The sequence below is a fragment of the Pyrus communis genome, chromosome 17 (assembly GCF_963583255.1).
Source record: "Pyrus communis chromosome 17, drPyrComm1.1, whole genome shotgun sequence".
Lineage (NCBI taxonomy): Eukaryota > Viridiplantae > Streptophyta > Magnoliopsida > Rosales > Rosaceae > Pyrus > Pyrus communis.
In genome coordinates this window covers 1,488,788-1,596,138 of record NC_084819.1, presented here as the reverse complement: position 1 = coordinate 1,596,138, position 107,351 = coordinate 1,488,788, and the positions used below count along the sequence as shown (strand labels likewise).

At 37.1% G+C, this 107,351-nt stretch overlaps 14 protein-coding genes across 14 annotated transcripts; 11 read left to right on the top strand and 3 right to left on the bottom strand.

The window, feature by feature from the left end:
- Window positions 1-205: 205 nt before the first annotated feature.
- LOC137723191 (transcription factor GTE8-like) lies at window positions 206-883 on the top strand. The gene has a single exon (XM_068462361.1). The coding sequence runs from the start codon at window positions 206-208 to the stop codon at window positions 881-883; it is 678 nt and encodes a 225-aa protein (XP_068318462.1).
- Window positions 884-3,225: 2,342 nt separating this feature from the next.
- On the top strand, window positions 3,226-5,869 carry LOC137723763 (cell division cycle 20.1, cofactor of APC complex-like). The gene is made up of 5 exons (XM_068462953.1): window positions 3,226-3,513; window positions 3,826-4,101; window positions 4,421-4,690; window positions 4,763-5,344; window positions 5,453-5,869. The coding sequence occupies exons 1-5, from the start codon at window positions 3,436-3,438 to the stop codon at window positions 5,588-5,590; spliced, it is 1,344 nt and encodes a 447-aa protein (XP_068319054.1). The 5' UTR covers window positions 3,226-3,435; the 3' UTR covers window positions 5,591-5,869.
- A 1,315-nt stretch (window positions 5,870-7,184) lies between these two features.
- LOC137723402 (pentatricopeptide repeat-containing protein At4g14190, chloroplastic) lies at window positions 7,185-10,381 on the bottom strand. Its single transcript, XM_068462595.1, has 2 exons — window positions 9,958-10,381; window positions 7,185-9,673 (listed from the first exon to the last, which is right to left on the bottom strand). Exons 1-2 carry the CDS (start codon window positions 10,348-10,350, stop codon window positions 8,498-8,500), a joined length of 1,569 nt encoding a protein of 522 aa, XP_068318696.1. The 5' UTR covers window positions 10,351-10,381; the 3' UTR covers window positions 7,185-8,497.
- A 16,090-nt stretch (window positions 10,382-26,471) lies between these two features.
- On the top strand, window positions 26,472-28,143 carry LOC137721837 (pentatricopeptide repeat-containing protein At1g12775, mitochondrial-like). Its single transcript, XM_068460859.1, has one exon. The coding sequence runs from the start codon at window positions 26,521-26,523 to the stop codon at window positions 27,814-27,816; it is 1,296 nt and encodes a 431-aa protein (XP_068316960.1). The 5' UTR covers window positions 26,472-26,520; the 3' UTR covers window positions 27,817-28,143.
- Window positions 28,144-29,322: 1,179 nt separating this feature from the next.
- LOC137723190 (uncharacterized) lies at window positions 29,323-30,535 on the top strand. Its single transcript, XM_068462360.1, has 2 exons — window positions 29,323-30,429; window positions 30,512-30,535. The coding sequence occupies exons 1-2, from the start codon at window positions 29,323-29,325 to the stop codon at window positions 30,533-30,535; spliced, it is 1,131 nt and encodes a 376-aa protein (XP_068318461.1).
- An 8,177-nt stretch (window positions 30,536-38,712) lies between these two features.
- On the top strand, window positions 38,713-40,288 carry LOC137721835 (pentatricopeptide repeat-containing protein At1g12775, mitochondrial-like). Its single transcript, XM_068460857.1, has one exon. The coding sequence runs from the start codon at window positions 38,762-38,764 to the stop codon at window positions 40,286-40,288; it is 1,527 nt and encodes a 508-aa protein (XP_068316958.1). The 5' UTR covers window positions 38,713-38,761.
- A 2,764-nt stretch (window positions 40,289-43,052) lies between these two features.
- Window positions 43,053-44,878, top strand: LOC137721836 (pentatricopeptide repeat-containing protein At1g12775, mitochondrial-like). Its single transcript, XM_068460858.1, has one exon. It carries the CDS (start codon window positions 43,108-43,110, stop codon window positions 44,617-44,619), a length of 1,512 nt encoding a protein of 503 aa, XP_068316959.1. The 5' UTR covers window positions 43,053-43,107; the 3' UTR covers window positions 44,620-44,878.
- A 260-nt stretch (window positions 44,879-45,138) lies between these two features.
- On the bottom strand, window positions 45,139-51,321 carry LOC137722776 (uncharacterized). The gene is made up of 5 exons (XM_068461863.1): window positions 51,036-51,321; window positions 50,462-50,653; window positions 49,859-50,095; window positions 46,527-48,461; window positions 45,139-46,212 (listed from the first exon to the last, which is right to left on the bottom strand). Exons 1-5 carry the CDS (start codon window positions 51,070-51,072, stop codon window positions 45,533-45,535), a joined length of 3,081 nt encoding a protein of 1,026 aa, XP_068317964.1. The 5' UTR covers window positions 51,073-51,321; the 3' UTR covers window positions 45,139-45,532.
- A 6,697-nt stretch (window positions 51,322-58,018) lies between these two features.
- On the top strand, window positions 58,019-63,048 carry LOC137722841 (protein TIC 22-like, chloroplastic). The gene is made up of 7 exons (XM_068461943.1): window positions 58,019-58,699; window positions 58,787-58,861; window positions 59,568-59,627; window positions 62,248-62,307; window positions 62,393-62,473; window positions 62,548-62,583; window positions 62,755-63,048. The coding sequence occupies exons 1-7, from the start codon at window positions 58,133-58,135 to the stop codon at window positions 62,833-62,835; spliced, it is 960 nt and encodes a 319-aa protein (XP_068318044.1). The 5' UTR covers window positions 58,019-58,132; the 3' UTR covers window positions 62,836-63,048.
- A 658-nt stretch (window positions 63,049-63,706) lies between these two features.
- LOC137723188 (transcription factor GTE8-like) lies at window positions 63,707-64,390 on the bottom strand. Its single transcript, XM_068462359.1, has one exon. It carries the CDS (start codon window positions 64,388-64,390, stop codon window positions 63,707-63,709), a length of 684 nt encoding a protein of 227 aa, XP_068318460.1.
- Window positions 64,391-70,842: 6,452 nt separating this feature from the next.
- Window positions 70,843-76,588, top strand: LOC137723186 (uncharacterized). Its single transcript, XM_068462357.1, has 13 exons — window positions 70,843-71,077; window positions 71,223-71,310; window positions 71,401-71,588; window positions 71,675-71,767; window positions 71,854-72,323; window positions 72,691-72,772; window positions 72,867-73,040; window positions 73,114-73,167; window positions 73,250-73,342; window positions 73,419-73,484; window positions 73,575-73,621; window positions 74,106-74,810; window positions 75,830-76,588. Exons 1-13 carry the CDS (start codon window positions 70,919-70,921, stop codon window positions 76,182-76,184), a joined length of 2,574 nt encoding a protein of 857 aa, XP_068318458.1. The 5' UTR covers window positions 70,843-70,918; the 3' UTR covers window positions 76,185-76,588.
- A 683-nt stretch (window positions 76,589-77,271) lies between these two features.
- Window positions 77,272-79,184, top strand: LOC137723612 (F-box protein At3g07870-like). The gene is made up of 2 exons (XM_068462811.1): window positions 77,272-77,381; window positions 77,745-79,184. Exon 2 carries the CDS (start codon window positions 77,754-77,756, stop codon window positions 78,957-78,959), a length of 1,206 nt encoding a protein of 401 aa, XP_068318912.1. The 5' UTR covers window positions 77,272-77,381; window positions 77,745-77,753; the 3' UTR covers window positions 78,960-79,184.
- A 7,906-nt stretch (window positions 79,185-87,090) lies between these two features.
- On the top strand, window positions 87,091-90,365 carry LOC137723361 (F-box protein At3g07870-like). Its single transcript, XM_068462542.1, has 2 exons — window positions 87,091-88,370; window positions 90,046-90,365. Exons 1-2 carry the CDS (start codon window positions 87,177-87,179, stop codon window positions 90,049-90,051), a joined length of 1,200 nt encoding a protein of 399 aa, XP_068318643.1. The 5' UTR covers window positions 87,091-87,176; the 3' UTR covers window positions 90,052-90,365.
- Window positions 90,366-99,026: 8,661 nt separating this feature from the next.
- Window positions 99,027-101,160, top strand: LOC137722824 (xyloglucan endotransglucosylase/hydrolase 2-like). The gene is made up of 3 exons (XM_068461925.1): window positions 99,027-99,323; window positions 100,186-100,379; window positions 100,604-101,160. The coding sequence occupies exons 1-3, from the start codon at window positions 99,054-99,056 to the stop codon at window positions 100,965-100,967; spliced, it is 828 nt and encodes a 275-aa protein (XP_068318026.1). The 5' UTR covers window positions 99,027-99,053; the 3' UTR covers window positions 100,968-101,160.
- Window positions 101,161-107,351: the final 6,191 nt, after the last annotated feature.

Sequence of the window (107,351 nt, the reverse complement as noted above, 5' to 3'; positions counted from 1 at the left end):
AGCGTTAGTTTTCCCAAACAGAGTTGGATTATCTAGTTTCTTGGGAAGCAAGGTTGGCTTGGGCCGGGAGAGTTTTATTTGGGCAGTATATTAGCGGTTAGCTAGGGTTTCTATTTCTTACTCTGCACCATCCACTCCCTCTACCTTTACTCGTCCGCACTGCGATTTCCTTCTTCGTTCTCTCTTGAATTTTTTGTCACCAACTATGAAACACTCGCGTAAAACTAGAAAGTGGCTTGACGAAATCCTCTCATCTGATCAGCACAAACCTGCAGCGGAAACCAGTCGCAATCTGAATGCTTTCAAGAAGGCTACTAACGATTCCTCTTCTTTCCGTTCGACGAAAGTGGTCTCCAAACCCGAATCCCCTCGGGTAGCTTCTGTGAATAACTCAAAGAAACGCTCTGCTCCGCCAGCCGACGATCGTGAGAGAGTTGAGATTATGGGCCAGGAAACGAATAGGGCAAAGAAGCAGAAGAGGCTGTCCACTCCCCTTCCTGTGATTTGTGATCAGATTTCATCCGATAAATCGGATGGCTACTTGAGCTGTGAGTCACCCGTGACAGTGCTACCTCCTCTTCCTCTTTGTGATCATCATGAGCATGGCACCACAACATCTGAGGCGGTTCGGGTGGCCATGTTGAAATCTCGGTTCGCAGTCACCATTCTTAAAGCGCAACGCCCTGAAACCCCCGCTGCCGTGATTGAGAAGTATAGAGCCGCTGAAGTTGCCAGAGCCAATGAATTGATGAAGAAGAATCGCCAAAGAGACAGAGAAGCTGCTCGGCTTGCCCTCATTGAGATGGAAAAGAATGTCGACATTGACGATCCCTTCAAAACCATGAGAGAGTTCGAGATGATAATTTGCGGTAACATTTGTTAGATTGATTGCTTAACATGTAACGAAGTTTCTTCAGCTTAGCTTCCTCTCTTATTTTCGAAGCAGTATATGTATGAAGTTTACACATTTTATTGCCTCAGTTGAATAAGATATTGATTGGATATTCACATCTTTTCAATCTTCTGTTAAATATTACCTAATTAAAGGCCGAGTTTGATATGGAGGATTAGATTAGACTAGATGGGACTAGCTATATCGCTATATTTTACGTTTAATCAAAGAAAACTATGAATGTTGTCTTTTAATTTGGATGATTTGAATTGTTTTGCAATTGTTCGGACCAACTGATCTCAATATTGAACAGAAAAACCGCAATAACAGTCGCCTTCCTAAAATATTAATATGGTATCACATATATAAAATAAAACAATTGTTGTGTTGTTTAGGGAATTCCTTTGCAGACTTCTCTATATACTTGTGTGCCTATAAAGAAAACAGATGTTGAATAAAAACAAAATCCAGCTGACCAAACTTCATTTCAACAAGAAAATATATATTGTGGAGTGGGATCTCCTGTACAGTTCACTCAATAATGTATCTCAACGATCTAACTGTTTATTTTTTAGATTTTCTCTCAAAGATCATTTCTATTAAAAATCATATGATTGTTGGATTAAATTATAATCATTGCTTTGAACAACTTATCACGCCACCACATTATATACCATTGAATCACATTATGTCTCTACTAATTAATAAAACACTCATTGTCAATCAAAACCCTATGAAATTACCAGTTTAACTCTCTAATTAAAACAGAACATGAATAAGAAATATGGGGCAGAAATGTAATTTCACACAACCAAATTTTGTTTTTTTTCTTTTCAAAGCCTCATCTACATGTAATCCTAACATATCTCTAATTAAATAAATATATATAAATAAAAATAAAAGAAAAAAAACCTTCCCACTCCCACATTCTCTATCACTCTCTTCATCTCTCCTCATCTCTCCTTCTATTTCAAAAACAAAAATAATAAATTTTCTCACACACTTTGTGTGTGTGCCCATATGCTAGTATCATTGAATGAAACTGGTTTTTGAGATTCGTAAAGCGGGTAAATTAAGTAAAACTCATCCTGCAACAAATAATGAAGTGGTATACAAAAATGAACTCAAGGGAGAAATGCAACTAATGCTAATTTCAAAGAAACAAGACAAGTGGACAAGCATTCAAGAATATCAGCCAACACTAACTCGTACCTCAGTTATATTATAAGAATCCCTCAATGTTAGGATTTAATTAAGAATCCTATAATTACTATTGTTGATATTACATTAACAATCCGCGTGTATTAAAAAAAAAAAAACATAATAAAAACAATCCGCTTGTATTAAAAAAATAAAACATAATAAAAATTACAAGTATAATATAACATGCAAAAGACCGTTATGGATAAATAGTTCTTTCTGAGTTCTTACCTTTTTTTCTTAACTTGCTCTCAAATTGGACACTAATTTATAAACTTAAATTGCAAACTTTTGGAGTTTAGAAAGTTTATAAATACATATGAATATTTTCAATTGCAGTCACGGTTCTAAGTTATATAAAAGTGATGTAATAATATTTAATTTTAGTAGATTAAGATAGTTAGCTAATTCATTTTCTCAAAATAAAGGGAGATTCTACGGTACCTTATTAAAAATAAGGTATCGGAGATAATAATTATACCTTTTTAAAAATATTATATCGGAGATAATTATGCAAAATTATGACAAGGTTGGAGACGTAGTGGACTCTTTGCTAACAGTATTATTTAAGATACACAATGATGGTTCAAAATTAACTCTAACGTTACATAATTATAATAAGATTCAAGTTAATAACAAAAAAATGACGTGATTATTATAACACTATTAACATAGTATATTATAGTTGAACGTTATAACATTATAGTTTAACGTTGAAATTAAATTAAGCTACCCTAGAGGGACCCTAAACTACAATAGTAAATTTAATTTTTTTTTTGAATAAACGATATTATTTACACTAAGAGGGTAGGAGGTGAGCTTAGTCTCACAATGAGCTAGCAATAATGTGGTTTAAATTCGCTTTTGGCGAAAATTGAACCTAATATCTCTCACTTACAAGTGAAGAGGAATACCACTATACTATAGTAATAAGTAGTAATAGCAAATTTAATATTATCTTAGAAAAAAAAAAGAAAATTACGAAAATGTGCAAGGGTAAAACGTGAAAATTTTAGGAGTTGCCAAGGAGTAAGGACCATGCAAAGGGTATTTTGGTCAAGCAAGGTGTTAACGGAAACCTATTTAAAACGTAGCCGTTGAACTCGAAACTCTTCAAAATTTCACAACGGAAACCTGTTCGATAATTTGATCACCTTTTTCATTGCTTTCGATTCTCGCTCAAAAAGATCAAGGCTCTCTATTTTTTACGATTTTTTAGTTTCTGTATCAGATTATATATATTATTTTCTGTGATTTTCGCGTTGGGTTTATTTGAATTTAATTTGATCTTGTTATTTGCAGGTTTTATTCTTCTTTTTTCTTGTTAATTTCTGTTTCCGCCTATGGATTCATCACGAAAGATCAAGTACCGAAGCCCTCTCCAAGAACAGTTCCTTCCGAGAAAGCGCAATCGGGAAAATGTAAGCGGTTTTCCCTTCTGGGTTCTTTTGATTTGTTTCAAATTGTTATGGTTTACATATTTTTCCCGTTTGAATTTCACCTGGGTTTGCTGTTAATTATCTGCACCGTTGCAATTTTAGGGTTTTTTTTTTTCTTCAAGAATTGGGCGAATCTTTGTTTTTGATTGCTTAATGAAAACAAAACCGAATTCTGAGATTTGTTTTTCAAAAGCGGCCAGCTAATTTTCTTTAACCTTTATTTATTGGAAACCAAACAGAGGCTTAATGTGTCTTGGGTTTTCGTTTTCTGATTTTGTCTTTTGGTATTCATAGTTGGACAGGTTTATACCGAATCGAGCGGCATTGGACCTTGATTACGCGAATTACATGGTCACTGGAGGGAGAAAAGGCAAAGAGAACTCGGTTGTAAGCTCTCCATCAAGTGACGCGTACCGTAAGCTACTGGATGAGACGTTTAACATGAACCGGCCGCGAATCCTGACATTCAAGGAAAAGCCGCCAACACCAGTTGAAGCCATTCCGAGGAGACTACTTTCACCCCCTCCTCGTAATGCCAAATCTGCCAAGCCCCGTCGACAGATTCCTCAGGTATAATCGCATTAGTATTGTCATATGTGACTCTACTTGGATTCTAAGGTTGTCATATGTGATTCAACAGTCTCATCCCCGTCTACAGACTTCTGCTAAACAATGTCTACTTGGATTCTAAGATTGTTTCACATAGGTAATGATAGACATAAGGGAATGTAAGTCTGCTCGTATTGCATGTGTAATGATGATAACATGCAGTTTGTGTGTTGCAGTGATGATCATATAAGGGAATTTAATTCTGCTTAGGATTTTGTCTGAATCATTGGTTGTAGTGTGCGTTACACCGTTGTCTTATTGTTCCAAAATGATTTTGCAGGGTTCAGAGAAGACGCTGGATGCTCCCGGGATTGTAGATGATTTCTACTTGAATGTACTCGACTGGAGCAGCAATAATGTTCTTGCAATTGCTCTAGGAAACACGGTGTACCTATGGAGTGCTTCTGATGCATCTGTTGAAGAACTTGTCACAGTTGATGACGAAGCTGGCCCCATTACAAGCATCAGTTGGGCTCCTGATGGGCAGCATGTTGCTGTTGGCTTGAACAATTCCAATGTTCAATTGTGGGATTCCATCTCTGTTAAACTGGTAAGAACATTGTTATTGCTTATTCTACTGTTAAACAAAACTTTGTTGCTAAATTTACTACTCATTATGCAGTTGCGAGTGTTGAGAGATGGTCACCAACAAAGAGTGGGTTCACTGGCCTGGAATAAGCACATACTTACCACAGGTGGTGGGGATAGTAAAATAATCGACAATGACCTTAGAGTGAGATCTCATATAGTTGAAACCTACATCGGTCACCATCAGGAAGTTTGTGGATTGAAATGGTCAGCGTCGGGCCAACAATTAGCTAGTGGAGGGAACGACAATCTTCTCTTTATATGGGATAGGTCGGCAACCTCTTCAACTTCATCACACCAGTGGCTTCACAGGCTTCAAAACCATTCTGCAGCAGTCAAGGCCCTTGCTTGGTGTCCATTCCAAGGGAATTTGCTGGCCTCTGGTGGAGGTGAAGGTGACCAGTGCATTAAGTTCTGGAATGCACACACAGGTGCGTGCTTGAACTCGGTTGAAACTGGCTCGCAAGTGTGTGGTCTGGTGTGGAGCAAGAATGAGCGTGAATTGCTTAGTTCTCACGGTTTTAGCCGGAATCACCTGGTCCTTTGGAAATACCCTTCGATGGTGAGGATGGCAGAGCTCTGTGGCCATACATCCAGAATTCTCTTTATGACTCAGGTAATAATTTCAGAAAACTTAACTTTTGATAAGTTGAACGGTGTTAATGAAAAAGGCTAGGTCACAACTTGATATTGTAGTTTCTAACCGTGTTATTTATGCTTTCAGAGCCCAGATGGATGCGCTGTGGCCACTGCAGCCGCGGATGAGACTCTTCGGTTTTGGAATGTGTTTGGGATTCCTGAGCTTGCTAAACCTCCACGAGAAGAAAGTTCAATGCCATTTGTTGATTACTGCATACGTTGAAGATCAGGAAAAGCAACTGCGGCTTTAAGGTGGTTCATATGTTGAAGCTGACCTCTGTTGTTGGGAGTCTTGGTCTGCAACAGGAGAAGAAAGTGCAGTGCTATTTGCTTATTGCTGCATTCGTCGAAGATCATGACAAGTGCCTCTCTAAGTTGACCTCTCTTCAGATGCTCTCCCATTAATCTTCTCTCTTTTAGCTAGACTGGATTTCTCCTGAGGTTAGACCTTGTTTTCGTGGTGGATTCCAAAACTGAACAGATAGAGTATATGTTTTTTACTGTAAGTACAAAACAGGGAAAAGAAAAAGAAAGAGAAGCGTTGATGCAAATGTGTATTATTTACTGTATATGGTTACAAGAAATAAAGCAGTTTGATATAAATTCTTCTTTCTATTCTTTTGCTATTTTGTAAGATGAAGGAGAACCTTGACCTCATGGTGGCGGTGATGATGTGCACCATGGCGTCGGCACCACTACTATGCGGAGGTGGAGATTGGTGTACTGGCAGATCATGAGTTTAGTCCCTGTAGTTTGAATGATGTTCCACGTTGATGACGACATATTTTCGGTTAATTTAACCCCTGTATTTTTGCATTCAAAGGCAATGGTTATATTTTGACAAATTTTTTCGACTTAATTAGCTCGCAAATGATATATGACAGGGTAAAACAACCTTTGTTCGTCGGTTGGTTAGCCAGACAGACGAATCTAATATTGTGCGTATGTCATGAACCTTGACCCTGCTAAGATTTTTAGTGCAAACCTGGGATGCTGTTTGCTACCGGGTTTTATGAGGTAGTTTATGCTGAAGAGTTGTTCTGTAGAATGTCTCGAATGCTCGATGGAGAAGTCATGGGGCTGCTACTTCAGGTTATCTCGATTGTCAGGACTCGTGCAGTTCGGCTTGATTATGTTCTTGCTTGGTGTACTACTGGTCCTGTCATCTCCGATAGCTTCTACATTTCCTATGATCGTCTTGAATCCTTACGTGCGCTGCATACAGTGGATGAATGATTTTAAGGCATTTCAATAGAGATCACTTGTACACTTCTGCTTTGACTCAGAAGCTTTCCCCGTGTTGGATGACATGTATAAGAAGCTGCCGTCCGTTGGAGTCTCTGCCGCCTTTTGTGCTGGAACGGAGGACTTCTTCTTTAACACGGTTGAAGCATGCGTTGTGTATGTGCAGGCCTGATGTGGACAAGATATGGGCAGAGAGGCCGACACTTGGGCGAGCAATGCAGGAGGGAGAAGACATACATGTTAGATGAGGACGATGAAGTCGAAGAGGAAGACGAGAGAACTACCAAAGATTTAGGACATGATTTGTGAAGGACTTTGAGATGTTATCGGTACTCCAAAAAAGCCACCTCCCAGAGGTGCAATTCCATCATATTTTTTTATAAGCGAGGAGTGCATGATGACTCTTTTCGAGTGCAAAACAGTTCGGCCCGAAGCTTGGGATACTGCGTACGGATTTAGTACCACTAGTCTGGTACTCGATACCAGCAACCTACTAATTATTGTCAGAACTCAGAAGGATGAAATCACATTCAAATAAGCGCATGGTCCATATAAAATCTCATCACATGCTAAAAAATGTACATCCCCTTGGGCCTCAGAAACATTTACAAACTGACTGCTCATCATCCAATCAGTGCAGCAATTTCCACTCCTAACAGTGCTTCTTGCTCATCTGTTTTGCAATCTTACATCGGAAATCTTCGCTTCAACGCATCCTCAACCCCAAAACGTTCCTTACCATCACTGCCTAGCACGAATCTCACATGCAACAAGCCATCGTTTGTGCTCACAAGCATAACTTGCAGATGAAAATTAGAAGCGGATGCCACTTTTGTGTATCGGAGAGTAAGTACATGATTCCTTTTGTTTCCATTAATCCAAGGGAAGCCGCCTTCATCTACAAAGATCTTGACCTGGGGATCAACCACAATGGGAAGGCAAGCCATTCTGAGGGAAGAGTCTATGGAATCAGGTACTTCAAGGATAATTTCCATCGATTGGTGCGTATTAAGACCAACATCGATCGGGGTAATATATTTAGGAATGAACAAAGTATCCCAACTCTTCCATTCTAGAGAAAGTAGATAATATGCAGCTAGCATGGTAAAAAGCACCTTCCTGTATTAATTTCGGATCAAGCTATTGATTAGGAAAGTATTTCTTCAAAGTAGCAAAAGAAACAAAAAGGAAGAAATTAACTAGTAGAAAGTAAATCTCATTGCTGTAAACATATTTCCCTTTCAATGTTTCGCTACAACTTGTGCCAAATTTACAAATTATGTAGGTTCTAGGATTTCCGACAATTATAATTCAAGATCCAAACTCAAACTGCTTAGTCAAAATGACAACTATAAAGATTACCAAGAATCTCTCTGAGAAAATGAGAAAAGAAGTTTTATAGTATACCATCCACCGCCGGACCAGCAACCCTTCTGCAATAAACATCGGGCATGTCTTTGCTCTTCTGAGTTAACCACTCCCAATGTCTAGCGAATCTGCCTTATCATGATGGAATGATTTATGCTTACAGAAAGATGATACCAAACATGCGATTAATCCAGAAAGAAGGGGCAGAGCAAGGGTAGCACAGAAGGGATATCAATTCAAGAAATGCAGATGTCGTTCACTCACCAAAGCAGACGACCTTTGTCCAATAACACTGCATTGCGTCGAGCAGTAAATTCTCCCCTTTATGATCTGAATATCCCGGATTCCAGGAAGCAGATGTTTTGAAGATTATCTAAAATCCATCCTAAGAGGCTCTGTCACATATTTATGTACAGAAGTGTCCCTTGGGTCAGTACATGAACAAAACAGTTAGAATAACATTATCTTTTCAAAGATATTTTCGGACCAAAGAAATGGGTATCTTTGCTAAGCTAGCTTATATTGACTTCATAGCATCCTTCATAATGAGGCTAGATTCGGTGTGTTTTAAGACTAAATCAATGAGATGATGGTAAGTCCAGGTTTTGTTTTCTCTGACCTCAGGTTCAAGTGAGGAGAATGCTGCTTCACAGTTTCTAAGGAAATGTCCCTTCCCAAAGGTGGTGAGAACCAGGGGATCGGTATTCATTTCCACAGATCTTTGGAGCAAGCCCTTCTTTTTCCATGCATCTAAAGTCCCAGACCCGTCATAGCCAATCATATTTGCATCAAATAGAATTCCAACTGTGATAATATCTGGCTCCACACCCTGGGTTAGTAATTGAGAGAGCAAGATCCTCAAGTGTGTGAAATCTTTCATCTTCAAATAAGCTAACATGATTGTGTTTGCAACTGTTGCATTCCACGGGGCATTTTCTTCTTTCATCTCTTGGACAATGGAATCCATTCCTCTTCGACTAAGAAGTCCAGCATGAGACAGCAGACGCAGACACCAAACTAGATCAGTCTGACCAAATCTTGAAGAAATATCAACTCCCAAATTCTCTAATCTCGAAAACATATAGTTCTCGATATAAACTTCAGCTAGTTTCCTAATTAAGTCATCCTTCACCAGTGTTCTGGAGTTCAACAGTCTCATATAAACCTTTTCCATCTTATCCAAGATCCCAAATTTCGCATAAACCTCAAGCATTGCAATCAAGGTAGAAGACTGCAAAAACATTCTCTTAGAAAGCATGGATTGATACACACTTTCCATTCTTTTGAGTAACCCGCCCCTTGAAAACTCTCGAATAAGCAAATTATATGTAAGGTGGTCAGGTGGGCAGCCATTTAGTTTCATTTTCTTCACGCACATACCCATCTCATCATACATTTTATACTTCCCATACGCTTCAATAAGCCCATCATAAGTATCAGTTTCTGGCGCCACATTCATTTCTCTCATCTCGTTAAGGTAAAACAAAGCATCATCAAAGTTTCCTTGTCTGGCAAAACCATGAATCATTGAATTGTAAACCTCCAAAGATGGCCTAAGATCATGACTCTTCATCTCTTGAAAGCATGGCGCAGCCTCTTCCATGAGGCCCTCTTCACTTAACAATCCTATTATCTTGCTGTAGTTGAATTCATTAATCCGCGATTTCTCGATCTTCTTCCACATCTCAAACAACTGTTCAAAGTTTCCAAATCCACCATTACAATAAGAAACATAGGAAATTGTCCAAAAAACTACTCGTCATGATGCTCTGTTTGGATGGTCAGAAAAATATAAGAAAACCAATGAACGGAAGGTAAAAAACATTATCCAAATAAAAAATGCTTAATTCCTAAAAGCCCAATTCATTTTTCCTAAAAATCCAATATTCAAATTCCAAATCCAGTAGTTATTGGAATAGCAACAGAGAGAGAGAGAGAGAGAGAGAGAGAGAGAGAGAGAGAGAGAGAGAGAGAAACCTGAAGAATTTCCTTGGACCTGGAAACATTGTTGAGGAATGTGATGACAGCCCAAAATTGGTCTTTGGTCCAATCACCATCATCTGCAAGCAATTGTAAAGGGCAACAGTCCTCGGTGGTGACCTTCACAAGTAAGTCTTTTAGCCTCTGGTGTTCATGGAAAGTCTCCACAAGGAGGGTGGTGTGCTTTGTAGAACCACCGCGTGGGGCGGCTACATTTGGTTGAGGAAATGGGTGGGAATAGCAGAGAGAAGAAGGGAATGGTGTTCTGGGTTTGGGGGAGGGTTTTGTGGTTAGGGTTCTGGGGAAGAGGAAGCTGTTGGTACTGTGATTGAGCTTCCGTGTCGGTGGGATTAGGCAATGGATACGATGCAGGGGCACAACACTCTCCATCTTCCAATTTGGTTGCTTCCGTGGGTTGCCTCTCGTTCTTCCCTTCCATTTTATTTTTTATTGGGGTGCATTTCAATCATTTTCAAAAATTAGTCGGGACGGTTTTAATTTTCTCACGTTACAATCTACTCTTTCAAAATTTGATCTATTTACATTTTATATATATAGGATGATAGTTTGGTCAAATGTTAAATATTGATGTGGCAATGTGAGTCACATGTTATTTTGACGTTAAACAATAATTTTCACACTCTCGTTTCGTTATCTTTTGCTCTTTTTCTTGCTTATAATAATCACAAATAATATATACCCGCACACCTATATATATCAAGTAATTTTTTTTTTTCAGATTTTACTTTCAATTTATTAAGAATTAGTTTTAAAAATATTTTTACTAAAATCATTTTCACTTATTTTAAAAGCATTTATAAATAGACTCTTATTTCTTGATTCTCTTCTGACTTATTCAACGGAAAGCAAAAAATAACATGAAGGAGTAGGGTAATAAATGGAAGTGTGAAAATCTTGATAACTTCAAGAAAAAAGTGGACCGATCAAATATCAGACCGTGGATGACCGTGGCTTGGAATGTGAAATCTAAAACATCGTATCTCATTTTGAAACCTCCCATCTCAATCCCAGACGTCGCAGCATCCACCGCAATCAAAACGGACGAAGATACAGCAACAGCTGCTATTATTTTGTTCTTGTCTGCTTCATGTACTTCCACACCCACTCGATGAGCAGCAGTATGAGCATTTCGTCGTCCCAATATCATTTTCTTTGCTCTTCTTCTTCTTCTCGCCATCTTTCTCCTCCTTTTTCGACTTGCCAAAAAGTCTCTTACTTTCAGTCGTCGTACTTTTACTTTGTTGCGGCTTGTCAACCGTGTCTAAACCCTCAATCGTGTCTCCTGTATCTTTTCGTTTAGGCATAGTTTCTGATGGCTTCTTCATTATTGGTTTTTTTCTGGATTACACAGTGATCGCATAATTGACACAGATTATATTGAAAGTTTTTGTCATGATGCAGGCAGGGACTTGAAGATATTGTCCAGAGATGGTCGCATGATCTCTATGTCAATTATGTCACAGTGTGTGAGTTTACTTGCTTGGAGTAGAGAATCCTATTCCCAACTTAAAACTTTTAATACAATCAAGGGATTATTATTGAAGCATTTATCTTGTTGCACGCGTAAATTGCCCACGATCAAATATGTATGCGTAGCTATAAAGATGGTGTGAAATATAGTCAATATCATTTCAACGTAAGCAAGGAATAGAATTCTCTCTCCTCCAAATTCTGCTCCCCTTTAGTCCTCTCCGAGATTTATAGTGATGCTTCTTCATTAGGTTTGGGTTGCATGTTGATGCAGCATGGAAAGGTCATCGCATATGCTTCGAGACAGCTTAAACCACATGAAAGAAATTATCCCACCCACGATCTTGAGCTGACGGCAGTGGTGTTTGCACTAAAAATATGGTGAGAAATGTCATATCTTCACAGATCACAAGAGTCTGAAACATGTATTCACACATAAAGAGCTTAACATGAGACAAAGGAGATGGATGGAGCTTATCAGCGATTATGATTGTACGATAAAATATCATCCTGGGCATGCTAATGTTGTAATTGATGCGCTTAGCCGAAAATCTTATAGGCAGCTTGCCTCTCTTCATGCCGTGCATGTTATTATTTTCTCTTTGGGGGATTGGTATTTCCCTGACGCATGATCCGCACGGGGTGATATTGGCTCATCTACAGGGATGTTTGGAGATTTAATTCGAGAAGCTCAGGAGCAGGATCAGCAGTGCGCAGAACTGAAAGAGCAAGTGCAGAATGGGCTGAGACGGGATCTTAGAATCCGTAAAGATGGGATGTTAATGCATGGGAACATGGTATTTGTGCCTAGAAATAATGAGGCAGTGAAGACGGTGATCCTCGATGAAGCATATAAGTCAGCGTATGCTATGCATCATGGTAGCACAAAGATGTACCACACCATTCGCCCCTATTATTATTGGTATGGTATGAAACGAGATATTGCCGACTATGTGGGGAAGTGTATAGTTTACCAGCAGAACCTTCCGATTCCCGCCTGGAAATGGGAAGATATTACGATGGACTTTGTTTATGTGTTGCCGAAGATTAGGTCGAAATTTGATGGCATCTGGGTAATTGTGTACAAATTGACCAAATCCGCTCACTTTATACCCGTCTAGCAGAACTATAAATTAGAAAAATTAGCAAAGTTGTTTATTGAGAACATTGTCAAGTATCACGGCGTACCGGTTACTATTGTATCGGATCGAGATCCAAGGTTTACTTTCAGATTTTGGAAGGCGCCCTGGATACTAGATTATTGTACAACATTGCTTATCACCCGCAGAAGGATGGCCGATTTGAGAAAACGATATAAACTTATGAAGATATGTTGAGAACTTGTGTACTTCAGTGGAAAGGTAGCTAGGATGAATATTTGTCTTTGGCGGAGTTCGCATATAATAACAACTATCACTCGAATATCAGTATGGCATCATTCGAGGCATTATACGGCAAAGTGTGCATGACACCACTATGTTGGACCGAAGTTGGCGAATGTGTGTTAGTGGGACCAGAGATCGTGGATACTACAAATACCAACATCTTGCTGATAAAGAAGAATTTAAAGTCTGCCCAAGATCGACAGAAAAGTATTGCTGACAAACATTCCATGGCCTGAGAATATGCAGTTGGTGACTTTGTATTTCTGAAGTTGTCGCCTTGGAAGGGTGTTGTCCGTTTTGGCAAGCAAGGAAAGTTAAGTCCTCGATATATCAGCCCTTACTGAATTTCGGAGAGAATCAGCACTATTGCATACCAGTTGGAGTTGCCCCAAAGCTGTCGCAGATACACGACGTATTCCACATCTCTATGTTTCAGAAATACGTACCAGATCCATCACACATCCTACAGCCCCAGCCATTGGAAGTGAGACCAGACATGAGTTATGTAGAGGAAATAGTGGCGATTCTTGATTGACAAGATAAGGTATTAAGGAACAAGGTTATTCCGCTGGTCAAAGTCTTATGGAGGAATCATGCAGTCGAGGAGGCAACGTGGGAGACTGAAGAATTAATGCGTGATCAGTACCCTTTCCTATTCACTTGAGGTAATGAAATTTCAGGGACAAAATTTTCTTAAGGGGGCAGGTTGTAACAACCCCGTTTCGAAAATTATGTTTTAATTAATTAAAATTACAAAAATACCCCTAACTATATGAAGGTTGACTTTCATTGACCTTGTCCGATGACATGTTAGAAATTTTCTTTTATTTTATTTTCGTAGGCACGATCGGAATCGAATTTGGCATTAAAACGAAGCTTGTACAAATTTTTGAATGTAAGGGCATTTTGGTAATTTCACAAGTGGAGATTTTTCCCCACTTTGGACCTCTATATGGTCGACACGTGGCAACACCCCCCAATTTCTGGGGTGTTTGTCACATCCCGGTCCGGGGTCCACCACATCCCGGTCCCGCTCCATCACCGTAGCACTATATTGTCCGCTTTGGGCCCCGACCACGCCCTCACGGTTTAGTTTCTGAGAACTCACACGAGAACTTCCCAGTGGGTCACCCATCATGGGAGTGCTCTCGCGCGCTACTCGCTTAACTTTGGAGTTCCCATGGAACTCGAATCCAGTGAGCTCCCAAAAGGCCTCGTGGTAGGTAGGGATGGGAATATACATATAAGGATTACTCATCTGGGCGATGTGGGATCTTATAGTGTTTTTCTTTCCCCTTTTCCCCTTCCCGTGACCCTTTTCATTTTCTCTCTAGAACTATCCCTCACCATTTCTTGTCTCTCTTTTCCATCAAGTCAAGCGCGCACACACACACACTCCCTTACTTACATTTAGATCACTCACCATCATTACCATCTCTAAGATCTAGACACAAATCTCAAGCAGATATCCATATCTTTTCCCCCATTTTTGACTACACAGTAAAGTTCATTGTGCTTGTACTTTTCACGGCGAATCTTCGCAGGTGAGTTTCTACAACTCTCTAGTTTGTGTTTTAGATTAGATTCGGTTGATTTTGAGAACCTTGGAGTGTTTGGACGCAGAAATATCTCGTGGGAAACATTTATTAGTTTTTCGGCAAAAGACCGTGAGTTGTAGGCCATTTTTCGGCCGATCCCGACGTCGAAACAACATCATCTTGGTACGAATTGAATCCTCACTCTTCTAGCTTCATTTTAGTTTTTGAATGGCTAGTTTTGGTTAAGTTTTGACCCCAAAACAGAGTTGGGGAGATTTCTCAGCTAAAACTCCGGCCTTCTAATTCGTTAGTCTGGCGACCTACGAGTGGGAACTAGGCCGAGCCTAAACTCTTGGCCAGTGTAACTCGGCTCAAACCCAGGCACAACCTAATCTGAACCCAAATCCAATTTGAGCCCAATTCTTTGGGCTTAAACCAAAGCCCAAAACCCGATTGAGAACTAGCCCAACCCAGAAACCTAGTTCCACAGTAAGCGTGTGGGTCGCGCGTGGAGCACACGTGCCTTTGCCAGAGGTACTGTGCTCCACCCCCAGTAACTTTTCCGGCGACCTATCTCGGCGTATGCGGCGGTACGTGGGGGTACCTGAGGTCCATCTATAGGTTTTTCGACGTGTTGAGTTTGAATTCGTTGTTCATTTCCTGAAATTCGACCACTTTAGTAGAGTTTTATTAAATGTACTCTCTTTGTGTTTAGGTGCAATGGTTGGAAGTGATCCAGTCCATCCTAGTTCGAGCGGCTCTCCGATAGAGGAGTACTTCTGGGTTGACCCTCTCTAAACTTATATATTTTTATAAATATTAGCCTAGCATGCATTGCATATTTTATGATTGGAGCATGATTTATAATATGTTTTACTGATTTTCATACTTATGATTTATTTAAATTGCTTTCACTGAATAAGTATGATTTATCAGATTTATACATACTAAAGGTTATGAATCATTGGATTTTCGTTTATGAAATTCTAAGGATTCACTTATATGTTTATCATGGATTTATGAGACGAGATTTGAGCTTTTGAACTTCGATGTTTGATACAAAATTTTGAGATATATTTTTGGTACTTACCTAGTGGGTTATCATACGACACATCCGCACACCACGGGTATAGATGTCTATGACCATAGGACAAAGATGATGGAAGAGTGAGATATGATATATTATATACCCCAGCTTCATTGTCGAAAGCAGTGTCGGACAGCTTCACTAGCCATGACTAGTGTTGGTGTGGATGAATGCTATTTTATACAGCTTGACCTTCGGGCGATGGACATGTACTGCCTTCGAGCAACTATGATACCCCTAGTTGAGTACTTCACGGATACAATTTATAGATGTTTTACAAATGTTTTACACGGCATGCTAGACTTTTTTTATAAAACCTATACGTAGTATTATATACATGTTTTCAAAATAGGGGGTTAGTATGTTCTAAAATAAACTGGTTTTCGTACTATTAGTATTATTACAAATTATGGTCCACTCATATTTTCTGTTTTGCGCCCCCTCAGGACATAGCGACGAAGAGTAAGACCCGAGTTTCAAGGCTTTTCCCTACCAGTGATCTGCTCACTTCTATTTACATATGACCCTTCTTAACTATTGTAATATGATGCTCACCTTTCTTTAGCATTCTGTTTATTGGTATGCTTTGGACGTATTGCATCTTTTACTTTGAATTTGTAATTCTTGATCTTTCTATTTCGTTCATGTGGATTTTACATCATTATTGTTGTCACTTAGCATTTATTGCTCCATATTATTCGTGTTTGTTTATACACTTAAGGCTTTCGTCACCCTTGAGTGTCGGTCCGCACGTGACATCCACTTGTTATTTGGATATCTGGGTTAGGGCGTGTCATCTTCCTCCCTTCTTGCCTATGTGAAAACAACCCTCCCATTCTCTTCCCCAGTGAGAACATCCAATCTCTTCTCCGGTGAAACCAACCCTAAATTCCTCACTTCTCCATTAAGCCCACCCCAATCCCTCTCTTCTTACACGAGCCCACCCTAAATCCCTATTCATCCGGGAGCTCGCCCCAATACCTTTTTTCCCTTTTAAACCTGACTCCACTCATCTCTCATCCGACGACCTCAACTACCCGAACCTATCTGTTCGCCGACGAGGTCACTGTCAACCCTCTCTTCGACGACGACCCCACCTAGTCCTCTTCGACAACAATCCCACTCTAGTCCTTTTCGACGGGGTGTTGGGGTGCATGAAGAAGACAAAGGTTTGAGGGTAAGGAAGAAGATTGGTGTTAGGTTACTGAGATAACAAATGGTTTTCTTTCTTTTTTTTTTTTTTTTTTTTTTTTTTTTTTTTTTTTTTTTTTCTTCTTCTGGTAAACGAGATAACAAATGTTTGGGGGGGGGGAGTTTTAAATAAGAGAAGTGGGCTATTCTCATTAGGCCACACCACGAAGTCAGTAAATTGGGTACTCCCCAGTGAGTACCTAAACATTGTCCTTGATTAGAGGCGGACAATTTGTTAGCCCCTATTAATATTATTTGAGAAGGATAAAAATGTCCTTAACATATTGCCCTGTAAAGAAGGAAAAACTAGTGCCCCTACTAATTAGTTATTATTATTATTTATGTTTATTAATAGGGGTGGATGAGAATTTAATAAAAACTAGCCTTCTGAATCCTGATACATAGGTACGGATGTGGCAATTGATTTTTTTTTTTTTAATTTAAAATTTTCTGTTTTAGATCTAACTACATATTTTAAAAAAAAATCAAAAACAAAAGAAGAATAATTAACCACCTACAACGTGGGTTTGAAGATTCATTTAAACATTTAAATTACCATTTTCCTATTTTGTTTGGGTAGTTGTTCATTGACACACCCCGACCGAGATCGGAGCGTGCTGGCCGTCACACGAAGGTGACGTAGCCATGTGCACGTGCGGAAGCTAATAAAGTAGCAATATAAAAGTACGAATAATTAAAAACTAGCATACAAAGTACTAAGCAAGTGCTAGCGAAAGTGAAAGACAATTTCAGAGCAGGTCTACAGCAGTCCAAAAGAAAGTTGCGACATAAGTACACCTAAAGGTGACCCTACGCTGGTGAGTATCTGTCAGAAAAGCCGGGAGAAATCCTCTGGGAAAACCACCGAAACTGCTAATCAACTAGAACCTGGAGGGGCGCAAAACAAAAGCGTGAGTGGGCAAAAACAAAGCTTTCGAAAACCATTTATAAAATACTTTCTATCCCCTCGCCGTAAAACCTGTATACCTCCCAGAAAATTAAACATATAAATGTATGTATAAATATGCCAATCATGCTCAAGATATGCCATGCCAAAGCATCATAATGAATGTAAGTGCCCAAGTATAAATCATATCAATATCATAACATCTGGCAGCCGGAGTCACCTAACGTGACCTGTACGGCTGCATCTAGAGCTCAAATCTCAACTCAACAACTGAACCTGCCCACGAGTCGAAACCACTCAAGGTGGTCTGTACGACAGGCCTGGGTGTAACATATATATACGCTCTAGTGCTACGATCACGTGAAGGCTGTGCGAATAATCGCGGGTCACCTACGAGTCGGAACCACCTAATGTGGTCTGTACGACAGGCCTATGCACCTAACTTGGATCCAAACTGAGCGTGTGGTGCGGGAGGTGAACATCACGTGAAGGACTGTGCCCTACTCTGGGCGGGAGCACTAACACCGGAGGTGCAGGTTATGAGCTCTCTAATCATCCTTAACCACTACTGAAATGTAAACATGCATACTTCTTACCTGGCACTTACCTGTGCGTCCACGGCACCCAATACGCATATAGGAATGTATGCCACTACAAATGCATGTGATGATGCATAAACGATAATAATAACAGGCATGGCATAAGGCAAATAACCCTTTTTAAATCAATTTCTGGGAATATAAATGTATATAGGTATATACGGAAAACAAAAGCCCACTCACTGGTAAGTGGAAGGGTCGTAGCCCCCCTGCCTCGAGTGCGAACGCTCGTCCTCGAGGTACGTGTCACCTAAATGCGAAACAACTATAAAAACGTTAACTTTAAAGCACATAACCAACTTCTCGTAATAACTTCTCATACATTGCTCAAAATGGACAAATGAATATACCAACGTGCTCTACACAACCTCAGGATCACAACCATATTTTTAGAATAATTTTCCTCCGCCGCACGCGCCCCCACGCGCCGGCCAAGGCACGGACCTACGCGCCCCCCCACGCACGGCCACGTGCCATGCACACTGACGGTGTCAACTGACGCCGTCAGGAATATTCTGTTAAACTGACGGAATATTCCGTTAAACCTAACTGACGCCGTCACTGCCGTTAGGAATATTCCGTTAAACTTAACGGAATATTCTCCTTTCTTCTCCGATCTACCCTCGCCGGACTCCGGCCACCGGAAAAACTGGGAAAACTTAAAACCCGCTATTCTCCTTCGTTTTTCATCCATTTTTCACGTACTTTATACCAAAATGAAGCCCTAATCATAAACTACCACGTTGGACAAGTTTTAGGGCCTAAAAACAACGGAACCAAACTTTTCAAAAACATGAAAATTCGGCCAAACTTACAGTTCTTGGTTCCGACGTCCAAATCCGTCCAACGATGCACTCCCAAGCTCCTTGGGACCTCACCAACACATCTACAAACTTCAAAAGTCCAAAAGCTAACTAGATTAAATTTGCATGAACAGTGCACAATTCGGACCACTTCGAAACGACGTGAAAATGGTAGTTTTCTTACCTGAAAATGGTACCACTAGACTCCTCTCAGCCTCACGAGCTTGATGGTGTACTTGGTTCCCTCGATCTGCTAAGGTTTGAGGGGTTTTGGGGTTTGTCCGTACAGTTTCAATGGAGAAGGGAGGAAGGGAGCACGGGAGAGACAGAGAGAAGACAGAAGGAGAGAGAGAGGGACAGTGTCTGTGTGTGGGAGTGTGTGTGTGGTCCAACACATGCCACACCACACAAAACAACCCATAACGTGACAAAAACGAACTAGGGGCAAAGTCGTAATTTCACACATGCGTTTCGATATTTCCGGGACGGGATGTCACATTCATTGTTCTTCTTTATTAAAGTGAGGGCATTACAAGAATATTAAACATTTAAATTACCATTTCACTATTTTGTTTAGGCCGATTCTTCTTGCTGACGGCATTGGTTTTCGTTCATTCTTGCCATTTCGCTAGTAAATTGTGCATGTATCGGATCTTGGGACTTCCCTTTTCTCCTTACTTCTTTTTGCTTATCTTTACTCGGGGGCCTTGGAAAAGAAGAAGTTGGGCTCATTTGGTCGACACCTTCATTGTCAGCAAAATTCACACCTTCATTGACATCATTTGGGGGTGGGGCTGCATTATGAAATAATCTTCCACATTGTTGATTCGCATCGGTTCCCCACCTCGGACAATCCTTGAGGATGTTCCAAGCATGATGTAACTTAAAAGCTTGATTTTTTGGTGTAGTTCTTGTCTTTTAAATTGTCATTGCTTTGTCACCCTATGCAACAAATACATAAAAACATTTAGTTGCAAAATACTATTATGTACATGACAACTAAAATATCAATAAAGAAACTCACAATTTCTAAGGCGCCCCTTCCACTAGGCATGTCAGCCATGGCTCTCTCCCAGCTTCCCTTCCACAAAGTGCACGGTTTGTTGATAATCTTCTACCGATCATAAACACCACCAACTTCCCTTCGACCGGCGTTGGAGTTTTCATGGAACTTATCAACAATTTTACCCCACAAAACCTTTCTATTTTGATTGGTGCCGACGGCACCATCTTCGCTAACAGAAATCCATGCCAAACATAAAGCAATATCTTCGTCAAAGGTCTAAGTCCGACCTCTAACATGCTCTTTTGCCATCTTGAAAATTTGGAAATGAGAAGAAATGGTAGAAAGAAAAATTGAAAGAATTGTACGAGGAAAGTGAGTTTTGTGTGGATGTTTGAACAAATACATAGGTATTTATAGAGTTTTTGGTTGAATTTCAAGTTAAATAATTTTTTAAAATTATTTTAGCCATTGGATTTAAATTTGGACCGTTAGATTTGATTATATTCAATCTAAGCCGTTGGATTCAATAAATATATAAATATAAAACTAAAAAAAAAAAATTGAACCTGGACCGTTGGATTGACCAACGGCCCATTTAAATATGGTCGTTCGATCGAAAAAAGTAGCCGTTAGGCTACTGACGCCATCTGACAGCAGGGGACACGCCCACGTGGGTTAGGTCCCCGTGGGAATTAGGCTGACGCGTTGCTGCACGTTGGGCGACTGGCTCAAGCGTCTGGGCTTCACAGCCCGTGTTTCACTCACAACAGGTAGGGCCCATAATGACTTCTAGCCTAAAACGGGCCGGTATCTGGCCTTCTTTTGAGTTTTAGGTTTGGTTTAGCACATAGGGTGGAGTCGGTTTGGGGGCCGGGGGGGGGGGTGGGGGAAGGGGGAATTTTAGGTTATAAGCCATTGTTGGAGTTGGTCTTAGTACACATACACACATGTTCTAATTAGCCTTTTTAATTTATTATTTTTAGATATTAGTATTAGTTTTATAAAAATAAAAATAAAAATCTGAGTTAATATTTAATTATTAAAAATATAGTAAAAAAGTGATCAAGTAACTACCGACATAGTGGTTGTTTTGCCTAAAAATTTCAACACAGTTTGACTGAATCTTCGTTTACTTTTTTTTGCACAAACAATATTATACATCCTAAAGGGATGGAGGAGTGAGCTAAGTCTCACAATAGGCTAGCAATAATGTGGTTCAAATTCGCCTACATGTAATTTAAACATCTCTAATTAAAAAAAAAAATTAAATATTAAACTTCTTTCTCCCCACTCCCATGTTCTCTCTCTCTTCCTCTATCCTTCAATTTTAAAAATAAAAAAAAATCTCACACACTTTGTGTGTCGGCATATAGTCCTTATGATAGTTATCATTTCTTATTATAATTTGTATTACTTGGGGAGTAAGTTTCTCTCTCCTCATGATTTTTTATAAATAAAGGCACAGTCAAAGGAAATCAACATCCTTGAAATTCCTCAATTCTCTTTCTATTCTTGCCCCACTCACCCTTATTTTTCGGACCCACTCACTCTTATTTTTTGAACCTCCAGGATTTTAGTGGCAGAGATTTTGTAACGACGAGGATTGTTGGCAAAAGTTGTACGTAGGAGACTTCTCCTTTTGGTATAAATGTCATTACTCTTCTTTTACTGCAATTTATCTATGATCTGACATCACTTGTGTGATATAGGTTCAATCCCGCTCACATGCACACTTTAAATTAGTCACTTTTAGGTTTTAATTTATTCACATTTTTCACATCACTACACTTTACAGCTTCATCACCTTCTAGGTGTCGGCCAACACATCGCGATTCGGGTGTCCAAGTGGACATTCCGGATCAGGGTGTGTCATAGACCGTGCTAGAAGAAACCCTTCATAAACCAATCAAACCAGCTGAATCAACATAATAAAAGTGGTCTTTCAATTTCCATCTACATTATATTGAATTTACATTAAGATTAGAGAAAATAATATTTAATAAACAACTAATTGAATTACATTATTACTAGCCCGTTGTGAGGCTAAGCCCACCCCCTTCCCCTTAGTGTAGATAATATCGTTTGTTAAAAAAATTCATTTGACAACTAATTGAATCATATTATTATGCGCGTGTGAAATGCTTTTTTTATAATTGGCACTACGTGCCTCTTAAGTGTTTAAAAATAGAGAAAATAATATTTAATAAACATCTGCGTGCAAAAGACATTTTTTTAAATCACGGCGCGCTACGCGCCTCTTAAAATGTTTTGAACATAACCTTCATGATTTTCCTTATTTTTTATTATATTTTCCTTTTCCCTTCACATGGGAACCAGCAACTTTTACTCATCATTTCATTTTTTTATTCTCTTCTCTCTTCCCACTTATATTTATATTAAATTTTTATGACAAAATTACCAAATTACCCCTGCACTATTTTGGACTACTTTTAAATTTTGTTGTTTTTTGGGGCATTTTTGTCCAAACATTTTTGGTGAAGTTGTGACCTCAAATTGGGTTTGCTGGCTTTATATACAAAGATATGCCCACACACAAAGTGTGTGTGAAATTCTTTATTTTTATTTTTAAAATTGAAGAAGAGAAGAAGAGAGTGAGAGAGAATGTGAGAGTTGGGAGAGAAGGAGATAGGTTTATTTTAAAATTAAATTTTTTTTTTAAAAAATTAGTGATGTTAAAATCATTTATAGGTGAGGCTTAAACAAAAAACAGCAAAATTTTGTTTTGTGAAAATACATTACTGCCCTTAACTTTTTTGTTGTGATAGAAAACTAAATTATCTTTTCGCTCTTTTTTGGTTGACAAAGAGGGTTCTATTAAGAGAAATTAGGTTATCATCCCTTTTTTTGCTACTTCATTAATTAAAACCTTATTCTTTTTCAATTTTTGATGAAGTTCCTTAGGTTTTAATAAACGTCATTAATTATCTCAATAATAAAATATTTTTTATTTCTAAATATGTTCATTTATTGTTAGAAATGTTTCGTATGGTATATTTATATTTATGGCTAAATTTTTTATCATATATTTTCATTTTTATTTTGTACCCATTTTAATTTGTACCAATTTTCTTTTTAGTTTTAATTTGTACCAATACATTAATTCCTTTTTGTGCCCATATTTTTTAAAATTTTATTTGTATTTGTACCCATATTTTCTAATTTATTTGTACCCATTTTTAGTTTTGCTAAATATAACCATGCTAATTATATGCATTTATTTTATGTTTTAAAATATATCATTAGTTATTTTTTAAAAGTGGGTACATTATTTTTTTGCTATAATTTTGTAAAGAACAACATTACTCTATTATTGATTTTTAAGTATTTATTATATTTTAAAAATATTATTTGAAGTTTTTTAAATTTCATAATTTGTGGGACATTAAATGCATAAATGCATGAGTTAAATTTCTTAAACCTCAATCAAAATATTTAAACAAACAAGGTTTTAGTCTAACAATTAGACTGATTAGGGACCGCAACCAAAAAGACTCGTTCTATTAATATGTAATTTAGACCATCCCTAAATAAGATGCCAAATTTTAAACAAAAATTTTAAAATTTAAAATTCAAGCTTATGTGACTCATCAATCGATATGTCAAATTTAAACAATTATTAATTGTATGACAAAAAAAAATTATTAATTGCATTATTTACTTTTCATTAGGGGTGGGCGAGGTTCGGTTTGGTGTGGAGTTTTTGCGGTTTTGGTTCGGTGCAGTTTTGAGGTTAAAACCGAAATGAAACCAAACCTTTTGGTTTGGTTTGGTTTGCTTTTAAACGGTTTTGGTTTGATTTCATTGTTTGAAAAAATAATACACTATTAAAATTCAATCATGCATACACTATTAAAACTGCAAGTTACTGCATTGTTCAAGCATGCATACAATATTAACATTCAATCAAGCATGACTTCAATTATAATCAGGCATGCATGCATACGACATACATTATTACACTGATTCAACTAGAATCTTTTGATTGGCTTGAAGCTTGTTGTGGTTGTGAATTAAGAATAATAGCCAGCACAACAATTAACAGCAATTAACATCAACAAAGTGGTACGAGAGGTGGATATGCATTCGGTGCATGTGAATATTACCTACATAGGGTTTGTTTTTGAGTGTGCTAATGGATTTTCGTGTTTTGAATGACTGACTACCATTTGGTGCATGTGAATGAATAATATCTAAAGCAGCAAGTATTGTTTGTTTGAAATATCTAACTGAGTGGAGACCGAGAGAGAGACAGAGAGTTAGATGAAGAATGAAGTTGAGTAGCAAATGAGTAAAAGAAAGAAAGAGTACAGACTACAACTAGAAGAAAGAAAAGAAAAAGATTATGTGGCCATGGTATGATGTGGTTGAGTCCATACTAAATGTATGGACTCAATGAAATAACCAATTAGAATTTAACATTTAATAACGTTATGCAGTTTCGGTTTCAGAGGGCCGAAACCGAAACCAAACCGTTTTTCCCCTATTCGGTTCGGTTTTAAACCGCAAAACCAAACCGTTCGGTGTGGTTCGATTTGGTTCGTGTTTTGGTTTCAATTTTCGATTTCAAGTGCCCACCCCTACTTTTCATAAGTGTAATTAGTATTTGTTTTATCAAATGATAGATTTGTTAGATTAGATGTTAGATTAGGGAATCGACGAGATTCGAACCCACACCGTGATGGAAGGGCAACACTCATCTCCACCACTGTGTTAGAAGGCCACTTGCCTGTAATTAGTATTCTTAAAACAAAAGATAATAAAAAAAATTATAAAAAACATTTATTATCCACTAAAAATAGATTTGAAACTGCTGCCAAATTTGACAGCAACTCCCTCTGCTGCCATTTCATGTCATGCCACATAGGAATTGACATTTCGGTTGGAAAACATAGTGCTGTCTTTTTTAACCGTTATTAATTATGTAGACTTTTTGACATCTCATTTGAATATGCTCTTAGATATACTTTATACAGGCTTTTTAAGGAAGGGACCCCATTTTTTTTTTTTTTAAATGTTAATTAGTTGTGTTACCCACCTCTACATTGTATTCAATGATCTGAATAGTCTATTTTGTAAGTCTCGATTCATAAATCATCATTGCACAATTCAATTTAATCTGAATTCATTTGCCTATTTAATTATCACGATAAAATTTAAATGTTGTTTGGATCAAATGTCATAGTCTAAACTACATTTTAATAAAACACTGTTTGTCGACCAAAAACTAATAAAATTATTACTATACCCTTTAATACAAAACTGAAAGAAGATATTAGAAAATAGGGGCTTTTAGATCTAGGTCCAAAAACGTAGGTAGTTTTTGGGACTGAGTCCAGTTATTCAATTACATATTTTGATATCAATTTTGCCCCTTCAGATAAAAATATTTAAATTCTTTAATTTTTTTTTATCATTTATTCAGTTTTTAAATTTTGAATATTTAAATACTCAAACTAAAAAATTATCTAGTAACTACCTACCTATTGTATAGGAAGAAAAATGCTTTATACCTACAAAGCAAATATAATCTACCTACAAAACAAAAATAAACTACCTATTGTATTGGAAGAAAAATGCTAGGAACCTACATGGCGGAACATAAAAATATAAATATGATATAATATACCTCCATTAAAGGAACGAATTTGGAGGGAAGAACACAAAAATATCACCCATGAAAGGAAGAGACAAAAAAGAGGAGGATTGATAGAGGGAATTGTTTGGAAGAAGGAAAAAAGGTGGGATGAAACGGACTAGGGGTTGAGGTGATTATATGGCTATAACTAATCCTACAATTAAGGGCTTAGTTAAACGACAAATAATCTCATAATTAAGAAATTTTGTGTATATATAACAATTCATAAGCCTAATGGATAAATATGGTACAAACCACAAATAAGCATACATGGAATCTTAATTATTGGACCTATTTCAACGAAGTGGACTAATTCTACTAGTGGCTCACAAAATTGGATCTATAGCTAGTTATCCCTAGAAAATAAAACAATGTGGGCATTAAAATAATTTTGTACAAACAAGTTTTTACTTTTTTTTTTTTAACCTCACAACTATGAGCTATGTCACCTTATCAATACCCTCCCAACTGCAAGTGGCCCTTTGCCACAGTTGTGGGAAATTGTTGAGTTCTTACATTACGGCATAGCTTCAAACCTCTTCGGTGGCTAACCCACCCAACTCATTTTCTCTTTCCTATTTTTTTGGGATGTAAAAACAAATAACTCCTATACTCCAAAAATCTCATTGTGTATTCCAAACTTTTTATAATTAAAAAAAATATATAAAGGAGTATAGATTGAGACTTTTAAAATACTAATAACAGTTTCATATTTAAAATAAAATAAAAAATATATTTCTCAACACACAAAGTGTGTGACCTTTACAAGTACACCAAATACTATAATATACTTGGGTGAAAACAAATAAAAATTCTCTTCCTTAATTTTACTCTTCTTCGGGGACTAGTTTAAAGAAGTGAGGTTTGCTGAATTTGTGTAGCCAACTGAAACTGAAGATGAAGATGAAGAGGATAACCACAAGACCTCCATCTCGAGGTAATCTTCCTTCTTTCATTTTTACCATTCTGCGGAATCCAAGTAGGGGATTTCATTCCGACGCTGTTAATGCTAATCCTACTTGTACGCATACAATTAAACGAACCCATTTGGTGTCGGAGAGTATGATTCAGACTCGATGCAAATCTGGAAAAATTAGGAAAGATGAAGCTTTGGGTTACTTTAATTCCATGATTCAAACCAAACCCTTGCCCTCTATTTGGACTTTCAATTGTTTGTTGGGGGCACTCTCCAAGATGAAGCAATATTCTGCTGTGGTTTCTATGTGTAAACAGTTGATGGGTTACGCTCATTTCCGACCTGATGTCAGTACAATGACTATTTTTATGAATTGCTTGTGCCGTCTGAACCGGGTGGATTTGGGTTTCCCTGTTTTAGCAATTACCCTTAAATACGGTCTTCAACCCAATGCTCATTCTATGAATACTTTGCTTCATGGGCTTTGCAAGTACAGTTCCTTGGCTGAGGCAATGGAGCTGTTCAAGTTAATAGAAGAGAAGGGATACAAATGCAATGAAATCACTTATGCTACCATGATCAATGGATTATGCAAAGTTGGGAAAATTTCTAAGGCAGTCGAGATTCTTAAGAAGATGTGGGAAGATGGAAGGTTTAAGCCAAACCAAGATTGCTACAATCCAATCATCGATAGCTTGTGTAAAGAAAGCCGAATGGACGATGCCTTGACCCTATTTCGAGATATGATCAGCAAAAGTGTTGTACCGGATATTATCAGTTACAACTCTTTGATTCATGGGTTATGCAACATGAGTCGCTGGGAAGAAGTGCTCCCTCTTTTTGAAGGAATGGAAGATCATGGAGTCAGGCCAGATGTTGTCACCTACACCACTTTAATTTATGCGTTGTGCCAATCGGGGAGGTTGGAAAAAGCCAAGAGCTTCTTGATTTGCATGCTTAACAGTGGAATTTCTCCTAATGTATGCACGTATAATGTTCTAATCAACGCGCTGTGCAATGATGAAAGAATTCAAGAAGCACTGACTCTGTTTGGAACAATGATTGAGAAACGTATAAAGCCTGACGTTGTCACTTTTACTTCCTTGATCTCTCCTTCATGCAAGTCGGGTAACTGGGAGGAAGCTGTGATGTTATTTAAAACCATGATTGATCATGGAGTCTTGCCTGATATTGTTACATACAGTGCTGTTCTCGATGCTTTATGCAAGGAAGGGAAGACAACAGAGGCACTGAATCTTGTGGAAGAAATGATCTGAAGAGGGGAAAAGCCTGATGTTGTAACTTACAACTCTTTAATTAATGGATTGTCCCGTATGAGACAATGGAGAGAAGCAACAAGGTTGTTTGACAAAATGGTATGCCATGGAATCTCACCTGATTGCATAACTTTGATGATACTTTCCAGTGCTCTCTGCAATGGAGGGATACCAGATGAGGTTCGCCAAGAATTTAAGGCGAGAATAGATGGAGCTTTGAAGCTAGGTTAGAAAAGGTCTAAGAAGGATTGATGCCTCTAGCCTGGTCTAGAAACGGGAAGAACTTTAAGAGTTTGTTCATCCTAATGCTTCATGTGCAGAATAATATGTTACATGGTTTGAAATTTATATTAATGAATAGATTTCCATGTTTTTCTTGTTTCTGGTACGGCTTTGATTGATCACCCCCCTCATCCACCTTCGATTTTATGTGAGCCGGTAATGGCATATATTTTAGCCACATATGAGCTGCATCAATCTGTCTCGTTTGATCTGAACGAACAATCACCATGGTCATTTATACGTACTACATTGGTGGCAGTCTATGTATTTATACGTCCTTACGGCAACTGAACCAATTTGGAACTTCGCTGCCTGGAAGTAGAACACTTGATAGCACTTCCCCGCCTGTAAGATTCATATCATGGAGACGGCGACAGCCAAATTTTCGCATAGCCTTTGGCAACTAGACACGTCCATCCAACGAATGAGTCTCACATCTCCGTCTCCCCATATCATCTTTGATTGTGTTGAAACTATTTCCTTTGATATTGCACCATCACATTCTCACATTTTAATTAGTTACATTAATCATCTAACTCTGTTTTTTTTATTGAAGAAAAAATTATTAAAGAGAGAAACTGCGAGTACAACCAGCACCAGTAATGATTATACTGAACTAGAAACCCTTGTCGAGCGAAAGCATCCGCCACAGAATTTTCCTGTATGAAAATGTGATTCTATCCAACATCAGAGAAATTCGAGGTCAGTCAACGGATATCTTCAACAAGAGAGATGAGATTCCAAGGAATCTCACAATGATTCTGGACTGCTTGAGTGATGAGACGAGATCACCCTCCACCATGATCTTCTTGAGTCCCTTCCTCCTAGCATATAACAACCCTTCTTTTAAAGCCCTCACCTCAGCTTCATTAATGGTGGCGCCATCAAGGTTAACAGCTCCGTCCCCAATCATATTCTATTGGAAGAAACTTTACTTTTCCATATTTCCTTCCATGTTTTCTGCTTCCATGTTTCATGCTTTGCTTTTTACTTTTCCATGTTTCCTTCCATGTTTTCTGCTTCCATGTTTCATGCTTTGCTTTTTCTTTCTTTATGTTTTGCTTTCCTTTCTTCCGCTCATTTATATGAGCTTTCCTTGTACTTGGTTACACACAATACAAATATAGACATTCAAAATTCAATATGGTATCAGAGCAGTGACCCTAACCGGCCTGTCTCTGTGGTCTTCTCTTGAGAGATTTGTGAGCTTCTTGTCCTTCAATCATGGCTGAAGAAAGCTTAGTAAATTTGGAAGGAGACGGCTTTCATGCTACTCCACCATCACCACACTCAGATATTGATATCAACCCAAATCAACGTCTTAGTTCTGTCTTGCTAAATGAGTTTAACTATCTTCCATGGGAGAGAGCAGTTTCTCTTGCTCTGGGAGGACGATCAAAGCTTGGTTATGTTAATGGTGCTATTCCAATGCCTGAGACTACCTCACCGGAGTATGATGCTTGGCTATGCAAAGACCAGTTGGTCATGTTGTGGCTACTCAATTCCATGGATCGTAAGATTGCAGAAATTTTTAGCTATGCTGAATCCTCCATGACTCTTTGGAAAAATCTCAAGGAAATGTATGGAAATCAGAACAATGCGGCTAGAGTGTTTCAGTTAAAGAAGGACATTGCTGGTTTGCAACAGGAAGGGAAGCCATTTGTGCAACATCTTGGAAAGCTGACCACTATGTGGAACGAGCTGAATGTGTATCGACCACACACCATCGACGCTGCTGTGCTAACTAAAAGAGCCGAAGAAGACAAAATATTCCAACTCCTAGCAAGCCTGAGCCCTGAATTCGAAGATCTTCGAAGCCATATCCTCATGAATCCCGACCTGCCTTCTTTTTCAAGTGTGTGTGCCACAATTCAAAGAGAAGAGGTTCGAAGGAAAGTCATGACCTTGGACATGAAGGCAAATATACCAGAAGCTAGGGCTTACTTCTCTAACCAAAAACTTGGTGAGGAGAGAGGCTACAAAGGAAAGAAAACTGGCTTAAAATGTAGCCATTGTGATGCTGGTGGGCACTCAAGAGACCGATGCTGGATTCTTCATCCAGAGTTAAAACCAAAGTTTCCTAGGGATAACAAAGGTGTTTCGAAAGGCTCGTACAACCTTTCTTACAAGGCAAATCATGTTGCCACAACTTCTTCTGATGGAGCACTGAAGTTCACCACTAATCCAGCTGCACTGATCAACGAGTTTGCTATGTTTCTTCACAAGAAACAAGGTCTTGGAGATAGTGAAGGACCACTAAATCAGTGTGACAACAATCAAACTACACTACTAGGACAGTTTGCTGGCTTCCTGGCTGGAAATGAAGGCGTGGTACAAAGGGACATCCCATGTATCTTACACTCCTTCTCAACTGCTCTCAGCATTGGTAATGTGCATAATTATTGGATTATAGATTCTGGAGCCACTGATCATATGACTAACAAGTCTACAAACTTGCATAAATTTGAAAAATTTTCTATTCCATCCCAAGTGTCAGTTGCCAATGGAAAAAATGCTATGGTTGTGGGAAAAGGAAAAATACATTTGATCTCAAGTGATGTCGAGTCTGAGGCTCTTTATGTTCCCTCATTCCCTTTTCAACTTTTATCTGTTAGCAAGATCACAAACTCATTAAATTGTCTTGCCATTTTCTCTCCCAAAAATGTGATCTTTCAGGATGTAGTCACCAAGAAGACGATTGGTGAAGGATTTTTCTTAAATGGTCTCTACTATCTTTCCAAGCATATTCAAGTTCCCAAGGTTTTTCAAGTCACTTCAAGCTTAGCTCAAGAACAACAACTTTGGCACCAACGTCTAGCACATCCTTCTGAAAAAGTTCTATCCACCTTGTTCCCAAATATGTGCAAAGTTACAAGTCCTTGTGATGTTTGTCATTTTTCTAAGTTTACTAGATTACCATTTACTTCCTCTTTGTCTAGGGCTAGTAACCCTTTTGAAATTGTGCATTCCGATGTTTGGGGACCAACTATAGAGTCTTTTGATGGATACAAATATTTTGTAACTTTTGTGGATGATTTCACAAGGATTACTTGGTTGTATCTTTTGAAATTTAAAAGTGAAGTGATGGAAGTTTTTCAAGATTTTCATAGACTTGTGGCCACCCAATTTGCTTCAAAAATTCATATTTTACGATCAGATAACGGCACATAATATATGTCTCATAACGTGTCACACTACTTGAGCACGCATGGTATATTACACCAAACAAGCTGTGTTGGAACACCTCAACAAAATGGGGTGGCCGAGAGGAAGAATAGAGATCTACTTGAGAAGACTAGAGCTCTTATGTTTCACATGAATGTGCCTAAGAAGTTTTGGTCTCAAGGAGTCCTTACTGCGGCATATCTCATCAATAGATTGCCTAGTAAAGTGTTGAATTTTAAATCACCTTATGAGGTCTTGAAAAATAGAAAGATCAACTTTTCCCATTTAAGAGTTTTTGGGTGTACATGCTTTGTTCACATTCAAACTCAAAATCGTGACAAGCTAGACCCATAGGCTGCCAAATGTGTCTTTCTAGGTTATTCATCTACCTAAAAAGGTTACAAGTGCTATAATTCAACAACTAGAAAAATGGTTGTTTCAAGGGATGTTAAATTTGAAGAACATGTTCCTTACTTCTCACAATCACTGGATTACTCTAGACAGGGGGAACATTTGATGGACTTATTTCCTTTTCCATATCCAAACGGAGAAGATGCAACATGCACTCCTAATGATCATGTGCCGGATGATGTTAACCTTCAGTCGGTGGAACATCTTGAAGATGAAAACCCTTCCTCATCAGAGATTCACACTGCACCCTCCAGTGATCCTTCCAACCATGATGTTGTTCAAATACCTGTAGTTCAATCTCCTACAGTTCGTCGCAATCCTGCACGAGAGAGGAAACTTCCATCCAAGTTGCATGATTATGTGACCTACACTGCCAGGTATCCCGTGACTGATGTTATTGATTATAGCAAAGTCTCATCTTCTTTTGCTACATTCCTAAGTGCCATTAATGAAGCTCGAGAACCTCAAAGTTTTCAAGAAGCCAATCTTTACAGTGAGTGGAGAAATGCTATGGCAGAGGAGCTTCAAGCCCTCCATGAAAATAACACATGGACTATAATGAAACTTCCAAAAGGAAAGAAGGCAGTGGGGAGTCGTTGGGTGTACAAAACTAAGTTTCATTCAGATGGCACAATCGAAAGGAATAAGGCTCGCTTGGTTGCTCGAGGTTTTACACAAACCTATGGCGTCGATTATAAAGAGACATTTGCTCCGGTGGCAAAAATGAACACTGTTAGAGTATTGTTGTCGGTTGCAATTAACAATGCATGGCCTCTCTTGCAAATGGATGTTAAAAATGCTTTCCTGCATGGTGAACTTGAAGAAGAGGTTTACATGAAGCTACCCCCAGGTCATCCTCAATCAAACAATCCAGAAATGGTGTGCAAACTCCATAAATCCATTTATGGTCTCAAGCAAAGTCCACGTGCATGGTATGCCAAGCTCAGTCATGTTCTGGAAAGGGTTGGTTTTTGTCGAAGTATTGCGGATTCTTCCCTATTTGTTCGTTCCAGCTTAGTGGGTAAACTAGTTGTGCTCATTTATGTTGATGATCTAATTGTGACAGGTGATAATATGTCAGAGATTAATGCTCTTAAACAGTATCTCAACAACAAGTTTTCTATCAAGGATCTCGGCACTCTCAAATACTTTCTGGGCATCGAGATGGCACACTCTCACAAGGGTTTCTTCCTCAACCAACGCAAGTATGTCATGGATCTTCTTCACGAAGCAAAAATGACAGATTGCAAGCCTGCTCGTACCCCCTTGGATAGCAACTTGAAGCTAAAAACTCACGGTGATCCAGTTCCCAATTTAAGTTACTATCAAAGAATGGTTGGCAAACTCATTTATCTGACTATCACACGTCCTGATATATCATATGCTGTCAGCATTGTTAGCCAGTTTATGCACTCTCCAAGCATGGATCATTTGAAGATTGTTCATCGTGTGCTACGTTATCTTAAGGGTTCCATTGGTAGAGGAATTCTTATGCGCAACAATAGTCACACTCAGATCTCAGGCTATACCGATGCTGACTGGGCAGACAATTCTCTCGATCGCAAGTCTACCACTGGGTTTTGTACGTTTGTGGGAGGCAACCTAGTTACCTGGAAAAGCAAGAAACAAAGTGTTGTTGCACGCTCTAGTGCAGAGGCAGAGTATCGTGCTATGGTGTCCACTGCTTGTGAACTTATTTGGCTCAAAAGCCTTCTATTGACTTTAGGTTTTCCTCATCAACAACCCATGTCCCTACACTGTGATAATCAGGCCACGATGCACATTGCATCGAATCCTGTATTCCATGAGCGAACTAAACATATTGAAGTTGATTATCACTACGTCAGAAATCAAGTTCAGTCCAAGGTGATCGACACTCACTACACGCGCAGTCATGATCAACTTGCGGATATTTTCACAAAAGGATTACCCTCTGCTGATTTTCAACGTCTTTTGTTCAAGCTTGGATCAATTAATCCCTTTGATCCAGCTTGAGGGGGAGTATTGGAAGAAACTTTACTTTTCCATATTTCCTTCCATGTTTTCTGCTTCCATGTTTCATGCTTTGCTTTTTACTTTTCCATGTTTCCTTCCATGTTTTCTGCTTCCATGTTTCATGCTTTGCTTTTTCTTTCTTTATGTTTTGCTTTCCTTTCTTCCGCTCATTTATATGAGCTTTCCTTGTACTTGGTTACACACAATACAAATATAGACATTCAAAATTCAATATATTCCCAAAATCATTTCTAAAGACAAAACCTACACTAGCTTTCTCTTGCAAAACAGAGCCATCAAATTTTAGTTTAACAAAATCTTTATCAGGGGGATGCCATTTGTACAAAACTCACCATTAGAGGCAGCAGATCGTAACATTACAATTTTTTTTGAACTATATCCACACTTAAAACTTGATTAAGTTTGAAGTGATTCCAACAGTTATTTTCAATAAAATGACTAACCTTTTCCAGTCTAAAGCACTTCTTTGATCCTTAGAGCAAGATGGAAGTACATAAGGAAAAATCCAATGATGGGTTCAAAAGCATATGTCTTGATCACTACCCACAATTCATCTCATGCATTTCTAGAGCACATCTCTACTTCTAGAAAAGGATCCGATGATGATCCTTTTCCTAGGGATCTTAGGGATCCCGTGATTATGACCGTTTATCGTATATCGTGCGATCAGAAATCATTTCAAAATTTAAAATTTAAAATTAAATATAAATAGTATCCAACGAAAACTGACGGCATAATGTACGATAAACGATCACAATTACGGGATCCCCTAAGATCCCCAGGAAAATGATCTGACTCTACTTCTAAGAATCCTTTTCCAGGCCAAAGAATGATCTTGCTTTATCTAGCAATGAAGAAAGTCATATTATTGCCTAAGGTATTTTCTTCTTTACTAATTGGATTGCCAATTATTTTCTTGAGATAACACTTTTCAACTTAATTTGGCAACACAAGCGTTATTTAAATAATCCGATCTTTTGATGCCGGTTTAAACTTTCCTAAAAAGTTGTGCCATCAGTTGTGTTCGTAAATGAAAAAAAAATGTGTTTTTTTTTCAAAATCATGGGTCCAACACAGGAATTTTTTGCCAAATTATCATATCAACCATACCATACCAAAGTTGTGGCAAAAAAATTGTACCATTGGTAATGGTACGATATTTGTACTGTACCATACACTTTTGGTACGGTAATGGTATCCATTACCAGTGGTATACCGTACCGTACCACTACTATTAATATTATATTATTTATTTATTCATTTATATATAATTTGGTATTGTTATCATTATATATGCACTTTATATTTTTTTTCTAGTCATTTATCTAATTATCTCATCCTCTAACCTCTACCTTTCCAATAAAAAAACCTAAGCCTTCTTGCGCTGCGACTCTTCATCTTTTCACTCATCTAGCCATCGACTTCATCTCTGTTGCTCTAGTTCCGGTGACTCTCTCTCTCCAGAGTCCATCTCATATTTTCCTTCATAAAATTGGGATGTCTTTCTCTTAGACTTCGTCTATTAAGTTAATTTTTGTATAATTTTAAAGAATGTAGAAATGGAATTTAGAAATCTTTGTATTATTTTTTTAAGGGATATTGGGTTCTTTTAGCAATTCTTCTATCTATTTACTTCTTGTTTCTTAAATGAATCTCTATAAAATTCTCATAATTAAATAAAAGAAAAACTAATGAAAATAACTTGAAAATTTTGAGTTTTAACGATAAGGACAAAATAAAAGGTAAAGTGAATAGTACCATGATTGACTTTTTAGTGTAAAAATATGGTTTTTCATTAAAGTAAACAGTACCTAGAGCTTTTCGTTAAAAATTCCTTAAATAAAAATGTTTTAGAAAGCCATAGGGAGTGACTAAAACACGTTTGGGCCTTGAATTGGATTGGAAAAAATAAAATAAAACTTTGGCCCAAAAGAATGGCCTAAAACAAAGTGGTAATTACCATTACCATACCATGCTGACCGAACTATTTAGCATGCCGAAATTCGATATACCGAAAGTTTGGCATGGTAATAGTAATAGATTTTGTCATACCAAATGACACACCTCGATCGAGATCAGGGCATGCTGGCCATCACGTGGAAGTGACGTAACCATGTGCACAGTGCGGAAGCTAATAAAATAATAATAAAAGTAATACGAATAAATAAAAACTAGCTTTACACAAAGTAATAATAAACAAGTGCAAGCGTCAGTGTGAACACTAAGTTCAGAGCAAGAACGCCTAATGCAGTCCAAAAGAAAACGATACCACAAAAGCACACCCGAAGGTGGTCCTACAATGGTGGTAGTCTGTCAGATATGCCGGGAAAATCCTCCGGGAAGCCACCAAACGTGCTAGCCAACTAGAACCTGGAGGGGCGCAAAACAAAAGCGTGAGTGGGCAAAAATAAAGCTTTTTGAAAACCATTTACTAAATAAGTTCTAACCCCTTGCAGTAAAACCTGTATAATTCCCAGAAAATAGAATATATATACATATATATATTTTTTAAAAGTGGGTACATTATTTTTTTGCTATAATTTTGTAAAGAACAACATTACTCTATTATTGATTTTTAAGTATTTATTATATTTTAAAAATATTATTTGAAGTTTTTTAAATTTCATAATTTGTGGGACATTAAATGCATAAATGCATGAGTTAAATTTCTTAAACCTCAATCAAAATATTTAAACAAACAAGGTTTTAGTCTAACAATTAGACTGATTAGGGACAGCAACCAAAAAGACTCGTTCTATTAATATGTAATTTAGACCATCCCTAAATAAGATGCCAAATTTTAAACAAAAATTTTAAAATTTAAAATTCAAGCTTATGTGACTCATCAATCGATATGTCAAATTTAAACAATTATTAATTGTATGACAAAAAAAAATTATTAATTGCATTATTTACTTTTCATTAGGGGTGGGCGAGGTTCGGTTTGGTGTGGAGTTTTTGCGGTTTTGGTTCGGTGCAGTTTTGAGGTTAAAACCGAAATGAAACCAAACCTTTTGGTTCGGTTTGGTTTGCTTTTAAACGGTTTTGGTTTGGTTTCATTGTTTGAAAAAATAATACACTATTAAAATTCAATCATGCATACACTATTAAAACTGCAAGTTACTGCATTGTTCAAGCATGCATACAATATTAACATTCAATCAAGCATGACTTCAATTATAATCAGGCATGCATGCATACAACATACATTATTACACTGATTCAACTAGAATCTTTTGATTGGCTTGAAGCTTGTTGTGGTTGTGAATTAAGAATAATAGCAAGCACAACAATTAACATCAATTAACATCAACAAAGTGGTACGAAAGGTGGATATGCATTCGGTGCATGTGAATATTACCTACATAGGGTTTGTTTTCGAGTGTGCTAATGGATTTTCGTGTTTTGAATGACTGACTACCATTTGGTGCATGTGAATGAATAATATCTAAAGCAGCAAGTATTGTTTGTTTGAAATATCTAACTGAGTGGAGACTGAGGGAGAGACAAAGAGTTAGATGAAGAATGAAGTTGAGTAGCAAATGAGTAAAAGAAAGAAAGAGTACAGACTACAACTAGAAGAAAGAAAAGAAAAAGATTATGTGGCCATGGTATGATGTGGTTGAGTCCATACTAAATGTATGGACTCAATGAAATAACCAATTAGAATTTAACATTTAATAACGTTATGCAGTTTCGGTTTCGGAGGGCCGAAACCGAAACCAAACCGTTTTCCCCCTATTCGGTTCGGTTTTAAACCGCAAAACCAAACCGTTCGGTGTGGTTCGATTTGGTTCGTGTTTTGGTTTCAATTTTCGATTTCAAGTGCCCACCCCTACTTTTCATAAGTGTAATTAGTATTTGTTTATCAAATGATAGATTTGTTAGATTAGATGTTAGATTAGGGAATCGACAAGATTCGAACCCACACCGTGATGGAAGGGCAACACTCATCTCTACCACTGTGTTAGAAGGCCACTTGCCTGTAATTAGTATTCTTAAAACAAAAGATAATAACAAAAATTATAAAAAACATTTATTATCCACTAAAAATAGATTTGAAACTGCTGCCAAATTTGACAGCAACTCCCTCTGCTGCCATTTCATGTCATGCTACATAGGAATTGACATTTCGGTTGGAAAACATAGTGCTGTCTTTTTTAACCGTTATTAATTATGTAGACTTTTTGACATCTCATTTGAATATGCTCTTAGATATACTTTATACAGGCTTTTTAAGGAAGGGACCCCATTTTTTTTAAAAAAAAAATGTTAATTAGTTGTGTTACCCACCTCTACATTGTATTCAATGATCTGAATTGTCTATTTTGTAAGTCTCGATTCATAAATCATCATTGCACAATTCAATTTAATCCGAATTCATTTGCCTATTTAATTATCACGATAAAATTTAAATGTTGTTTGGATCAAATGTCATAGTCTAAATTGCATTTTAATAAAACACTGTTTGTCGACCAAAAACTAATAAAATTATTACTATACCCTTTAATACAAAACTGAAAGAAGATATTAGAAAATAAAACAATGTGAGCATTAAAATAATTTTGTACAAACAAGTTTTTACTTTTTTTTTTTTAACCTCACAACTATGAGCTATGTCACCTTATCAATACCCTCCCAACTGCAAGTGGCCCTTTGCCACAGTTGTGGGAAATTGTTGAGTTCTTACATTACGGCATAGCTTCAAACCTCTTCGGTGGCTAACCCACCCAACTCATTTTCTCTTTCCTATTTTTTTGGGATGTAAAAACAAATAACTCCTATACTTCAAAAATCTCATTGTGTATTCCAAACTTTTTATAATTAAAAAATATATATACAGGAGTATAGATTGAGACTTTTAAAATACTAATAACAGTTTCATATTTAAAATAAAATAAAAAATATATTTCTCAACACACAAAGTGTGTGACCTTTACAAGTACACCAAATACTATAATATACTTGGGTGAAAACAAATAAAAATTCTCTTCCTTAATTTTACTCTTCTTCGGGGACTAGTTTAAAGAAGTGAGGTTTGCTGAATTTGTGTAGCCAACTGAAACTGAAGATGAAGATGAAGAGGATAACCACAAGACCTCCATCTCGAGGTAATCTTCCTTCTTTCATTTTTACCATTCTGCGGAATCCAAGTAGGGGATTTCATTCCGACGCTGTTAATGCTAATCCTACTTGTACGCATACAATTAAACGAACCCATTTGGTGTCGGAGAGTATGATTCAGACTCGATGCAAATCTGGAAAAATTAGGAAAGATGAAGCTTTGGGTTACTTTAATTCCATGATTCAAACCAAACCCTTGCCCTCTATTTGGACTTTCAATTGTTTGTTGGGGGCACTCTCCAAGATGAAGCAATATTCTGCTGTGGTTTCTATGTGTAAACAGTTGATGGGTTACGCTCATTTCCGACCTGATGTCAGTACAATGACTATTTTTATGAATTGCTTGTGCCATCTGAACCGGGTGGATTTGGGTTTCCCTGTTTTGGCAATTACCCTTAAATACGGTCTTGAACCCGATGCTCGTTGTATAAGTACTTTACTTCACGGGCTTTGCAAGTACAGTTCCTGGGCCGAGGCAATGGATCTGTTCAAGTTAATAGAAGAGAAGGGATACACATGCAATGCAATCACTTATGCTACCATGATCAATGGATTATGCAAAGTTGGGAAAATTTCTAAGGCAGTCGAGATTCTTAAGAAGATGTGGGAAGATGGAAGGTTTAAGCCAAACCAAGATTGCTACAATCCAATCATCGATGGATTGTGTAAAGAAAGCCGAATGGATGATGCCTTGACCCTATTTCAAGATATGATCAGCAAAAGTGTTGTACCGGATATTATCAGTTATAACTCTTTGATTCATGGGTTATGCAACATGAGTCGCTGGGAAGAAGTGCTCCCTCTTTTTGAAGGAATGGAAGATCATGGAGTCAGGCCAGATGTTGTCACCTACAACACTTTAATTTATGCGTTGTGCCAATCGGGGAGGTTGGAAAAAGCCAAGAGCTTCTTGATTTGCATGCTTAACAGTGGAATTTCTCCTAATGTATGCACGTATAATGTTCTAATCAACGCGCGGTGCAATGATGAAAGAATTCAAGAAGCACTTACTCTGTTTGGAACAATGACTAAGAAACGTATAAAGCCTGACGTTGTCACTTTTACTTCCTTGATCTCTGCTTCATGCAAGTCGGGTAACTGGGAGGAAGCTGTGATGTTATTTAAAACCATGATTGATCATGGAGTCTTGCCTAATATTGTTACATACGGTGCTGTTCTCGATGCTTTATGCAAGGAAGGGAAGACAGCAGAGGCACTGAATCTTGTGGAAGAAATGATCCGAAGAGGGGAAAAGCCTGATGTTGTAATTTACAACTCTTTAATTAATGGATTGTGCCGTACGAGACAATGGAGAGAAGCAACAAGGTTGTTTGACAAAATGGTATGCCATGGAATCTCACCTGATTGCATAACTTTGATGATACTTTCCAGTGCTCTCTGCAATGGAGGGATACCAGATGAGGTTCGCCAAGAATTTAAGGCGAGAATAGATGGAGCTTTGAAGCTTGGTTAGAAAAGGTCTAAGAAGGATTGATGCCTCTAGCCTGGTCTAGAAACGGGAAGAACTTTAAGAGTTTGTTCATCCTAATGCTTCATGTGCAGAATAATATGTTACATGGTTTGAAATTTATATTAATGAATAGATTTCCATGTTTTTCTTGTTTCTGGTACGGCTTTGATTGATCACCCCCCTCATCCACCTTCGATTTTATGGTGAGCCGGTAATGGCATATATTTTAGCCACACATGAGCTGCATCGATCTGTCTCGTTTGATCTGAACGAACAATCACCATGGTCATTTATACGTACTTCATTGGTGGCAGTCTGTATTTATACGTCCTTACGGCAACTGAACCAATTTGGAACTTCGCTGCCTGGAAGTAGAACACTTGATAGCACTTCCCCGCCTGTAAGATTCATATCATGGAGACGGTGAGAGCCAAATTTTCGCATAGCCTTTGGCAACTAGACACGTCCATCCAACGAATGAGTCTCACGTCTCCGTCTCCCCATATCGTCTTTGACAATATTGAAACTATTTCCTTTGATATTGCACCATCACATTCTCACATTTTAATTAGTTACATTCATCATCTAACTTTTTTTTTTTTTTTTATTGAAGAAAAAATTATTAAAGAGAGAAACTGCGAGTACAACCAGCACCAGTAAAGCCCAAATGAAAAGAAGTTTTAGCAAACAAAGGGATACATAATTCCCAATAATGATTATATTGAACTAGAAACCCTTGTCGAGCGAAAGCATCCGCCACAGAATTTTCCTGTATGAAAATGTGATTCTATCCAACATCAGAGAAATTCGAGGTCAGCCAACGAATATCTTCAACAAGAGAGATGAGATTCCAAGGAATCTCACAATGATTCTGGACTGCTTGAGTGATGAGACGAGATCACCCTCCACCATGATCTTCTTGAGTCCCTTCCTCCTAGCATATAACAACCCTTCTTTTAAAGCCCTCACCTCAGCTTCATTAATGGTGGCGCCATCAAGGTTAACAGCTCCGGCCCCAATCATATTCCCAAAATCATTTCTAAAGACAAAACCTACACTAGCTTTCTCTTGCAAAACAGAGCCATCAAATTTTAGTTTAACAAAATCTTTATCAGGGGGATGCCATTTGTACAAAACTCACCATTAGAGGCAGCAGATCGTAACATTACAATTTTTTTTGAACTATATCCACACTTAAAACTTGATTAAGTTTGAAGTGATTCCAACAGTTATTTTCAATAAAATGACTAACCTTTTCCAGTCTAAAGCACTTCTTTGATCCTTAGAGCAAGATGGAAGTACATAAGGAAAAATCCAATGATGGGTTCAAAAGCATATGTCTTGATCACTACCCACAATTCATCTCATGCATTTCTAGAGCACATCTCTACTTCTGGAAAAGGATCCGGCGATGATACTTTTCCTGGGGATCTTAGGGATTCCGTGATTGTGACCGTTCATCGTATATCGTGCGATCAGAAATCATTTCAAAATTTAAAATTTAAAATTAAATATAAATAGTATCCAACGAAAAATGACGGTACAATGTACGATAAACGGTCACGATCACGGGATCCCCTAAGATCCCCAGGAAAATGATCCGACTCTACTTCTAAGAATCCTTTTCTTAGCCAAAGAGTGATCTTGCTTTATCTGGCAATGAAGAAAGTCATATTATTGCCTAAGGTATTTTCTTCTTTACTAATTGGACCGCCAATTATTTTCTTGAGATAACACCTTTCAACTTAATTTGGCAACACAAGCGTTATTTAAATAATCCGATCTTTTGATGCCGGTTTAAACTTTCCTAAAAAGTTGTGCCATCGGTTGTGTTCGTAAATGAAAAAAAAATGTGTTTTTTTTCAAAATCATGGGTCCAACGTAGGAATTTTTTGCCATCTCATATTTTCCTTCATCAAATTGGGATGTCTTTCTCTCAGACTTCGTCTATTAAGTTAATTTTTGTATAATTTTAAAGAATGTAGAGATGGAATTTAGAAATCTTTGTATTATTTTTTTTAAGGGATATTGTGTTCTTTTAGCAATTCTTCTATCTATTTACTTCTTGTTTCTTAAATGAATCTCTATAAAATTCTCATAATTAAATAAAAAAAAAAACTAATGAAAATGATTTGAAAACTTTAAATTTTAACGATAAGGACAAAATAAAGGGTAAAGTGAATAGTACCATGATTGACTTTTTAGTGTAAAAATATGGTTTTTCGTTAAAGTGAACAGTACCTAGAACTTTTCGTTAAAAATTCCTTAAATAAAAATGTTTTAGAAAGTCATAGGGAGTGACCAAAACACGTTTGGGCCTTGAATTGGATTGGAAAAAATAAAATAAAATTTTGGCCCAAAAGAATGGCCTAAAACAAAGTAGTAATTACCATTACCATACCATGTTGATCGAACTATTTGACATGCCGAAATTCGGTATACCGAAAGTTTGGCATGGTAATAGTAATAGATTTTGTCATACCAAAAGTTTGGAATGGTAATTGGTACATAGGTTTTGGTATGATAATCGTACCAATATCCCCTAGAAACAGCTTTACACATGCTTCTAAAAAAATCATTTTTTTATTAGGGGTAGGTGAACACTACCGATTAATGAAATTTTCATATAAACAATCCTATCTCTTTTTTAACAAAAGCATTTTTAGCATTACAGTTTATCAGACACTTAGTTATTTTTTTCCACGGTTATTTATTCTCACCGTAGCAGTTTCGAAAAAAAAAAAACACAATAACCTCAAACTTGCGTTCCTTCTTTTTCCTCTTCCTCGAAAGTGACTAGTTTAACGAAACTGAAAAGGACGATGAAAAGGATAACTACAAGAACTCCATTCCCAGGTAATCTTCCTTCTTTCATTTTTACCATTCTGCAGAATCGAAGTAGGGGATTTCACTCCGACGCTGTTAATGCTAATCCTACTTGTACGCATACAATTAAACAAACCCATTTGGTGTCGGAGAGTGTGATTCAGACTCGATGCAAATCTGGAAAAATTAGGAAAGATGAAGCATTGGGTTACTTTAATTCCATGATTCAAACCAAACCCTTGCCCTCTACTTGGACTTTCAATTGTTTGTTGGGGGCACTCTCCAAGATGAAGCAATATTCTGCTGTGGTTTCTCTGTGTAAACAGTTGATGGGTTGCGCTCATTTCCGACCTGATGTCAGTACAATGACTATTTTTCTGAATTGCTTGTGCCGTCTGAACCGGGTGGATTTGGGTTTCCCTGTTTTAGCAATTACTCTTAAATATGGTCTTCAACCCGATGCTCATTGTATAAATACTTTACTTCACGGGCTTTGCAAGTACAGTTCCTGGGCCGAGGCAATGGAGTTGTTCAAGTTAATAGAAGAGAAGGGATGCACATGCAATGAAATCACTTATGCTACCATGATCAATGGACTATGCAAGGCTGGGAAAACTTTTAAGGCACTCGAGATACTTACGAATATGTTGGAAGATGGAAGGTTTAAGCCAAACCAAGATTGCTACAATCCAATCATCGATAGCTTGTGTAAAGAAAGCCGAATGGATGATGCCTTGACCCTATTTCGAGATATGATCAGCAAAAGTGTTGTACCGGATATTTTCAGTTATAATTCTTTGATTCATGGGTTATGCAACATGAGTCGCTGGGAAGAAGTGTTCCCTCTTTTTGAAGGAATGGAAGATCATGGAGTCGGGCCAGATGTTGTCACCTACACCACTTTAATTTATGCATTGTGCCAATCGGGGAGGTTGGAAAAAGCCAAGAGCTTCTTGATTTGCATGCTTAACAGTGGAATTTCACCCAATGTATACACCTATAATGTTCTTATGAACACTCTTTGCAAGGAAGAAAGATTTCAAGAAGCGCTTACTCTGTTGGAAAATATGACAACGAAAGGCATAAAACCTGATGTTGTCACTTTTAATCCCTTGATTTCTGCTTTATGCAAGTCTGGTAACTGGGAAGAAGGTGTGAGGTTATTCAAAACCATGATTGGTTATGGAGCACTGCCTGATATTGTTACATACAATTCTGTACTGGATGCTTTATGCAAGGAAGGGAAGACAACAGAGGCACTGAATCTTGTCGACGAAATGTTCCGTAGTGGGGAAAAGCCTGATGTTGTGACTTACAACTCTTTAATTAAAGGATTGTGTCGTACCAGGCAATGGAAAGAAGCCACAAGGTTGTTTGACGAAATGGTATGCCATGGAATCTCACCTGATTTCATAACTTTGAAGATACTTTCGGGTGCTCTCTGCAATGAAGTGATGACTGATGAGGTTCGCGAAGAATTTAAGGCGAGAATAGATGGAGCTTTGTAGCTTGGTAAGGAAATGGTCCAAAAAGGATTGATGCCCGGTCTGGAAACGGGAAGAACTTTAAGAGGTTCTTTGTCCTACTGCTTCATGTGCAGAACAACACGTTACATGGTTTGAAATTTATATGAATGAAGAGTGGTCATATATTAGTGATACATTTCCATTCACTTGGTATGTTTTTCTTGTTTTTGTTACGCTTTTGATTCATCACCTTCCTCACCGACCTTCGAGTTTATGTGAGCCGGAAATGGAATATATTTTAGCCGCACATGAGCTGCATCGATCCCTCTCGTTTGATCTAAACAAACAATCACCGTGGTCATTTATACGTAATTCATTGACTGCAGTCTGTATTTATACGTCCTTACAGCAACTGAACCAATTTGGAACTTCACTGCCTAGAAGTATAACACTCATAGCGCTTCACATAATATAGATGAGCAACGAAAATTTGCAAGGACACGTTTAATACATTGGTATTGCACATTGGATATAAATACACAGCCGTGAGGGGCTTGCAGCTTGGTTGGTTAAGAGAATTTAGCCATTCGATTAGAACTTTGAATGATGTAGTGGAGTTTTGCCGAAAATTTATGTAGAACACACAGAGAGACGTTACTGAAATTACCGTCATTTTCAATGGGAGAGTGCAAGATATCTAATGCTGAATTCAATACCTAGATATTTCTAGTCCGTTGTGTGGTTTAGCTCTAAAATTTCGTCCCATATCAAACATCGACTAACTTTGAACCGTCGCGTAAAATACAGTACCAAAGCCTACTAAAAATCCCAGACTCAAATAACCATACTGACAATATGCACCTAAGTCGGTAGAAGTAAACACTTAGAGCTAACACACAGACAATATGTGCATCAATAATTGAAAACTTCACTTCCAAATTTCTGAACTGAGACGCTACGGATGCTGATGCGCAGATGAGCAGCATAAAAATTGTGCCCAGTACGGTCTCCCCTTGGCTTTCTGCTTTTCACTCTTGATCTCTGTAGGGTACCTTGCCGGAGAGTTCCATTCTTTTGCATTGTCTTTCCTATATGCCTGACCTGTCGGTGATTCGGGAGCCAGAATTGAGTTCACTGTCGTCGTTGGACGACCATTGTCCTTCCCCGTCACTGCTTTATCATCTTTCTGAAGCGCAGGGGCTTGACTTTCTTTTTGGTTCGGTGACTTGGCTTTGTTCTCTAGGTGGGCCTCACCCAAAAGGTTTTTCAAAGGAGTGTGTTGCTTCCCAGTGCTCCAGTTTGTAACCTTGGCGATGATCTCTTCATTCTTCCTTCTCCCTGGTGATTCGTTCACAACATGAGTAATAGAAGGAAACCACCCAGCCTGCAAAGGTGCAGGTTTTGGCTGTTCCGGGTTCTGTGCTGTCTTGATTTCAGCACCAGTAGCCTTTTGATTATCAACGCCTCCAGGTTCAACCAATGTCATGAAAGACGGTGCCTCAAACGTATCAGATTTGTCAGAGTGTTGCCTCTCAGATGCAAGTTTCGCCTTCTTTTCCAATGAAGCTTGGGGATCTGTAAGTGGTACAGCTTCAGCATCAAGAACAGCTTGTGCCTCCGACTGGATAGAATAAACTGTACCATGCATCAACAGCAAATAGACCGAAGTTAGGAAATTTTAACACTTCCTTTTGAGCAAAAGCATTGAAAAAGGTATTTATGCATAGAGAAAAGACAGTAAAAGACAGCCTAGAAACAAAAAATATAAATATGGTATACATACTATACAACTATTCTAAAAAATTGTAAATCTATCACAAAAAAACATTATCAAACGATATATAAACTGATCCAACGAGAAAGTGATATTAAGGAGACCCTCTAGGATGGACATATATGCTACACCTACAAAAATATAACTTTTATACGTAACTCATTAATACTTATACCTGAAACAGATCCCCAGTTGCCTTCGAGGCTGTCAGTTTGGCTATTTGAGTCAACAACATCAAGTGCAGACGAATTTGTCTGTTGCTCAACAAGTTTATCACTCTCTTCCTGCAAAGATTGAGAAGTCAACCCAGAAGAAACCCCAAGGAGCTCTCTGGAGCGGTTATCTTCAGCAACGGTGAAACTTGGAACAGAAGATTCAGTAGCTAAAGAGGACAGATTTGGAACAGAAGATTCAGTATCTAAAGAGGACAGACCTACTTCTTTCATTCCACAGTCCATTAAACTCTTCTGTGACGATTCAACATTGGGACCATGTTCTGACCCAGCAGCAGTGCTGCCCCCAACTTCTAGCTGGACCTTGTCATTGCAATCAATCTCACTTTCCATCACACTTTTCTTTGTATCTGAAACTACATTGAGGTCAGCTCTGCTAGAATTTGAACCGCTGTCCACGTTCAGTTTTGGCTTCGCCAAAAGATTCTCCTCAATAGATCCTCCCCTACTTTTATTTCCAGATATAGCGCTCTTTTTAGTTTCACCCTTATCGTGATCACCAGAGTCATCGCCATTATGTATATCTGTTGGATTAACTTGAAGTTCGGAGAGACAACTGGTATTTTCCAAACTAGTAATGGGGTTCTCAGCAACAATCTTCTCCATAGATACTTCAATGTACTCATCCCCAGTTATAGCATACTTTTCAGTCTCATGATCACCATCGTCGATAAAATTTCCTTCTACGGGTCCTTTGCTGCTATGATCCGCACTCAAATCACATCTTTCATCTTTCTCATTATCATCCAGACCAACAGAGTGTGTTGTTTGATTTATACCAGTACTGCTCAAGGATTTTGCATCAGATGCAACATTTGTATCACTTTCTGGAAAGTTCACCTGTAACGACTTGTAATTATCATAAGTCACCTGTCCTTCAGGAAAGCCAACCAAGTTTTTAGCTACCTGAGGCATCACAATGTCAGCAGGGGTTGATTTTTCATCTGAACCTTGGTTTTCAGTAGTCTTGATCTCATTCTGAGACACACTGGCTTCTTCAGAAGGCACTTCTTTAACCATTGGCTTGCTGCTGCCTCCATCCAGTTCATGGCTAGCTTCTAAATCATGCATTTCTGAAGAGGCCACAGTGCCTCCACTTAAATTACTTGACTGGAAGATTTGAGAATTGTCATTTGAAACAGGATTTTTAACACCGTTTTCCTCGTCATTAAATTGTTCCCAAGAGTCCAGAAAAGTGGGCTGGTCTAGTTTCTCTTCTTTGTAGGTTTTGAAACCTTCAAGCATTGCCGCAGCATTGTCTACCACTGGTAGGTCATCAGGCACAGAAAGCACATGTACGTTTGCACTCCCTTCACCCTTCAAGTTGCTACTCTCAGTTAATCCACCAGAACTGAAACAGTGCATCTCGTCTGTGGTATCCACCTTATTTTCTGCAGTATTAACAGAAGCTTGTGCATGTTCAACAGATTCAACATCAGGGGAAAGACCAACTTGGGGAATATCCAAATCAAACACATGAATATGCTCTTTCTCTGATGGAACAACTTCAATATCTCGCAGAGAGTCTGAAGTCACTTCAACTGATCTTTCTAACTTAGAGGCACCCTCAGCTGTTTCACTGGAAGCTTCATTGGGTGCGACCAAACCGTATGGTAAGTTTCTATCTTGATCACTTGCTTCGATTTCCTTCACCTGGCCCTCCTGTGAAATGGATGTTAAAGAGCTCTCAATCACACTGTCAGTAGCATGGGTCTTCTTGCTATCTTCTGATACATCTGTAATAGGGTGTACATCATCTTCAGAACCATTCCTATCATCCTGCACAGCTGACTCTGACCTCTTCATTGAATCAATGCTAGTGATTGACATAGATCCTCGGGACTCCGGTGCATAGCCCAGCTGATTAGTTGTATTCTCTGGATTTACGAAACTTGCATCAGGTTATTGAGAGATAAATCATTCTGTTACTGCAACTAATGTAATTTGACGACAAAGGTGGAGAAATGTAACGACAAAATATATTCACATAAAGAAATGTACGCGAACATATTAAAAATAATGCAGACCAATGCAAGAACACAGAAGAACATTCACCATCACTACATTACAAAAGAAGTCGATATTGGGTACAATTAATGTTGCACTGAAGAATATCATCTCTTTATCATGAATTTTAAAAGGACTTGTGAACTTCAAAGGCATGAAAACTCGTTTACCCATGATAACAAATATAGCACAACACGATTTTGAAATTTTTATGTGAAGAACTCCCATCCAACCAAGTGTACAGAAATGTAATATCAGAACTCAAGGAAAAAACAAATTCAATGAAACACGGATAGATTTTAGTTCTCAAGCGCAAATCGGTTTCACTTTATACGCTGTTTGAGTACTCTTGAAGTTTGGCAGAAGTTTTAGTTGTAAGTAGATTAAAATCTAACATGACACACCTTATACTCAATCTACAGTTTACTGCAGCTTAAAAGAATTTAATCCAGAACATAAACTCAGTATCACACTAAAATAACATTTTGGTTTGTGTTTTCCATACTTAAAAATTGGACCAACATTTCCATATTCTTCTTTTCTTCGTATCAGAAAATATTTCCATATTATCCATACATCTTCTCAAAAAGGACAAACATGTTAACTTATATAATCAAATTAGTTGTCACCAATCAAATAAAAAGGGCAACCCCAAGCCAACAAGGCTCCCCGCTTTGCGAGGGTCAGGGGTGGCGGTATGGGTGTGTGGAACGTCAAAGTGACTTAACTAAGAAAGAAAGAAACCCAACCTAAAACAAGCGGAGCAGGCATGTCTCCGTGGCATGAGCATACAATACGATCCATAATCTACTCATACTATTCAACAGAATTCACAAGAATTATCCACTCATATTCCAACCTAGACGTGTCATCACTGTTGAACAACCTATATCCTACATTGATGAAGGATACAAAATACAACCAAGTGACAAAGCAAAGCAAATGTACGCACTGCAGGTGTGCACACTCAAATACCCTACAGAACCCATCCCTCCCCTTTACAACGATTTATTTTCCTGATTAGGAAATTATCATGTCATACTTCAATGTAATGGATTAAACAGATAATTGTTCTATTTATTCTAATTCATTTAATTTGTTTTCGAGTGCCCTCTTAATAAAGAAAATAATGATTAAGCCGCAAAAAATCAAGTTTTCAGACCATAAACAGATACATTAACTAATCAAACAGTTACATATAAATAATTAATCAGATGTCACCAAAACAGTTAATATGATTAATTGGACTGGTTTATTGAAACTTTACCGTTGATTTCCCCATCATTAGGGGATTGGATGGCATTCAAATCATTCTTGGCAACCCTTTCCACACTAGTTGCTGATTTCAAAACATCTTCTAACCCTTCTCCGGTTCCTGCACCAGATCCACTATCCAAAAATTCTGCAACTGCATCTGAGAACACCGCATCTTCTGATCTGACAGATTCTCCCCCAATGAGACCACTGCCCTTTTCGTTGTTACTTCTTTCCAAGACTTTCGAACCTTACACAGAAAATTTGGTACCAGAAATACCATGATTTAAGATCTATCAAAGGAATTAAAGAATAATATATCTAACTTCCCATCGGCTTATCAACAAAAACTGAAGAAAATCAAAACCCCTCTTACTGTTTTGAGATGCAATCAAATCATAGTTTATCATTTGTTTTACACACTTAGCTGCCGGTTTCTAACAATATTTTACTTATTTATCCAGGTGATCTCTCTATCAGCTTGATACCATAGTCCTAAATACCTGCCTCAACGCATAAACAAATCCCAAATTCCAAAATTTTAGAATCTTTCCAAATATTTTTACAGCCACCAAACAGGGTAGATTATGTAGAGCGGAAAACTTAATTAGCTCACTTGGGGTTTTGCGGTCGTCATCGGAGTGCTCATCATCTGACTGGGTGTTCTCCTGTAACCCAACCAACTTGTAGCCATCAATGGTTCCACAAATCCTCTTATGAGCACGCCTGTGCCTGGCACTTGGGTGTGGGTTCGGAAAGGGCCACCCACATTTGCTGCAAACATGGACTCCTCCATGGCTCTCATGCCCTGCAATATCAACGCCAACACTCAGAAAACGCAAAAAGAATGGAAAAAACAAACAACAACCCAGATTATCAAATTCACAGAAATAATCAAAAACACCAAAAAATCAAAAAATTAGCAAACCCTTAAACCCCAGAAGCAAACAAAACAAAGATTCATAAATTCACAGAAATAATCAAAAACACCAATAAAAATAGAAAACCCTTAAACCCCAGAAGCAAACAAAACAGAGATTCATACAGAGGGAGAGTACAAGAAAATTAAGATAAACCCAGAAAAACCCATCAAAACATTTCCAACCCAGAAAATCAAAATCCAAAAAAACCCAGAAAAATAAGAAAATCAAGATTCAGAAAGAAAAAAAAAGAAAAAGAAAGATAAGAACCTGTGCTGTGACTTCTCACTAGATCTTGAGCATCCATGTCTAAAAGGAAGAGTTGGGATGACAGAAGAGATGGCAGCAGCAGAGAATAACAATAAAATACAATATAAAAAGCTCGGAATGTGACCCAAAGAAGAAGCAAACGGAATCGAAAGTCTTCGAAATGTCTACAAGTCCTTCTGGTGTTCTGGGGGGCAGACTCCGGAGAGAGACCGTGAGAGTGTTGTACGGAACAGTCTATAGGGGACGGCGCTTTTGATAATGGCTCGACCACTGTACCTCCCCATGTGACTGTGCTTTAACTTATATACGAAGAATTCAATCATTGGATGAACCTTTTGTGATTGTCTACATTGAGGTGCTTGGTAATTTTATGAGGTTACCGGTGGCCCACTAAAATCGTACGGTTGTTTTTTCATGACCTAATGCCATCTTTGATATCGAGCAGGGTTGGGTTCGGTCCGGTAATCAATTTAAAAATGATAGTGATTATTGAACTAACCGTTTTAGTACGTCGAAATTGGTTACCATCACCGTGTCGACAAAAAGTATATCATTTCTAATCGTGACTACATGCTATAACGTAGATGAATTAAAAATTTGTACCCATGACCATTTGCTCTAGTGGTAGATTTCATGCGTGCGCTATTTATTTCGAAAACGGGTCAGCTGCTTGCATTTTAGGTTTCCCTTGCAATGAAATTCGCCACCATGTAAACGATGTTGGTTTCATGTAATCTGTTTGAAAAATATCATATCGTAGTAGACACATTAAAAAGATCGAGTCACGAATGCGCTTTCATTATTTTACTAAAATTATGCATGTTAAGTAAAAAATTATTACTTTGGCACTAGATCGTTGTATTTTAGTATAAATAAATAAGTAATTCTAGATCTTGATAGATTTTAAATCATAACATTCATAAATAAAGTCTTGATATTTATTTTCTTGATAAACAGTGATAACATAAAATGAATTCATCTAACTATATGAAGATGGGAGATTTTGAACCTGGAATGTATATATATTTAAAAAATGGTTATCATCGGTGATAATATTAAAATTTTGAATTGGACCAAAATCGATACTCCAATATTGAATTTTCTACTAAATCAATGGTTGTTTTTCTCCTTGATCTAAGGGCAATAGGGTCCCGAAAAGTCTTATAAATTGATGCAGGCCCATATAGAATTCATGGGGTTGATTGTAGAGGACTAAAACTTGGATGTCACATGTCTGGATGCATTGACAACCGTGGCCACCCCACGAGTATGTCACGTGACCGTCAGATAACAAAAACAAACGACCAATAAAATAAAAAGCTCAGATAGACTTTGACCCGGAAAATTTCACCACACGTCGTCACGACTTAGCTATCTACTCTTTCTTATAGTCAAGAAGCGACATAGACAGCCTCGCAATAAACGAATTGGGACCCTATCCGATTTATGAGTCTATGCCGACGGATAAGGAAATTTCGATCACTTTACATAAATTTTGCAGTCTTTATTAGATTATTTTACTGATCCGTCTTACATAAAACTATGTTTTTAAACGGTTCGGATCTCTATCTCTCTATGTTAAGTGATCTGGTCTGTCGATTCTAGACAGAGGTTTAGAGAAGATCTCAATTCACAACAACGACACCATTATATCTATTAAATATTTTAACGCAGTGATATATTTATAGGGCCGTGTTATCACACACTTCTTTCTATCTTTCTCGCATTCATTACAATTTTTATTCATCAAACGAAAAAATTAAAGAGGATTAAATGACAGAAATTACAAGTATGAGTGTAAGGTAAAACAAAATATGTGAACAACATTATTCTATTTATATTAACTAATGAAAGAATAAATTAATATCGAACTCGTCATCTAAAATATTCGTTTTTAAAATGTATCGTTTACGAATGACAAAACTATAAAATTAAGTTGCCTAACCCACTCTTCAATATTTGCAATTTTCTTGTATTGCGTCTTCATCATTATAATTATGATCATTAACCATAACTAACCACTCCATCATCATCAAAGCCATCATAAGATAAGGAAAAACGAAAAAGAAACCCTTGTCAACTACTCCATCGACTCAATACGATAAAGATTGCATACACGATATGTCCACCTAATCAAAATAATATTTTTGTTTCTTCCTTAGAAAGGTGGAATTTGAAATTAATAATTTTTTTCCCTTCTTTAGCACGTTTAAGGTTTTTATTCTATTTTTTATTTGTTATTTATTATTATACTATAGTAGAATTTGCCTTTATCAATAAGTGAGAGTTTTTAGATTCATCTTTTATGAATAAGTAGTTCGATTCAAAACTATTATGGATGAAGAATTGCATGGTTTAGTCCAATCCTTCACCATTTACTGTAACTATATCGTTGTATTAAAAAAATATTTAACAAATAAAAAAACAGTTAACTATGAGTTTATTTGAAAAAAAAAAACACTTCAAGAGCTTAATCGGAGAAAAACGCATTATATATCCACTTATCATGCTCTAATTAGATTATTAGTTGTGAAATTCCTTTGGTGCTACAGTGTAAATTGGATTTTCGCTAAAGCATTGAAATTGAAGTGTTTTTCTCAAAATTGTGACCTGATCAAAGACTTATAAATGAAAACGCTTTTTTAATGGTGACAACTTTCTTTTTATATTTATGGAAAAAATTGTTAAATGTCATATGAACTTATACATATTTTTCAATTTGGCATATGAACTAAAATTTTATGCGACTTTTCGTATCAACTTTTTGAAATCATTAATTTGTCTTGACACACGCTAACCCTGAATGTCCACCTGGACTCCGAATACGTCCGTTAATCATATAATCTCACATAAATAAATATATCACATCTAGTGCTCATTGACACATTCTGACACACAAGTTCATGTAGAGGTATTTTGACATGAATATGACTGGGTGTAATAATAATTTACGCCCTAGTATTACAATCACATGAAGACTAGAACTACGCTCATCACATAGAGTCCTAATTGCCTATAGTCATCTAGTATAGGACTAGCACCTACAATGGATCCAAAGTGAGCGTACGGTGCGATGTGAACATACACATGAAAGACTGGCCTTGGCCCTGGCCCCGGGTTAGTACTAACACCAGTGTAGTGAGCAGATAACGTAAATACGAACATGCCACAGTGATTTGATAATTCTAGTCAACATAATATTATTCATAACCGTAAATCTAATTAAGGCATCCCATAGGATTTATAATGATTATTCGCATTGTTACGTCATTTCCTATAAATGTTAATTTAATTATGGCATCACATAGCAATTTCGTTATTAGATGTATATATGAAAACTAAACATACACACACACACACACTATATATATAAAAGAAAAGACTCACTCACAGATACTTGCGAGGTCGTAGCCTTTTGAACTAAGAAAGCCAAAGTCTCTGATAGTAATCGCACCTAAGCATAATATTGGGACATGTTAGTAAACTTAACTAAAATGATTAAATTTGGAGAAACTGACGATGGATTCAGAATTAGCGTGTCGAAATACACTAAGATAGGTCCCAGGCAATTTTTTTTAAAAGTCAACACAAGGAATATTCCAGTCCATTTAAAAAATGGACCAGATCGAGTTAATGGGCAAGGTTTGGGAACAGGGTATTTCGACCGGGAAACTACCACGGCTCCAACTAGCTCCAAAAACTCAACTAAAACTCACATTTTAAATACCATAATGAAGCTAGGAGAGTAAGTATTCGAGTCATACCAATATTGGGTCAAGTAGTGACCAGAAACGGCTAGGAAATGGCTTACAGCCTGCGGGTCCTTCGTTGGAAAATTGGGGAGATTTCTGCGTCCAAACAACACCAAACTATCTCAAAAACAACCCAAATGTACTCCTATGCATGATCTACAAATTATTAGGAAGGTTTTAGGCCTTACCTTCGCCGAAGACGGCGAGAACTCGTTGGATTCAATATTGCACAGTGATGGTACCGTGTAGTGAGGGATAGAGGGAAAATGAGGGGTTTCTCCTCGTTTTGTGTTCGTAGGACTCGCAGAGAAAGAATTGGTGGTGGTGGTGTTGCCGAAGGTATGGTGATCGATGGTGTATGTGTGTCTGTGTTAATGGGGAGTGGAAAGAGAGCTAAGAGAGGGAGAGTGTTGAGAGAGTTAGAGCCAGGCAGAGACGGAGAGAGTTCCAAAGAGCGAGTGAAAGGGACACGCGACAGAGAGAGTGGAGACTTTGTGATGTGTGGACCCTACGGGCCAAAAAATAAATTAATAAAATATTTAAAATATCTCATCAGAAAATATAAAAATAATAATAGTATAATAATTATGAAAAATATATAAAATATAAAATAGTAATTTTTACAAAAGTGTTTTTCAGATTTGTAGTTTCGTAAAACCTCCATCGTAACTCCGATTTTGATTTCGCTTGCGTCTACGCGTTCGTATCGTCGAGTGCTTTGAGAATACGGTAAAATAGCAACTTGTATGCGTCACGAAATGACGGTCAACGAAAGTCAACAATCTCGCCTCAAATGGTATTTTTGTAATTTCACAATTTTAAAATTAATAAAATCGTAAAATTAGGGACGGGTCGTCACTTGTCAACTCACCCTAACTATGTTATGTGGGTCATCACTTGTCAACTCACCCTAACTATGTTATGTCATCTCACCCTAACTTAGAAGAACTTGGATTGCGATAATGAATGTTGTGAACGGGTTTGTAGTAGGATAAACTTTAGTTCCTTAACGCAGTGTAATGAGTATGATGATAATGTGTTGTGGCCTATTTTACTAAATGGAGAGAGAGAGAGAGAGAGAGTGCAGTAGAGAAAGATGGAGAAGGACTTGACGAATTTAGTGTGTTACACCTCATGCTTTGTGCCTTTATTTATAGTAAACATGACATAATTTCTTGCCTTGCAAACATTTAACTTGGAAGAATTGTATTTCTTTAATCATGAAAACACTAGGTACAACACATTTATATAATACAACAAATACATGTATCTTGCTAGAAGTTCTACAAATATAAAATTAATATATTTCATTTATAAGACTTGGTTGAATTAGTTGTGCAATCAAAGTTCATTGTCTTGACCCTTGCTATGTTCGATCCAAGTTCATTGTATTTGACCTTACTATCTTTAACACTAGACCTCAACTTGAGTGTATATTTATGACACCCTACTTGATGAGAAGATGATCAAATTGTGAAGTACTCGAAGTGTTTAGTGAACAAGTCTGCTATTTATTGAAGTGTTTTCACATGCGCGATGTGAACCACTCCTTGCAGCTTTTCTCTAACTAGATGACAATCTATTTCGATATGCTTTGTTCGCTCATGGAAAACAGGACTGGATGCAATGTAAAGGGCTGCTTCGTTATCAAAGTACAATATGGTTGCTTTGGGATGCTTAACTAGCAAGTCATCGAGGACGCATTTCAGCCAAGTCAATTATCAACATGTGAAATCCATAAGCTTTCAACCGTAACAAACTTATAGAGAAAAGTAAGAACATATAGTAACACTAACAACTGCTTTGATCAACCAGGTTTACACTCACTTTTGAACGCTCAAAACTGAACCAAATGGTATAAAGTTAAATGGGTTTTGAAGCTCGTTTTGTGTAGTTTAAAACCATATATGATTTGTAGAAAACTGAGCTCTAAATTGGAACTCATGCCAGATATAAAATGGAGTCCCAAAACTGGAAATGCAGAACTTGCGGCTGTTTGGCAGCTCTGCAACTCAACTTTGGACATGGTTTTGATCAATCAAAACTCAACGGAATTAAGGGAAATCAGATGAGTTTAATCATGGACATGTCTAGTTCCAAAATACATAATGTTGGATAAAAAAGAAATCATAAGGACCAGGAAATCGAGAGGTAAATTAAGCTACTTGATCCATAACTTTTCTCTGCAGAAAAATGAGTTTTCTGCAATTTAGAACCCATATTCATAAGATTGGGTGTTTTATTAGAATCGATAATCGGTAGACCGACCCTGAGAAGGCCCCCCCATCCCGTACCCGTAGCGATAAGAAGAGAGGAAATCAGAGGCTTCCAAGCAGAATTGGAAGCAGTTGACGTGGGATTTGTGCAATTGGTAAAGGACGAGGATTCTCTTTGTGGGGATCCGAGAATCAATCAATCGTGTTCATTCATCGTACATCATGCGGTTAGTTTTCATTAAATACTATTTATATTTAATTTAAAATTTAAAATAATTTCTAACTGTACTATGAATGGACACAATTAATTGATCATTCGGATTCCTACAAAAATGATCTCAGAGGATCCTATTCAATTGGTAAAGTTAGCTAATTGGGTCCAAATGAATGTAATGGAATGAGCCCAAATGAATGTAACGGAATGAGGATCTCAGAAATCCTCTAATTATGTCAATTCATCGTATATCGTGCGGTCAGAAATCATTTTAAATTTTATATTTAAAATTGAACACAAATAGTATATGAAGAAAACGGTAGCACGATTTACAACGAACGAACACGATTAAAGGATTTTCTAAATCCTCATTCAATGTAATGGAATTAGTTACCAAATTCACGCTTCCAGACAAAAATTGGCATAAATACAAAATACGAAAAATTACATAGTAAAATCTGATAACGAAATTTCATAAAATATATCGTTATATAGTACAAAAAATACATATATCCATGAAAGAATTCTATAAATAAAAAAATTAATATCTTTCGTTCATTGGACTTGGTTGAATTAGTTGTACAATATGAGTTTATTGTCTATGAATCTTGCTATGTTCAATTCAAATTTGTTGTATTTGACCTTATTTTCATTAACAAATAATTTATTAATGATTTATACGATCATACATGTGATATAACTAATATCACAACTTTATCGTGGTTATATATTAATAAAAAATTTCCTGAAAAAAATATAATTGGTAAAAGAAAAACAAACTGAACAAAAAAATGTAAAAAGGTTGATTCCAAAACCCCTTGTTGGATAAACCCTCGTCTCTTCCCTTTCACTTCTCACTCGCTCTTCAAACTCTCATCGATTTTCTTCTCTTCTGTGAATCGATTTCTCGAGAAAATGAACTTGGGAAACTCCAATAACCCGAAAATTTCCTCACCACCGACACACAATCCGCCCCAACTCAGCCTCCAACAGGCCTTCATCAACCTCCAAAACCATTGCTCCGGCTTCCTCCACCACCTCTCCCACCTTCCCCTCTTCAACCCTAACCCTTCTTCCCTCCAAACCCACCTCCAATCCACCTTCTCCAACCTCCAGAATCAAGCAAAACATGCATTCGATTCCAGGTTTTCGAGCTTCAATCCGGTGCATTCTTCTGGCAAGAACCCAGTTTGGGGTCGAATTGCGGTGAGTAACAAAACCCAGATCGCCAATTCCCCTGGTGGCGGGTCTAAAGCCGCCATGTCCACCGAGGACATCGAAGAGCGGCTTGCCGGCGTGCCGGTTTATGCTCTCAGTAATGCCTCGGAGGAATTCGTGTTGGTTTCTGGTGCTTCCACTGGGAAGTCTCTGGGATTGTTTTGTTTCAAGAAAGAGGATGCGGATGCACTTCTTGAGCATATTAGGATTATGGACCCCGGAATGCGAAGCGGGTCGAAAGTGGTGGCTGTGGCTTTAAATAAGGTGGGAATGTGAATAACTTGATGAAATTGTATTCATGTTTTTGTTTAGTTAGGGATTGATGGAGATTAATGGGTGTTGGTTTTGCAGGTTTTTCAGCTCAAGGTCGATGGGGTAGCCTTCAGGTTGATTCCTGAGTATTCTCAAGTCAAGAATGCGCTTAAGGTGCGTAAGTTGCTCGCATAAGAATAGTAATTAAATACACAAGTTATTTTCCGGAGTTGAATTTTGTCAATTTCACGCGAAGTTTTGATTATTCAAACATAACTATAACACATTCATCTCGAAACAACCAGAAAATAACTGTAAGTCTGTCACCCCATGCTTTATCTATATCTATGTGCTGCGTACTAGGTTTGTAATTCACATTTGATTCGAATACAGAATAGGCCAGGATGCCTTAACGGTTTTAGTTTAAAAAACTTACTGAATATGTAAGATACAACCAAAACCTAGGGATTCTTTTCAAACTGCAGATTTAGAAACTAAATACTTTGTAAGTTCCCATAGGTCAAGTAATGAACATACACATTTTAATGGACCTCACTTTGTTGGTAAGGTGTAATTAGCATTGGTCTTGAGAAATCTGCCAAAAGATATTGGGCTCCAAATTTGGTTTCACAAAAGATATAAGCTGAATACGTGCATCGTACTCTTACAACAACAACAACCAAGCCTTATCCCACTAAGTGGGGTTGGCTGTATGAATCCTAGAACGCCATTGCACTCGGTTTTGCGCCAAGTGTTCCGTTAGCTCATGTCTTTTCTTATGCATGGTACTCTTCTACTAGAAAATGATTTCTCTCTTCCCCCGTCTCTCCATATTCAAGTCTTATATTAACAATATTTGTTTTGCATTTCCTTTATGTAGGAGAGAGAAAAGGTTGGAACTTCTGATGATGATGGCTTTCCTGGTGTGCCAGTTTTCCAGGTTCTACTTTTAGCTTTTCCCAATTTTAATTAGTCATATACTGTATAGTTGTAAGCCTGTTGTTTGCTTCAACATGGTTTCCTTTTTGTAGGTAACTCATTCCTATGTCTAAACTATTTTTTTTGGGCAAATTGTCTAAGCTAATTTGATTACACGTTCTTGACATCGGACAATATAATTGATCCATGGCCTTGGCTCAGTCCAGCCACGTGAATATAAAAAAGGGATGAAAAGCTCCCGGTATTGTTCACTTTAACGAAAAACCACATTTTTACACTAAAAAGTCAATCCTGATACTATTCACTTTACCCTTTATTTTGTCCTTATCGTTAAAACTCAAAGTTTTCAAGCCCTTTTCATTAGTTTTCCTTATAAAAAATCCAATGGTCACTGAGCATGTATAATTCTGAACAATTCCACTCATTGCCAATGTGGTTTTGAGTTGGGTGCTTCAACTTTAACAGAGGACATTTTAGTTTGCTAACCCTTCTCCCTTTTGATTTACTTCGCATATTTCATTAACATTTTCTTGTTAGCTATTCAACAACTTTCATATTATAAAATGGATAACTCCAAACCTTGTTAATGCCGCCCTTTTCAATATTCCATTATGGTGTTTTCATGTAGTGGTTGTATTTTTCTATCAAGGAAAGTCAGGGTTTTGTCTATTTTTTTCTTCTCCTTTTAATAATTTGGCATCACTTTGCCACCTTGAAGTTTAGAAGATATCACTTACTGCCTTGTGATATAACCTTCCATTCACTTTGTAAGAAGTGGAACTGAGCATGTTCTGTGTATGGGCTTCAAAATAAAAGCGTAAGAATGAATAAAAAGAACGCGGCAGTTCCAACCTAAAATCAAGTTGAGAACGAGATTGTAGTATCATAGTATCAATTCGTGTACCCAGTTGTGGAATATTGTTACGTTCCACTATCAATGTCCTTGTCGATTCTAGGGAAATATGCTACATGGTATCAACCTATTTCTGGTCAGGTGATATTCTAAAGAGGTAGAAACTGTGAAGATTAATGGTTGTTAATGAGTGAAATTGGAGAAGGTTTGGCATTAAGCTGGAAGGGTTGAGATTGAGGTGGCTTTGCAAAGAGATTAAAAAAATTGGGTTTCTAGGTTTACGATCTTTGAATGTGTTTTGAAATTTAACTGTGAAAGGAACAAAAATGTTCAGAGACCAAATAGAGATCTAGATGTGGGTGCTCCTTTTTCATTGCTGGAGACTAGGATACACTGTTATCTCTCTCCTTTTTGTTTACCCTTTGCATTCCCAAAATGTTGTGTCCCTTGGGTCTTGTCAAGTTTGCTTTTAAATTTTTGAGAAATTTGTTTCTTTTCAATTGAAAAACTAAAGTGAAGACAAAGTAGATTCATGTGGATGCATGGAAGTCTAAGAAAATTAAAGAGTAAACATCTGGCATTAGCTCTTAAGTTTCTTATGTGAACCTTACTTGGATAAGGTTTGTCACTCAATTCATATAGCATTCATATAGTTATCCACGGTGACATCTAGACTGCTGCATTAGTTTTGGTGGTAGACTACGTTGTTTCAGTGCTGACCATTTACGGTGCTAGTGCATGTCTGTCTAAGTCTTATACTCTTTGGCTTCAACTTATTTGGGAAAGCACCCAGCAGACTGATTGCAGTACTCACCATTTACTATGCTAGTGCCAAACACGTGCACATTCCTGTTTTTCTCCTTGTGAAATGAGAAATAGATCCATACAAGGGGGCGGCGTAAACTTATTCTGGCACAAACCACATGGTGCTGAACCAAAATTTTCTCTTATTAGGAACAATAATTTGTTATTTTTCTTGGCCAAGATTAATAGGTCAGTTTAACTCTTGAATAATACCATTTCCCAAGTGTGTTTCTATGAAAAAAAAAAAAATTATTTAACCATAGGTTTTGGATGCGAAAGCTTATTAACCTTTCAAACCCTGCAATTCACTGTGGTAGAGCTTCAAACCAGCAGTGGATGCATTGGGTTTGCCAAACTAATTATGGCTGCATTCTCACTATTGCATATTGAATGTATTTTTGAAAGTTTGCTAAGAAATCACATAGTATTACAATGTAATTAATTGTACAAACAATATAAGCATGCATCTATATTCAAATTAACATCGATCTTTATGAGTTATAACCAGTTCTGAGATTAATCTTGTGATAAATGATCCAAGTTTTTTCCTTTTAAAAAGTCATATGAACTTCCATTTTACTGCTTGATATGTGAAAAAATCCGTCAAACTGATGTCCTTGCCCATTCTCACCTGCTACTTCTCATGAATTATGCCATAAATTCTCCCTCCTTATGCTATATAGGTCGACTTGTTTTAAACTGATAATAACCTTTGGTTGGAAACTGATCTATTGTGGGCGGTACAATTCCGTCTTGAGAGTGGCTAGGCCAAACTTTTTGAACCCAAACTGTGATGTAATCTTATTCTTTTAGCAACTAGCATTTCCTCAAGTCATTTCTGCTCCCAGACTGGCGTACTAGAATTTTGTATGGCTTTCTGATATGTTTTGACAATTGTCTTCATCGCAAACTTCTTCCATGAATTTCCCATGCCAATTTTTAACCTGTTTAAACATTTGATTAGTCAAGGAGCTTGGTTCTGAAAAGCCAAAGCAAGAGCTATCGTCCAGTATTTTTCAGGAAGGTCGGTTAAACAATACCCTTGCTTGCATTATCTAGCTTGTTTTGGCATGCATTTGCGGTTTTACCTATTCTTAGAAATCTTTTAGGAGGATTTGGAAAATTCACTATCAAGGGCTTCTCGTGATCAGAATCAATTAAATCCTGCCTTCAGACCAGGGGATGTTCAGGTATGGGTTTCAGGACCTATTGACGGTGTAGCAGAACTTATCTTTCTGTTTACTTATTCTATTTTGTGTTGTAGGTTGCTGTTCTTGAGGAAGTCATAAAGGGGATGAAGGTAGGCATTTTTTTCCTTCTTATTACGTTATTAATTGTTGTTAATAAATCAACGACCAGGATTGAGCTACAAAATTACACAAATGTTTCGCTAATTTCTCAAAAGTTTTGAATTGTTTTCCTCCTATATTGTGGGCAATTAGAAAGCAAAAGTAACAATGAAATATTGCAGGAGGGTTCTACATCAACGTGGGATGACGTCGTCTTCATCCCTCCTGGTTTTGACATCTCGACCGATCCCAACAAGCAATAGGCATACTGCAAAGAGCTCGCATTACGTGGCACCTTTGGCAAGAACATTAGTCAAATACAAAATTACTTATGAAGAGTTTAATCTAGTAGGGTTTAGATTTTGTGCTTCTTGTTATGTACCCAACTGTAATTCACTGGGCTTACCAGCAACTTGAAATTGTTTGTTCTCCTGGCCATCCGAGCTGGTTTTATTCTGTAGCTTGTTGATATCGCATATCGGGAAGTAGAATCTTCATTCTTTTCGTCGATTCTCAGGCTTGTTCGTTCATCTGGTGTTTGAGTACTGTTGCAGGGCATAAATTCTACTTGATGAGAAAATCATATTAAGCTCGATACTGAAGCCTGAACTCGGATTGCATATAAATACTGAAACAAAAAGCGAAAAAATTTAATCACGAAAGTTTAAACTCGGATTCATAAGAACTTGCGCCATGAACAATGTTTGGCCAGTGCCATTGCGTTGCTGGTAGTATTTATGGCGTGTGTTACGTACACACCGTGAATAACTCACGGCTTGTTATTTCTGGTAGGGGCTCTGACCACTTGGGCACCTCGCAGCGTACATAATACTACATAGCATTCTTTGTGCACCATAAATAATTTCGATGATCGATCGTAGTGAGGGATCAAAAGAACTCTTGCAATTTGGAATTTTTTCTTGACAATCTGCGGATTTTATACACCGGTTCGTGATATGATGCTGGGTTACTGAGCATTTACTTTGTTTTCTCATTCGTTTTTTTTTTTTTTTTTTTTTTTTCACAATACATTTAAGAATTGCAACCGATATGAATTCCTTAGAACATCAATACTATACACGTACATGTTGAATCAGTACACTACATTGCTCCAAAACTCACCGGGCTAGTGATCTAACAAGTGCCCTTATTGGAAATTATCATCTCAAATTCTCTCATGGTTTTGAAAGGATCGTCGATGTCGACATTCTTTTCCATCTCAATGAGGGCTAGCCGAGCGGCTTCTCTGTCTCTTTGGCGATTCTTCTTTATCAATCCATTGGCCCTGGCAAGTTCGGCGGCTCTATATTTGTCAATCACGAGCGAGGGGGTTTCAGGGCGTTGTGCTTTAAGAATGGTAACTGCGAACCGAGATTTCAACATGGCCACCCGACCCGCCTCTGGTGTTGTGGTGCCATGATCATGATGGTCACAAAGAGGAAGAGGAGTTAGCACTGTCACCGGTGACTCACGGCTCAAGTAGCCACCCGATTTATCTGATGAAATGTCACAAGTCACAGGAAGAGGAGTAGGCAGCCTCTTCTGCTTCTTTTCCCCATTCGTTTCCTGGTCCATAATCTCGACTCTCTCGCGATCGTCGGCCAGTGGAGGAGCGGAGCGTTTCTTTGAATTATTCAAAGAAGCTACCTTCTGAAGTTCGGGTTTGGAGACCGGTACTTTCGTCGAACAGGAAGAAGAGGAATCGTTAGCAGCCTTCTTGGAAGCATTCAGATTACGAGTGGTTTCTGCTGCAGGTTTGTAGTGATCAGATGAGAGGATTTCGTCAAGCCACTTTCTAGTTTTACCAGAGTATTTCATGGTTGGTGACAAAAAGTTAAAGAGAGCACGAAGAAGGAAAGCACACTGCGGACGACTAGAGGGAGCGGATGACGTAGCTTAGAGTGAGAAATAGAACCCTAGCTCTCCTGCCCAAATAAAATTCTCCCAAGCCAACCTTGCTTCCCAAGAAACTAGGTAATCCAACTCGGTTTGGGAAAATTAACGCTATTTAATCCTATTTTTCTATTACAATTAATCGAGTTTGTTGGATTATTGTTTTTTCTTTAATTTGGTTTTTGAAAATGTAGGATTTCTAGTTTCCTTGACAATTGTAGTTTCTGGTTTCTAAAATAGGTAATGCTAAGGAGACTAAATTTTTAAACAAAATTTTGTAAACTAAATGACATGGAAGTTGATGATTAGATTGTGACTTGAGCGTTGATAAACGTACTCATTCCTATTGGTGACACATCATTTAGTTTGCAAATTTGTCTACACATTTAGTCTTTCTAGCATTACTCTTCTAAAAAATAGAAAAATGAAAACTTTTCTCCGTGATGCTTTTTTGCTTTCAGTTGGACTAAAGAGGGAAGCGAGATATGACAACTCTCATAATAACGAGGTTACATTAGAAATGCATGTTAGGGTTAGAATTGGATATCACTTTAATCAAATAAGAATAAGAATATCACAAAAATATTTCAAGAGTGCAAGTGGCTTGTAATTCAGTTAGTTAAGAGTATTTGCACTTGCATATGAAGTCCGGTGTTTGAGTTCTCCTCTCCGTAGTTTAATGTAAATTATCTTATCGTTTGTTAAAAATAATAATCAAAAGAGTGCTAAATGACTATTTGAGAGTGCCAATAACAACTCGATTTTCAATATACAAGTAATTTTGTTTGTGATTAATTAATGAAGAGTTATTTTATTCAAATTAATAAGGAGACTAGCTAATCCATTCCAAAATAATAACTCCTTATCAAATTCTTTACTCATACTGTATAACTTTGGATGATGAGATTTTTCAGGTGACAATGAGCCATCTACCTTGATTGAATGTAAAAGTTTAACCTAATTCTCCATATCAAAACACAGCCTATAATTAGGTTGTATATAACTATTCGGCAAGCAACAGAAGGTTGAAAAGATGCATCTTATTCACTGAGGCCATCAAATGTGTAAACTTCATTCATATACACACATTTCTTCGAAAATAAGAGAGGAAGCTAAGCTAAAGAAACGTTACGTGTTAACCAATCAATCTAACAAGTGCCCTTTATTGGAAATTAACATCTCAAACTCTCTCATGGTTTTGAAAGGATCGTCAACGTTGACATTCTTTTCCATCTCAATGAGGGCAAGCCGAGCAACTTCTTTGCCTCTTTGGCGATTCTTCTTTATCAATTCATTGGCTCCGGCAAGTTCGGCGGCTCTATACTTGTCAATCACGACAGAGGGGGTTTCAGGGCGTTGTGCTTTAAGAATGGTAACTGCGAACCGAGATTTCGACATGGCCACCCAACCCGCCTCAGGTGTTGTGGTGCTATGCTCATGATGATCACAAAGAGGTAGAGGAGGTAGCACTGTCACCGGTGACTCGTAGCTCAAGTAGCCACCCGATTTATCCGATGAAGTCTCACAAGTCACTGGAAGAGGAGTAGACAGCCTCCTCTGCTTCTTTGCCCTATTCGTTTCCTGGCCCACAATCTCAACTCTGTCACGATCGTCTGCCAGTGGAGGAGCGGAGCGTTTCTTTGAATTATTCAAAGAAGCTACCTGCTGGGATTTGCGTTTGGAGACCAGTTTCGTCTAATGGGAAGAAGAGGAATCGTTAGCAACCTTCTTGGAAGCATTCTGATTACGAATGGTTTCCGCTGCAGGTTTCTGCTGATCAGATGAGAGGATTTCGTCAAGCCACTTTCTAGTTTTACCAGAGTATTTCATGGTTGGTGACAAAAAGTTCAAGAGGGAACGAAGAAGGAAAGCGCACTGCGGGCGAGTAGAGGGAGTGGATGATGTAGCTTAGAGTGAGAAATAGAACCCTAGCTAACCGCTAATATATAAGTAATTATAACATGTACTCTCCTGCCCAAATAAACTTCTCCCAAGCCAACCTTGCTTCCCAAGAAAAAAGGTAATCCAACTTGGTTTGGGAAAATTAACGCTATTTAATCACATTTTTGTAAGATGTTCATTCATTGATATTTTGATTATTGTTGTAACATTCTTAATCTTATCCTATCGTTTGTCAAAAAAAAAGAAAAAAAAATCAATGAGTGTTGAATGAATCGAGAGTGCCAATAACAACGCAATTTTTTTTCTTTTTGAAAATGGAACTAGCTGGTGGCTTTGTCACAACTATCCACCCTTCTGGAAGTCAGAAATACTCACAGAGACATTTCAGCCTCCCCTTGGCCAACATTGATTTTCAATATACAATTTTAATTGTAATTAATTAATGAAGAAGTTACTTTATGCAAATTAATAAGGAGACAAGCTGTCACTTAGTACTATGATCTAGTGATATTGGTCTTTACTTGTAAGTGAAATGTCTTAGATTCGATTCTCGCCAAAGAAGAATTTGAACCACATTATTGCTAGTTCATTGTGAGGCTAAGCCCACCCCTTGTTTTTTAGTGTAAATAATATCGTTTGTTCAAAAAAAAAAAAATGAACTAGCTGATCCATTCCAAAATAATAACTCCATGGCGAATGCTTTTACTCATAGAGTGTAACTTTGGATGATGAGATTTTTCACGTGACGAAGGAGCTGTATACCGTTAAATCTATGGCATAGTTTGAACTTGCCTTATTCACTAGACGAGATCGAATTTGCTGTTATAGGGATTGATCCCAGTGTTTACTAGGTTTTCTTCATTTTTCATCAGTTGTTTTGTGTTGATAAATTTTAAAGTTGCTCTCATTGGTTGAAAACTTGAAAATTTGACTGTAAGGTTCCAACTGATTTACTATATAATTTAAGTGCTATAAATTCAGGTGTCGCGGCTCCATCCAGAGTACTGGAGCAGTGTCCAAGGGACCGGGGTTCCTTAGAACCCGTCTCGCCAGCTGTCGTAGTGCGGTTGATGATTTGACCATCGTGAGGCAGTTTTGTATGCAGATCAGCAATGCCCGCTGGAGTATTAGTACAAGTTGGTTCGATGAGTTGTCGGTCGGGAGTTATGGTGTTTATGTTGCCATAACCGAAGATGATGGTCGATCTGAGTATGCAAGTTGGTTCCATTGGAGTTATCAAGGGCCTTATCCTCATTTTCACGTCCACGAAGTTTGCGTGGTTCCCTGCACGAGAGGCGGTATAAGCCTGCTGCAACTTATCAATAGCATAGTTGATTTGATTTTTAACAAAGAATACCACACCTAACTCGTAGTAGGGGAGGGCCTTGGAGATGGAGCCTCTCCGCTCCCTAAGGTGGATGCAGCGTCAACGACCTGATTTGATTACTTGGTCTGGAGTAGGGGTGGGTTCAAAAAACTGAAAACTAAAAAAACCGAAAACCAAATCGAAATGAACAAAAAAAAAAAAAAAATCAAATCGAAACTGTTAAACCGAACTGAACCGAATCTAATTTGGTTCGATTTGGTTTCTGGAGTTTGAAAACCGAACTAAACCGAAGCAAAGTTATAATTAATTATAAATTAATATTTTTATTACTTAAACGGTGTCGTTCTTTCGGTCTGAAAGGTAACCCACCCTACCCGTACACTCCGGTCCTTCCCTCTTTCAGTCTGAAACCCTTCCCTTATCCTTCCAAAATCCCAAGTTCCCTGTTCCCATTCGCAACCTCCGCCGCTCCGCGCACCTGCGACCTGTCTTCGTCTTCTTCCTTCCCAGCGACCTGCGACGGTGCGACCCGTCTCACTCTCAATCTCTCACCCCCGTGACCCGCGACCTCCTCTGGCTCTGAGTCCTCTCGCCGTTTCCAGTCTCGAGTCTCTCGACCCACGACTTCCTTTGCAAGGTTATTCAGTCAGTCAGTCTCTCATGTTCTACATATTTTCTTTGATAGTAATGCTTACTATTGTTGTCAATTAGAAGAATCTGATGGGTGAGGAAGGGGTTGTCAATTAAAAAAAATGGGAAGTTTTGATCTAAGGGTTTGTAACCATTGGCTGTGCATCTGATGAATCCTGACAAGGAGGTGCTTCTGCATCTGAAAGCGTGTGCGAGGCGATCGGACTTCCAATTGGGTCTGAACGTTCATACCCTTGTGGTGAAAACCGGGTTCGACTTTGATGTCTATGTTAAAACCTGTTTGCTCGGTTTGTATGCAAAATGTGGGTATTTGGAACATGCACATAAGATATTTGATGAAATGCCGGAGAAAGATGTTGTTTTTTGGACTGCCGTGATTTGTGGGTACATTGAAGCTCGCCGGTACAGAGAAGCTATTGATACGTGTGCGGCTTGTTGGAGATGGGTTTGAGGTCTGATAGTTTTAGCCTTGTTCGGGTTTTATCTGCGTGTGGGAGATTAGGGGATATAGGCAGTGGGGTGGGGAATGGATTGATGGATACATAACGGAGATTGGTATGGGTAGGAATGTGTTTGTTGCAACCCGATTGCTATGCCATGGTTGGCGTACTTCCTGTAGTCAGAACGAAATTCATAAGTGATCAAGGAAAAAGGTAGGACTTGTGATTCCATTCAACTCCTCAACCTGTACATGGAGCAGACATATCATGTCACACATAAGCTAGGGTGTAAATCATAAAAGTGAAAACTGTTGAATTTCAAATGTGTAACTCTAAACTAATCTGTCCTTTAACTTGCCACTGACCTTGATATTATGTTCTGTCCTTTCTGCATCTGATGAATGTATAAGCACCATCGCATTGTGAATCTTATGTCTCAATTTATTTTAAATTTTTTTTTTTGAAAAAAAAAAAAAAAAAAAAACCGAAACCAAACCGAAAAAAAAATGGACCGAACTGAAATTTCGGTTTTAGAAAAAAACCGAATTGATTTGAACTGAACCCAGCCCTCGTCTGGAGTAGTGGTGGTGTCGGGGACAAGGTTATCCTCGACTTGTGCGATGGAGACGTCTGGGGCCAAACTATCGTCAGATGTTCAGTTAACATTAGCCTTGACGGAGCTTTCTTATGAGTTCACTCTCAACGAAAGCACCAATTGTGGGAACCAAATTTGCACACCACCACAAAAGGTGCAGATGATCAAACTTGTTTTCCTATCAAACAACACACAACCGTGAGTAAGCCAACGACCGGGGGATTTTCTGGTCAAAGACTCTCCAATGGTCAAGTTCGTAAGCAATATTAAGACTCAAGAGTGGGTAAGAGAATAAATGTGCAGAGATTGTGTTACTAGAGATGAACCCTCGAATGATGTATTTATACTAGTCGAGGAGATGACATTTTAGGCTAGTAGAATCCTTATTTAAAGTAGGAGAATCCTAGAAGATACTTAGGAATTAGATATTGTATCCTCTTAGGAGTGTGATTATTGCAGCGCACACCAATCCTGTAGATTGTAAGGACTCTAAGATTATAGAAAACCAGCAGATTCCTTACTAGATTAGGTTCTTGAATCTTGCAGAACAAGTATGGTTGATCTCAGTGAAGTCGTGGACTTCGCCCATTGATCCTGGAACATGATGATAGTGACATCACTGCTCCGTTTAGTCAACTTCGCATCCAAGGTTGTTGAGTTCATGGGCGGACTTTTAAGGTATGTGTATTCCGATCCGGCTTACTATGGTCTTACAACGATCATGAGTGACATATTGTATGTTATTATAATTTCCACTGCGTATTTAGTTATTCAAATTAAATTTATTTCAAAAATGTACCCAGAGACCCAACACACATGACATGTTTTCAAGGTTATTTCGGATATTTCAACTTCCCACTCGATCCGCTTCAAGATTATTTTGGACATTTCAAGGCTATTTTGAACATTTCAACTCTCTTTTTAATAAATGGACATGATTGACCACATTGAATCCTCAAAGTTTGTAATTAGTTGAACTTCATGTCAATGAGCCTAATGTACATTTTATTAGTTCATCAAAAAGAAGTAGAGAACTTGTGAAAAAGTCAAATGTTCAAAATCAATTTAGTTCCCCACTCCCTCCACTCCTAGTGTGCATATATTTTGTATAAAATTAAAAAAATAAAAAAAATTGTGAAAAGGAGATCAACCGTTCGAAATAACTTTGAACACAAGCTTATTTTAGATGAAAAACTTAACGAAGTTAGGATGATATGACAAATTATGATTTTAGATAACTTATATGACAAATCGTTTAAAATATTAATTTATACGAAAAACTAACAAATGCATACAAGTTCATATGATATTTCAAAAAATTTGTACTTTTTATATAAAATATTAATTATGCAGTGTTTTAATAAATGTGAGGTGTCAATAAAAGTAGCCCACAAAAAAAATTATAAATAAGTGTTTTAATAAATGCAGCGCTTTAATTCTCAGTTATAGTTTCCATCGAGACTCGAACTAGGGTTCTGTCATCTGCTGAACTGAACTGAACTGAAGTCACCCGACATTGAAATCGGATCCCAACGGCCATGTCTTTCTTTCCCTCCAATTCCCAAATCCAAACCCAAAACGCCGACTCCCGTTTCCAGGCCACCGTGCTCGTCGGCGCTCCATCCTTCCCCGACGCCATCGCTTGGTCCGATGAGAACCTCATCGCTGTCGCTTCCGGCCACCTCGTCACCATTCTGGTACTCTCCGTTCATCAATCTTTTCACTCTAACTTCGTTTTTCGTAATTTCAAAACAGAAACTCTGATTCATGTTTCATAATGTTTTTGTTTAGTCAAGTGTTTGTGTTTGTGTTTGGTCAAGTGTATATCTTTTTGTGTTGCAGAATCCGGCTGCTCTGCCTTTTGGACCAAGAGGCCTAATCACCATCAAAAACAGCCAACCTTTTCCGATTGGTGTCATAGATAGACAAGGTACATTGCATACACCAAAATTTTCGATCTTTTCGGTTTATACAATGTGTGTTTCCGTTTTCATTCTTTGTTTTGTTGATGGGTTTTCAGATTTATTCTCTAATTGCATGCTGCCTACCATTTTATCACGGGACCAAGAACCCTGTGTTCGATCGATTTCTTGGTCCCCAGTTGGGCTTGCTCCGAACGCTGGCTGCTTGCTGGCTGTCTGCACCACCCAAGGATTCGTCAAGCTTTATCGCTCTCCATATTGCGATTTTTGTGCTGAATGGATAGAGGTATATGTGTATCTGCAGTTTAAACTGGTTGATGTTATAAAGTTGCAGTCTTTTATGGTTCTGAATTGGTTATGTATATTGCTCAGGTTGCGAATGTATCAGCCAAGCTTTATGATTATCTTGTGAGTATAAATTTTGGGGAGGTACGGGCTTCTTCATCAAAACAGCAAGATGTAAATGTAAGTCCTCTCATCTGTCTGGTGCAGTCCTATAGATTTATTCCCTGAGCACTGACCAACGATCTTTCTGACTGTACTCGTATTAGGAGCATGAAATAGAGGCTGAGATTGACTATGACCCATCGAAACAAAAGAGTTCAAATAAGATTGTTCGTGCTTCAAAATCGAAGGTAAAACCTGCCAAGGAGATACCAGTAAACAGCACACTCCCTCTTATAACTGCGGATCAATATGCTTCTCGCACTGCAATGCTATCATCATTTGTAGTTGCCTGGTCGCCAATGCTGCATTCACTATCCAAAATCTGTTCAGTTCCTCAAGATGGTTCGTCCATGTCGTTACTTGCAGTTGGAGCGAAGTCTGGGAAAGTTTCTGTGTGGAGAATTCCTGTACCAGAATGCTACTCTGTTGATCAAAGCAGGGTCCCGGCAACTGTGGCGCTCATAGGGATTCTTCAGGCACACAATTCATGGATCACAGCTATTGGTTGGGCGTTGCTTGATTCTGATTCTTCAAATCCTAAAGTTTTGTTGGCTACAGCGAGTACTGATGGGAGGTGAGTTAGGTATGCTGGAAATCATAATGAATTTCACTCCTATAGCTCTTGTATGAAATTTTCTTGTCTAGTTAGAGAATTGTTTTTGCAGTGTAGAAGCAAGGTGCTTTAAATGGTGTTGAGCAAAATGCTACTTGCATTTTAGTGTCAGTTTAGTTGTCAAGTTGGTATCTTGTTTCAACGTACTAGCAGTAGTCCTACCACTTGACTCGTTTAAGAGAGTTGTGACTCTGATTAATCTGCTATCTAATTACCCAAAAATTTCTTTATTATCTGTTCAAGATTCGATTGTTGTCTTCTTGTTTTGTCTTTTGTTAGTTTTATCTATGATTTCTTGTATTCATTTTGTGCCTCCTTATCTTTCCAGTGTGAGGATCTGGCTGGGGAATAATGAAAAGTTGCTGAAGTCATCAGAACCTAGCGACACTTCCTTTTCCCTAATGAAAGAGGTAGTTCTTACTTTTTCTGTCTTTTTGTATACAGTGCTCTTCGCGTTATTCTATTGTATGGTTGAGCATGCTTTTATTTTGAACTTTTAAATAGGTTGCAAGCGATGCTGCCCCAGTTTTTGTACTTTCAGTCATTGTGCCTACTAAGTCTCCAGAAAAAATTCACTTAGCAGTTGGAAAAGGATCTGGCTCTTTGGAATTGTGGATATGCAACATGTCTAGCCAAAAATTTGACAAGATTGGCACATATGATGCACATGGCCAGACGGTAAGTGTCTTTTTATTTGTCAAAATCTTATATTGCATACCGCTGGCTATTTATGCTTCTGGGAACCGACCAGGTTACAGGTTTAGCTTGGGCGTTTGATGGGCAATCTTTGTATAGCTGCAGCCAGGTATGTACTTACTTAAACTTTCTGTGGAATATTTTATATCTACATTATTCAGTTGGCAACCATTCTTTTACAATGATACTAGGATAATGTTATACGCTGTTGGATTTTGAGTGGAAGTTCTCTCTGTGAAGTACCTATTCCTTCAAATACTCCTCGTCTGAGAAACTCAACTGATGTAAGTTCTTACCCTATAAGTATGCTTGTTTAATTTTTTGTATTCCACCATAACGTCAGTCTAAAATTTGATGCAGTTACCAGAAGAATTTGTTTCTTGCTTTGGTCTGGCAGTGTCCCCTGGAAATCTTGTGATTGCTTGGGTATGATATTTTCTTTGCGCCAATACAAACATATTCTCGCATACCATAAAAGTGAAAATAAACTAAGATACCTATACTTGAAAATGGCAGGTTCGAAATACTGATGTTGAACAATTAAACCCAATGTACGAGGCAAGGTGAGATATTTTTTATGCTAATTACATTCCTCTATTAGATCCATCTTTTGCGGTTTGGGTAAAATTGAGAGTGGCTAAACATTATATACTATTATAAAGTGAATGAATCCTAAAGATGGAATGAAAGGATATCAAAAGAAAAAAGGACAACACCGTTGCAACTCAACAAAAAACATTGTCATAAATGGAGGGGCAAAGGATTCATAAAAATAGAACCCTTTAGCTTCCTTGGAAAAAGAAATGGAGGAAAGAAAAGATAAAATTGTGAGTTTTTCTTATTTGCATATTAATCAAATTGTAGTATTGATCCGATAAAAAATTCCACTTCAACCGTCCTAAGTCATAACGATATTACAGGAGCAGAAGAGCACGTAAGAGAATTTATGTATTCTATAGAAAAGAACAAGCAACCTAATGTTGAGTTGCAATATTGGCTTCTGTTTGCTAATTCTTGATCAATTTACATTTTTGGGAACACTCTCAGGACTCAAAAGGCCATTGTTGAATTTTTCTGGACCGGTGGTCAGCAAGTAGATGTCTTCTCAAAAAATTCCGTACATTTTGATACTGAAGCGATTCCTGGTTTTTCTGAGGAGTTAGTTTATTGGGAGTCCAACTTTCAATGGTCCTTAAAGCAGTATGAAATGCAAGATAAACATCTGGTTGTTTGGGATATTGTAACAGCATTGTTGGCTTTTAATCATTCTAAACCAGAGTTTGTAGAACAAGTACTGATTAAATGGCTCTCTATTTCATACTTGGGATCTCATGCGGGAATTCCTGCTGAAACGGTTTTGTTGAATGTCTCCCAAAGTTGCTCAAAAGTCACTTCTCGCCAATTACATCTTCTCAATATAATCTGCAGGCGTGTGATTCTATCAGAGATGAAGGCTGATGAAATAAACAGTAAATTACTGAATTTGAAAGGAATTCATGGTGCTGAAAAAGAGAAGCGGCCTTTGTGGATCAATCTGCTTGTGAACAGTGAGAAAGAACTCCGGGAAAGGCTTGTGGGATTTACATTTTCTGCTCTTTTAAGTCAAATGCCTGCTTCAGCCCCAGATTCTCCATCTAGAAACTGGTTTCCTGTTGGATTAGCACAAATGGAGCAGTGGATTGAGCTTAATCATGACCATGTGCACAGTCAGCTAAAGGTCCTCGCATCCGAAGTTGGAAAGCGGGATAGGAGGTACTCCCTGACTTTTATCCTTTGTCATAAGAATCTGTCTACCCTCTATTGATATGATTGTTTATTCTTGTTACTTTAATCACGAGGGCCATACCTTTCCGTGTCTTGGCATTTTGACTTCTTATATCATCGAAAATAACTTCATGACTTCTCTGAGGCTTGGTGCAGTGAAGATTATGCATTCGGAGTGGGACCATCAAATTTATAAATAAATAAAAAAAGCACTCCCTTATCTGATTGTTAAAAAACTAAATATTTAGTGAAGTGTTAAATTTTTCCATGTATCTTAAAGCTTTAAAGTGTCTCTGGCTGTTGAATTTGAATGCTGGAAATTTGAAATTCAATATTTCGGGGTATGTTTTTGCCTTTTCTGGTTATGATGTTCCTTGTGATGTGCCAGCACAGCTGGTAATGGGTTAGAGGGCAGTTAGTGGTTAAGGTTGTTAGAGGTTTCTGGGTGGTGGTTGGCTTTCAGATGACGGGAATAGTAAGTTGATTAGATAGTTAAACACATTATAATAGAATTGAAGCGACCAGTGAAAAGGTTCCAAAAGTATGAGGCTTCCTATGGGGAGAGTTCTCTGTACAACTTAAAACTCCATTTCAGTTTGAGTAACCTGTGTGATCCTTTCAAATTAGTTGTATAGTACTTAGAAGGCAGGTACAAATGGCATACGGGGAGTTTTAAGCAGGCTCAAATGAATGTGGTTAAAATGATTATTAGAGGGAGTTAAAAATAATGCTTATTTAGACACCCGTTCCATACTTTGGATGAAGAAACACAAAGGTTTATCTACCGTAATACTGTGTCCGATATTGAATAATCTGAGAGATGCATACATTCAAAACAAAATTATTAGGTAGATTTTTGTTGTTTCAACATGTATGCTCTTGATGCAATCATTTGTTTTACCGTATTCATCTCTTTTGTCCTTGGATGTTTTCCTGCTTTCTTAATTGGCAATGCAACTGTCTGTATAAATACTAAGTATTGCTCCGTATTCTTTTTCAAACAACAGATTTGGATCCAGTAAATGCATAGCAGCAGAGATGTGCAGCTATTGTTTAGCATCAGTTCCATTTGAATCTCCAGAAGTTGCCTTCTGCAGCGGAAAGGGCCACAAACTAGTTAGGTGTTCCATTTCTATGGAGATTTGTCCTACTACTCCGACATGGTTTTGCACATGCTGTCATAGACGAGCTTCCAAACTGGCACCAGCGACTCTGTTTACAACCCCCGGTCTTCCTTTGAATTTCAATTCTTTGACCGCATCGCCTTTGCTAGAAGTATCCTTTAAACCACTCTGTCCATTTTGTGGTATACTGCTACAAAGACTACAACCGGATTTCCTACTTTCTGCATCACCAACTTAAGCAAATGAGGTTCGTTCCTGTGCCTGTCGAAGATCGGATTTGGGTCAGAGAAGAAGATAGATTACACTAGCAAGGTTTCCCTCCTTACGTTGTTGACAGATTGTAGTTCAGTGCAGTAGAGTTAATTATGTGTATATGTATCTCTTTGCTATCAACCAGAATATGTTTATGTATCTCTTGATGGTAAAGCCAAGTTGAAGGCAGTGATGAAAATACGGTCTGTCTCTTGTAAATGCACGCTTGCCTTTGATCTTTCTAACCTCGTTTTGTATCTACGATTGGCGCATTTCATGCAAAAACACGCATTCTCTTTGAAGAAAGTACAAGCTCTATATAGGTTTAGGCGTGGCCGTTAGCTCGAATAGTGTGCTCTCTCCTCTACCTGTAAGTTCGAACGAACTGAAAATAAGACAGTTTATTTATCGTATTACAGTAAAATTGTAATATAATTTTTCTACCGGAAGCAAAACCACAAAAACATTATCTACTGAAAGCAAAACAAGAAAAACAATCATACTCTAATATTCAAGGGAAATGATTTCTCATATTCCTTTTCTTCCACTCCTCCCTTTTTTTCTCTTTCTTAATTCTCATTTGATTTAGTAATTCAATGAATAAAAAAACAACAGAAAAATAACGAAGAAAGAAAAAAAAATGCAAAAATCATTTTTGATTTTTAATGTCACGACGCACAACTAACAACTGATTTTTTTTTTTTTTTTTTTTTTAAGTAGTGTTATTCACATAATATTTTTACTTTTGGAACAAATGATGTTATTCATATTAAGAAGGAGGAGGTGTGCTTAACCTCAGCAATAATATGGTTCAAATTCGTCTTTGTCGATAATTGAATATAAAACCTCTCACTTATAAGTGAAGAGAAATATTAATAGACCGTGGTACTAAGTGGTTCAAATTCACACATCATTTTTTAACTCTCACACACTCTAATTAAATTTTATTTATCAATTTTTTTTAATTTATTTAATTCAACGATCAAAATTTAATAATATATAAAATATAAAAATAATTGTGCAGATATCATCAGCCTAAAAAATGTTTGGCACAATGACGCCAGCTTCTAATGAATGACTATAAAGCTGTAAACCCTTCCGAGTCTCTAGAAAAAGCTTCACGAACTTTCATTCAAGCCGAAAGAAGAGAAACGAAACAAGAGCTCCTCAGCTGCATCAACAGGTGCTTTCAGTTCTTCTGGTTTCTTTCTTTATTTAATTTATATTTTTCTGGGTTTTTATTTTTCAGGTTTAGTCTTATTCTGTGTATTTTTCAGCTGCTATTTTCTAATAAGAATGAAGGGTTTGGAGTTATGGATTTGTTTTCAAGGATTTGGGTTTTTTCCGTTTCGTAAATGTAGAGATTGGATTTCTTCTGAAAAGTTTGAGTTTGAGCGTTTAATCCAATCCTTGTCGTGGGATTGTTTAACTTGTTGGTAATCCGACCTCCATTTCTAGTCCCATCTTGTTATGTATTTGGCACATACATGCTCAACTTTACTATAGATGAATCTTGATTTGAGAATCTGGTGTGAGTTTTTTGCAGCGATTCGACATGGATGCCCACACAAAGAAAACCGAACCAACCAACACTGACATAGAAGAGGATGATAAGAAACCCTGCATTCTGCAATTGCCAGACCACATAACAGTGCCGATATTCTGCAAAGTCCCAATTAAAACCCTCATCCAATGCCAGTGTGTGTGCAAGTCTTGGCGGCATTCGCTCTCAGACCCTCAGTTTACCAAACACCTATTTTCACAAACACCCCCTTCATTTTTGTTCCACGGCTTAAGAGGCGGCCCCATAAACCCCAAGTCGGAGGGATACTTATTGTTCGACCTTGATAAGGTCTCAAACCCAAATGACTTTGTACTGAAGCTTGCTAGAGATCCAAATGTCCACGCTCTTCGCGTGGGCATTTTGGGTTCTCGCAATGGTTTGCTCTGCATATATGAATTGAACCAACGCCATTTTTACATTTCCAATCCCATTACTAGTGAGTCTTTAGCGCTTCCAGTGATATCCTTGTCTCCCCATACTGTCGCCTATTGTCAGCGTCGGAGAATTGATAATCCGTATTATTGTGGGTTTGGGTTTAGTCCCATCAGTAATGTCTACAAAGTTGTTGTGTTTATGTCTCCGAGTGATAAATCTAGTGAAGATGAAGTATTGGTTTTGACTATTGGCTCCAGGATTTGGAGAAGCATTGGGGATGTGTCTGTGTACCCTTCCTCTCGGTTTCAACCATATGGGGTTTATCTTAATGGATTCCTTCATTGGGTTGGTCAGTATGGGGATAGTTCGACTTTCATATGGGCCTTTGACGTCGAAGGGGAGCATTTCCAATGGTTACCACTTCCTCCCTGTTATTTGGACTTAGACCAGCTGCCGAGTTGTTTGGATTTGCTAGAAACTCAATTTACCCTTGGAGTCTTGAATGGTTGCCTCTCTGTAACTGTTCGCTCTTGCTCGACTCGTGATATCAATGTCTGGATGATGAAGGATTATGGCATTAGCGAGTCTTGGACCAAAGAGCTTGAAATTAGCAACGAAGCACTTGATTGTCCAACTTTTGCTCGAGTGTTGAAGTTTACAGAGGAGGGTAAAGTCTTGTTGTTAAATGGGTCTCACTTGCAGGCTTTTACTCCTGGAACAAGGGGCGTGGTGATGGTTGAGGTTGATGGGATACCATCATTGATCGATGAGTGTGTTCATATTCCAAGCTTTGTTCGGCTTAGAGATATCATGTCAGGCTAGAGCTCAAAGGTAATATGTGTCAAAGCTAATGTGATAAATTGGTTTTTCTTGCTATTTGAAATTTTCTTGTATACTTATATTTACTTTTGCCAATTTATTCCTCCGACTCTCTCAAAGCGGAGAGCTTTGTTGGCTTGGAATCGCCCTTTATATTGCTAACAGTTTTAGCTTATGTGACGATTCATTGTCACTAGGTAAATGGTTTTGAATTCAATCCTTGTTTGATTTGCTGCTGTTTCTAAACTTAGTTGTCCTCATTGCATGAACCATTATTGAAGGCTAGAATGCTTAATTTTCGGGTTAGTACGTGCATAGTTTTCTATTTTTTGGGGCATACGACTTAAACAAGTTCTATTTCCCTTTTGGGAATGATTCTTTGCTCCATTGGGAAGCTCCTCTTATTGAAGGGGAATGCTAATGTTATTGAAGCGGGTGGTGTTTTAAGAGATTTGGTCGTAAATTGATTTATGGGTTTCTGCCACTTCGGCCACAGGTGAGAGTCTCGCTACTGAGAGAGTTTAACTTATGGGAACTTTATTTGGGCCGACAATTGACTTGGAGGTTACGGACCTGAGTAAGCTCTCACAGTTTATTTGGCGCTGCAACCTACTGGGACAATAATTGGGTTCTCTTGTTTTGGCTTGCTCGGAGTTGCGGTGAAGATCTTGACATTGCAAACTTCGACTTATCTGTAGACAGAAGAATTTTGTGGGTACAAGTTTAAAACACTATAATTCAGGGACGGGTCGTTGCATAAGGCTCCATTGTTTTACGCGAAAATTCCTACTAATTAGGTAAGACTGATCCGGTTACTAAGCAAAGTCTCGGGTGAAACAATTATTACTTTATTTATAACAAGAACTAAAACTTAGCACAAAACTTAAAAATTTTATCAGATGAAAAGTACGTGTTCCAATCTCACTTCCCACAAATCATGTTGGTGTGAATGTGAAATTTTTTCAAAGTATAGCTCATGAATTAGTGTCCAAGTAAAAATAATTCGTGAATAGTAACTTAAAAAGTTAAAAAAAAAATTTACTATTTCAAAAATTAAAAATCTAAAAATTTACTTCATTTTCAAATTTAAAGTACACGTTATCCTCAAGGTGTGAAAAATAAAGAAAAACAATGTAGAAAACCACAAAAAGAAAAGAAAACTAGAAGACAGATAAATCAAATTCCAAAAAGAATTAAATAAAACAAAAAAATAAAATAACACAAAATAGAATAAAATAAAATAAAAGAAAGACAAATGGGGGATTTTGGATCCCATCCGGATTTTTTGTGAGAATTCTCATCCTATTCATTCATCATACATCGTACGGTTAGAGATTATTTTAAATTTTTTATTTAATATTAAACACAAACAGTACCTAATGAAAGCTGACCGCACAATGTATGGTGAACGAATAGTCCACAAATGGGGCACAAGGAATGCGCAGCAAGGGACACACGTGTAAGTCCACACGGGTGGAAAACCCTAGCATTGAGAAGATAAATCTGTTCAGCTCATTCTCTCATATTCGAAGCCACATCTCTACTCCATTTGCCATTGGCTCTGATATCAGGCTGGTAGAGGTCTCGAGGTCCACGGAGACGTATAACTCTTCATCCTCAACCCCATTTCAGCGTACCGTGCTCATATGTTCTTTCCTGTCTAAGTTCCCTTTAAGGTATGTTTCGGTGAGGAGCTTTTTAATCCCAAGGCATTTAGGCAGTGTCAACAGGATTTTTTTTGTAAGGATTTCAAAGATTCGTGAATCATATTCATTTATTGTATATTGCGCGGTCAGTTTTGGTCAATACCGTACTGTTTATGTTCAATTATGAACGGATACGATTCAAAGATCTTCGGGATACTCAGAAAGAGAATCCGGATTCGATACAATGTAGAAGAAAAGAATAAAAAACAGATTTTTGACTTTTCAAAATTTGACCTTTGAGTTTTCTCTTTTTGGTTTTCAGCTTTTATATTTTTATTTTTTTAAATCAAAACTAATTACCAAGTAAGATTTTAGTTTTCAATCTTAAAAAAAAAATATGAAAAATGAAAACTAAAAACTAAAAATGAAATAATTATGAAACGGCACCTTAAAATTTTTGATATGTACCTGATTAAAATAAGCCCAATCAAGCACCGTTTAGGCACCTTCTCATTTTGTTTCCGCAAATAGGCATATATAAATATAATTGCACTGAAACGACTCATGTTATTTGCTTTGACAGGCAATTTACAACGGCATGTTATTTGCTTTGATGGGCAATTTACAACGGATTAGGATTCTCTCCCCTCCTCTTTCTATATCCTTTCATTCTTTCCTCTCACATTCTCTATTTTAGTTTTCTCTTTCTTTAAAAAAATTAATATAAGATGTTGATTTGACTTAACCGTAATCCTTCAAATAGAAGGGGAGGGAGAAAAAAATAAGGGAGAGAATCCTACTCCATTTACAATAGGCTAATTTTGTCATATTTGTACAACGCCTTTGCATTTTTCACACCAGTGCCTTTTCTACTACATATATTTGGATATGAAGCTGAAAGGTGGTGTTTGACGTCATGGATCCTTTTGTGTATAAGGCAGCGAGATCAGGTGATCTTGGTTTCCTTGAGAAAATTGGAGACAGTGAGCTATCAATTGATCCTCTTCTGCAGAAAACACCTAGAAATAACAATATTCTTCACGCTGAGTTCAAACAAATCGATTTCTTCAAAAGCGCCCAGATTGACTATCAATCTCCACAGTTTTGGGCCACTAACAACAAATGCGACACTCCCATGCACGTAGCTGCTAGAGCAAGCTGAGTTGAAGTAGTAGGGTTGCTTCTTAATCAAGTAGGAGCTCGATGAGGAAAGTGCGTTGGCGGATGGCGAAGCGTATAAAGAGCAACATCGGACCAAAATTTTGATATAAGTGATACATGATTACATGTTGCCGTCAGGTACGGTCACCTCGAAGTGGTGATTCTATTGGTTGAAGTCAGTCATGTATTGTGTTGTTTTACTAATAGGACTAACGAATCTCCGTTGTTCTTGGCTACTAGCAAGGGCCAACGAATCCCCGTTATTCTTAGCTACTAGCAAGGGCTTTCCGGACATTGCATTCTATTGGTTGAAGTCAGTCCTGTATTGTGTTGTTTTACTAATAGGACTAACGAATCTCCGTTGTTCTTGGCTACTAGCAAGGGCCAACGAATCCCCGTTATTCTTAGCTACTAGCAAGGGCTTTCCGGACATTGCCCACTACATGTTAGACAAGTCTCCAATATCGATTCCTTCCAGGGGATTAATAGTGTCACAATCTTGCATGCAGTAATTCGCAAAATCAGCTGCGAAGGTAAATGATTTATGCATATAGTGTTATTTTTGTTCCTCAATTTTCATTTTATATATTAAATTTGAAGGCTAGAAAAGAAAATAACGATTTGCAGAAATCACTTTTATGAAAAACATATTAGAAATCACTTCTTTGGAAAACATATTTCAACTAACTAATACTTCTCTCTTCCTGCTGGCCTTTGTGTTTCCATACAATTCATTTGTAGGGAGTAAGCACAATTTATAGCAGGAAGTGAGAAGTTTAGTTAGTTGAAATACGTTTTCTAGAGAAGTTATATCCGCACACCACTATTTTTTTTTTTCTAGGCTTTGAATTTAATATATAAAATGAAAATTTAGGAACAAAAACAACAAGAGTATCCAGAAATCATTTGCCTTCACAGCTGATGTTGTGAGTTACTGAATGCAAAGTTGTGATACCATTAATCCCCATAAGGAATGAGATGTTGAAGACTAGTCTAACATATAGTGGCAATGTCCGGAAAGTCCTTGCTAATAGCTAAGAATAACGGGGATTCGTTGGCCCTTGCTAGTAGCTAAGAACAACGGGGATTCGTTAGTCCTATTAGTAAAACAACACAACTCAGGATTGACTTCGACCAACAGAATCACCACTTCGAGGTGACCGTACCTGACGGCAAGATGTAATCCTACATCACTTTTATCAAATTTTTGATCCAGTGTTGCTCTTTATACGCTTCGCCATCCGCCGACGCACTTTCCTCATCGAGCTCCTACTAGATTAAGGAGCAACCCTACTACCTCAACTCAGTCTGCTCTAGGAGCTACGTGCATAGGAGTGTCGCATTTGTTGTTAGTGGCCCAAAACTATGGAGATTGACTATCGATCAAGGCACTTTTGAAGAAATCGATTTGTTTGAACTCAGCATGAAGAATATTGTTATTTCTAGGTGTTTTCTGCAGAAGAAGATCACTTGATAGCTCACTGTCTCCAATTTTTTCAAGGAAACCAAGATCACCTGATCTCGCTGCCTCATACACAGAAGGATCCATGACTTCAAACACCACCTTTCAGCTTCATATCCAAATATATGTAGTAGAAAAGGCACTGGTGTGAAAAATGCAATGGCGTTGTACAAATATGACGAAATTAGCCTATTGTAAATGGAGTAGGATTCTCTCCCTTATTTTTTCCCCTCCCCTTCTATTTGAAGGGTCACAGTTAGCGACCAATGCTCGGAAAGTCTTTGCTAGTAGCCAAGAACAATGGAGATTCGTTGGCGCTGTTAGTAAAACAATCCAATTCATGATCAGCTTAGAATCACCACTTCGAAGTGACCATACCTAACAGCAACATGTAATGCTGTATCCCCGATCAAATTTTTGGTCTGGGAGTAACTCGTTATCATGTATCCTCTACACATGCAACGGTTTGCTCTGCATATACAAATATCCTTGTCGCCCCATACTATAGCCTATTGTCATCGTCGGAGAATTGATAAGCCGTATTATTGTTGGTTTGGTTCTAGTCCCATCAGTAATGTCTACAAAGTTGTTGTGTTTATGTCTCCAAGTGGTAAATTTAGTGAAGATGAGGTATTGGTTTTGACTATTGGGTCCAGGATTTGGAGAAGCATTAGGGACGTGTCTGTATACCCTTCCTCCCGTTTTCAACCGTATGGGGTTTATCTAAATGGATTCCTTCAATGGGTTGGTCGGTATGGGGATAGTTCTACTTTGATATGGGACTTTGACGTTGAAAGAGAGCATTCCAGCGGTTACCACTACCTCCTTGTTATTTGGACTTAAGAGCAGCTGCCAAGTTATTTGGATTTGCTAGAAATTTAGTTTACCCTTGGAGTCTTGAATGCTTGCCTCTCTGTAACTGTTCGCTCTTGCTCGACTCGTAATATCAATGTCTAGATGATGAAGGATAATGGAATTAATGAGTCTTGGACCAAAGAGCTTGAAATTAGCAACGAAGCACTTGGTTCTCCAACTTCTGCCCGAGTGTTGAAGTTTACAGAGCAGGGGAAAGTCTTGTGGTTAAATGGGTCTCACTTGCAGGCTTATGCTACTATCATTGGTCGATAAGTGTGTCCGTATTCCAAGCTTGCTCAAGGGTAATGTATGTCAAAGCTATGCGTAGAGTTTCTAGTTTTAGGGCATATTAAGTTTTATTTCCTTTTTAGGATTGATTCTTTGCTCGATTGGAAGCTCTTGCTACGGGTTGGATTGAGCTGAATGTAGATGGCTGCATGCAGGGGAATGTTAATGCTATTGGAGCAGGTGGTGTTTTAAGAGATTCTGGTAGTAAACTGTTTTCTGGATTTGTGCCAATTTGGCGACAGGTGAGAGTCTCGTTGCTGAGTTATAACTTATGGAAGCTTTATTTGGGCGGATCATTGGCTTGGATGTTACAGATTGATAAGTTACAAGTGGAATTTGAGTAACCTCTCACAATTTATTTGGCGCCTGCAACCTACTGGGGCTATAGTTGGGTTCTCTTGTTTGGCTTCCTCAGAGTTGCGTTGAAGATCTCGACATTGCAAACTTCGAAATTTTTATAGAGAGAAAAATCTTGTTAGTAATAGTTTAGGTTCAGGCAATTTTTACTTGATAGTCCTTATGTTCAGATAGTTTTGTTTCGGCTTTTAGCCCTATTTTCAACCAAAAAATTTAGTATACTTGCATTTTAATTTTTAAATGATTCATTTATACTACTATTTGCTTTTGACACACATTATTTAAGGAAGGCTTTTTAGATAAAATAGTATCTAAGATTCGCATAACTCTTCAATTTTGTCCTTGAGATTGAAAATTGATAAAATTGGTTCCAGAGTTTGTCCATCGGCAATCGTTTTAAAAGATTTTGATAGTAAATTGATTTCTGAGTTTGTGCCAATTTGGTGACAGGTGAGAGTCTCGCTGCTGAGTTATAACTTATGGAAGCTTTATTTGGGCTGATTTGGAGGTTATGGATTGATAAGTTACAGGTGGAATTCGAGTAACCTCTCACAGTTTATTTGGCGCCTGCAACTTACTAGGGCTATAGTTGGGTTCTCTTGTTTGGCTTCCTTAAGAGTTGCGCTAAAGATCTTGACATTGCAAACTTTGGCATTTGTATAGAGAGAAGAATCTTGTTAGTAATAGTTTAGGTTTAGGCAAATTTTACTTGATAGTCTTTATGTTCAGATAGTTTCGTTTCGGCTTTTAGCGCTGTTTTGAACTTAAAAATTTAGCATCTTTCCACCTAATCCACCTAATTCAGGATTCGAGCCGTTAAAATTTGATCCAACGACTACAAACATAGAGCCCCTTTAAAAGTGATAATAACTGTAGCCGTTGGATCAAATTTTAACGGTCTGGATTCTGGACTAGGTGGATTAGGTGGAAATGGATCTTTAGAGAGATTATATTCACACACCACAAATTATTTCTTCACACCTTTTTAAATTTTTAATATTTTCTAAACACCACTAACACTTGATAAATAAATATTAAAAAATTAAAAGGGTGTGGGAGAATTAATTTGGGATGTATGAATATAATTTCCCTTTTCTTTTGACACATTATTTAAGGAAGACTTTTTAGCTAAAATAGTATCTAAGATTTGCATAACTCTTCAATTTTGTCATTGAGATTGAAAATTGATAAAATTAGTTATTGAGTTTGTCCACCAACAATTGTTTTGATTATTCCGTGAAAAATGTCCGTTGAATATGACCAAAATGAAAAAGTACGCTCAAATTTTGTCAAATCAATTTGATCCACTGTTTATTTAATTGAGGTTGTTTTTATTATTTTGGTCCTTATTTAACAGAGAATTTTCCCGGAATGATCAAAATGATTGATGGTGGACAAATTAGGAACTAATTTTATTAATTTCAAATCTCAGAGATCAAAGTGAGAAATTATGCCAATCTTAGAGACCATTTTGGCTAAAATGTGAAAAAACTCTTTTTAATGAATAGCAATAATGATAATTTTTTTTATATATTTGAATATAGAAAATTTATCATTTTTAATAGCAACGACATATTAATTATACATAACGACCACATAACCATTAGCAATCTAGATCACTATAGATGATGTGAGAGTGAAACTTGCTTTAATACTTATCAAGGGTTGGTGACGATGTCCAATTTGAAAACATTAGGCAGTTATTTGAAATATTTTAAAATGTTATGACCAATTTAAAATTACACCTTAAAATTAAATAGTTATTCTCACTTAATTTAAAAAAAAATACTAGCATATCCCACACACTTTTATTTTGTTTTTAAGAGAAGGGGAGAGGGAGATAAAGAGAGAATGTGGAAATGGAGGATGAGTTTTTGTTTTTATTTTTTAAAGTAAATATTTGTTAGGATCACATGTAGGTGATACTTGTAAAAAAAATACAAAATTACTTTATTGTTCTTAATTTTATTTTGTGATAGAGGACAAAATATCTTTTCATCCTCTTTTTGTTGACAAAAAAAATTTCATTAATACAGTTCATATTTATAAAATATAAAATTCTTTATTTGTTTGTGAAAATAAAATTATAAATTTGTCCACTTCCTCAACTGAAATCCCCACGAATAACCAGAAGGATTCTCATTAGATCTTTTTTGTGAGGATTCTGGAAATCATCCAATCCTATTCGTTTATCGTACATCTTATAAATTATTGTAAATTTTTTTATTTAAAATTGAATATAAACAATACCTGATAAAAACTGACAGCATAATATACAATGCACAGATATGATTATAAAATCTTGGGAATCCTCGAAGATGATCCGGTGAAGATCCTCTGTCCATGAATTAGAGCAGTCATTGTTCCAAGCATTATAAAGTGCAAGTACAGGCATTACACACGGTTCCATTCCTTCCCACCAAAAAGGCATCGTTCGCATTTCAGGTTTCCATGACATCTCCAGCCATGAAGAAAATCAAACCCAAGCACACCAGCCCGCCAACCAACTCCGACGCCGAACCGCCAAAGCAAAAAGATGAACAGGAAGAAGGAAACGAGAAGAAGCCCTACATTCTCCAACTCCCAAACCACATAACGGTCGAGATCTTCGGCAAAATCCCAATCAAAGCTCTGATACAATGCCGCTGCGTGTGCAAGTCATGGCGCCGATCGCTCTCGGACCCCCAATTCACAAAGTACCTACTTTCACAGACACCCGATTGCCTTTTGCTCCAAAACAGCAGCACCCGAAACCCCAACACCGCCGGCCTCTTCTTGGTCGACCTCGACAAACCCTCAGGCAAGAACGACGTCGTAATCAGGCTTCCCAAAGACCCCAATGTCCCGAATTTCGGTGTGCAAATTGTGGGTTCCTGCAATGGCTTCCTCTGCGTGTACGATAGGCTTAACAGCGGTCGGTTTTACATCTCCAATCCCGTTATTGGTGAGTCCATAACTCTTCCAAGATTTCCCAAGGATATTGCTTTTCCGTTTCTTTATGGGTTTGGGTTTAGTCCTGTCGATGGTGTCTATAAATTAGTTGTGGTTGCATCTACGAGTAACGGATTGAAATCGAATGAATGGGAGGTAATGGTTTTGACTGTTGGCACTGGAAGTTGGAGAAATGTTGGGAATTCTGTGTACCCTTTTGGGTACCAATCGTATGGGGTTTATCATGACGGTTTTCTTCATTGGATTGCTCGTAGCGACAATTCTGTATTGATTTGTGCCTTTGATGTTGGAAGTGAGTGTTTCCAAGAGTTGCCATTACCGCCTTGTTCTTTGGGAAAGCGTCTTGTTAGCCTCGCTGCCCTGAGAGGCTGCCTCTCCGTATACGTTCTCTCGATGAGTGATATCAATGTTTGGGTGATGAAGGATTATGGCGTTAAGGAATCGTGGGCCGAGGAGCTTGTCATGCAGCAAGTGATTGGGTACGGAACTAGTTTTTCTGCTACTCAATTGTTGAAATTTACAAAGAAGGGCCAAGTGGTGTTTTCACTCAAGTATAAACTGAGGGTTTATACTCCTGGAAAAAAGGGCTCTGCTGCGGTTGAAGTTGATGGAATACCATCAATGGTTGAAGCATTTGTCCATATTCCAAGCGTTGTTTCTCTTAAGGATGCCATCATGGATTTGAGCTCAGAGGTAACATCTCTCCCACATAGTTAAGCATTGCTTTTTCTTGCTGCGTGCAATTTGAAGGTCATTTTTATTTTGAATAGATGCAGAATTATTGAAATTATGTTTGTGTTTCCCATTTGGTGGCAGATAATTGTTCTGTATTCCCATCCAATTTAGATTACTCTGTTTTCATGATTGCATGTTGTTAGGGACGGTGTCCAGTTGATTAAGATAAAGTGATAAACCTCTTTCTCGTTCTACCTTTTTTATTTTTTTCATCGCTATTTTGGTTTATTGTTTTTATGTTCTTCTTTCTGATACTAGTTGTTATTTACATGACTTCTCAACAAATGTTTTGTCCAAACATGAAAAAGATTATGTGTTCTGTCTCTATTGTCAAAGTTAACCTACTCTGCATGTTTTCACATTTCTTAGTTTCTTGGGAAATAGAATCGCATCCGTGACTAACATTTTTTTCTTTCTTTCTGATAAGACATCCGTGACTAACATTAGTGGATATGTAGTTGTTGTACTGTCTTGTCGTACGCTATGTAATTCGGTTGAAGACTACTGTTAGGAGTAAGTACTGAGTATGGCCCATTTTCTCAATGATTTAATTGCTAAAGAGGCAGCTTTTGACAGTGGAGTGTGGACGAGCGATAGGAATCTTAGCAAGATTGTATGTTATGTGGCAAAGATGATGTTTATTGTGATCAGTCAAGCTGTTTCCATTTGGGGACTGGAGATGGTTTTCTTTTACTTGATTATTTTGAACTTTCTACTGTTACTGCGTCAGACGTTGGTGGACAAATAGTGTATAGTATGAAAATGGCTCTTGGCAGATAGAGAGGAGATATAGGGAGTACTAAGAGTCTAGTAAGCTATTGAGAGATGTTGAAATTGATATTTATTTATTTTTTCACGGTCTTTGGTTACAAACTTACAAACTTTGTCCGAACAGGCCTCTTCCATTTCACTTTGGAAAGAAATTGATTATTTGGAGTGTCATGCTTATGGTATATTGGACATATTTTACCCTGATGAAGCCTTGAAACATGTCGTCCACTGTTAGGAATCATTAATTGGTGACGGTTAAGATAATCTGCCTAGCATTAGTTGAAAGATTTTTCATTGTGGAATTCTAGTTTGTAGTTCATCATCTGGTAGTTTGATCAGAGTATGTCAAGGACTTTTATGTGGTAGAAATGCAATATGTTTTATACTCATCACTCCTTTCAAATTAAACGATTACAGATGGTGCATGTTAGGCTCCTGGTAGATTCCATTCCTCAGGCTTACCTGATGCCTGATGGGCTTTCTTTGAAGTACTTTAGTCACTGTGGCACATAAATGTAGGTAGTTTACTCAAATCCAGCCTTTAACTCTGTTGAGAGCTGTCATGGTTTGCTGAATATTTTCTCGTACAGTACGTCCATATGCTTTGTGCGAAAGCTACAGCATTCACGCAAGTTCTTGCTGCATAAGGGCACTAATGATATGGGGAGCCATTTGAATTGGCGTGGTTTTGGAAGAAAATATGATAAATGAGAAGAAAACATGGTGTAATATATGGTATATTGTTAGGAAATTATAAATAAAATGAGGAAACGTAATTCCCTAGCTTACCTCTGTTGATTGCTTTATCCATAGTGATCTTTGATTGAAATTTGCCTGTGTGTTATTTCGTATTGTTTTACAGATATAGATGAGACGATGTTTCGAAGTTACGGATTAGTTCACAGATGATGAAAAGTTGAAAACAGGTTATATTGGTGAAGAAGATACATCCTATTGAGAAGAAAGACTGTCTGAACTTTCATGCTTCAAGATTAGAAACGCTGTTCGATTTGGTTCATGGTTGCATTAGGTCTTTAACCGTGACGTTATGGTTAGGATTCGAGTTCTTAACTAGGGGAGTTTCTTAAGTTGGTAATACCAATCTGTAATCTATGTCAACTACATATATGTTTAACTTTTCAAGAGGACTCAAACTGTGTTTTGCTGCATGCATTCGGAATCATAATTTGAGGCTCCCGCTTTATGAATAGTTTTCACTTTTGTTTTAATTTGTTAATTTGTTTTTGCTTCAATATTTTTGAGTTAGTTTTGGTATAGTCCACACACCTGCATATATATAAACAACCAAAGGCACCCAAAAATCACCTGATATATACCCTTTGAGAATATATATAACCTTATTCCGGTATGGAATGAACTTATAATGATGGAACCTACAACTCGATTATCAGATTATAGATTATAAGTTCATAACCCTAGCTCATTTCCATTTTGGGCGGAACATATCTACTAATTCTTTGATTCCGGTTATTAAGGGGGATCTTGAACTAAGAAATAGATTTTAGAAGCTAAAAAGGGTATCCTAAGCAATATGACAAAGTATCGAAAGCCTACGGTTAAGTAACCCTTGTGCAAATAGAAATTACTTCCACTTTCACATATTCATACGTATAGTTCACTATGGTTAAGAAAGTGTTGTAGTATCTTCTTGAGTCCATATGACAGAGTATTCAACACAATCGTAGAGTGCTACTATTACAAGGACCTAAGAGACAAACGCCGACCAATCATGAGCACCGTAATGGAGCGTAAACTTATCTTAAACATTCAATATTTGCCTCGACCAATTTTCAGATTTCTTAAAATCCATTTTCATGTGCAATTGACATTGTTTTTCGTTATGAGTATGCATTAAATCGTTTATTTAATTGCACAAATTATTCTTTAATTTTATATGTGATTAATATAGCAATTAGACTATCTTTTCCAAGGGAAATTTACAAAGAAGGGGCAAGTGTTTTTATACAAGTATAAACTGGGTTTATATTCCTAGAAGGCTGGAAGAAAGGGCGCTGCTGGGGCTCAAAGTTGGCTTACTCTGCATGTCTTCACATTTCTTAGTTTCTACTGGACTAGTAGTCAGCTATGCCAGGTGTTGAAATGATTTGTCGGATTTACTGGTTTTATGTTCTATCGTCGAATACGCATTTGTGTATTTGGGGTTTTACAGTAGATGCTCACAAACACTGTCTGCAACGGTCTCTTCCATTTCACTTTTAGAGAACAAGCAAAAATGCCCGTGTGATGTTGCGGGTTTTAAGACTTTAATATTTGCCTACTTCACCATTCTCAGGCTCATCTTCATCTTCATTATGTAGAGGTGTTTTCTCTTCTGAACTTTGCACTGCAAGGGTTGGCAGCTGGTTTCTACAAATTTTGAAAAATGGAGTTGTTAGTGTGGATGGTTTGTCGAATTTAACTCAAAATAGTAGAACTTATAACCAAAGCTAAGACAGTTTATTTATGATAATCCAGGTGCATATATAATCCGCATTTCCCTTTTTTTTTTCCCATCTATTCTATCAGATACAATGCGATCACAAACGAGTGCATTTAAATTAGAAAGAGTTGACATAGGGATATATAATCTGACGAAGAAAATGTCTTTATAGCAATAAAAACAAAAAACTGATTGATAATTGGACAAAGAAAAGGAGGAAGATGAGATGAACAAAGAAAAGGCCTTAAAATTTTGACAGAGGCATTTTTAGCAAGTTAAAAAAAAAAAAAAAAGAAGGCATTTCCATACAGAAGATTCAATATCAATATGCAGTAAAAGAAAAATAATGCCTGAGCAAGGAAAAAACCAAAAAAAAAAAAAAAAAAAAAAGTAAACCTGAGGATGTAGAATGCCTACAAACGAAGTATTTTCTTTTCAAATGAGAAGATAGAGGTAACTTACTTACTTAGTGCTTGTGCTAAGGATCTAAGAGAAGTGAGAAATTTAATCTTCTTTGTGAAAGCTGAATGAAGTGTAAATTGTTTGAACGGCCACTACTGTTAGAAAATTGGAAACCAAATGAGAGATCATAGCAGAAAAATTGATGGGGAAATAGATTAAGAAAAGCAATTAAAAAACATAGAGAACAAATGATGTTGTCCAATGTACTTAATTTCTCTTATATAATAAGACAACTGTGTATATTTCTAGACCATCTGAGAGAACATCAAATTCGAATGAACTAATAGATGCATTAATCATAAGTAGGCGAAAACGGTTTGACAATTAGATCTTTAGAACATAAGTTAGGATTTTTGATCGGTTTAATTTAGGAAAAGTTTCGCTGTGGAGGAAGCCGACACACATGCTTGATGAGCCATACCTCCTCATGGATCCTCATGCTAGGAAGACTAAATTTGCAAACTAATGATGTGTCATCAATTGAAATGAGCAAGTTTATCAACACTTAATAATAAACCAATCATCAACTTTTATGTTTTTAGTTTTCAAAATTTTGTCTAAATATTTCATCTCCCTAGCATTATCCCCATACTTTAACTCACGTTATTAACAATTTTTTTCCACCCCAAGAAGTCAGTTTAAAGTTAGGGTGTCACCATAGAGACCACGAAAAGAATATGACCTATATAAAAATTAAATTTATTAGCCATAGTTAAACTACCAACATGCGGTGCAATCTTATGGCAGTCTTTACTCTCGCCACCTAATATGGGTGCCTAGGTGGTAAGTAATTCGGACTCACACAACATTTATAAGTCTTTGAGTTTATGAATTCAAATAGAGGAACTACTATATTTCAATTTAAAAATCCTAACTTTGGTCCAAGTTTCTCTCGTACAAATTTTAAATTTTATCATTTTTGAATCCCTTAGTTTTATGTTTACGAATTCAAATAGTTTATCTTCTGAGAAAGCAATGAAGAGCATAATTCTTATGAGTTTGAAAGTGGTCGATTGGTCAAAGGGAAGAGCATAATTCTTATGAGTTTGAAAGTGGTCGATTGGTCAAAGGGCTTTCATTAATATCTACATATTGGATTGTGGGTGGAACGATATTATCAATGAACATTTTTTCATTTCATGTTTTTAATACAATATTTTATCATGTTGATACGAAAATTAACGTTAAACTAGTTGCAAAGAGTTCATAGAAAATCCTACTTTAAGAAAGTATTCTTAACATTTTTCAGGTGAAAAAATGTCTCCTTAACATTTGTCTTGAGGGTGTGTTTAAGATTTCAAGTCATTGAAACCATGGGTATAATGTATGAATCCGAATTGGAAAATATACAGGAACGATCTCTTTTATTAATTTCTTTCAACAAACAAATCTTCATGAATCATATACCCCGACCCGCTCCTCATAAGCATTAACTATGCACCGCCGCTCTTGCTAGGTTTCTTGAGTAATTTGGGTTGGTGGAGTCCGTGGCTCTCACTCTCTCTCTCTCTCTCTCCCCCATCTCCATCGTGTAGTTCATGCAATTCCCGTCTTTACTACATCTACAGAAATCTCATGCATGCATTTGCAGATTTCCTCACCCACTCAAAAATGCCTCTGCCCCACTCTTCTACTACATGTATTAAGAAATGGACAGGCTACTATGGAGAATAATCCGGCTTAATTATTTACTAAGTAGGTACTTATTCCTTAACTAAAGTGCTAATAATTTGTCCCATTTTAAATTTATTTCTTATCAAACTACATATTCTGCTCCCCACCCCCCACAAAAAGAAAAGAAAAAAATTACATATTTTATAGAACAAAACTGAAAATACTAGGGCCACCAAGATTGGAATATGCATCCCCAAACTCTTTTAAAGGGAATTTATAAAACAAAGCCACGCGGACATGCAACCACCATCACTTGGCGCTTGTCTCTCTCTTTCTAAAATGCTAACAGATTGACACCTCTCGATCCAATATTGAAGACATCTCTCTCCTCTTTTAATATGGAATGCTTTACTTACCGTAATATGTTGTGATTATTTAGGGCAGAATTTTTTCTATTAAAATTTTAATTTTTACGACACCACCTAAGGTTTTGACGTGAGATCAGCTATAACTCGAATTTTTTCCTTCAAGTTCTCAAATTCATATCACTTTCCATTCTAGAAATAAACTCTAATCATCATGAATAAAGTGTTGAGAATGAGTCTCACATCGGGAATTATAAATAAAATAAAATATATAAGTGTATGGTTCTATCAACACTTAGTAATAGGTGGTTAAATTGTTAAAATGTTAGTACGATTAAGAGTGGGCTAATAACTTGTCTATCTGAATATCTGACATAAATCTTTAGTAGAGCTATATACCGAAATTAATTAAAGTTTCAACATATACCTAAAAAAACTGCGTTTCGGGCTTTCGTTAGATATTTACTGATCATGAAATTGTTTAAAGTTTCAATAAGTACGTACTCCCAGAACTGTGAAATTTTTCAAAAGGTTCCGCCGAAAATTTATGAAATTTCAGTAGGTAACAATCGAAAATGCTTCAAAATTACCCAACATCTCAGTGATACTGTTCTTTAGCTTCTTCTTTCCAGCAGATCGAGTATATAGACAAAGTGTGTGACAAAATTACTTAGATAAGGAAATGTGAAAGAAAGATACCTAGCAAAGCAAAAAACTTTTGGTGTGGAGGAAGACGAGTTCGCATTGTGTTTGGAGGAAGATGAGTTTGCCCATTGTGTTTTGGCTGGAGGATCGGGTATCTCGATAATTAGTGAGGGAAATTTGGGTCAGTTGAGTGGGTCCTTTAAGTTATACATTACATGAATTAAAAAGTAAATTGGTAGTGTTTTGAGTATGGAGGGTGCATGCTTTTACTTAGATAAGTGGTGCTATCAACGCATTTTTTTTACTTCTTACACATCAATTGTTAATTTATGTTATTTGATTATCTTCAATTTATTTAATTCAATGATTAAAAATTGAAAAGTGCGTGTAAAAAGTGAAAAGAGTGTGTGGATAGAACTACTCCTAAACTATTTCACACTGGGCAGGTTGGCAATAAAATTACTCATTAACATATGATTATGTGCATTGGGGGCAGGTTTGGTACTTAAAAAAGAGATAACATACAAAACGACTAACTGAAAATTGCCAAATGAGCAATATATTGATGGCCAGGATTAATATTATACCTAATTTTACGCGTGCTTAAGTGAACCAAATTCACATAGCTAGTAACTTATTAAGGATTGGATTAGAGTTGGTTTTGTTGAATGAGTTGAAACCATGTAAAAGTTGTCAACAAAATCCACAGTAGTCATTCATGGTGTGCATGGATAATTTGAAGAGCTAACTTGTTGTTAAGCAATATAATCCATGTAGTCAAGACTTCTTGTAGCGTAACTTAACTACATATTAAGACTAGTTTGGAAAACAAACACAAAACGTACACCATGTTGCATGTAAGTTTCTCTCATTTTCTTTTCGTGAGCTAAACTACGAATTGAACAAGGAAAATGACCAATTCGATATCAATTAATTACATATTAAGACTGGCCTGGAAAACAAACACAAAACGTACACCATGTTGCATGTAAGTTCCTCTCATTTTCTTTTCATGAGCTAAACTACGAATTGAACAAGAAAAATGACCAATTCGATATCAATTAATTACAACATTTTTTTTCCTCAAAAAAATTACTACGTTGATTTGTGTTGGAAATTAGTGGCTACATATAGTTCACCAAGAAAAGGACTCCAGCTCAGGCTTATTCAAGGTTCTAAAGCACACTCAGAAGCAACACCATAAAGGCTAGGAATTGCGAATATATAGGACATCATACCGGCCTACTTCTCACTTTAGTGAGGGAGGCAGGTTAATTATAATAGACATGTTTAACAGCTATTCTTTTTCGAGGGCAAATGTTTAACAGCTAATCAGTTCATCAAAGTAATATTATTGCATTCAATAGATATATTTTAACTAAAAAAAAAAAAATTTATTATCAAATTCGCTATTTATGAAAGAGAAATGGTAAGGACTCTCCCAAAATTGGGATGAAATTTACGAGTTCTATGATTAACTATATTTGCATGAGAAATGCTAATAGAACTCTCTAAAAATTTTCATTGACTCTTTGTCACTTTATAGTTTTAGTACAATGTTTTACAATGTTGATATATGTATTGAAAGTAGTAGAGAGTCAATGATGAGTCCACTTTTGAGAGAGTTTCCGTAGCATTTCTCTATCTACATTTTGAAGAGAGAAATGTTAAGACCATTTCCTTCAAATTATAGGAGTCAAATTACATTTGATAGCTAATGAGGCAATTTAAAGTCGTATGTCAAATTTTGTATTTCTCCAACCGAATTGTCAAATGTTATTTTATTATTTAAATAGAGCTTTAAATGGTTGTAATTATTTAAAAAAAATGTTGAAACGAAATTTTTATTAGTTAAAATGTTAGTGGAATAAAGGACCCATCATTAAAATGATTAAAAATAAATTTGAAATTGATGCCAAATTTGACTCCAAATCACAAAGCCTTTAAATTTAGTCAGCAAATAACACTTCGTTGGAGAGACATTTGATGTCAAATATGCACAGTGGCATTTCACTTAAGATTTTGACATCTCCTTTGAAGATGCTCTAAGGAAATTCTCTCAAAAGTAGGACTCTATAGTCTATATGAACTCTCTGTCACTTTTTTCTGCACAATATTTTATAATGTTAGCAAAAAAATTAGCATTAAACTGTAAAGTGATAGAGAATTAAAGAAGAGTGATAAAGAATTCCATTTTAAAAAAATGTTTTTAACATTCTAAAAAATAAGATTTTTTATGAATTCTCTACCTCTATTGCTTTGAAACTTGTGATAGTACCGACGCAGACTCCACACTCCCTCGATGTCTTGGGAGATTTTTCCATGCCAAATGTTGGACCATCAACTTGGAAAGTGTGGCCATACAGGCACATAAGGTTTGGGTGTTTGAATCTTCAGTTTTTCATGTCTCAACCCATTTTACTCTTATCCATATCTCAAATTAAAAAATAAAAATAAAAAACATGCAATCCCATTCCCTGTCTGTCAGACCATGGTCGCCAGTTTCTAATAATTAAACTTGGAAAGGAAAAAAATGCACGAATGAGGATGAGACAGAAGTTTTTGGATGCCAATATAATAGTATTAAAAATTGGTTGTAACTTATAAGAAAATAGAGATGATCCCTGTCCAGAGAGCAAGGAGAAACTACAAGTCATACATTTGAATTTGAAACCAATAATTGCCAATGAGATAGGATCCTATATATTGATCAGTGTTCCTTAGGTTCAAGTTCACTTTCAAGCACCTAATTAAAAGCAAAACAAATTAAGCATTAAAAAATAATTGAGATCATACAAAGCCAAACCTATGCTGTAAACAGCCAAATACAATTATTGGACTCTGAATTTCTGAACTGCATAACGTTGGTGGTCTTGTTTGGTTGTTTACATATCTATACCACTTTACTAATTATCAAGTGATTTGAAGTCTAATAACAGTTTCTTCTGAACATAAAGAATTTGAAAAAGCAAAGTTAGGGAAATTACATTTGGAAATCACATTGGTGTACAATCTAATGTTGATGCACACAACCAACATCTAATAAGATAGAGACTTATTAATTGACACTCATAGGATTTTGCCCCTTGGAAGACTTAACCACCTTATAATTCAAATCATTTGAGTTCCCCCTATTTCTCAAGACCCCGTCGAGAAAAACTCAAGCCCCTCTTCAAGAATAACTCGAGTCCATTTCGAGTGCTTGTCGAGTAATGTTTTATATTCAAAGTTATTATATTTTACAGAAAAGGATCCTAGTTGGATTCTTTTTCTAGAGATTCCGAAAATCTTGTGATCGTGGTCGTTCATTGTACATCGTGCGATCAATTATAATTTAAAATTTAAAATTTAAAATTAAATATAAATGATATCTAATGAAAACTGACCGCACGATATACGATGAACGATCATGATTACAAGATCTCCAAAATCCTCAGAAAAAGAATCCGACAAGAATCATTTTCCATATTTTACTTGCCATTTTTTTACTCGAGAGATGTCGACGAGGGAGAAATTAAAACCCTTGAATAACCCTTGAATGTTCATGACATGGAAAGTAGTGACTCAGATATCATTTTGCCAACTGTCAAATTCCTAATCAATGGTAAGCCCCCTCCTCCCGTCCTTCCCCAATACATGATTGATGGTCCCAGGAACATTAGGGAAACTTTATTCTCCCATACCGCACCAAGTTGGCATCCACCACCAAATTTAAATCATACCAAAAGAGAGATGAGGTCCTACCTGGCTGCTAATCGCCCATCAATCCATCATTCATCCTGGAGACATTTATTAGCTATGCCATAGCTAGCAATATATATCTCCCCCTTGAAAAAATTTTCAGAGTACTAAGAACTTGGCCTGATACATTATGTGTCATAGTACAATTAATTGAAATTTTTTTTCTTCAAGTTTCCAACCAATTATATAATTACACCTAATGTACCAGATCTTATTTTCGGCACATCAAAAAAAATATCTCCTCCCTCTCTTTCTCTTTCTCTTTCTCTCTTACAAACAAACAACCAAATTTTAATAATAAACCCAAAAACCTAGAAAGCCAGCCACCTCTCAATGCCCAAACAAAAGTTTCCAGCTTTCATTTTGTGCTTAGCTGGCATTGCCTTTGGCGTTTGGCTCCTCCAAGTTAATATTTCTCACAAGTCCCCCACCCTTGCCAGTTAGCATTACGCCCTCACTCCATCCCCTTTCCTATATAAATACACCTCTTTCTAAAGCCCTAACACACACCCTGAAAACAGTCCTTAAACCTCTCCTCCCCCCCCCCTTCTCTCTCTCTCTCTCTCTCTCTCTCTCCAAAAAATGGGTTTATCTAGTTTGGTTTTGTTGGTGGGATTGGTTTGCAGCTCTTTAATGATAGCAACTTATGCTGGAAATTTTTACCAAGATTTTGACCTAACATGGGGTGGCAACCGCCCCAAAATATTCAAGGGAGGTCAACTTCTTTCTCTGTCTTTAGACAAAGTTTCTGGCTCTGGGTTTCAGTCCAAAAAAGAGTACCTCTTTGGGAGGATTGATATGCAGCTTAAGCTTGTTCCCGGCAACTCTGCTGGCACCGTCACCGCATACTACGTACGTATCACTCACACAACACACATACGTACACATTCCTCATACACTAAAAAATAGAATGACAAACTTGCATATATACTCCTTATTTTGGGGGAAATAATATATATAAATACTAACTCATTATTTTTCTTCAATTTTTTTCTCTCTATCATGTGACGTGGGCTTCACAATATTGTAGGCAATAGATAAAACTTATGTTTAGGTGAAATTTTTATGGACTTAGTTACGATACAAGCATTTATTTAATACATTCATCATTTAACGGTCAGATATGCACAAAAAAGGAGAATATCCTTTTACATACTTAATCCTCAAAATGTTTATGTACTCTAAATTATTCTTTGATATCTTTTTTTTAATGAAGTCACACATTTTAACTACATAATTTAGAGAAAAATTGGGTCAAATGGTATAAATCTAACTAATTCTGATATATTTTGAGAAACTTCGTTATTTTATTAGGAGTACATAATAACGTTTTAGACCGTTAATAGCATTTTTTTTATTTTTCATTTAGGATTATATGTTGTACGAATATATATTTTTTTTCCATAAAAAAACATGAATTCTACTGGCCCACTTGACTTATGGATGCTTTTGTCTTGTTAAAATATCTCCAAAGTAGTGAGACAGAGAAATAAGGCCAAGTTTTTTGGACTATAATGCTTGCATCAAATTCAACAGTAACTATATATACTATACGTTCACGAGAGTGAGCCACCGAATGCTTATAACATTATTTACAAGGCAAAATTCATTCGAGATTTAAATTTGTTTCAGCTTTATTCCATGCACAAAAGACCAATTGTTTCACTATATACAGACAATAATTTTTCATCTTTCGGTTTGTTTTTGTATGTAGCTGTCCTCTCAAGGTCCTACACATGATGAAATCGACTTCGAATTCTTGGGAAACGTTAGCGGTGGCCCTTACATTTTGCACACCAATATTTTCACCCAGGGCAAGGGAAATAGAGAGCAGCAGTTCTATCTCTGGTTTGACCCCTCAAAAAACTTCCACACTTACTCCGTCATCTGGAAACCCCAACACATAATGTAAGAAGTAATTCTTAATGCATGCATTTATATATGCCCAACGTTTAAGTTCTATATATGGTTTCACAAGAATTGAGTTCAGTTGAGTTGGCTAGAGTAGTAGCAATGTGCTCTTCCTTTGCACCCAACTCCAAACTCTTGTCCCTGTAGGTCAGTATATAATATCGCTTGCATCAAAAAATGAAAGAGAAATTTAATTGGGTTATTGCTTCTCCATTTTTCAGTTTCTTGGTTGACAAGACTCCCATCAGAGTATTCAAGAACGCTGAAGCAGTTGGTGTCCCATTCCCGAAGAGCCAACCCATGAGGATATACTCAAGCCTTTGGAATGCAGATGACTGGGCCACCAGAGGAGGGTTGGTGAAAACTGATTGGTCGAAGGCACCCTTCACAGCATACTACAGAAACTTCAACGTCATTGATTCCAGGTCATCCAATTCCTTCTCCGAATGGCAGACTAACGAGCTTGATGCTCCCAGCAGAAGACGTCTGAGATGGGTTCAGAAATATTTCATGATTTACAACTATTGCACCGACTTAAAACGCTTCCCACAAGGCGCTCCACCTGAATGCAGACGATCTTTCTAGTTCCCTTTAAAGAAAGATTAATGTTAAAGTTTATTAAGCAAAGGCGCTTGATAGCGTTTTTAATTATTACTGCCTGTGCATACAGGATTTGGCCTAGCATCGTGTCAAATAAATGAAATGTTTCTTTCTTCTTTGTACGATTAGTGGTAACGTTGTAAGATCTTTTTATATAATAAATTTTTGTTTGTGATTCCACGGAACAGAAAAACGAGGGCTCGGTGATATGTGAGCTCGGGTTACTTTTTTTTTTTTTTTAACATAATACATTATCTACACTAATAAGAGGCAGAGAGAGGGGTAATCTTAACTTCACAATAGGCTAACAATAATGTGGTTCAAATTCATCTTTAATGAGAATCGAACTTAAAACATCTCACTTATAACTTACAAGTGAATATGAATGCCACTAGATTGTAGTACTAAGTGGCGGGTTATCTTTAAAATAGATAAAACAAGCACAATTGAATAGTTGACAAGACCAATAATAATAATACACCAAGGGCAATCACTATAGATCGATTGCACAAGTATTGGCTTAAATCAATTTGATCAATTAATCAGACAAAACCAAATTAAAAGATATTTTTTTTATAGAAATAAATAATTGATCAAAACTAAAATTAACAAGAATCTTAAGAAGACAAAGAAACTAAAATTAACAAGAAATTTAAGAAGACGAGAAATTAAACACGTGGTCAAAAGAGTTTTAATATTTAAGCAACTCAAACTTAATTAAGGTTATGAATTTAACAATGACGACCTTATTTTTCCTAGAGCCAATCCCATTACTATGCCAATGTTAAAAATTGTTCTAAGGTGTGGCTTAATCGTAGATCGGATTTAAATCTTGTATCCTACTGCAATACCACTAATATTAAATGTTGGTTAGGCATACGATTAAACGCACGAAAATTCTTTAAGTGCAAAAGAATTGTATCATGTAAGACTTGTTTATTAGTCATCTTTATAGAAGTGATTAGCCATTAGAAATTTGAACATGGAATAAATTAAACGCCAAAGTTGTGAACTTAACATGACAATTAACTGAATAGCAATCAACAAATTACTTCACAACTATGTAACCGTGAAAATGCCATGTCAGATGTAACTATTAGATTCGGAACAGGCCAATTACCAGATTAACCTAATAATTTTTTATTCGTAAAATTATTACAAAAATTATTTAAATAACTGGAAGATGGTGCCAAAAACTGAATCATCAAGATGATACCTCACATCGCGTAATAAGCAGGACTTGCACGAGAACTTATAATCGGAGATGGACAAACTGGACTCAAAATCTCATGCTAAAGAGTGGGGAGATTCGAGTCATCTTTAAGGCATTATATTGAATATTGAGAATTGGAGACTTTTATACGCACGCAATTTGTTTAGTAACAAGGTAACAAGAAGCAGGCTAAAGCCACAAAAAGGGAGTGGATTTCGAATCCGGTATGTTGTAGGTTCATGATTATACGAAGTAATTTCCAGATAGAAGAAAAAGGGTGCGCCAAAATCACTTCCTTTATGAAAAGATTTAGGCCTAAACAATAATCTAATGCAAGAAAATACATGAAGCTAGTTTTGGGGCTTGCTATTTGAACAACCTTATGGATTTGTATTCTCAGCTTGTTCGTATTATTAATACACTTTTAGAAATCCTCCTCTTATTATACTGTATTTCAATCTTACTAGATCTCCTATACTTCCCGGTGCATTAATGTATGTTAATGCAGTGCACAAATGTAATGAGAACAACGTTAAAGCCAGTAAACAAAGGAAGAGTTCAAAGCAGTAAACAAAGGAAGAAAATCATATGCAACCAAAGACGGTATCAACCAAAATAAACCACAGAGCATGTTGTTTTCTAAAAGAGAGTTCAAGAATGCACCTTTGTGATACATAAAAACAAGATATCAAGAATGCATTAATCTGCAATCAATTGGAAAAATTAACCACAACGTTTGATAAAATCCTTAAGCGAAACAAAGCTAGTCTTACAAAACATAATACCATGTATGCTTGATTAGCTATGAGCCTATGACATGTATTACCTTCGAACTCTAAAATCCGATAACATCTTTAAGCGAAACAAAGTTTGGAATGTGGACACGTGCGCCACCCACCCATGCTATCCCATTGATCTCAACCCTCGTAAGGTCCCTGGTACCAGGAGAATAAGCTCACAATATTCCACAATTCTCTAATAACAAGACTTTTCCTTCCTCTGTAAGGTTAACCAGTTGGGGATAATCTGAAGGACAGAGAAAGGGTTGCTACAAATATTAAGCTCTTGGGTCCAAGACTCCTTAACGCCAAATTCCCTTATCACCCAAACAATTATACTATGAAGCGAGTAAACAGTTACGGAGAGGCAACCTTTCAAGACTCCGAGGTTATAATTAGGCACATTCTTCATATCAAAACGACAAGGGGGTAGTGGTATCTGCTGGAAACGCTCAATTTCAACATCAAAACCAAATATCCCGAGAGAACCCATACGCCGGCCTAACCATTGAATAAATCCGTCGTGATAATTACCATATGATAACGCGAGAATCTCATCAAAACCCTCGATGCTTCTCCAAGTAGTAGAACCAACCGTGAGAACCCTCGCCCCCGGTTCCTTGGACCAATCGGTTGGCTTCTTAATCAGAACAACTTTATACACATCACTGATGGGACTAAACCCAAAGCCAGAATAACAATTTGTAAAACGGATTTTCTTATACTTAGAAGGTTTTGGAATAGCTAAAGACTCGCTGGTAATGGGATTGGATATGTACAGACTCACCGATCTCATCCACCTGTCTTGACATAGAAGCAAACCGTTGTATGACCCACAATATGTATATCTCTAGTTCGGAAAATTGGGTCCTTACAAAGTTTCAAAGCCACATGGTTTTTGGTAGAGCTGTAGTTGAGGTCGACCAAGAAGTGGCATCCCCTTGAGCACTGTATTGGGGGGGTTCCCTTGGACCAAACTGAAGATCTGAGAGGCAACGACGCCAATCCTTGCACGCACATTGGCACTGGATGAGCGTTTTAGTTGGGATTTTGCAGAAGATCTGCACTAGAATGTGGTCTGGTAATTGTAGAATATAGGATTTCTTATCATGCTTTTCTTCTTCATCATCTTCTTGTTTTGCAGGTCTATGAATGGACCTTGAGGGGCTTAGGCACACTGGTTTTTTTTCATTGATACAGCATCTTTGTAGGTTTTGCACCAGCGTACATGCTATATATCGTCCACTCCACTCGGAATATGATTTAAAAGTAGGGTTTGAGACCGTCTCGTTGGGCCGGGCCCGGCGTACTTCAGCTTATTTTAGGTATATTTAGAAGGAAAACGTTATGTTAATAGTTTGTACTAAAAATATCCTTTATCCAATAATCATATTTTATAGTTTTATTTTTATTTTTTTTATGAAGGGGTACAGCTGGTAGTAAATCAGGATTATCCACTTATTTTGGGTTTGGATAGGCTATGGGGTTGTAATTCAATTTATTTTTGAACAAACAATTTATTTATTTATTTATTTTAACAAACAATATTATCTACACTAAGGAGACATGGGACATGGTAGTGGGCTAAGCCTCACATTGGAGCTAGCAATAATATGGTTCTAATACGTTTTTGGTGAGAATCAAACCTAAAACCTTTCACTTACAAGTGAAGAGGAATACCACTAGGTCGTAGTACTAAGTGACATAATTCAGTTTATTAAAAGCACTATATCTTGACACTTATGTAGGTATTTATAAAGATCAACATACAAGCCTAATCAAATAAGTAATTCTAATTAAATAAGCAAAATAATAGGAAGTTTTAACAAAATATTTCCGATACTGTTCACTTTTAACGAAAAATCACATTTTTACGTTTTCCTAGTACTATTCATTACACCTTTATTTGTCATTTTAAATTAAAACTAAATTTTTTTTTGAACTTTTCGTTAATTTTCTTAAAATAAAATCCATGTGGACAAAGAAATCAAAATATTATTTTCTCCTAAAGGTGGGAAATAAAATACAATCCCAAAAATTCCTATTTTTTTTTTTACTATCCAACACTCTTCCTCCAACTCATGGTGATAATCATGAAATCCGTAGTCATCAAGGCCCTGTAGACAACGGTTGTCATCAGCATTGAAACACAAGGATTATGAGCAGCCGTCTCGGGCGGTCACTAGTGTAAGCACTTACGTGGTTGTCCAAAACTTAAATTAGTTCCTCCGAAGCAATTCTTCCCTTCACTCCCCGCAAAAAAAAAAAAAAAAAGGGCAAAAGCAAAGAAAGAAAAGTCAAATTCAAAGGCAAAGCAAGGTAAAGTAAGGCAAGGTAAGTAAAGCAAAGCAAAACATCAGGCATACGGCATGCAGGTATCTGTGAGTGCACGAGAGTGCATCTCAACTTCATCAGCAACATAATCATCATCACGATAAGCAGGGATTCTATATGCACCTCCATTCCACAAATTTCTCTTTATTTTAAAAGTTTTAGTTCTATCCTGTACAAACTTCATAATTCTGGAAAGATATAAAAATAAACACACAATACCTCCTATGGACTTGTAGAATTTTAAACCTAGCAAGTGACCAACTTCAATGAAAGGAAGCCTGAAGTTTTTTTATTTTTTTATTTTTAAAGTGAAAGGGGTCTTATGAGAGGTTATATTCACACATCTCAAATTACTTCTCCCACACATTTTTACTTTTTTAATATTTTTTACACACTACTAACACTTGATAGAAAAATATTAAAAAAATTAAAAGGGTGTGGAAGAAGTAATTTGGAGTGTGTAAATATAATCTTATGAGAGGTTGTATGTAGGACAAGATGGAAGTTCATTATTGTGGATTAAAACCCTGCTTATTGTAAGAGTAGGGTTTCTCTGACAAAAGGGTTATCCAACTCTTTTGCTCAAGGGGAGTCAAGCAGGTTGGTCTGATAATTCGCAACATCAACCCTAGTAAATCCACATATACCTAGCTTGTTCTGAAATTTTGGCTACCAGTAGTTCTGAGTGAAGTGTTTTTCATTACTTTTAATTAAGTAGTTAAAGTTCTTTTCTTTAATTAACATGTTCAATATCTAATTAGTAGTCTTGTTGTGTAGATGCACTGCAACATGTGAGGGCATGATAATTATTGCACTTCGTTTCATTTTGTTTGTACACTGTTGAGTGTTTATAATTGAGGATGTAATCTTATTATTAATTTATATTTATATATTCTGAAAGAGTTTCCATTTCTCAGTTTCTAACTCCCTGCATGCCTTGCTACCTATTATTCCTAGTACTACAAGCCGGCCTGCAAAATATGCGTGCTTTTGTTAAACTAGCTTGGGTTTAGTTCATTTAGTTTGACTCTCATAGTCTCATGGCACTGTGTTTAATTAGATTAATAGCTTTAATTAACATGGATCTTCATGAGATTGATCCAGGTAATTAAGTTCTAATGTAAAAACAATGGGTGTAAAAATAAATTTGCATGTTGAATTGGGTTTGCGAGAGTAGTTTAGATAGTAAAATTGGGTTTAAAGTGTTGACTGATATTGACTCAAGGAAATGCCACATAATCTACCATGTCATCAATATTACTGTTGAAAGTTAGTTAGAATGGTTATTAGTAGCTTACACAGTAAGAAAGGTCGTTAGGCTACTAGAGAGATATAAAAGGCTGATTGCGGCTTAATGTTAGTACTGAGTCATCATTCTATCAATACAATATCTCTCATCTTCTCTCTAATTTTCTCTCTAATCTTTCAATATTCTCTGTGCTGCTTCCTTCTTCTTCTTCTTTCTACAACTCTGGTTACTTCTGTTAAGATAAAGAGATATTGATAGTTTAAATAAAAATGATATAGGTGTGGATAGTAAGCTGGGTGTACATAGAAGTTATATGAGTTTAAACAAAATTTCCCAAGATTTTATTTTGGCAATGCAGAGTACAGTATCTAAATTCTGTTCGGTGAATTTCAATAGTACTATCCTAATTTATGTTTTCTGATGCAGTAGTAAGCTAGCAAACACCGGAAGAAATTCATAAAAATTTAAATCATAATAAGCACACCAACGTACTAAACTAGCATCATAAAAGAAGAAAATAAAGAAATATTATTGTAGCAGCAGTTTATACCCTAAAATCATCAATACTTTTTTTTTCCTCTGTAAAGTTCACCGATTTGGAATAAAATAAACGAAAGTAACCGCTGTTCTTGCAAATTTCAAGCTCCTGGATGCAAGACTCCTTAACGCCATATTCCTTCATCTCCCAAACAGTTACACTACGAAGCGAGTGAACAGTTACAGAGATGCAACTTTTCAAGACTCCAAGGTTATAATTATCCAATTTTTTCATATCAATGATGTAGGCACTACAA

Bases quoted from the DNA above. Each gene is read 5' to 3' on its own strand.
- LOC137722824 (XM_068461925.1), top strand. From the start codon at position 99,054: ATGGGTTTATCTAGTTTGGTTTTGTTGGTGGGATTGGTTTGCAGCTCT. The intron at 99,324-100,185 runs GTACGTATCACT...TTTTGTATGTAG, and splicing joins GCACCGTCACCGCATACTAC to CTGTCCTCTCAAGGTCCTAC. The intron at 100,380-100,603 runs GTAAGAAGTAAT...TCCATTTTTCAG, and splicing joins TGGAAACCCCAACACATAAT to TTTCTTGGTTGACAAGACTC.
- LOC137723612 (XM_068462811.1), top strand. From the start codon at position 77,754: ATGGATGCCCACACAAAGAAAACCGAACCAACCAACACTGACATAGAA.
- LOC137721835 (XM_068460857.1), top strand. From the start codon at position 38,762: ATGAAGATGAAGAGGATAACCACAAGACCTCCATCTCGAGGTAATCTT.
- LOC137721836 (XM_068460858.1), top strand. From the start codon at position 43,108: ATGAAAAGGATAACTACAAGAACTCCATTCCCAGGTAATCTTCCTTCT.
- LOC137723186 (XM_068462357.1), top strand. From the start codon at position 70,919: ATGTCTTTCTTTCCCTCCAATTCCCAAATCCAAACCCAAAACGCCGAC. The intron at 71,311-71,400 runs GTACATTGCATA...ATGGGTTTTCAG, and splicing joins TGGTGTCATAGATAGACAAG to ATTTATTCTCTAATTGCATG. The intron at 73,168-73,249 runs GTATGTACTTAC...CAATGATACTAG, and splicing joins CTTTGTATAGCTGCAGCCAG to GATAATGTTATACGCTGTTG.
- LOC137723191 (XM_068462361.1), top strand. From the start codon at position 206: ATGAAACACTCGCGTAAAACTAGAAAGTGGCTTGACGAAATCCTCTCA.
- LOC137723188 (XM_068462359.1), bottom strand. From the start codon at position 64,390: ATGAAATACTCTGGTAAAACTAGAAAGTGGCTTGACGAAATCCTCTCA.
- LOC137723763 (XM_068462953.1), top strand. From the start codon at position 3,436: ATGGATTCATCACGAAAGATCAAGTACCGAAGCCCTCTCCAAGAACAG. The intron at 4,691-4,762 runs GTAAGAACATTG...CTCATTATGCAG, and splicing joins ATTCCATCTCTGTTAAACTG to TTGCGAGTGTTGAGAGATGG. The intron at 5,345-5,452 runs GTAATAATTTCA...TTATGCTTTCAG, and splicing joins GAATTCTCTTTATGACTCAG to AGCCCAGATGGATGCGCTGT.
- LOC137723190 (XM_068462360.1), top strand. From the start codon at position 29,323: ATGGCTGAAGAAAGCTTAGTAAATTTGGAAGGAGACGGCTTTCATGCT. The intron at 30,430-30,511 runs GTACAAAGGGAC...ATTGGATTATAG, and splicing joins TGGCTGGAAATGAAGGCGTG to ATTCTGGAGCCACTGATCAT.
- LOC137722776 (XM_068461863.1), bottom strand. From the start codon at position 51,072: ATGGATGCTCAAGATCTAGTGAGAAGTCACAGCACAG. The intron at 50,654-51,035 runs GTTCTTATCTTT...TTGATATTGCAG, and splicing joins AGTGAGAAGTCACAGCACAG to GGCATGAGAGCCATGGAGGA. The intron at 48,462-49,858 runs GTAAAGTTTCAA...TCGTAAATCCAG, and splicing joins TAATGATGGGGAAATCAACG to AGAATACAACTAATCAGCTG.
- LOC137721837 (XM_068460859.1), top strand. From the start codon at position 26,521: ATGAAGATGAAGAGGATAACCACAAGACCTCCATCTCGAGGTAATCTT.
- LOC137722841 (XM_068461943.1), top strand. From the start codon at position 58,133: ATGAACTTGGGAAACTCCAATAACCCGAAAATTTCCTCACCACCGACA. The intron at 58,700-58,786 runs GTGGGAATGTGA...TTGGTTTTGCAG, and splicing joins TGGCTGTGGCTTTAAATAAG to GTTTTTCAGCTCAAGGTCGA. The intron at 62,584-62,754 runs GTAGGCATTTTT...GAAATATTGCAG, and splicing joins AAGTCATAAAGGGGATGAAG to GAGGGTTCTACATCAACGTG.
- LOC137723361 (XM_068462542.1), top strand. From the start codon at position 87,177: ATGACATCTCCAGCCATGAAGAAAATCAAACCCAAGCACACCAGCCCG.
- LOC137723402 (XM_068462595.1), bottom strand. From the start codon at position 10,350: ATGGAGAGTGTTGTGCCCCTGCATCGTATCCATTGCCTAATCCCACCG. The intron at 9,674-9,957 runs GTTTCTCTCTCT...AACTTTGAACAG, and splicing joins GGTCCAAGGAAATTCTTCAG to TTGTTTGAGATGTGGAAGAA.